General features: G+C 44.3%; 1 protein-coding gene and 1 long non-coding RNA gene across 2 annotated transcripts; one reads left to right on the forward strand and one right to left on the reverse strand.

Annotated features, from left to right (window-relative positions):
• Window positions 1–3,330: 3,330 nt before the first annotated feature.
• Window positions 3,331–105,316, forward strand: LOC120029004 (rho GTPase-activating protein 35-like). The gene is made up of 7 exons (XM_038974290.1): window positions 3,331–3,987; window positions 57,541–61,338; window positions 64,417–64,555; window positions 91,145–91,222; window positions 93,946–94,077; window positions 101,133–101,238; window positions 101,490–105,316. The coding sequence occupies exons 2-7, from the start codon at window positions 57,640–57,642 to the stop codon at window positions 101,941–101,943; spliced, it is 4,608 nt and encodes a 1,535-aa protein (XP_038830218.1). The 5' UTR covers window positions 3,331–3,987; window positions 57,541–57,639; the 3' UTR covers window positions 101,944–105,316.
• Window positions 38,988–50,354, reverse strand: LOC120029005. Its single transcript, XR_005473554.1, has 3 exons — window positions 50,208–50,354; window positions 39,298–39,388; window positions 38,988–39,172 (listed from the first exon to the last, which is right to left on the reverse strand). It is a non-coding gene; the product is annotated as an uncharacterized LOC120029005 (long non-coding RNA).
• Window positions 105,317–131,480: the final 26,164 nt, after the last annotated feature.

Raw genomic sequence — 131,480 nt, forward strand, 5'->3', positions numbered from 1 at the left:
CAGGACAGTGTACCGTCTAGCCATACTCCCATAATCAAGATGTCTCATAGAATTCCATTATCATTGATTTCTGTTCACCGTATTAAACCCCAGAGGAAAGAAACCATGCTACTTTTACATTTTTCCACAGCCCAAATGAAACGTACATTACAAACTCTCGGACATCATGCCTTCAACCACAAGGCCTATTTGCAGGGTGTAACATAGGCCATTATATAGGAAGACTGGGGCACAACCCTAAATCTCAGCAAAAACAACAAAACACACGTTGTCTTTTACAGCCTGTGACTTTCACACCAAAGGCAAGGAATACACTTTTGTTCCCAATCCCACACCAAGCAATAACAGAAAGGAGAGTCCGACATTTATGTTACATCCCTTTGGCTGTTTTCTGCAAAATCATGGCCCCTGGGTTTGTTAACTGGTCTGGTGGGTAGCCGATCCGCTGCAGAACATTGTCCAGACAGCTTGGACAGCTCCTCTGTGCTGTGCGTTAGGCCGGGGAGGCCGAAGGGGGAGGGTGGTGATTGTCAGGGATTGCACAACTGTGAGTGGGAGGAATGTGTGTGCCCCTGGGACCCAGAAATATTTCAGCTGCAGACCGAGTTGAGATGGGATAGAGAGAGTAAAGGGGGAAACCAAGTAGAAGCAAGGCAGCTTCTTTCTCTCGTTAGACTGCTTTGCTGTCTTGTTTTCCAATGGGTTTTCCAAGGCTGTTGTGGCTTTAAATGAATAGGAGCGTATGAAACAGTTCAGAGCATTTCCTCAATTTATACTCTGGTTAAAAACCAAACAACGTTCAGAAAGGTCTTGGTCAGAGAGATCGGTATAGCTGGGCCAGCTTGTCGCAGTGAGTATCCCAGTAGTAGTTCAGTAGTGAAGGAGAAAATGAAAAACGGGGACAAATTATGAATACAACTTTGACCCCTGCTAGTCTTGCTCGGTGTGACTGGGGTCATGCAAATATTTCCGTGAACTCACTGACTAATATGATTGGACAGCAAGCAGCTTGTTGACTCGGCATGCTGTACTTTCAACTTTGTTTAAATGGAGGATGTTCACCTAAAACATTTAAAATACGCAGATCAAGAGTAACTGTTAGTATGTGGACTGTTTTAGACTATTTAGCAAAGTAATTATGATAAAATGTTCTGCCAATAAAGAAAGTTATCCAACACACAAAAGAATACATAAGGATCAGTTAGTCACAGCCTGATTCGGACTGCAGGTTGTAAGATCTTGCAGGGGTCCCTGTGAAACTGCAATACACCTGTGTGTGTGTGAGACACAGGGAGAGATTCAATGCGTAACAAAGTCCCCAAGCCACTAAACATCTGAGTTGTAGAACAAAAGCTGAAGAACATAAGCACATCCAGGTACTTTCTTCAGGTGCTGGAGTTGTAGGCCAACTCATGGAAAACAGAGAGGGAAATGCCGTACACTGCTGCTCATGCTCCCAGGTGATATTTATTTACAACGTTTCGACCCTTAGGTCTTCGTCAGGCATTGTAGAACAACAATCATATTTAGTATCGCAGTACATCATTTCTCTCTCTGTGGAATCTCGATCTTTAACTTCCATGTGTTTGTGGTTTTATATTGTCAAGTCGTATACTCTTGGGGAAGGCCATAGTATTTAAGCTGACATGTTATAATCAGGACTACTGAATTCTTCTCAGGTGAAAAAAGTTATTTCCAACAATTCAGTGAACCGCCAGTTCATGAGTAAGTCTAGAGGACTGGGATTAACCTTTTTGAGTTTATAGAACTTCTGAATGGCTAAATCATAATATTCTCTTTCCCATTCTCCCTGTGTGCTGGATCAGATATATGATTAGTTCATGTTGGGAAGTAAGATTTGTGAGTGTCGTACATACATGATTTATGCACGGAAGTCAGTGAAGCTAGTAAGTTAGACATCGGTTGCATTTTATATCAAATACATCAAATGCAATACAAGTATGCTGTTTAACAGAGTTTACTTTTGTGGTTAATGCATAACTGACATGATATTGTGAAAATGGTTTATATCTATAATTGCCAAACATGGATACATGTGTTCTCATGCAAGAGTTGGGGTAAATTCCTGGAGAGTTATTAAAATGCATTTTTTTTAATACAAATTTGCTGGAAGTGTTTTTCCAGTTCTTGCAAGTTGCATCTAATTTCTTGTCCTAAATTGCATTGACCTAATTTCCTAATTATTCTACCAATTAAAGGCATGTGCAGTTAAAGGGGCAATCAGCAGTTGAAACAATAACAAAGCTTTTTTCCAATACCCTGTTTTGGGCCAAAGCTGTGGGATGTGGCTGGAGAAATGTATCCACTCTACAATTCATAGACAGAGCTATGGATGCAAGGACTGACTGTCCATGATATCAAAATTATACACAGAGTATAGCCAACACTAGGAACACCTTCCTAATATTGAGTTTCACCCCCCCCCCCCCCCCCCCCTCCCTCCCTTTTTCTCCAAAGAACAGCCTTCATTCATCGGGAATGGACTCTACAAGGTGTCGAAAGCATTCCACAGGGAGGCTGGTCCATGTTGACTTCAATGCTTCCCACAGTTGTGTCAAGTTGGCTGGATGTCCTTTGGGTCGTGGACCATTTTTGATACACACGGGAAACTGTTGAGCGTGAAAAAGCCAGAAGCATTGCAGTTCTTGACACAAACTGGTGTGCCTGGCACCTACTACCGTACCCCATTCAAAGGCACTTAAATATTTCCACCCTTTGAATTGCACACATACACAATCCAGGCCTCAATCGTTTCAAGGGTTTAAATATCCTTCTTTAACCTGTCTCCTCCCCTTCATCTACACTGGTTTGAAGTGGATTTAACAAGTGACATCAATATGGGATCATCGCTTTCACCTGATCATGTCAAGGAAAGAGCAGGTATTCTTAATGTTTTGTATACTTGGTGTAATTTGACCACGTTTTGAGTTATAGTGTTTTACATTCACTTTGTTTACAAACATTGTAGTAAAACAAGCTTATCTTTTGCGTCCTGATGGGGTCTGACAGTTAAACTGAGCTCCTGAAGCATTTATTTATATATATATATATATATATATATATATATATATATATATATAAGCTAAATTCTTCAAGAATCAATGGGTATATCCAAAAATTGATGTAGAAAATGCAGATTGCCCCCTTTTGTTTATTTTTATTGAAGTATATTATTAATACAGCAAAAAATGAAAACGAATTATGATGACTCACTAATTATTAGGAGAATATAAGCAATTATTGTATTTAGAAACATAATGTGCGTGTTGTAATTGTGTCCATGCGCCACTGGGCGAGACTACAGCTCTCTATCTATTCTCTCGGAATAGGACGGAGGAGGAGAGGCTATATTCGGGAGAAGGGCCGGGCCGCCATTATTGGGAAGCTGAAAAAAATACACTTACACACGGTCATACATTTGGGCAGTCCGTGAAGCGATACTCATAGGAAACACAACATTTAGGGTTGTAATCATCAATTGAGCACTGCGCATCAACTAACACCGCATATAATGTGTACGCGTATGGGCATATCTGTATATTGGACACAACAAAGGAAATAACAATTGGTCAAAACAACGTGGTGAACCAAGAGGAAAACACAACGAATCAAGTCTTTTCAACGCCCCTCTTTCCTAACGCGAACATCCAGGGGACAAGAAATTGAAGTTCTACTGCATTTTCCGAGATAATTTAGGTGTTTTGTGTCCAAAGGCAAGAAGAGGAACTCCACATGCAGATGGTACCGAAAAGTTAAATAGGCTACTTGTGAAAATGGAGTCTTGATTTCAGGGTAAAAAATATACCAAGTGTTCAAAAGGGGAATATAGATATTTATGTGACTGTTCGAGGAGTAGAATTTCCTCTTTGTTAAATTCTCGAGGCGTTGGGAGTGCTGTTTTTGCGAGTTGCGAAGGAGAACATTGGAGAGAAAGGAGTGAACGAGAGAAGAGGGAGGAATGCTATGGTATGTACCAATTCATTTAGCCAATCTTTTATTTTGTTAAACGGTTCAAAAATGAAAACAATTTACGTTAATTGACTATGATGGTGTGGTGTGGCAAGGAAAACAATGTTCCGTATAACAGTTATTTTCCAGGTTTAAATGGGTAGTTGGGAGTGAAGTGGGGGTAATAAGTGAATCTCGTTCAGACAAGAAAAAAATGTGTAGCAAACGGGTTTGCAATCTTTCTGTGTGGACTGGGGCTTGGTCAGGCCAGGCCAAGCTCTTCTGGGAGAATTAACCCTCTTGCGTAAAATACATTTGTAATCTTAATCAATGTGCCCAATTCAACAATAAGTGTACTTTTAGAATAGATAATTGTCAACGCGTTTTTCATCTGTGTCAATTACTGGCAGTGTTCTATTGTTTTTCATTCATTTGTTCACAATTACATGTGAATGGACAGAAGGTAGCATTCATTGGCGAAAATGTCTTAAGCAATTTGGAAATAGTGTCCCCATGCCATGCGCAATAGCCCTATGTTACGGGCCGAGAAAGTGTAAATGTTTTTTGACGAATAACAAATAAAATCAGGTCTTATTGTTGGCTACGTTGCATCATCTGTCATTTCCCCTCTATTCAGGGATAATTTTGCACTAGTGTCGGTCAAGGCCCCATGTCAAAGAGTTATGGACGCATAATATTCGTTAGTTACTGCGTAATAGGTTATAGGCGAGACTATCCTATAGACATTTTATTTATATGGCAGTTAGTCTTATTTCAAAGCTTACGGCACAATGCCAATAGGCCCATAGTATCCCACTAGTTAGGGGCAGCTGGAGTGCAAGGCACGTTTTTAATCCGTCACCATGTTTTGATATTTGTTTCCTACAGAAACCGAACGGTTTCGGGAGGACGTTTTTATGGCCTACCCATCGAAGTGTTATGACCTATTTTAATCTAGTCTACAATTTCCAATCCTATGAAGTTGCATGTCTCGAGTTCGTGCGTTTTCTGTTTTCAGTTAACATTAATTTTGAACTTCAAAATGGAATGTTCATATAGACTGCGCACCATACCTATCATTGTTTGTGATGCAACATTGTATATCCTAAGTGTCTTACAAAAAGCAAGTATTTCGTCCAATAATGTAATTACACAGATAGGATGACATGTCCCTTAATAAATAGGCATTAATTTGCGCTTTCGCTGAGAATGAGTGAAGTCCGCATTGTGGCCACTCCTATGTTGGAGTGCGTGTGGTATCGTGTACTACGCTATCCAATATCGCTCAGCGCATAGAGCAGTGAATTTGTGAACGGTTTCCTCTACCGGTGTAAAGGCTCTGACATATTGACAAACAGCCACGGTTTGTTTGCCTTCCCTGTTCTCCACTCTGTCAATTGTCACTGTTGTATTTATGTCTGCCAGTTATCAAGTTCGAGACGGTCTTGTAGTTAGACACACGTCTAGTTTTACACATTTTGGTGAATTGTAGGCTATTAGGACCTATAGATTTTCTGTCGTTTTGTAACCAATCTCTTTGCATTCAGAGGTCGAGTTAAGTCTGACTGTTTTTGTAGTTCTTCAGCAATGTTTGTTAATATGGGATTTCGTTTGTTTCGTTTCGAGGATTAGTCAGATGGCTATGTAACATTCTACAGGCCTGCGCAATAGAGGAATTTGGTGAGCACAGATAATTGAGTTGAAATTAGCCCGTTCCTCGGCTAAGGTCAAGTAGTCAAAAGTTTATCAAACCACAATGTGTGCGTTTGGTGAGTTTGTCCTTTTGGAGAGTTATTTTCACTGCTATAAAACAAAAACAAATGCTGATCAAAAGAGTGATTTGTTAACCACAGCCTACCAGTGGAGGCTGATGGGGGGAGCTATAGGAGGATGGGCTCATTGTAATGAATGGATTACATAGCACATATCAAACATGGGAACCACGTGTTTGACTTGTTCCGTTCCAGCCATTACAATGAGCCCATCCTCCTATAGCTCCTCCCACCAGCCTCCTCTGCAGCCTACGTATTTCTTATTATTCAGCGTATTAGTCATCTCCTTACTTGCTGCTTCAGATGAAGCAGCAAGTATGACAAGACCATTATGGAGTTGTTGGCTTGGGTGTCAAGAACTTTCCTAACATGATCCCCCCCCCCCCCCCCCCCCCCCCCCCCACACACACACACACACACACACACATTTACACTATAGCCTCTCAACTTCCTAGTACTTCCAGGCCGTTTGAGTAATGAATTGGTAGGCTCCCTTGTCTCTCAGCCCTGCTTCTGCAGATAGTATGATCTGAGTAGACCTCCCGCCACCCAGGGTCTGTGATATGGAGTGCCTGCTAAGAAAGGAATGCAGGAAAGGTTTGACCTGCTCTGTGCTGGGGTCCCGGAGAGGAGCCAGGGCAGGAATAATAATTATAACAGATTTATTTTATATAGTGCTTTTCATTACAAACAAGAATCTCAGTCTCCGAACACAAGGATGGATGGATGGCTGGTGGGATTGAGCTCTCATTCCTCCCTCTGTGTTTAGGTTTTATTTGAGGGAGAGAAAGTTTTACAAAGGATGAGGAACTACAGAGGAGCTACAGTGCCTTCAGACAGTATTCACACTCATTGACTTTTTCTACATTTTGTTGTTACAGCCTACATTTAAAATGGATAAAATTGATTTTGTCACTGTCCAAAACAAAATACCCCATTATGTCAAAGTGTAATTATGAGTCAATAAGTATTCAACCCCTTTGTTATGGCAAGCCTGAATACGTTCAGGAGTGAAAATGTCCTTAACAAGTCACATAAGTTGCATGAACTCGCTCTTTGTGCAATAATAGTGTTTAACATGATTTTTGAATGACTACCTCGTCTCTGTACCTCACACATATAATTATCTGTTAGGTCCTTGCCTAGTTAAATAAAACATTTGTGAATTTCAAACAAAGATTCAACCAAAAAGACCAGGGAGGTTTTCCAATGACTCACAAAGAAGGGCACCTATTGGTAGATGGGTAAAATAGCTGACATTGAATATCCCTTTGAGCATGGTGAAGTTATTAATTACACTTTGGATGGTATATGCGTACACCCAGTCACTACAAAGATACAGGCGTCCTTTCTAACTCGGTTGCCGAAGGAAAATGCTCAGAGTTTTCACCATGACTCCAATGCTGACTGTAAAACAGTTACAGAGTTGAATGGCTGTGATAGGAGACAACTGAGGATGGATCAACAACATTGTAGTTACTCCACAATACTAACCTAAATGACAGAGTGAAAAGAAGGAAGCCTGTACAGAATAAAAAATGGTTGTCTAGCAATGATCAACAACCAATTTGACAGAGCTTGGAAAATGGTACAATCCAGGTGTGCAAAGCTCTTAGACTTACCCAGGAAGACTCGCAGCTGTAATCGCTGCCAAAGGTGATTCTAACATGTATTGACTCAGGGGTGTGAATACTTTTGTAAATTAGATATTTGTGTATTTCATTTTCAATAATTTTGTAAAAATTTCTAAAAACATGTTTTTACTTTGTTATTGGGTATTGTGTGTAGATGGGTGAGGGGGGAAAAAATCATTGAATCCATTTTGAATACAGGCTGTAACAACAAAATGTTGAATAAGTCAAGGTGTATGAATACTTTCAGAAGGCACTGTAGCAGGCTCTCAATACTGGATCATTGTTCATGCCAGAGTTGTGTATGTGGATTTCACTTCCTCCTTGAGGCAAATTCCAAAACCTGCTCCAGATAGGAGAGTAAATGTGGACGTGTAGAATAATCTTCTGCTGTGTTGGTCTATGATGGCCTGCTATATCGGAAAATGGATGACTGAACATTTTCTTCGATCTCAATCAACCTCATAGGAAAGACCTTTCTCACTGGACACTGCAGCAAACCCATGTGTCAGACGTATGCAAACACCACCAATAGCATGGAGCTGCTATATGGTACTACTCTAAATACTTTACCAGTATTTAAATTCTACATTCTTTCCAGTTATTGATCTACTCTTCTGAGGAAGGGTCACAGGCTACATTATCCCCGTGAATTCAACTGCACTCTTTTGGCTAGTTGCTCTTCCACTGAACCGATCACAAACCCACTTTTGGTTTTGTCGCTCAGCTAGCCTGCCTCTCTGCTCCCAGGTAACGTATTAGCAGCCAGGACTTCCTGGTCTCAGCCTGATTGGGCCCTTTGCGGCGCAGTCACACCTCACCAGGAAGCCGCGTCCCTCACAAACAGCTGTACCGTTTGCTCGAGCAGCAGGCCCTCCGCTCTCCTGTACCCGCTCGCCCTTGCCCCTCCCTGGGCCGCAGGTTGTGCCGAGAGTCCTTGGTCCGCCTCCTCATCCACACAATACACCTGTAAAAGATGTTCAAGGCTTATACTATACATGCTGTAAATAACGAGGTCCACTAGTTCTGAAGCCTCATTTCCCCATCTACTAGCCCACACAGCCATGCACGTTCAGTCCCTTTGATTCTGACAATGACCAATCAATGGGTCTAACATCTATTGTCCAGCCTTCGGTAAAGACTAACATCATGTAGTGTTCTGATCACAATTCAGCTATCAGCAGAATCAATGCACACAATTCATGTATTGTGAAATCTGTTGTAAAATGTATTTTACTGTTTTAAAAAGTTTATTATAAGGTATATTACTGCCTTAATTTTGGCTGGACCCCAGGAAGAGTAGCTGCTGCCAATGTATGGGAATGCATAATAAATACAAATATTGGCCACTAAACCCTTAAATCTATCCAGCATTAACCATGCCACGTCTCATTAAGTGATGATGACACACTCTGGTTTCTTAAACCACCTTGTCTCTGAATGAAATTGTCACCTGTTCATTCACAGATCACACATTGCCGCCAGCCTAGGGAGACGCCATATTTCGTGGGAATGTTTCACAGAGCGGGAGCTGTTAAATCGTCCCTGTGTCTTACTAGGAAAAGTGATGTTGAAAAGTTTGATTGAAAGTGGAAGCCAGTGTTTTGATAGAGCGAGAGCTAATTATAGGCAGCAGCTATAGAATTTGTTGGCCAGATTACAGTGGCTCGCTTCTGAATGGCTGCCTTGTTTGAGACCAGAGTATAAAGCAGGGGAACGGCAATAAGAGCCGATTTTTATCCGAACCATTAGAAAGTGTGCATGTGTTGACTTGCTGATTTGATGGATGACGATAGCTTGTTACAAAGGACTCCAGGTTCTTCTGCTGGTCCAAAGTCAGTTTGATCTGTTGTCTTTGAGTGGTCAAGGCCAGCGTTGGGGGAGGAAAAACTGATTCCATTGCAGCATAGGGGAACATATCCCAAGGTTTCATGGGGTTGATCAATAACTAGTCCTGTCCTGCAGAAGCCTATATACCCAATGTTTCCTAGAAATCCTTGTACACCCATAAGCGTGTCAAATATTTCACAGGACATCCAATAAGAAAGAGGATGCAATGTCTCTTATCGATCACAAATCCCCATCCCTCCCTGAATTGCCAAGATGGTATATGCCCACGTTACAAACACTGCGAATGGAACGCTCCAGTGAAAGGTATGGGTGAGCTGTTGTGTGAATAGGGGTTATCAGCCTTTGTGAGGGCAGTTTGAATTGCCCGCCATGTCCTGGGTGACAAAAGGGGGCCATGATGTTTAGATGAATGGTGACCATGGAGATGGAGGCCCAGGATGTGGGCCACTGTTCGCTGCAGTGCTCCTCGAGACAAGATACAATTGCAAGAGGGAGAAAGGGGAATGAAGGAGATTAGAAACGAGAGCGAGAGAGAAAAAAGGAGTGATGGAACGAGGGAAGAATGCAGGATTTAGTCAACAAGGAAAGAGAATCAAAAGGAGTAAAAAGCGAGGGAATGAGACTTGGAGTGAGGGGGAAAAAGTGACTGACAGAGAGAAATGCACATTTAGTGAGCTGTTCAATGATGTAAGGCACAGTTGGCCCTTTAGGCTGTGTTCCTGGTATGTGCCCCCTCAGTTCTGTGCTAAGGGATCAGCAATCAATGGCAACCGTCAGTAACCCTGCTGTCTGGCTATTGGCCACAGGGGATTACTCAGCACATTCAGCCGAGGCTATGAGTAATGCTGGCGAATAAGATGAGGGCTCTGAACTACAATGGGCAGGAGCAGAGATCCAGACATCCAATGGGAGTTCTCTAACGTCTCTTTTCCGAAGCATCCTTTGGCCTGATTGACAGCAAATTCGGCCTAAAGTATATCTCTGAGTATATCAGTACAGTTCCAGTATGTCTTAGTGGGGCTCAGGAGCCTCCATCTGTGGTTGTGAGCGACTGAGCCAGCTGTTTTATCTGGGGCACTTTGTTTCTGAGAGGCTAGAGACCCACAGGAGCACAGTGGAGTGCGAGATCATGGGAAGAGCTCTCAGCGAGAGGAACTCGCGCATTCCACCCACACGGAGTTAGCAGGCTAACCCGGAGCACGTGTGTGTACCTGCATGTGCATAAAATATCTTTTTTTTATTTTTTTATTATATCGCTCCAATATATTTTCTACATATTTTAAATCTGGTTTGAGTCGTTTATGTTTACACTGAAAACATTTAACCATCCCACCGCTGCAAAATGAATATAGGGGAAACACTAGAATAGGACTTTTGGGTGTAGAATTGGGCCTCCTTTTCTGAGATTTAGTACAATCAACAGGGGAACGGTCCCATGTGCTTTCTGAGTTTGGGGAGACCTGCTTTATAGTAGATCCCGAGTCATTAGAAATCCATAGACCCTTCTAGAACATGACCTTAACTGATGTTTAATTTGTATTATCTGTTCCCAGCATCTGAGGGATTCCAGGTTCTCTTATGTACTGTCACTGCTGGAAGCGTTGTCTTTTATTCTAACTGTCTGGTACGTCGCTACACCTGCAGCACAGAGAGAGCGCGTTGTTCCACTTCCGCCATATTCTAATTAAAGGTGACAGGTTTAATCACCGACTGATAAGCTGCCAGGAGAGGAGGGAAAAGAGCCCACAGACGACTAGAGGCCTTAAACAGCCACTCTTCTGAGCTTAGCTCTTTCTTTCGATCTCTCTCTCTCCTGCCCCCATCTGTCTCCCTCCAGCACTCCGCATCTCTTCGTAGAATCGTGGTGCTACATTAGTGTCAGCAGTGGTTCAAGACAGTGGAAGGGCACCACCTTGTCACAAGGCGTTAGTGTGGGATGCCATTTCGGGAGTTCTCGTGACCAGTAAGTTGCCCTTTACCACTTCCCCATTGGCCCAGGCAGACTGGGAGGAGAGGGGCACACACAGGTTTCCTATCAAACAAAGTGTGATAGACATAAAACACGAAGGTTTCCTAAGGTCATTTCCATGTAAAATGACCCATGAGCACCAATGTGAAGTTTTATAGGAGCATGTCAAAAGAAAGCAATCTTTTTGGGGAAATAAAGGCCTAGATATGTTTTTCCATCCCAAAAATGTGGAATAAGCAACGTCTTTGATTTCTGGTCACACAGATGTGTGTGTGGGGGGGGGTGTCTTAAAACATACTAGTAAAAATTGTGAGTCGCCCTGTGGGACTCCCGATCACGGCCAGATGTGACACAGCCTGGGATCAAACCCGGGTCTGTAGTGACGCCTCTAGCACTGCGATGCAGTGCCTTAGACCACAGCGCCACTCGGGAGGCCCTTACGCAAGTTAAGAAACGTTGCTTAGTTGAAGAAATATTGTCATAACGTTAGCTTGTTAACTGAACAAGGCAGTCACACACACACTTCATATGAAACGAATGGGCTGGTAAGTGCAGCACAATGCACACTGCACTTAAACAAAGACCGTACATGTGAAGATGGGAAGAAACTGTTTCTCCAATAGAAATCCAGATCACAGTTGTAGGCGACGTCATGGCTTGTCACTTTCATGAGGTTGGAGTAATAACATGCTCAACTACTTAAAAATATTGGCTCGAATCTAGATTGTGCCTTTAGATTTAGAGAAATTCTTCCCTAGTTGTTAATTTTCACTTCACCCATTGACTTCACAAAACCCGGCCTGGCCTGATTGGTCTGTTTCGGAAGTTTTACCGGAAGTCCCGCAATGTTGAGCCTCTGGGTGTAGAATCTCTATGACTTAATTCTTTACCAAGCTAGCAACAGTATCTTGCAAGATTATTAGACATACTTAAATTCACTCTCCATTATCCCACACTGCCACTGCCAGTTTGCTTGCTAGTTAAAATTAGCTTAACGGTTCGCGTTACCATTTACCAGTAGCAAAACATAGTTAGCTAGCTTTTCTACTGGCTCTCGGCAGCTGCTTCATTAAATTAATCCATTGAGATTTAATTATGTTGCTAGCTACGCTAGTTATCTAGTTGTGGCCATCTGGCTAGTATCATGGGCAGAGGTGCTGGGTATCTATCGGCAATAAGATTCCTCTTGTGTCTGATAGGGCTGGGCGATATACCGTATTTTCCAATATGCCGGTATTGCTGCATGGACCAGTTGGGGTTTGTACTTGAAAGCTTGCGTTGTTAAATGTGATACGTCCCGCTTAAATCTTGTTAGCCACTAATGCTAGTTGCTAGCTAATTAAATGTACTGAGTCAGAGCAAACGTAATTAGCGATACAGCCTGATAATACCAGTGACGATGTAGACCTAAATCAGCATTTTTGTTTTGTTTTTTTGTGCAACATATTCTATGTAAATCAGAGGAATACGTGACACAATTGGCCACAATGGGAAATCAAAATACTTTATTACGTTTGTAAAGTTCTATTCATTATACAAGAATAATCTCAAAGGGCATAAAATTGAAAAATAGTTTAAAAAGCAAAAAACGAAGCAAGTATATCTGACCACAACATGGAAGAAACAGTTTAGGAGGAAGGGTAGGCCAGCCTATCGAGATCAAATGTATTTATATAGCCCTTCTTACATCAGCTGATATCTCAAAGTGCTAACAGAACATGGCCAAGATGTTCAAATGTTCATAAATGACCAGCATGGTCAAATAATAATAATCACAGTAGTTGTCGATGAGTCTTAAAGTGGAACTGACACCATTTGAACTACTTTCCAGAAATTAAAGAAACAGATCATCGTAGTACTGGTATTAAAGATCAAATTCGCAGTTTGTTTCAAAAACAACTTCATAAGAGTTTTTAAAATAGGTTATATTTGACTCAAAATTCCATTTACGTAGAGTAAGGCATTGTTGGCAGAATTAAATGGATGCAGTCAATGCATAATTTAATAAAGTTCACCAAGAAATGTGATGCACTAAGCTACTCATTTAAGCAAACTTGAACGACTGTTAACATATCTCTTAGTTGTCATTCTAAATGTATTTGGCATCAATCAAATGAGCAGGCAGGCAAGCTGTAAATCCCATTCAATTGTGGATTATTATTGGACTCGTGGCAGGAGGCAGGGCAGGCTGCTACTACCCATCGTATTCACAATATATTTTTTGACCGAAAAAGTTAAACCCCCTTAATCTACCGTTCCCTGTGCCACATTTTCTTTTCATCTGGCTCAGGCTAACATTGTTGCTGTTGTGCATAGGCAACTGAGGGAGATGGAGCCTACGTTTTTGGTTGTTTGATCAATGGGACTTTAAATGAACCAGAAGTAAGACTCCCATGGTATTTTATGTATTCGCAAAAAACATTACGGTTTCTTCTTGTGACTTTTGCTACTGCTTTCTAAACCAACGATCTAAACAAAGTTCTGCTGCCTGTAAACACAGTCCAGTCTAGTGAAGCAGCAATTGCAAATTGAATGTTACATGCGTGCATGGCATGGCCTATTTGCGTAAGGGGCGTACTCAAACTGTGATTTGGTTATGGCGCACCGGTCTGTGTAGAGCGGCCCTGGACAAGACTGGCAAGTTTGTAGTTTTTGTTTACTGCAGTGTCTATTAATTGTGTAAACCCACAGCGGGTTTCCTATTCATATTACTGTAGCATTGTCACAAATACCCGACTAGACGTTATTTCAAGACATTCTAGGAATGTATGAAAACGTGAAAATTAGCATATCTACGTGCTTGCTTGTCGCAAGAATAGAAGCGGCATATTCGTCCCAAGGGTGTATATGAAGATGGTAAAGCTACACTATGCAGAAATTGCTCCGCCGCTTCAGGGTTGCTAAAATTCTAATAGTTAGCCTCATTTCCGTGTGTGTGACAAAGTAGGCTAGTATAGTGTAGAAAATCATTGTGACATCTACCGTGGTTATGGAAATCTATTTTCCATAACCAAAAATATTGTGTTTTCAGCTGTTTGAGACTGGTGTACGAAACCGAAATTAAAGGACGCAAAAACAATACTTAATAAAGGGACACATAGAAATAGTGCACATAGAACAGATATACCGCTTCTTAGACTTGCTTTCAATGAGAATTACAGATCTATAACTGACATTTCTTTGTGAAGTTTTGGTCACGTCGCACATAAAGTTAAATATTGCCACTTTTTTTAATAGGATATGATAGTGCTATGTCTGTGTCAGTTTCTCTTTTTAAAAGTCTCCTTTAAAAGCTCAAACAGTCCGAACAGCTTTGAGATTAAAGGAAGGGCGTTCCATAGGTGTGGTATGTGGGAGGTAAAGACATGGTCCCCCATTGTGCGTTGCCTGGTCCTGGGGGCATGAAGCAGTTTGGCGTGGTTTGAAAGTAGGGTGCGTGTAGTAGTCACAAACCACAGTTGCAGTAATATACGCTATTGTACTGTCTTTAACTATGTTACTGAACTGTACTCTACCTTTCTTTACTGTAATGCACTGCACTCTACTACTGTGCTGTACTCTGATGCCCAAACTTGTGAAACATCGACGTCTATGATTGGTACAGATTTTGTCTTGTTTGGAGGCGGAGAATAATAGCCAGTGTGTAGAATAATACCCAAGCATGAGGATACTACATTTTTCTACCTTTGGTACCTATTCAGGATATCACCATGAAGAGAATGACATTCATACACTGAACAATAATATAAATGCAACAATTTCAAAGTTTTTACTGAGTGACAGTTCATATAAGGAAATCAGTCAATTTGAAATAAATTCATTAGGCCCTAATCGATGGATTTCACATGACTGGGAATACAGATATGCATGTGGTCGCAGATACCTTAAAGCATAAAAGGTGCGTGGATCAGAAAACCAGTCAGTGTCTGGTGTGTGATCACCGTTTGCCTCATGCAGCATGACACATCTCCTTCACATAGAGTTGATCAGGCTGTTCATTGTGGCCTGTGAAATGTTGTCCCACTCCTTTTCAATGGTTGTGCGAAGTTGCTGGATATTGGCGGTAACTGGAACACGCTGTTGTACGTGTCTATTCAGAGCATCCCAAACATGCTCAATGGGTGACATGTCTGAGTATGCAGGCCATGGAAGAGCTGGAACATTTTCAGCTTCCAGGAATTGTGTACAGATACTTGCGACATGGGCCGTGCATTATCATGTTGAATTAGGTGATTGCGGCGATGAATGGCACAACAAGGGGCCTCAATCTCATCACTGTATCTCTGTGCATTGAAATTGCCATAGAAAAAAATGCCTTTTTAAAAAAAAAATCCGTAGCTTATGCCTGCCCATACCATAACCCCACCGCCACCATTGGGCACACTGTTCACGACTTTGACATCAGCAAATCTGTAAAGAGCACACTTCTCCAGCATGCCAGTGTTCTCTGGCAACATCTCTGTTGGACATTCCTACAGTCAGCATGCCAATTGCACGCTCCCTCGAAACGTGAGGCATCTGTGGCATTGTGTTGTGTGACAAAACTGCACATTTACAGTCACCCTTTTATTGTCCCCAGCACAAGGTGCACCTGTGTAATGATCATGCTGTTTAATCACCTTCTTGATATGCGACACCTGTCAAGTGGCTGGATTATCTTGGCAAAGGAGAAATGCTCACTAACAGGGATGTAACAAATATTTGTGCATGAAATAAGATTTTTGTGGACATGGAACATTTCTGGGATCTTTTATTCAAGCTCAGGAAAAATAGGACAAACACTTTACATGCAGTGTTTTATACTTTTGTTGAGTGTAATTATGCTTTTCTGTATAATACAAATCAAAGACCCATGATGCCATTATGTTATCTTCATTCTGTTACTGGGTGTTGATGCACTTACTGTAGTTTAGAATAATCGTAATTATTATTATTTTTAACTCAAGGTGTCCTGTCATAGCTGATGCCCCATTCTTTCGGCAAACATCTTTGAATCTTAGTTCGGAGTAGATATTTAAGTTTCAGAAAAACGTGGTCACATAAAAAGTGGAGGGAGATTTTACGGTCATTCAGTTACCGAACTTTGCATCTGCACTATTCCTCGAGTAAATGTGTTTTGGTAAAATGTTCAGTGGCAATTGTTGAAGGTAGACGTCTGCATGTACAGTGCATTCAGAAATGATTCAGACCCTTTGACTTTGTCCAAGTTTAGTTACGTTACAGCCTTATTCTAAAATGGATCAAATAAAAAATACTCATCAACTTACACACACAACCCCATAATGTTAAAGCAAAAACAGATTTTTAGAATTTTATTTAAAATGAATAACAAATACCGTATTTACACAAGTATTCAGACTCTTTGCTATGAGACTCGAAATGGAACTCAGGTGCATCCTGTTTCCACTGATTATACTTGAGATTGATTGATTGGTGTCCACGTGGTAAATTCAATTGGTTGGACATGATTTGGAAAGGCACACACCTGTCTATATAAGGTTCCACAGTTGACAGTGCATGTCAGAGCAAAAACCAAGCCACGAGGTCAAAGGAATTGTCCGTAGAGCTCCGAGAGAGGATTGTGTCGAGGCACAAATCTGAGGAAGGGTACCAAACATGTCTGCATAATTGAAGGTCCCCAAGAACACAGTGGCCTCCGTCATTCTTAAATGGAAGAAGTTTGGAACCACCAAGACTCTTCGTAGAGCTGGCCGCCCGGCCAAACTGAGCAATCAGGGGGAGAAGGGCCTTGGTCAGGGAGGTGACCAAGAACCTGATGGTGACTCAGACAGAGCTCCAGAGTTCCTCTGGTGGAGTGCTGCAGAGATGGTTGTCCTTCTGGAAGGTTCTCCCATCTCCACAATCAGGCCTTTATGGTAGAGTGGCCAGACGGAAGCCACTCCTCAGTAAAAGGCACATGACAGCCTGCTTGGAGTTTGCTAAAAGACACCTAAAGACTGACCATGAGAAACAATATTCTCTGGTCTGATGAAACCAATTGAACTCTGAATGCCAAACGTCACGTCTTGAGGAAACCTGGCACCATCCCTACAGATGGTGGTGGCAACACCATCATGCTGTGGGGATGTTTTTCAGCGACAGGGAGACTAGTCAGGATCGAGGGAAAGATGAACGGAGCAAAGTACAGAGATCCTTGACGAAAACTAGAGGTCGACTGATTATGATCTTTCAACGCCGATACCGATTATTGGTGGACCAAAAAAAGCGGATACCGATTAATCTGACAATTTTTTTACATTTTTTTAAATTACAAATATATATATATATACACTGCTCAAAAAAATAAAGGGAACACTAAAATAACACATCCTAGATCTGAATTACTGAAATATTCTTATTAAATACTTTTTTCTTTACATAGTTGAATGTGCTGACAACAAAATCACACAAAAATGATCAATGGAAATCAAATTTATCAACCCATGGAGGTCTGGATTTGGAGTCACACTCAAAACTAAAGTGAAAAACCACACTACAGGCTGATCCAACTTTGATGTAATGTCCTTTAAAACAAGTCAAAATGAGGCTCAGTAGTGTGTGTGGCCTCCACGTGCCTGTATGACCTCCCTACAACGCCTGGGCATACTCCTGATGAGGTGGCGGATGGTCTCCTGAGGGATCTCCTCCCAGACCTGGACTAAAGCATCCGCCAACTCCTGGACAGTCTGTGGTGCAACGTGGCGTTGGTGGATGGAGCGAGACATGATGTCCCAGATGTGCTCAATTGGATTCAGGTCTGGGGAACGGGCGGGCCTGTCCATAGCATCAATGCCTTCCTCTTGCAGGAACTGCTGACACACTCCAGCCACAACCCAGGGCCAATCGCACCAGCATATAGTCTCACAAGGGGTCTGAGGATCTCATCTCGGTACCTAATGGCAGTCAGGCTACCTCTGGCGAGCACATGGAGGGCTGTGCGGCCCCCCCCCCCCCCCCAAAGAAATGCCACCCCACACCATGACTGACCCACCGCCAAACCGGTCATGCTGGAGGATGTTGCAGGCAGCAGAACGTTCTCCACGGCGTCTCCAGACTCTGTCACGTCTGTCACATGTGCGTGTGAACCTGCTTTCATCTGTGAAGAGCACAGGGCGCCAGTGGCGAATTTGCCAATCTTGGTGTTCTCTGGCAAATGCCAAACGTCCTGCACGGTGTTGGGCTGTAAGCACAACCCCCACCTGTGGACGTCGGGCCCTCATACCACCCTCATGGAGTCTGTTTCTGACCGTTTGAGCAGACACATGCACATTTGTGGCCTGCTGGAGGTCATTTTGCAGGGCTCTGGCAGTGCTCCTCCTGCTCAAAGGCGGAGGTAGCGGTCCTGCTGCTGGGTTGCTGCCAGCAGCAGGAACTGAGAAGTGGTCTGTGGTCACCACCTGCAGAACCACTCCTTTATTGGGGGTGTCTTGCTAATTGCCTATAATTTCCACCTTTTGTCTATTCCATTTGCACAACAGCATGTGAAATTTATTGTCAATCAGTGTTGCTTCCTAAGTGGACAGTTTGATTTCACAGAAGTGTGATTGACTTCTGTGTTACATTGTGTTGTTTAAGTGTTCCCTTTATTTTTTTGAGCTGTGTATATATATATATATTTGTAATAATGACAATTACAACAATAATGAATGAACAGTGAACACTTATTTTAACTTAATATAATACATCAATAAAATCAATTTAGTCTCGAATAAATAATGAAACATTTTCACTTTGCTTTAAATAATGCAAAAACAGTGTTGGAGAAGAAAGTAAAAGTGCAATATGTGCCATGTAAAAAAGCTAACGTTTAAGTTCCTTGCTGAGAACATATGAAAGCTGGTGGTTCCTTTTAACATGAGTCTTCAATATTCCCAGGTAAGAAGTTTTAGGTTGTAGTTATTATAGGACTATTTCTCTCTCTACCATTTGTATTTCATATACCTTTGACTATTAGATGTTCTAATAGGTACTTTAGTATTGCCAGTCTAATCTCGGGAGTTGATAGGCTTGAAGTCCTAAACAGCGCAATGCTAGAAGCATTGCGAAGAGCTGCTGGCAAACGCAGGGAAGTGCTGTTTGAATGAATGCTTACGAGCCTGCTGCTGCCTACCACCACTCAGTCAACTTAATTATAATATAATAACACACAGAAATACGAGCCTTAGGTCATTAATATGGTCAAATCTGGAAGCTATCATTTCGAAAACAAAACGTTTATTCTTTCAGTGAAATACGGAACCGTTCCATATTATCTAACGGGTGGCATCCATAAGTCTAAATATTGCTGTTACATTGCACAACCTTCAATGTTATGTAATAACTATGTACAATTCTGGCAAATTCGTTCGCAACGAGCCAGGCGGCCCAAACTGTTGCATATACCCTGACTCTGCGTGCAATGAATGCAAGAGAAGTGACACAATTTTCCTAGTTAATATTGCCTGCTAACATGAATTTCTTTTAACTAAAAAAAATAAATATATATATATACTTCTGTGTATTGATTTTAAGAAAGGCATGGATGTTTATGGTTAAGTATATTCGTGCAATGATCGCAAATGCGCATTTGTTAAATCATCCCCCGTTTGGCGAAGTTGGCTGTCTTGTTTGGAAGAAATGGTCTTCACACAGTTCGCAACGAGCCAGGCGGCCCAAACTGCTGCATATACCCTGACTCTGTTGCACAGAACGCAAGAGAAGTGACACAATTTCCCTAGTTAAAAGACATTCATGTTAGCAGGCAATATTAACTAAATATGCAGGATTAAAGATATATACTTGTGTATTGATTTTAAAGAAAGGCATTGATGTTTATGGTTAGGCACACATTGGTGCAACGACAGTGCTTTCTTCGCGAATGCGCTTGTTAAATCACCCGTTTGGCGAAGTAGGCTGTGATTCAATAATAAATTAACAGGCACCGCATCGATTATATGCAACGCAGGACAAGCTAGATAACTACACATGGTTGATGATATTACTAGTTTATCTAGTGATTATGTTAAGATAGTTTTTTTATAAGATAAGTTTAATGCTAGCTAGCACCTTACCTTGGCTCCTTGCTGCACTCGCATAACAGGTAGTCAGCCTGCCACGCAGTCTCTTCGTGGAGCGCAATGTAATCGGCCATAATCGGTGTCCAAAAATGCAGATTACCGATTATGAAAACTTGAAATTGGCCCTAAGTAATCGGCAATTCCGATTAATCGGTCAACCTCTAACCAAAACCATGTTCCGGAGCCCTCAGGACCTCGGACTGGGGCAAAGGTTCACCTTCCAACAGGACAACGACCCTCATTATTTTATTTATTTAACTAGGCAAGTCAGTTAAGAAAAAATTCTTATTTACAATGGACTACCCACGAACAGTAGTAGCCCAGCCAAAGCCCGGACTTGAACCCAATCGAACATCTCTCGAGAGACCTGAAAATAGCTGTGCAGCAACGCTCCCCACCCAACCTGACAGAGGTTGAGAGGATCTGCAGAGAAGAATGGGAGAAACTCTCCAAATACAGGTGTGCCAAGCTTGTAGCGTCATACCCAAGAAGACTCCAGGCTGTAATTGCTGCCAAAGGTGCTTCAACAAAAAACTGAGTAAAGGGTCTGAATACTTATGTAAATGTGAAATATCAGTTTTCTAAACTGTTTTTGCTTAGTCATTATGGGGTATTGTGTGTAGATTGAGGGGGGGGAAATCATTTTATCAATTTTAGAATAAGCCTGTAACATACACAATTTTGAAAAAGTCAAGGGGTCTGAATAATTTCCGAATCCGCTGTAGGTGTATCGTTTGTTCAACTTTTGAATCAGAAGTTTTTGCTTGGCATACAATTTTAAAGTGTAAAAGGAAGTTATCGTGGAATTGCCCCTTACACGTGTATTTGTGCGTGCACGCTCACAGAATATTAAGTGCACACACACAAAAATAACATTTTGCAGGTAGGGATGGCATGTGAGGATCCATTTCTAACTGGAAGCTTGCTTAAGGTACTTTTACCTTCCAAATTATTACCTACTTAGGGATCTTTTATTTTTAATTTGTTTACCTAGGGAATTTAAACTCCGAGCACAGAGACTCAGGGAGTGGACGCTGATATGTTGTCAACGAAGTCTCGAAAGCTGGAATTATGATTTATTTAAAGCAATCACAAGGACATCTAGATAGATAGCACAGATGACACTGGCCCCAACCCATTACACACACACACCTTCACCACTGACCCCTCTTTACCACTGATCCCTCTTTACCTTCCACCACCGTCTTACTGCTCCATAACCTATCGCTCAGAGTTGTTATAGCTATTACATGACCGTGAATAAGAGAAGGTGGATGTTCATAGCCATACTTTAATATAGCGGCCGACACATCCCTTATCTTGCCCCGGTCCAGGCCAGGCCCAGGGCTTGCGGGCCTCTGCTTAAGGATGACTTGGCCCGGCGTTATCGATCGGCCTGTCATCTCGCCACCACTTAGCTAATGATGTCAGTGTTATCCAGCCGGGAAAACGGCCATAAAACCACAAGCGCCGCCGCCCAGAAGATGGATGGGGCGCTCCCAGGACAGGAGTCATGAGCCGCTCGACTACGACCGCTTCACACGGTCTCTCTTCTCTCTCTCTCGTCTCTTTCCTATCCCTATCCCTGTCCCCTTTCTCCCCTCTTGCCCTTGCGCTTTAGTGTCTCTCAGACCAACCTGTGCAAAGAACTCCCTTCTTTGTTGTTGATATGGCCAAGAAGACATTTTGAATGATCGCTGTGAGATGCCAATGTAGTGGCAACAAGCAACACATTCAGTCACATCGGATCCATTATTACCCCAAGGAAGTGACCCCAAAGGGCCTATGCTTTAGGCTAGCTGTGGTTTTGGGGAGGTGAAGTGGATCATCAATCGAGGGGAAATGATCTTTCGGCATCCTGATTCCCCAGGATGCAGCAGGACTCCCAGGGTCCAAAGCTCTTACATCACAGTTAATTTCCTTTTGTAGTTTAGAGGATTTTGAGCACCACCATTTTTTGTAACAGCACTATGAAAACTGAAGAAATGGTGACTTGGATGATAAGCGCAAGAACGCCATTACATTAGCGAGTTGATTCTAGGTCAAAGACTAAAGGCAGATAAGGGCAGGACCGTTTATTGCAAGTGGTTCATCATTGGAGTTCAACCCCATGCCAGGGAGGGCACCTAGTTGAACTACAGCTCAGATATAGACATTGGGTACGGTTACATGCACACAATAATGCGATTTATTGTGGAAAGTCAGATGAATATAATAGCTAGTTCGATTTTAAAATGTTTACGTGCTTTGCAAGAAGAACGATTTCATCCCGTTTACATGGACACATCTGAAATCGCGCTACTTGATGGCACTCAAAATAAATGTTCTACCACAGCGACCATGTTATTTAAGGGAGACCCATTTGTTTCTGAGTTCGGACATATATCAAGTAATGCGAACTATTTCTAAGATGCATACTTTCAGTTTTTCAGAACTCATTTCACTTGCGCAAAAGAGGGAGGCTGGAGCTCCGATTTTTAAAGGGGTTACATGTCCTAATAATTTGTAAGATTGCTCAGAAAACCAGGTGTTTTAATCTGTGTATGCTTATTTCGATTTTGACCTTATGCTGATTTAAATGGCGCCGATGGAGAGGGCTGCCATGCTTCTAGCTCTTAGGAAACTTTGGAGTATTTAGTTAATGTGTCATTTCTTCCATTAATTAATAGCTGTTTGTTATTATATACAGCCGGGAAGAACTTTCGGATATCAGAGCGGCAGTAACTCACCAGCATTACGACCAGGAATACGACTCCCGAATCGGATCCTTTGTTCGTACCCCCCAGGGCAATTGAACTGATTCCAGAGGCTGTTCCAAAACACTGCTGGTGCTGATTGTGGTCTTCAGGGAGCACACCCCTATCCACATCGACGGGTCTGCAGTGGAGAAGGTGGAAAGCTTCAAGTTCCTCGGCGTGCACATCACTGACAAACTGAAATGGTTCACCCACACAGACAGTGTGGTGAAGAAAGCGCAACAGCGCCTCTTCAACCTCAGGAGGCTGAAGAAATTTGGCTTGGTGCCTAAAACCCTCACAAACTTTTACAGATGTACAATTTGAGAGCATCCTGTCGGGCTGTATCACCGCCTGGTACGGCAACTGCACCACCCACAACTGCAGGGCTCTCCAGAGGGTGGTGCGGTCTGCCCAACGCATCACCGGGGGTAAACTACCTTCCCTCCAGGACACATATAGCACCCAATGACACAGGAAGGCCAAAAAGAGGACAACAACCACCCGAGCCACTGCCTGATCACCCCGCTATGATCCAGAAGGCGAGGTCAGTACAGGTGCATCAAAGCTGGGACCGAGAGACTGAAAAACAGCTTCGATCTCAAGGCCATCAGACTGTTAAATAGCCATCACTAGAACATTAGAGGCTGCTGCTCTATATACATAGACTTGAAATCACTGGCCACTTTAATAAATGGAGCACTAGTCACTTTAACGTTTACATATTTTGCATTACTCGTGTGTGTGTATATACTGTATTCTATTCTACTGTATCTTAGTCTATGCCGCTCTGACATTGCTCGTCCAAAGATGTATATATTCTTAATTCCATTCCTTTACTTTAGATTGTGTGTGTTAGATATTACTGCACTGTTGGAGCTAGAACACAATCCTTTTGCTACACCCACAATAACATCTGCTAAACACGTTTGTGACAAATACAACCTGATTTGATAAGCAGAATAAGGAGTTAATGCCGTGCTCAGCCTACTGACATAATCAATTTATTGAATTATTAGTGTGCATGTAAATGTACTCGTTGTCTGGTTCAAAGAAGGAAAATGACCATAACTCCACGTTGACTCTATTTGAGGTTCTTTTCCACCATGTTGATTGTCATGTACTGTATGTCATAAGTCATGGAGATGAAAGGGGGAAACATGGCTGAAGAATGAAAACATTTCTGTGGGGCGGTTGTTTTGAAATGTGGAGGGAGCTGCTTGGAGTGCTAGCAAGATTCCACACCATGGCTTGGATTAGTCGCGGCCGTGCAGGGGAGCACAATGGAGGCCTCGTCACCCAATCAGGTAAAGGCGGTTCAGAATGCTGTCCGTCTGGTTGGGATGTGCTAGGCCCTGTTCTATTCCACTGTGACTGACTGGTTTGACGATGGGAGGGTGTGACGTGGAGAGAAGGAGAGATGAGGCTCTCTTTAATCTGCATGGGGGTGTTGACATGAACGTGTCTAGTTTGTGACGTTGCTTTGTGTGTAGGACAGTTGCCTGTTTGTGTGTAGGTTTTATAGTCATGCTTTCTGTGACGAGCCTGCCCTTGAACCAGAGATTGCCTGAATTATACATTAGTGCACATACACTCAGTTTTACAACTTTATGATGGTTTGATAAACGAGGGCCATTGAGTGCACATAGTTACATACTCATGCTATGTCATCTCTAAATCCTGTAGTGCCCTCTACCAGAAAGTACCACTATGTTGCCATAGCAGAGCAGTTTCTGGAAAATTGTGCAATGCTGAGTACACACACATCCAATTTATGGAGCACTGAGCCCAATGGCACATCCATGGGGCCTCTCCCCGCCATCCCTGGGGGTCAGAGTTTGTAGGAGACAGTCCTCAATGGTTTAGGATGTAATTCCGGAATAAGGGCGGGAAGTGGTGGTGGAGGGGGAGGAGCAGCTCGTTGTTGCTTAGTTTGTCAGGTTTGGGCTGCACTCTAAAGGCGTCAGCATGCTTCAGTTCGGCTGGTGGGTAGCCGAAGTCGGCTAGGCGACCCGAACGAGTGTGCTCGCATACTCTTAAAAGACCTTCACTTGAAAAACGAGCAAAAAGCAGCAATAGTACTTTGTCCATTTTTGAGACGCCGTAGCCTCAAAATAGTCGGAATTAATCTAAGATAACTCAAATCTGTCTTTAATTTTGATGTTTTTGCAGAGGTGATCTTAGCCGATCAATTCTACAGTAGATGGTGCATTATTTCCGACTGGGGAAAGTGCATGAAAACGAGTGGTCTATGAATGACAACGGGCTTTACTGAAGAATCCCTACTGTTGACCAATCACCGACGAAGGGACGTTGACTTCAGCTAAATATAATGTGTCTGAACAACCCCCCCAAAAATACAAAATAAAAACTCCAGTCCAAAACGAACAAAAACTGCAAAATGTCGTCATAACATATGCACACACTTTACCAAACTGTTTTGGCTGAAGTGTGTCTGTGTGTTTGGCGTAATGAGCATTGGCGTTTTGTGCAACACCCTCTGGTTCTTACTGGGATCCTATGACCTCTAAACCCAGACCTCTATGGCCCAGAGGAGCAGTGATGATTAATGGCCATGGCAAATTAATAAAAAATGAAGGGCAAGTACACTATTTGTTCTTAGTTGAGGGTTCGAGTTAGTAAATGTTTGCAATGGGGACGAGGTTCGGATATGCCTTGAAAAGCATGCTTAGGAAGTGCCGGCCGTGTCTCACTCCTTCTATGACGACATTTCTCCGCTTCCAAGACTGCACAGCTAGGTCTGCCTGTTTGTTATTTTATCATCTATTTTCTGTTGAGTTGTTTTGGAGGGTGGGGGGTTGTTTTGCATGCTGCAGGGGATGTTGATGGCTCAGACTGCTGTAGGAGGCTGTGGGGCTGTACTCTAGGGGCTGGCTGGCTGATGTACTGTGGTAAATAATGCAACGTAATCACAGCTGGGGCACGGTGACAGTTTCCTGCAGCGCGTGTGGAGAGAGAGAGATCTACAGAAAGTGAGAGAGCGGCGAGGGAGAGTGACTGACTGCGAGGTAGTTCGAGTGAACGGAGGGATGCTGTGAAAGCCTGCGGGGCAGGACACAAACTGAAAAAGGGCGAGCGAGGGAAGGAACGAGAGGGCAACTGATTCTACACGACAAACCTTCAGATCTCACACACGCACATACACGCTCATCATCATCATCATCATCATCATCAGTGTGTTGAATCTTGGTGCGGAGAACATATTAATAATAGCGCTGTGTCAAGTCCAACTCCTGGATGCGTTTGTAAAGAGCTCTCCCAAATTCAGCTCATAAAGACAAGGCGGACGACAAGTGAGGGATGAGGTTTTGTCGTTTAATCTGGCGCCAGATCGGGACCGATGGGCTTCAGCAGAATGGCTTTAGTGAATTACTGTTCCAGCAATGGGCAAATCCCTCCTATCAGATATGATCTTTCTCTATCCCCTCCATGTGCCTCGTTCTCTTTTCTACATCCGTCAGCCTCTGACACCATCTCTACCTCACTCCTTTCTTCCGCTCTAGTTTTTATCTCGACCTCATTCACTCTCATTCCCACCTCGCCTTGTTTTATTTCTACCTTTTTTTGTAGGTGGGCCTGTGCGGTGTTAGTTTTGTCTCGTTCAGCCAAATATCTCTCTGGGACATTTCTTCTCTTCTCTTCTCTCCATGGCGGGAAACGCTTCCATGTGAGAGGTTGAAATGGAGCGTCCCGGATGAAGTTCTGTGGATTTACACAGTCTACTCGTCAGTCATACTAACTCTTGTCTTCTAATCCGATCAGTGAATGTTGAACTACGGTTTTAGGGATACTTCGGGATTTTTGGCAATGAGGCCCTTTATCAACTTCACCAGAGTCAGATGAACTAGTGGATACTATTTTTTAGCATGTTGGTAGATAGACTTCCAGTCATTGCGCTATGGGTAATGCTAGTTAGCATTGGATAGCGAAACTACTTATAACTTTCTTCATACTGGACAGCGACATAAACATGGTATCCACAAGTTCCTCTGACTCTGGGGAAGTAGATAAAGGGCCTAAATCCCCGAAATATCCCTGTTAATAGGACAGACCAGTGTCTGAGGCGGTGGCAATCTTGCCTGGCCCAGTGGTGTGTAATCACATTGATGTAACATCCTGTCTCGGTGATGGAGGTAGTACTTGTTAGTACTTGTAGTACTTGTTTAGGCAAGGGGGGGTGTGTGTGAGCGCACGTACATGTTTTAACTTCCTAGCTGGCCTGAAGGAGCTCTGGCATGGCAAACACGCTGAAGTGAACCCCCCCCCCCCCCCCCATGTCTGAACAGTGCCTTGAAACGGTGACGGCCACAAAGCTGCCACGGCTCCAGGGTGAAATATGGTATATATCCAACCACGCTGGGCTGCTGTTCCCTCTGCGCTTTTAACCGCCACCAACCAGCTAATTACAGGTAGCACCGACCGAGCTCCCTAGTGACACGTTCTGCGTCTCATAACGACACAAACTGCATGCACCTCCGGTGTCAAAGGTTAACAACCACCTTTTGTCAATGGAATCGGGGCGGCCTTAAATGGGTGGTTGTATCTTTTGGGGGTGAGTAGTAGCCTCAGCCTTGGTCGTCAACTATGACATTATAAAGAAGATGCTATTATGAAGACCGTTATTGGTAAGAGGGAGGTTGCTAGGGACGATCCGCCATGTTGCGCACATCCACGCCTCCTGTTGTCTCGTAGAAGTCTGCCCTCTCCGACGCCTCTGCATGAAGCTAATCTCCTTGGCATGTAAAGGACACGCAGAATGAATTTGTGTAGTTTGCCACTGGAAGAAAAGGAAGAAATCTTTTGAACAGGTTGACAGATAAGGCTCTTCTCCTTTCTTTGTGGCGGTTTTAAGCCACGTTAAGCTGCTTAATTAGTCATAATCTACAGGCCCCAGGCTGAGGCGGAACTAATGAAGTTAAAATACGCAAATTCCATCCCACCATCACCGCCGGCTTTGCCGCCCGCCCACCGCCTGGAGTTGGACATGACTGGAGGAGAGATGGAGAGACTCGTCCCCCAGAATGAGGGAGGGAGGAAGACGAGGGAGGGGGGGACAGCACAAGGGGTTAGAATGCATAGGTGGAGAGAGGGGATGATTTGAAATTTTGGTTCAGAGAAGGTCATGGATTTTGATAGGGTAGTTGTCCTATTGGAGGGCTATTTAGGGACCACCTCAAGCCTTGTGTGATCATTTCAGTTAGGATGAATTTACACTGTTTGCAAAGCCCACTGTATGTGATTACACATGCTTTTGTGTTGGGGTCTGTGCGTGTATTAGGAGTGATTGTGTGTACTGTATAGGCCGTTAACCCGTAGTGTGTTGTGAGTGATCCTGCCCTGGGGCTGTGGCTGCCCTGCTCTCCCCTCTCCCCCCCCATGGTGGAAGTGCTTCTCCTGTTAGTGACACACTTCCTGCCTTTCCCATCTGACCCTCAGGCTGCCCTGGCACTGCCCACTGATGTGTGTGTCTGTCCTATTCCCCTTTCCCCTCTGACCCTGGGGCTTCTCTCTCTCTTCCCCCCCCCCCGTAGGTCTCAGTCCATATTCCCCGCTCTCCCCTCCCCCACTGTGTATCATAAGGGCTATAGTTTACTGTCCCTCTCTCAACGCTTGCTATAGCAAAGAGGCTACATCCCAACGTCCCAAATGATGGAACAGACGGGAAATGTAGGCTGGAGGATCGGCCAAAATGTACGGTAGGTCTGACCTTTCCTCGTCCTTCGTTCCCTCTTCCCCTACAGACCTTGATTTGTCTTAGAAATTATCATTACAAGCTCTGCAGCGACAGTCTGTTTTATTCTATAGTGTTTTGTAACTTAGCTGTTATTCTTTTAAACTGCGGTCACTTTGTCTCAGAGGAGTGGCCTCTGTGCTCGCTCCAAACATGCATTAGCTGTCTGAGAGAGATTTCAGTCATCCATTGTTGAGTTTCATCATCAGAATGAATGCAGAGCTTTGGTGGAGAAATGACCTCGCTCTTATTTTGAGGCCCTCTTCCCCCCCTCTCTACCTATCCGTCTTCCTCTTTCTCCTCCGTCTCTCTCCCTGTCTTTCCACCTCCCTCTCGCTCCCCTTCTCTCTTTCTCACCCTCGTCTTAAGGACAGAGACCATTCCCACGGCTCCACAGTATCACATAACCACTCAGTGAAGCACAGGGGGCTGCTGTATTGTGGTCTTACTTGATTAGACTCATTACTGTGTGTGACGCTGGAGGCCGCTTTGTTTTGCTGCTGAATGTGCCGTTCCACCGAGAGGAGAGGAGGAGAGCAATGACCTCTACTCCTTCGGAGGGGGGAAGATAGCTCTGTGTGTTTTAGAAATGCTTAGGTGGACAAAAGCGGTATCTTCTACAAACACAGCACCTGGTAGCCTGCCTCCTTCTATTCATTGACCCGGTGTGCTTGTGCGCGTGTCAGACGAAAGGCACATGTGCAATTGCTTTGAAAAGGAGAGCACACCCTTCAGCTCTTATTACCCTAGTGTTCCTCTTTTACAGAACACGCGGACACACGCGCGCTGAATCCCTGCAGTGCAGCACTTTAAAACATGCATGGGGAGGTTTCATGGCAAAGAAAAACGAACAAAAAAAAGACTACAAAATATGATTTATTGTTACGTACACCGGATATGTGCAGTGGAATGTCTTTTTTTTTGCAGGTTCACCCGTAGTATTTTGGCGCCCCCGGAACAAATTAGGGTTAAGTGCCTTGCTCGAGGAGACGTCGTTAGGATTTTTTCACCTTGTCGGCTCGGGTATTCGAACCAGAAACCTTTCGGTTACTGGCCCAATGGTCTAACCGCTAGGCTACCTGCTGCCCTAAACCTTCGGAGGGAGGGGCCAGGGCTGTGCAGTACTTCCTCTTGTGTGGTGAGAATTACCAGCATCACATTAGCCTGTTACTCTGTTAACATCATACACACAGTTAAACACCACACTGCTGAGGACGCATGTGACATGCATACAGGCATATAGACTATTGGGTGACCTAGAGCGACCGAAAGTTAACTTTCAGAGGGCCTTTGGAAGACCTTACTATGCACACACCATCTGTACCTCCACCAATCCCATCAGACAACTCCGGTTTAACCAAATCCTACACACACACACACACACACACACACTAGGAAGGAAAGCGTTGTTTACACTCACAAAGACATCCATGCTACTATTGACCGCTAATCTCTGGCTAACCCAACCAATATTTTAACTGTCTTCCACAGTCTTCTGTTTGTCTGTGCCCCTGCTCACAAAGTCCCGTTCATATCAGGGGAAATGAGACACCAGGGGCAGGTTGGTAGGGTAAATTATAGTGAGTGCTATTGGCTAGACTGAGCAGTTAAAGCAGTGGTGCAGTGTCTCAGGGCGCTCCCAGGACTTCATTGGTGTTACAAAGGTGTATTTTGGATAAAGTCGGGAGATTACGCTTTTGATCTCACTTCCCCCCTTTTAATTCCATTTCTCTCTCCCCTTTCCCTTCATCCTGTCTCCGAGTTCCTTGCCCCTTTCCTTTTTTTGTAATTTCCCCCCTCTTTTTAGTCCTCCGTCTCGGTTTTTCTGTCTCTCGTGTCCTTGTAGTGTCAGATAGGGGAGAGAACATGCACACACACACACACACACACACACACACACACACACACACACACACACACACACACACACACACACACACACACACACACACACACACACAGAAGGCTGAAATAAAGAAGCCCCCTTATCTTCCCCACCAGAGTCTCAGATAATGCGCTCGCATTCAAATTAATATGCCCCTCCCGCCCCCTCACACGCAAACATGCGCCACACACGCACGCCCCTCTGCGCTATCTCTGTCGTAGCGAACGCACACACAGGCTGTGTCTTGCTTGTGTGTGCTGTATGCTAAACTCTGTGTGTGCTGTATGCTAAACTCTGTGTGTGCTGTATGCTAAGCTCTGTGTGTGCTGTATGCTAAGCTCTGTGTGTGCTGTATGCTAAGCCCTGTGTGTGCTGTATGCTAAACTCTGTGTGTGCTGTATGCTAAGCTCTGTGTGTGCTGTATGCTAAACTCTGTGTGCTGTATGCTAAGCTCTGTGTGTGCTGTATGCTAAGCCCTGTGTGTGCTGTATGCTAAGCCCTGTGTGTGCTGTATGCTAAGCCCTGTGTGTGCTGTATGCTAAGCTCTGTGTGTGCTGTATGTATGCTAAGCTCTGTGTGTGCTGTATGTATGCTAAGCTCTGTGTGTGCTGTATGCATGCTAAGCTCTGTGTGTGCTGTATGCATGCTAAGCTCTGTGTGTGCTGTATGCATGCTAAGCTCTGTGTGTGCTGTATGCATGCTAAGCTCTGTGTGTGCTGTATGCATGCTAAGCTCTGTGTGTGCTGTATGCATGCTAAGCTCTGTGTGTGCTGTATGCATGCTAAGCTCTCTGTGTGCTGTATGCATGCTAAGCTCTGTGTGTGCTGTATGCTAAGCTCTGTGCTTGTGTGTGCTGTGTGCTCCCAGTGCTCTGACTCCTGTCACTGTAAGGGAATGTACTGTCCCCAGGGCCAGGCAAGATGATGAATGGGAGGGTTTGTCACAGTAGTCAGATCCGGCTCCCTGTGTGAGGGAGAGCAAGTGCGGTCCGCTTGTTTGAGCATTCATGTCTTAAAGTGTGATATGTTTCTGGGGGGAGTTTCTTTTGGCAAATATGAACTGTGTGAGAACGTTAGCACGCTTCTGTGTGAGGGTTTGTGCCTTCACATACCGCCTTACATGTGTGCTCTCTCCGAGGTTGTCTGACGTCCCATTTTTTTTTTGTCGCAGTCACACCTATGTGATGGCCTGTGGGTCACACCCGCTGGATCAGATTAATGCTCTGTTCATTTGGACGAGTGATGTAGGCAGAGATGGGGGGGGGGAGATGGACCCCTGTGTCTCTCTCTCTCTCGCGCTCGCTCTCACGTCTGGGAGCGAAGGAACCTTTATTTTTTTTAAAAAGGGCTGTTGTGGCAAATGACCGTGTCTACACACACATTGAGAAAAGGTAGTATGAACAGCATTTACCCCACGGAGGCGGCATGATTTAATGGACGATGTGAAATGTGAGCACCTCCTGTTTTTAGCGACTTTTTTTTTTTTTTTTTATACAGCCGTTTGACGCTTGTATTCTATTCCCATCAGGACTACTTCAAGAGATGAGGAGGAAACTCCTGTAGTGTCCCTCTTCTATGTAGATGACTCTGGATCAGCCTACGAAAGGAATGTTTCTGAACGCTTTTGAACTGTGGCTGAGAGTCTCTGGCCTATCTGTATGCTTGTTTGTGTCTCCCTTGTCGGACTGTAACCTGTGTCTTTTGGGTTGGTCCTGCCTGTGTGTAAGCTGTCATTGCACTCTAGGAACCTGTATGTTGGTATCCTGTCTGTGGGCTATATTTTTATTTATTTAACTAGGCAAGTCAGTTAAGAACAAAATCTTATTTACAATGACGGCCTACCCCGGCCAAACCCAGGCGACGCTGGGCCAATTGTGCGCCGCCCTATGGGACTCCCAATCACGGCCGGAGATGATACAGCCTGGATTCGAACCAGGTACTGCAGTGATGCCTCTTGCACTGAGATTCAGTGTCTTAGACCGCTGCGCCACTCGGGAGCCCATGGAGGCCTGTCTGTCTGTTGGCTGTCAGTGGGCTGTAGGAATCTGTCTGTCTAAATCTGGTGTAGGACCCAATGTTCACAGGCCTGTTGCAGGGGCCTCATGTCATTATCGGAGCTCACTGGAGACGACCAGATTTCCTCTGTTTTACCATAGTGTGTGTGTTTGGGGGGGGGGGGTTAATGTAACAAGGGTCAGGTGTAACAGGTAGGCCTACATTATATTCACAGTACATAATCCTTGGTTGGCTGAGTGCAAGTGGCAAAAATAAAAAAAATATGTGGCGACATTCAAATCATCAATATGTTGCTAAACTAGCAACAAGATAGCCTCATGTTTGTGATGGGTAACCCTCAGCCTATTTATGTATAGCTGCTATGCTGCATCAGATGGCCCACATCAGGTGATAATGCTTATTGCTGAATAGCACACCTGATAATATGGACCAATATGTTATTGGGCTCATTTCTGAAGGGGGAATTTATAGTTTTAGATCTCGGCATCATTTTATTTTCATCCATTTTGGAGTAGAATGGCCTTTTTTTAATCACCAGAACTTTCACAGTCATGCTCCCCCCCCCCCCCCCCCCCCCCACCACCACCACCACCACCACCACCACCAAAATCCCAATTTAACCAGTACATATTCCGGTAGACTGTATGCATGCCCCTGGGGATAAGGGCTTGATTGAACACATACAGGGCTGGCTTTAAATGCTTTGGCTGTTGTCTTTGCAAGCCTTAACGGAAAATCTGTGTTCATCAGGTAGATGCTTTGTTCATGGTAAGACGCCCTTGTTCTCCGATAACACTACAGTCTAATGAAGAATAAAGCCAGCAGCGTGTTATTTAATAAATCAAACAATACGCCGTATTTTGACCTTCCTGGGCGAAACTTTAGCTAACCCCATATGATATGGCTATTGGAGTAGGAACTTTGGGACAGGGGGGCATAGCTACCCGGTTTAGTGCCTGGCCTGGAGGTGAGACTACTCCTCTTTTTTTGGGGGGGCGGGGTCTAAATGGGACTCTGTGTGTAGACATGTGGCTTGAAGAGGTGCATGGCACACACAGACTGGCTGATAGCTATTGAGAGTAATTTATTGCTGAAATAAACATGTGCACAGGAGGAAATGTGTAGGTTCTCCACCTGCTGGATATTTATTGCCATAAGGCAATATTTTCTTTCCATTTAGTTTCTTGCCTCAGCTGTTCTGTTGGTCCAAATATATGCTTTTTTAGTCAAAATGTTTGGTTTTATTTAGCTTAGCTCTTTCACTTGTTTCTAGCTGTTTTCTCAGGCTAAGTGGCTCCCTTGGAGAACTCAACACTAGAGGAGTGGCCCTCCTGGGACATTGGCCAGCCACACTGCTGGTTACCACACCATTTACCATAGCCAGTAAAACATAGTTGGAAAATTCTAGGAACATTTGAGATGGCATATGAGAACATTTCACTGATGTTAGGGAAGTGAAGTTGTTAGAATGGGTGTAGTAACTGGTTTTTGGTCTCTAGAGAAGACTTCCATTGGCCTCTCACCACTTTTTTTTTTTTGTCTTTCACCCAGTTCCTTTGAAAACCTTCTTTCCTCCTTCCCTCTTCTCTCATTCATAGCATTTCGTCTCCAGAGTGCAGTGGGAGCGAAGGTTTAATTTGTTTATTTGTTTCTATCCGGACCTTTTTCCCTCAGAGTAGATTTTATCACGTTTGCTTGTTTTCTTCCCCCTCCTACAGCTGGCGTTATGAATGAACCCAGTCAAGGTCGTTTGGTCAGTGTGCCTGTCAAGTCTTACGGAGAGCTTGCACGTATTTTCCTTATCTCCGAGAAAAATCCAGAAGTTGTTGACTCTTCAACCCAACACCCCCCTCCGCTCCCTCTGTTCTCGAATCCCCATGGAGACAGGAGAGAGGGAAAGCCTTAAGTCCCCTGCCGCGGAGCAGACACCCGCAGCGTAATCCTTATTTTCCACCACATGACAATCACAATAATGACCTTAGCCAGGGCTCATTGATGGAGAGAACTAGACAATGGCAGGCAGTTGGAGGGTGTGTGTGCGTGAGGTGGTTTTTGACAGCCCATTGGCGTCTCCTATATCTGAGCCCCTGGATTAGAGAGCTTATAGGTGGAGACCCCAGATGTTTGTGTTAGAGGTGTGCTCTAGCTAAGGTGACGTCACATCAGTGATGGAGTATCTGTGTGGTCTTCCATTACTGGCTGCAGAGGATGCAGTTATATCTGTGTTTGTTTGGTTAGTCGAGTACAGGATAGTAAAAACCTCCTAGGCCATCCAACGACAACATCTATGTTCCATTCCAGAAGCCTTGATGTCATAGGGCTTGTAGGCTCTGCTTAATTGGCCGATAATTCGAGGCGAGAACCCTGGTAAATGAGGTAGCGGGGAGCAGCGGTGCCAGTCATGAGGCACAGACTGGGGTTTGAGGGGGAGGGGAGAGGAGGGAGGAGAGGGGGGTTGGCATTTGCATGCTGCCACTAAGCAAACAAATTCAACAGGTAGGGTTCTGAACCACACAGATCAACACAATCAAGGCAGCTGTAAAATAATATTTTTCATGCCGTTTCCCCTCTTCCCCCTTCTGTCCTCTGAGACTGAGCCTTCTTGGCTGGGTGGTGGTGGTGCTGTCTGCACTTCACTGGTTTAACGCCCCTACCTCTTCTGCTCCATAGCACCCCTTGGCAGAGGAGTGTGGTTTTTGCACAGGCAATGTAGAACTGTTTCCCGGGAGCTGGTGTCCTCCAACTGCCATGGCCACGAGGGGAGAGGTGACCTTTGATTTGGGCCTGATAATTGTACAATTCACACCTGAGGTGTTCGTATAGCCTGGTCCCAGATCTGTTTGTGTTTTTGCCTACTCCATTATAATTTGCGAGCCAAACATGGCGTGACAATTTCATAAGGAGTTAGAAAGAGAGCAGAAACAGTCCAGCACCCAGGCTAGTGTTAGTTCCTGACACGTCCGCTGCCTACTAGTCCATAACAGTGAGAGCCTCCCTTAACACTGTCACCCAACCCCACATCAGAGATGACCCTTAACCCCCAGCGAGCAACATTCCTCTGAGTGTGTTGTGGGTAGGGGCTGGGTCAGCTGGGCAGTGGACAGATCTAAGTAAATTTCAGCCCTGGACCGGCAGTCAGGCGGAGAAGGCAGGAAGCAGGGCAGAGGCAGAGCTCTAATGGCCGTGCTCCTCCTCTGTCTGGAGGCTTTTTAAAATGGATGAGCAAGCGTAAACCTCCAACCTCTGGACTGCTGTCTGCCCCAGGGCCTGTCAGCTTCCTCCCGTATCTGCTCACACTGGAGGGGAGTCAGACCGCAAAATAAACGTACGCACACAAACACATATACCGGAGAGCGAGTTAGGCTGCAGGAGAAACACACATAGGATCTCCTCATTCTGGGTTTCAAGCTTAGCTGTTGCAGGTCTAGTTTGTTTTACAGAACTGAGAAGAGGATGCCATTTTAGCGAGGGGTTATTAAAGCAGGGAAATAGGCTGTTTATCTGTTTGCCTTTTTAGTTCCTCCTACATGAATCACACTGGGGAGAGGGGGAAAGAGAGAGATAGAGAGGGGGGGGGGGCATCTGCAGCCATCTGCCTTTGCACCAAGAGTTGGTTACTGTGGCAACAAGTAAAAAGTAATTATGTCTAATTGACACTATTGCAGGTTCAGGTGTTTTCAATTGTGTCATTTGCTTTGCTCACTGCAGAGTGACTCATCGTCGTCTTTGGCTGCTCTCCGTAAATACTTTCTCTCTTTCTCCCCTCATTCCTGGCTTTCTGTGCACGGCGTGTATCTTTTGGCAGCGCAGAGTGATTTAGGGCGTGGGTCCCTCTCTTCTTCTCTGTCTGTGAGGTCCCCGCCCCACTGCCTCTGCTGTGTTGTTCGTCAGAAGGAGAGAGTGCGAGAACGGTTACACCTGTCCCTGGTTCAGGGGTTTTCCTCCACGTTGAGGCTTTTGAAGTGCACAAGCCCTAAGTAGCCCTGTGTGCCATCAGCCAAGCACAAATGCTAAGTGTTTACCTGCAGCCCGTGTTAACCCTCGTCCTCCCATGCTCCCTTTCTCTCCTCCTCACTTTGTCTTCCTCCTCATTTTGTCTCCCTCTGTGTTTTGTCGGCTTTCTTTATGCGTCTCCTCTTGCCCTCTTTTCCTCTCACCCGCTGTCCTCCTCTCTGTATCCTCTGTCCGGTACGTCATGCATTGGGCCTGCCCTGGCTGTGTATCAGAAAGCTTTTAAAAGCTCGGTGTTGTGGACCAGCTGTATTACTCCGTCAGCAGGCTCTATTAGTCCTGTATGGAGTAGAGATTGGAGTGGAAGTGGTGCATCTATTGCTTCCTGTTCCATTGACAGCAAAAGGTAACACAGGGTGGCAGTTGTCCAGGCGACCATGTTGACGCCCATAGCTCTTACATACGAAAAACATTTGATATGAAAACACACACACACACCCAACCCCCTATATGTTTGCTAACACCTGGCAGTGTTGTCACATGCACCAGCAACATGTTTAGTTATTCTGCTGTACTCTTTCCCTCCCATTAATCTCTCCCTGTCCCCCTCTTTCTCTCTCTCTCTCCCACATCTTTCGTTCCATATTCTGTTTTAATTGGTCTCCGGCAGTGGTGAAAGTAGATTAACTTCTTCCCGGTACGGGACCTCATGTGTGTGCACGTACGTGCACTATTCTTTTTGATGGGAGGCAGAACGGTGCATCACACCACACAATTTCAACTAATATAAGGTGTGTTTGTCTCTTTATTGAAATATTATACACTGCTCAAAAAAATAAAGGGAACACTTAAACAACACAATGTAACTCCAAGTCAATCACACTTCTGTGAAATCAAACTGTCCACTTAGGAAGCAACACTGATTGACAATAAATTTCACATGCTGTTGTGCAAATGGAATAGACAAAAGGTGGAAATTATAGGCAATTAGCAAGACACCCCCAATAAAGGACTGGTTCTGCAGGTGGTGACCACAGACCACTTCTCAGTTCCTATGCTTCCTGGCTGATGTTTTGGTCACTTTTGAATGCTGGCGGTGCTTTCACTCTAGTGGTAGCATGAGACGGAGTCTACAACCCACACAAGTGGCTCAGGTAGTGCAGCTCATCCAGGATGGCACATCAATGCGAGCTGTGGCAAGAAGGTTTGCTGTGTCTGTCAGCGTAGTGTCCAGAGCATGGAGGCGCTACCAGGAGACAGGCCAGTACATCAGGAGACGTGGAGGAGGCCGTAGGAGGGCAACAACCCAGCAGCAGGACCGCTACCTCCGCCTTTGTGCAAGGAGGAGCACTGCCAGAGTCCTGCAAAATGACCTCCAGCAGGCCACAAATGTGCATGTGTCAGCATATGGTCTCACAAGGGGTCTGAGGATCTCATCTCGGTACCTAATGGCAGTCAGGCTACCTCTGGCGAGCACATGGAGGGCTGTGCGGCCCCACAAAGAAATGCCACCCCACACCATGACTGACCCACCGCCAAACCGGTCATGCTGGAGGATGTTGCAGGCAGCAGAACGTTCTCCACGGCGTCTCCAGACTCTGTTACGTCTGTCACATGTGCTCAGTGTGAACCTGCTTTCATCTGTGAAGAGCACAGGGTGCCAGTGGCGAATTTGCCAATCTTGGTGTTCTCTGGCAAATGCCAAACGTCCTGCACGGTGTTGGGCTGTAAGCACAACCCCCACCTGTGGACGTCGGGCCCTCATACCACCCTCATGGAGTCTGTTTCTGACCGTTTGAGCAGACACATGCACATTTGTGGCCTGCTGGAGGTCATTTTGCAGGGCTCTGGCAGTGCTCCACCTGCTCCTCCTTGCACAAAGGCGGAGGTAGCGGTCCTGCTGCTGGGTTGTTGCCCTCCTACGGCCTCCTCCAAGTCTCCTGATGTACTGGCCTGTCTCCTGGTAGCGCCTCCATGCTCTGGACACTACGCTGACAGACACAGCAAACCTTCTTGCCACAGCTCGCATTGATGTGCCATCCTGGATGAGCTGCACTACCTGAGCCACTTGTGTGGGTTGTAGACTCCGTCTCATGCTACCACTAGAGTGAAAGCACCGCCAGCATTCAAAAGTGACCAAAACATCAGCCAGGAAGCATAGGAACTGAGAAGTGGTCTGTGGTCACCACCTGCAGAACCAGTCCTTTATTGGGGGTGTCTTGCTAATTGCCTATAATTTCCACCTTTTGTCTATTCCATTTGCACAACAGCATGTGAAATTTATTGTCAATCAGTGTTGCTTCCTAAGTGGACAGTTTGATTTCACAGAAGTGTGATTGACTTGGAGTTACATTGTGTTGTTTAAGTGTTCCCTTTATTTTTTTGAGCAGTGTAGCTTACATGGCAATTATTTGCAACCCGAAGAAAATAACAAACATATACAATTTACAGTGGCATAATTCATATCTTCAACAAAATTACATATTTTATGCCGCTCTCACACGTTTCTTTTGTTGAATTTTTGATTTTCTTGTAAAAAATCCCCCAGGATGCTCTCACGACCTCTCATTACCACAAGCGGAAAGGCTGAAAGAGAAAACGCAAAATAAGTATGTTTTTAGGTGAACATAATCCATAATGCACCATAGGTTTAGGCTCTCCAATTGTTTATTTGAAACACGGTTGACAAAAAAATGCAACCTACGTTTTACCTCGTGTGAAAGAAAGTTTTCAAGCTGTTTTGAAGTAGTTCTGAACCATATCTCCAATTGGAAGGTTCTGACACAGATACATGTCTCTGACCTGAAATAGTAAACAACATTAACATAAATATTGATGTGATGACATGAATAATAATTTAACAATAAGCTATAGCTAACAAATTAAACAGCACCAAGAACGTACACATTCCGAATAAGATGTTTTGTCTAGCAAGAAGATCTTGGAGCTCCCTGAGTTTGATGGTATTCCATTTCACAAGTGTCACGATTTGTTGGAAGAGCTCGCTGGCTATTTGAAATGCAAGGCTCAGTGTCCAAAGCCCACCCCCACCCCACCTACCTGTAATCACAATCACACCCTGTGTAACCATGCAATTGAACCAGACTAACAATTCAATTGTAGCCACTCATGATCTCTTAAGCATCACCTCTAGTGAACACGTTGGACCATTATCATATCTGTCTCTTGGATAAGGCCTCTTAGTGTCCTCTCCTAGACCACACACAAAATACACGATATCTGAGTTAAAACAGCTGAATATTTGTGAATGAATCATACTCCAATGATGATCTATTTTGAGACTGGAATAAATTAACGTGGGATCTCACAGTATATATGCTACAGCCTATATTCAGAGCCATATTTCTAAATATGTCTCTGCCTAATAAGGTCAATTTGTAACAGGTTAAAGAAATGGACCCACCATGGCAAGATCATTGAGGGTCTGGCGAGTTTGACAAAGATAACACATTTCCTCTTTTCAGTTACTGCATTTAGTATACGCAACTGGGTAAAGAACAATTATACACAGATGTACTAGAAGGGACACATTAAGAGTTACCATGTGTACAGTTAGTTGATAAATCCTGAACACCACTTCTAAACGATGGGCTACCTACCCTACCTTATTTATAGCGTCCCTCATTGAAATGTCATGAATGAGGTAATATGTAATTCCCAACGTCTAAACTCTGTGTGCATGTGTGTCTTCTGTGTGCAATGATGCTCAAAGGCAGGTGTAGAGTAAATTTCCTCCCTGTACGGCACTGTCCTGTACACCATTTTTTATGTTATTTAACTAGGCAAGTCTGTTAACAAATTCTTATTTACAATGACTGCGTACCAAAAAGCTAACGCAGCCTATGGTGGCAGTATGTACAGAGCCGCTTTGCCGCCCTAGGCGAGACAAAAAAAATGCCTCCCCGCTAAACTAGAATAGTTGATTGATGAAAAACAGTTTGCTATCAAGAGAAAAGTCTCAAAAGAAAGGTGAATAATGAAAATAAGTTTCGTGGAAGAATGGACAGAGAAAGTCATTCTTACCATATTTCTCCAATGTCAAACCAGAGTTTCTTGTTTGCAACGAAACGACAGTTTCTGTAGACATCCTTATGAATCTAAGCAAGGCACTTTCAAAAGTTACCTTTCCTCCCAAACAGAGGCTCGATCGACCCATTTTCAGCTTTTTCAGCTTCAACTGCTGGCTACGTATCCAGAAGTGCTTCCCGAAAAGCTGTCTTGGATTAAACATTTTCACTTTCTGAAGGCGAGAGAATCTCAATTAATAGCAAAGTAAATGTTTTGTCTAATATTGAAGGCCGCAGCTCAGCTTCAGAATTGTTATAGAGAAGAATCAACATATCCCCATGTTGACCAGTCACGTCATTTGTGGCCATTTTAAAGCTTGTTTCTAGCATAAGGCAACAGAGTTAAAGCATTGTTATGTAACGCTTTATGTTATCTGGATACTTTTTATTAATTTCAAAAATATAAAGCTAACGATAGGTATTACGTCTGTGGTACATTTGGTCTATGGTCTTCAGAAAAAACACACAGGCTACTACTCTTTCTACTGTAGACTACGTCATTTATCTTAAAATGATTTTGATGAAGTGTTGGTGGAGCGCTGCGTCTCTCCGACAGCACCCTGGAAAGGCGTGCTGGGAATGGACAATGTAAATATTTTGCGCCCCTGCCGTCGTCAGAGTGGGCACTGCTTATCATGGGGCGACGTCAGCGCTCACCTAAATAGCCATCGTGCCACTGATTGTTCTCGGGCTAAATTAATGTGAGGTGCTGTGTGATGCTGGAGATGCTTCTTAGTCAGTTTAGCTCGGAAAATGGCGCCCTAGGCGGCGGTCTAATGGGTGGGCCAGCCGTGGGGCCTTAACAGAGTTTTATATTTAGAATCCCTATTAATTCAATAGCATCTCTGTGGGCCTTGTCATAAAGATTTTGTCATTTAACTTTTAAAATGCATTACCTTTTTGTTGTGGCATAAACACAACCAGTTTTGATGTTTTCATCTGATTGTCACTTCAAAGGGCTCCTTTACCAGGTTAGCAGCGCACGTTCATCCACTTCCAACATATTTCAAGCTTCCAAACAGTGGTGAATGGAAAGAGACATCAGTTACACAAAACACCAAAAAAGTGTAATGATATTTGCCGATTGTCATTAGGCCAGAATAAATGCCTCCACTGCTGTCCACGCGCGTCTCTTTGTCAGCCACTCATCTATGCCTTTTCAAAATATCAGTGTTCTCGTCGAACCGCATTGCATTTTGGCGTGTAGGCTATACCACACGTCTTCAAGTCCATTCTCAAATTGTTCATGCCTCTGACATACGGTAATGATAAGTAATGTTGTAATATCCTCCAGTTTTCTTGCCATTTTTGTTTTAATTATTGTAATCAAATCAAGTTTATTTTATATAGCCCTTCGTACATCAGCTGATATCTCAAAGTGCTGTACAGAAACCCAGTCTAAAACCCCAAACAGCAAGCAATGCAGGTGTAGAAGCACGGTGGCTAGGAAAAACTCCATAGAAAGGCCAAAACCTAGGAAGAAACCTAGAGAGGAACCAGGCTCATGTTTTACCGGTACGCCACACCATCTCTTTTGCTGGGACGCCGTACCGCCTTACTTTCACCCCTGGTCTCCGGATTCAGTAGTGCATGAATGTTTCTCTTGATAAAACACGATCTAAAACGCTCTCATTTTAAGTAGAGGGCATGATGGTTAATGTGGGGGCTTGTGTGTGAGCAAGTGTGAATCTCGGGTATCTTTGCTGGAGCATATGGTGTGCCATGAGTGTATGTGTGAATCTGCGTGTACGCGTGTGAAGGCCATCTGTCCCCTAGCTATAGCTATTGGGTACAGAGCTTTCTCATTGGTGTTACTCTTTAAAGTCTCCCCCCAGGACTTCACAACACCTGTTTGGTTCCCACGAAAGGTTGTAGGTTGCAGGTCCAGGCAGATTACCACTGAGTAAGACTCTTAACCTAGATAGCAGCTGTGCGTGTACTGTGGGGAATATGAATGGACACTGTGAAAACTGTCTCGCAATACAAGTCACTCTGGCAGGAAGCTAATCATAATATTTCAGCAGCTTTCTTTCCTAGAACCAGCTGGGAAATGCCCCTGACAGCTCTCATTAGCCCCGACTCTGGTTCAGTTCGACATCTCTGCTGCTAATAGTTTGGGTTAGCATTTAGATGTGGATCAGCAGGTCTGAGGTCAGCATTTTTAACAGTGGTTCTGATGTAAGCAGAGCCTCAGTGATAGGGGGGGGGGGTGTAAAGGTACAACACCTGTGTTGTCAGACCAATTACACAAGCAATTAGCCTGCAAAGCTCTGACAATCATGTGGGTGACTGGCATCTGGATGGGGAGATAGAGCTACCTCAGAGGGGGATGCTGGGATATTTACACTTCTCTCTCTCTCTCTGTGTGTGTGTGTGTCTTTTCTACCTGTTTGTTTTATGTGGCTAGGTGAGTGAAAGATGCACGCCTGTGTTTATTATTAGTCGTCTGTCTGTGTAGTGCATGGTTTGTTTGCACTCTGTATTGAGTTTGGCTGGGACGGTGGCGGTATAAGGTGTCTCTTCACACCGCGTTTCGCTGACAACCCCTTTACTCCAGAGTGAGATCGGATGTGCTAATGCCAGCTCAGCCTCCCTGCTCGTCTGACAGGGACTGGGGTTGTAGGGTTAGTCAGGAAGACACGCAGCTCTGCTAGGAGAGAGCGAGGGCATACAAATAGCTCTTTGTCCCGGAGAACAGACAGTCATGTCTCTCTGACCTGCTGATGTCTTGCAGCTGTTGACGTTAGCTCAAACCTCTCTTATCATGTCGGCACGGGCAATTTTGAGTGAATAGGAACACTGTGTTTTAAACGCACACCGACCCAGAGGATGGTGGGTAGCATGTTTTTAGTGGACGCAGTATGCAGTGGGATAATGTCAGCTGAAGGTTGTCGGGCTGTCCGTGTAGGGAGTCGCCTCGTGGCTAAGCCAGCGCTTTCTCCCTGGCACTCCTCGACTCAGACGTGGTGTGTGTGGCCGGAGAGGGAAGGCCTCGTCACTGTAGAACGTGTAGTGTGGGCGGGATTAATAGCTGTCACCGTGCACGTTCCTGACGCGTTCATTTGGCTTGTGTTGTCAGAGGCCCCATGATGCTTTGGAAGGGTTAAACACCATCTTGATCTGCTCAGCCTCTCCCTCATGTCCCCCTCTTTCTCTAGTAGGCTCTTAAACCCTCTCCCTCCCGCTCTGCTAGGGCGTTTCTTTTTTTTGTATTGAGTTAATTTGATGAATTTGCTTTTGCTCGATATTCCAGATGCCTGTATTGCAGAATCAATACTTTTCTATATTTTTCGTTTTTGAGCGTTTGTCCACTTATTGTCTTTTTGGTCTCGTCCGCTCCATTCTGTGCTGTGCACCTTCCCATTTGCCCCAGTTTCAACTCGCTATTTGCATTTGAGGTTTGTTCCAACAGAATGGGTCATACGGACACCGAAACACATGGAGACATTATTTTACTGTAATAGAGGAGAAGTTAAACAGGGTTAGAAAGGTTGTTTTTCAACTCCTCAGATTTCGAGCAGATACTAGTAAAACAGATGTACCAATGAACATTGACTCTGAAAAATGAATGCTCAGTCTGTCGCTAGCGCATTACAGTACCACGTATCGCTAGCGGCATTTTAGTCAAACAAAGATTGTTGTACTAGCTGTTTAGTCTGTTTAAGAAATGTGCAATAAGCATCAAATAATTATGGAATTGGCAACTCGTTCTCATTCTGAGAAATAAGGTAGGCCACTTGATTTCAACATGTGAACAAAGTGGACAGGCTAGCATGCTGTTCAAACGGTTGGAGACGGACAGAAGGGTGTGTTCATTACTAGTCAACTGTTTTGCCTTGTTAGTTGAATTCAGAGATTGTGAAATTACACCAAAATCCAAGTTGGTTAAAATTGAAATGTAAATATTAGCTGGCTACTCACTAGCACGTGGGCTTGTGCTTGAGAGATTGTGTTAATTTTCTATAATGCCTGCTACATTATTAGTGAATGTGCATTATGCATGGTTCTGGTTACATTTGTAACAAAAAGTAAATTTTTAAAGACATACCTGAAAGCCAGATCAGTGATTATTGCAAAAAAGCAGGTATATGTATTTTGATCAAATAATTAAATTATTACTGGGTCTTAAGGTTGTAGAAGGCATATATTCAGCCTAGGTATAATTACACGAGCTCTGAATTCATTAGGTTATTGTTGACTTTTTTAAATGCAGTGGATTTGACCATTTAATTATACAACAAAGCTTATTTAGAGAAAACATAACAAAAATCGATCTCTCGTGAATCGCCCGTAAGTTTGCAAAAATGGCGATATGAGTTTGAAGCCATATCGCCCAGCCCTACTCTCTGCTTCTCTCTGTGTTAACCAAACAATGGTTTCTCCATCTTTTCAATCTACGACACCTTCCTTTTCCTCTATCCCTCCCACTCTCCCTCCTGCTGTGCAACAGTCATTCTCTCCCCCTCGTCCTCCTCTGTACTTTTCTCTACATATTTAACCAAACTCTCTTTTTCTCTCTAGGGCTCTTTCCTTTTTATCTCCTGCTCTAAAACAAAGCAATATTATCCTCCGTGCCCCCCCCCCCCCCCCCCCCTTTCTGCTTTCCCCCTCTCCTTCCATCTCTCGCTACATAAGAACACAGTGGCCTGCCCTAACACCAACTCTATCTCTCATGCCCCAGGCAGGGAGGAAAAGGAAATTACCTCAGTGTGGTGTCTTGTGTGACAGGGCATGGCAGGGTAAAACCCAATGAAATAGCTGCTGGACTTTGGCCTGGCGAAGGTCACACGGTACTCTGCTAGTAAACAAGCTGCTAGCTGGGAGAAAAGCCACTGCAGAGAGCTCCACAGAGAACCCTGCCAGGATTTGATGTACTACAGGCCTGTTTTACTAAGGAGTGTTAAAGCGTTACAGAGCTTTTGTGTGTGTGTGTGTGTGTGTTATCCAGTGGTTTGACAGAGCATCCTAAGGGGATTTGGGCAGCAGATCTCTGACTTGATGCTACGTGAGCAGAGCATCGTACTAATACATGCTGCGATAAAGGAAATGTCAAGATGCAAAGGGCCCTGGTAATCCAGAGTTTGTGTAATCCCACCCGCGATCTGACCATCCTGCCTGGTTTACTGCCCCTGTGAGGTGTGTGTGTGTTTGTTTACTGCAATGACATCGGCGTCAAGTGTGTGTGTGTGACTGTGCCTGTTAAGATAATATCATGACAATGGTGACCTCTGGAATTAGTGAATACATGACTTGTGCTGAGTTTTAGTGTTACATGTTTGTTTACGAGGAACAATTTCTGTGTGCTATATTTGGAAAAGTAGTCTGTGGTTTGTTTGTTTGCGTGTGTACACTGCATTAGTGATAGAATCGGTGTGTGTGTGTGTGTGTGTATACACTTCCTGTTGGTAAATGGAAGAGGGATTCATTGCATTAGTGAAAGAGGCTAATGATCTGTTTTAATTTATTTGTGCTTGCGTCACTGTGTTAATGTATTACAGTGCACACGTTTGTGTGTGTGGAGACAATCCGTGACCATTATGTTGATGCAGATTGAGGGCACACAGGGAGTACATTCTCTGTTCTGGTTATGTACAGCGGTCATCACAGACACTCACACTGAATTTTCATCTCTCCCTCCTTTCCACACCCCTCCCTTCTTCCCTCGTTTTCTTTGAGAGAACCTCGCCTAGGCAGGAAGTGGTGTCCGTGTGAGAGTTCTCTTCCCCTATGCCCTCACTAATGGAGGGCAGGTCTCCTGTGAAAGAGAGAGGGAGGAGGGAGAGAGAGGAGGGGATATGATGAAGGATGAGAGGGATGTATGGAGGGGATGACTGAGTTCAAGTTAAAGATAGAGATTGAGGACGAGAAGGAGAGCGAGAGAAGGAAACGTGGGTAGAAGATGGATGGATGTGGAGCAGTTTGGCTGTTAGCAGTGCATTAGAGCAGGCTGTGGGAGAGCGCGAGAGATGGGCCCAGAGAAGGCATCATTCTCAGTAAGGGGGGTTTACCTCTGCTACAGCTCTCTGTCATCATCACCATCACAGAGGTTATGATTATTTTATGAAATATGGTATTGTCAATGACAACCCCCGGTCCCCTGATATATGAAAACAGCTGCAGCTCTTTCTCAGAAACCACTGCGAGAGTTTCCTAGTGTGAAATATTGGAATAACTCAATGTGCACAGTGAAGTCCCCCCCCCCCCCTCTTAACAAATCAGGCACAGCTCATAAAGATGTATGCCTTGCATACATAGGCTTAGGCTAACATTGTCTTAGTCCTCATGGCGGTTGGTTCTCAGGGCTATGGGTTATTTGACAGGCCTGAGAAAACCCAATAGACGCCGGCTCAGTCAGGCCTTGTTGACAGTCTCTGGCGAACGCCCTGTAATGAACCGTTGGAATGCTTGGATCCTGTGGGCTTGGCCCTCTGGCTAGTTAAGGCCGTCTCTTCCCCCAGCTGCCCTCTGACACGCGTGTTAGTAAACTTCACGCCCTGGTGGCCACTGCGGCACCGGTCCCTGTGCTTCTGATTATGGAAGAAGTGGTGCGCCTTTCCAGGCCTAGTCCCTCCCTCATCCCAGAGGGAAGGAGAACAGCTCGCATGACCCAGGTCTCTGACCTAGCGCCCCCCGGCCGACCCGCTCTATGTATTTCTGGGTCGGAGGTAGATGGAACGTACACCCTAACCTATCCCCTTCAGCCAGGGGCTAGTGGTGAGTATGTGGCAGGACATGCGCACTAGACACACCGAGAGGGCCTCAGGCTGCACTGGAACACTGTCTGTGGCTGGACAAACTGAATCTGGATAGTATATAGCTCGCGCGGTACATTCTTTCCCTTTTACAGATAGTTTGGTAATCTATCTTGTCGTATGTACTCTTGCAGGTTAAGGCTAAAGCCTCAAGGCAATAGTTTGATTTATTTCATAGTTGCTGTTTACACAGGAACCGTTTTATGAATTGTTTATGGTAATGGCAGTTATTTTGTCATTTAGCATGCAAATGTCTCAGGGCCTATTTTCCTTGGTCTCTGTTGTTAACGCTCTCACAACAGTTGAGATGGAATGCTGCTGGTTTTAGTTGTTTACTTCACCGTTCCTTGGCCTGTCACACGAGCAGCCCGGGAAAACAGGAGAAATTGCATTACAACTGTTTTGTTTGGCGTTCTTGCGTAGGTTGTTTCTGAAAATATTGCTGAAATACCCCGCTCTCAAGTATTGTTGCAGTAATAAACACACGTGTGTGTGTGCAAACACACACTCATTTTGGCTATCAAGGAAGAGCTTGGAAATGTGCAGCTGGGACAAGTCAAGCAGATGTTAGCAGCATATATCCGGGCGCCTGCTGAACTGTATGGCTGGGCCTCAGACCTGAGGGGAAACTATAGGAGAGGTCCCTTCATTTAAACCCGTGACTCGCTCAATTCGGCATGAACCAACAGGCCAGGCTAACTTAGTCAGCACACCTGACCCAAATGAGTCTGTTGTTCCCACATGCTTCAAGATGTCCACCATTGTTCCTGTACCCAAGAAAGCAAAGGTAATTGAACTAAATTACTATCGCCCCGTAGCACTCACTTCTGTCATCATGAAGTGCTTTGAGAGGCTAGTTAAGGATCATATCACCTCTACCTTACCTGACACCCTAGACCCACTTCAATTTGCTTACCGCCCCAATAGATCCACAGATGATGCAATCGCCATAGCACTGCCCTATCCCATCTGGACAAGAGGAATACCTATGTAAGAATGCTGTTTATTGACTATAGCTCAGCATTCAAAACCATAGTACCCTCCAAGCGCATCATTAAGCTTGAGGCCCTGGGTCTGAACCCCGCCCTGTGCAACTGGGTTCCTGGACTTCCTGACGGGCCACCCCAGGTGGTGAGGGTAGGAAACAACACCTCCACTTCGCTGATCCTCAACACTGGGGCCCCACAAGGATGCGTTCTCAGCCCCTTGCTGTACTCCTTGTTCACCCATGACTGCATGGCCATGCACGCCTCCAACTCAATCATCAAGTTTGCAGACGACACAACAGTAGTAGGCCTGATTATCAACAATGATGAGACAGCCTACATGGAGGAGGTGAGGGCCCTGGGAGTGTGATGCCAGGAAAATAACCTCTCACCCAACGTCAACAAAACAAAGGAGCTGATTGTGGACTTCAGGAAACAGCAGAGGGAGCACCCACCTATCCACATCGACGGGACCACAGTGGCGAAGGTGGAAAGCTTCAAGTTCCTTGGCGTGCACATCACTGACAAACTGAAATGGTCCACCCACACAGATAGTGTGGCCAAGATGGCGCAACATCGCCTCTTCAACCTCAGGAGTCTGAAGGAATTCAGCTTGGCTCCTTAAACCCTCAAACTTTTACAGATGCACAATTGAGAGCGTCCTGTCGGGCTGTATCACCGCCTGGTACCGCGCAACCGCGGGGCTCTCCAGAAGGTGGTGCGGTGTGCCCCACTCTTCACCGGGGGCAAACTACCTGCCCTCCATGACACAGGAAGGCCAAAAAAGATCATCAAGGACAACAACCACCCAAGCCACTGCCTGATCACCCCGCTATCATCCAGAAGGCGAGGTCAGTACAGGTGCATCAAGCTGGGACCGAGAGACTGAAAAACATCGATCTCAAGGCCATGAGACTGTTAAATAGCCATCACTAGCACATTAGAGGCTGCTGCCCTAATATACATAGACTTGAAACACTAGTCACTTTAATAATGTTTACATAAGTTGCATTACTCATCTCAGATGTATATGCTGTATCCGATTCTGCTGCCCATCCAAATAGTTATATATTCTTAATTCCTTTACTTTAGATTTTGTGCGTTGTCAGATATTACTTGTTAGATATTACTACACTGTTGGAGCTATTTCGCTACACCCACATTAACATCTGCTAAACACGTGTATGTGACAAATAAAATTGTGTGTGTGTTTACATGGTTAGCGCATGGGGGTCATTGCTAATCTGTGTGGTCATTGCAGATGTCGTGGTTATTTGTTAATGTAGCTTTTTCCATGGCACTCCAGCATGTTGCTACTGGTCATTTCCACGTAAAAGGATCAATGAGCACCAATGTGACGTTTTTTATAGGAGCATGTCAAATGAAAGCTAAGATTCCATCTTTAAGAAATGTATATATTTTTCAACCATTTCCATCCAAAAATTTAGGAATAAGTAAAGGCTTTTATTTCTGGTCAAACAGATGGAAAAGGGGGTTTAGAAAATATCTAGCAGAATAAAGCACAAGCCCTTTTCTCTTTTTTTTTATGCACGTGAACGAGCGTTCACACGCTGGTTGACGTAATGCGCTTCAAATTAGAAAGCAAGTCTGTTTGTCCTCACGTCTCCGCGAAGCAATGCTGGTAAAGTGAGCGGATAATTTGCCAGAAAATAGAATGTTTGTTCATTGTTACGCCTGGAATTGTGACATGTATAGTTAAGTGTTTATTTAGCGTTGATACGTTTGGCTGCCAGTGCCAATAATGCATATTTGAAAACAATAACTTTATGCCTACCTTGGTTGATTTCGGGCACATGCATATAGGCTAGGCAGGCTATAGCTGGGAAACGCGAGGAACTCCGTTCAAGAGAGAATACTGTGTATGTAGAAGGAATGAGACTAGCTACATTCTTTATAAACCGCTAGGGTGTATTAGCTACAACTCTCCTCACATTCTTGAGGCAACATAACAGGAGGCAGGTACGGTGGCTCCTGTAGGACATATAAGGTGAGACAAAAGGAACACGCAACAATAATTCACAAGGGCTACGTAGCGAACATAACAAATACAACTGTTTATTATAGATTCTAGTGACAATTTAAGTTAGCATACACTACGCAGTCTATGTGAATTGATGCTCTACTCTCATGCGCAAATTTTGACTCCATTGATGATTGATGGCGTCTTTTCCGTGTGATTTCGGCTTAATTATTAAAAGGTATCAGAAATGCCTCAAAACACAATGTTGAAGACCCCCTGCCAACTAATATCGACAGTTGTATTTAGAAATGTTTCTGCCTTCTGTAGTTTTTGAAAATTCTCTTACCAAATACCCACATCTTTAAGATATTTTCACATTTCTCTCCCTCACGAGGGAGGATTATGAAATGTCACAAGTGACAAGTAAAGGTAGACCTATCAATTAGTAGGTGTTTTTAGAGATATACATTTTGTTTATGAATTATTACGTGATTAAAACTCAATTTCGTTACCTAGTCGGTAATGGAATTTCCCGAATAAGCGCAAACTTAATTTCTGCAATTGAATTGGCTACAATGGGAAATTATAGTAGTCGCAAGCCACAGTTCACAAGTTAGTACAATAGAGTAAAATAAAAGGTACTGTATAGCACAGTACTTTACTGTATAGTACAGTAAAGAAAAGCATAGTCCAGTACACAGAGTTGTACTGAACTATACTCTAGTTTACTGAACTATGCTGTGCTGCAGGGCTCAACATTAATGCTTGTCCGCTTGCCCGGGGCAAGTAAAAAAATAAGTTGGACAAGCAGATTATAGATTTAAATTGTCCGATTTGAACAAGTAAAAATATCACTCAAACAATTGGGCTACTCCGATAATAATTGGATCAAGATTGTATCAGTGTCCTCCGGATGCGAAGTTTTGCTCACTGTCCACCCAGTCTCGGCGGAGTGCATCGGAGTATAATTATTGTAGGCCTGCATTGACAGGCATGAGTGGTCTTTCAATCATGCAGTCGCGAGGTGCGTTTTTGAGATCAAAGCGAGCGTAGCCACGTTTTAAACATTTGTTGATTTAATTATTGCTAGGTTAGTTATTTGCCCAGTTATAGCTAATTTTTGGTCAGCAATGAAAATCCTGGAAAAAGTAATGGTGAGGTGAGATGCACAACAGGTAAAATGATATACAACAGACTAACTACTGAGATAACTAGCCAAACTACACTGTTTTGAATTGGCTATCCCGCTAGCTAACTATTTAGCCTTTTAGCATGTATTATTTAACTGGCACAAGTGTATAACCGCAAATGGCCAACGCGCAGTTAATGAGTGCTGTTGATGAAAAAAATGCTGTATACTCCGGTTGTAAAACCTTTACTCCGGTTGTAAAAATAAGTCAAGTGCTCAAAATTGGCTAGGATTCGCCTTTATTCAATACTGGCCATGTAATTATAGCAACGTTAATAGTTAGTATTGGAATAGCCTAATTGACTGTCAAGATCTCCCCTGAACACTGAATATTTTTACCTTAAAAATAGACATTTTAGTTAGCTACCTCACACACCTTAGCCATTTGATTCCTGGTTCATTGAATGAGGGAATTATTTTATAAAGACAAAAAGTATTTGGTTGTAATTGTAATGTAGCAGGGTGGCCAGCCCTCCTCCAAGAGATTCTAGGAGCGCTACTGGGTGTGCAGTCTCTTGCTCCAGCCCGGATCGAACACACTACGTTGTAAAAGAAAATCAGCCGCTCAACAGAATCTTGATAAGCTGACTCTGGTGTGTTTGAGCAGAGTTTTCTGAAAAGCCCTGTCCACCCAGTAGGTTTCTGGAGGGAGGGTTGACGGACCACATGCGTTTTCTACAGTAGCCTATCAGTGCAGTGTTTTACTTTGGGGGGTTAAGTGCCATGCTCAGGACATCTAAAACATGGGATCATAGAGCAGCAGCCTTCCATTTCAATACCAGTGTAATAAAGGTAGAGAAAAGAAAAAGTGGTTCCTTGCATCATACAACACAATTCTGTCACCTTTTTGGTCCGTGGTGTTACAGACCTGTTTTTTGGGGGGAGGGGGACAAGTCACTTTTTTACTTGTTCGAGCTGTCGGACAAGTACAAAAATCTGTCCTACTTTTCCGAAGGACGAGTGGCTAAAAAGGTTCATGTAAAGCCCTGTACTGTACTCTGAGCTGTACTTTGATGTCCAAACGTGTGAAATGTAGAAATCTACGATTGGTTCAGATTTAGTCAGGTTCGGACCAACCAAATTTGGTCTTGTTTTGGGGCAGGGCTCATTTCAAATAATAGCCAGTGTGTAGAATAATACCCAAATATCAAAAGGAGGATATAGCATATTTATACATTCGTGTAGGATACATCGCCTGAAGATGTATATCCATAATTATGCATTTTCTGTGATTTTACAGATCAGGGACCCATTTCCATTAACGCAATTCCGTTACCGGGTTTAAATCCACTTCACTTACTGTAGTTCAATAACTAAAATCAATTTTTTTCAAAGTCAAGGTGTCATGTCATAGCTGACACCCCATTCTTTCTGCAGACATCTTTCATTCGAAGCAGATATTTCATTTTTGGAAAATGTGGATACAAAAACTGAGGGAGATTTTGCCATTCTGTTACCAAACTTTGCATCTACGCAGTTCTTTCAATAAATGTGTTTTTGTAAAATGTTAAGTGTCAATTGTTTAGTTGTCTTTGTGCATACAGTTGTGTGGTTTGTTCAATGGTTTTTGTATGGCGTACATTTTAAGTGAAAAATCTTGAGTTTCAGCGCAATTCCATTACCGTGGAATTGCCCTACTATGTAACATACCATAGCAACTCCCTTGCGTAGCGAACCATTTTCAGATCCCTGTTTATGTTTAGCATAGCCTAACTTTAATATTTCTACGTGCCAAGATTTGCGTAATGGAGTCCCGTGCCACCTGTTTACCACACACAGTGGAACAGGTCAGCCCAGGAATGGTCATCAGTGTGGATTATACGATTATCAGTGGTAACATAACATGAGGGACTGATGGATACTGAACATCTAATGGAATGACGGTTGTCTATCTAATGGGTTCTGCTGCCTCTGATCTGAACCAGGCAGGGGAGCATTGTTGTCCTTTAGCCTATCGTTAGGCTCAGCTCAAGCGGTTTAATATGTAACTAATTGAGACCATGCTCTCTGTAGTCTGGACTGGAGCTGGTCAGTGTTGAGGTAAAGGTCCAGTTAACCCTGCTGATGATAATAGCATTATACTGGAGGTTGGATCAAATCTAGAATGGTTGTGGCTCTTTATTCCACATGGAATGCGTTTGTCGACGCTCTCAATTTCTATGCCCTGTCAGTTTTGTCGAACATTCTATCAACTGAGCACGGCCCTGCTGTGGGCATGGCTAAATGCCAAATGATGCTTGATCCGATAATGTGGTCGGTGGCTCCGTATGGAGGGTATGACGCAATTTGCGCAGCCTCCAGAGGCATGCAGAAGCCAAATTGAGCTCCGTACCGCATCGCTGTGCACCTCTCAAATTGTGAAACGATGCGGAGGACTCCGTATTGCGCCACATTGACCTGATTGGTTGACGGTAGATGAGGTCCTGTATAAACCCAAACTCACTTCCTTGACAACTTTCTTCACAACAGCTTTGTGCTGCTCCGCGAAGCGCAGGAAGTATGAATTCCATGACTTCTGCAGAGGCCGTATCACCGTAAATACTGCACAGCCAATGCAGACGTCGGATTGGCCATGCAGCAACTTTTAAGGGGACCAAGGAGACTGAGGCAATGCCCAGCCCTGCATTTCAGAAAGTACTCTCCACTGGCTGCTTGACCTACGGAGCAGCAAGCAGAACCGCCCCTTTCTACCTTCAGGTTATGCTCAAAACCCTACACCCCAAACCGAGCACTCTGTTCTGCCACCTCTGGTCTCTTGGCCGACCAAGCCCTACGGGGGTCAGCTCTTTGTCCTGGCACCCCAATGGGTGAACAAGCTTCCCCTGACGCTAGGACAGCAGAGTCCCTGCCCATCTACCCAAAAAATTCTAAAAACAATTCAATTCACTTGTCTTTTCCAACGAGCACTGTCTTTGCTGTTAACTTCTTTATTGGGGAGAAATGTATTTACTACGACTGTGATATGTGGTTGTCTCGCCAAGCTATCTTAAATATGTAATCCACAGTAGGGGGAAACTGGGCCTGCAGGCCGCCCCCCCCCCACCACCGTTGTTATTGTTTTTGTTGCCGAGCTGAGGATTGTTGTGCTGCATTTTCCAAAAGAACACAGTGCACAATATGCACTGCAATCTCGCGTGCAAGGATGTAAACGGACGTGGCTGTTTCACCACTAAGGATTCCAGCTTTAAGATGAATGCACTACTACTGTAAGTCGCTCTGGATAAGAGTGTCTTCAAAATGACTAAAATGTAAAAAAAAATGTGTTGTCCTGCTCCTGCTCTCTTTTCTATGTGAAGGGCTCATTGATCTCCGGCTAATCACTGCTGGCCAGCCCAGAGCCCTGCAGCAGGATGTAGAGCAATGAATTAACCATGGGTGCCCAGGTCTTATCACCCAACCAGCCCGCTTTCGACCTGCGGCACCGGCTCCCTGCGTTACACAGACTGGGGGTACTGGATCTCTCAGCCAACCCCTTTTTGATGCATGTTTTATTCTGCAAATATCAAAACACAAGACATTCCTTTTGATATTGATCTCTTTTGTGCTGCCACTTGGTGATGCACGTACTGTAGTAGGCGTGCGCTGCTGTAGTGTTACAGTAAACAGAGTCTGGGTAGATGGAATTTGCTTTGCACAGTAACTTTTGAATCCCTTATATTATTGTCCCCTTTCTACTATTAAACCTACAACCTTCCTACCTGTGGTTGTGGTGTGTGTGTGTATATATTATCTACAGTGTCTGGATTCGTCTCTGTCTCTCTCTGTGATGGACTTTGAACTCTTCTCTTTCTCTGTAGTTCTCTTCATACTGACTCTCTCTAACTCAATTCAGTGGGTATTACGTATTCTCCAAACCTTGCCTCAAAAGCCCTATTCATTCATCATTAACAGTGGTTTTAATGTGTTTACTAAATACATGGATGAATTACTGTAAACTGGGTGTGGGTTCTTTTTGACTGTACACAGCTGTCTAGTGCTTTGGGGCTTTGCCTAGTGCTTTTCTTGCTCCCTGCGATCCTGACTGCTTAGAAAGGGCCCGCCTATCGGAATGGCATGAGTTATCTCCCTCGTTCAGTTCTACCCATAGGAGCTCTATTTATGATTTGTAGGCCTGTGTTCTGCCAATAGGGTCTGTTGTGAACTTTTTTGCTCTGAGAACATTGTGCGGGGCATGGAAAGAAACATCTGAAAGTGATATCTCCAGACGGCACCATACCAAATTGAACCGCTATTACGTCTCGGCAAATGCGACGAGACATGCAATTTGAGATCATAATTAGGGATCACAGTCTGTCCGCGGCGTCTTTTTATTTTTCAGGACCAGAAGAATAGTTTTTTTGATATAGAGGAAAGCAGCCAACATTCAATGCAGCCTTTTAAAAGGGAGTTTGGTCTTCCCTAGTTGCCCAATTAGTATCTCTCTCTCGCTCTCTATGTATGTGGATTTGTGTGCTTGCGAGAGCTATATCATCACGTCTTTTAGAACTACTGCTGGCTTAGACAACACTGTTAGATGTGAGATAATTATGTATCGTTACATAAGGTCCTGTTCTGCTTTGTACGTTTTTCAAACAAGCCATAAGGAAACTACTTTAAGGGTGGTGGGTAGTAGAATGTCAAAAAGAGGTTAAATGTGAAGGAATGCGTCAGTTAATAGTGACTGTACTGCAGTTGTCTTAAGTAAGGTGTAGCATTCCAACAGCTTTGCATCTTTTATTTTTTATTTTTTTTATTTCACCTTTATTTAACCAGGTAGGCAAATTGAGAACACGTTCTCATTTACAATTGCGACCTGGCCAAGATAAAGCAAAGCAGTTCGACACATACAACAACACATAGTTACACATGGAGTAAAACAAACATACAGTCAATAATACAGTGAAAAATAAGTCTATATACAATGTGAGCAAGTGAGGTGAGATAAGGGAGGTGAAGGCAAATAAAATATATATATAAATAAAAATATAAAAAAAGGCCATGGTGGCGAAGTAAATACAATATAGCAAGTAAAAAAACACTGGAATGGTTGGTTTGCAGTGGAAGAAGGTGCAAAGTAGAGATAGAAATAAAGGGGTGCAAAGGAGCAAAATAAATAAATACAGTAGGTAAAGAGGTAGTTGTTTGGGCTAAATTATAGATGGGCTATGTACAGGTGCAGTAATCTATGAGCTGCTCTGACAGCTGGTGCTTAAAGCTAGTGAGGGAGATAAGTGTTTCCAGTTTCAGAGATTTTTGTAGTTCGTTCCAGTCATTGGCAGCAGAGAACTGGAAGGAGAGGCGGCCAAAGGAAGAATTGGTTTTGGGGGTGACGAGAGAGATATACCTGCTGGAGCGCGTGCTACAGGTAGGTGCTGCTATGGTGACCAGCGAGCTGAGATAAGGGGGGACTTTACCTAGCAGGGTTTTGTAGATGACCTGGAGCCAGTGGGTTTGGCGACGAGTATGAAGCGAGGGCCAGCCAACGAGAGTGTACAGGTCGCAGTGGTGGGTAGTATATGGGGCTTTGGTGACAAAACGGATGGCACTGTGATAGACTGCATCCAATTTATTGAGTAGGGTTTTGGAGGCTATTTTGTAAATGACATCACCGAAGTCGAGGATTGGTAGGATGGTCAGTTTTACAAGGGTATGTTTGGCAGCATGAGTGAAGGATGCTTTGTTGCGGAATAGGAAGCCAATTCTAGATTTAATTTTGGATTGGAGATGTTTGATGTGAGTCTGGAAGGAGAGTTTACAGTCTAACCAGACACCTAGGTATCTGACCTCAATCTCTTCAGGAAACATTCAGCGGTGAAATGGGGTCACAGATTAAACATTAACATCACACAGCAACGATGTGGGAATTTAAATGAGACATGGAACACCCTTCAAATAATGAATTGAATAATGACAATGAATCTTTCCCACAGTCTCTATTATTTATATATTTTGTTCTCTCTTTCTCTCCTTCTCTTATAGGGTCAGACCCAAGGCCAGTAAGAATCTTTGCATGGAAAGACCGCCCGGCAGCCTCCTCCCTAGAGCTTGTGGGCATGGCAGGATGAGTGTCTGCGTTCGATGATGATGGCAAAAAAGCAAGATGCAAAGGCGCCCACCTACAACCTGGTCGTGGTGGGCCTGTCCGGCACAGAGAAAGAGAAGGGGCAGTGTGGTGTGGGCAAGTCCTGCCTGTGCAACCGCTTCGTCCGTCCCAGCGCAGACGACTTTTACCTGGACCACACCTCCGTGCTAAGCACCAGCGACTTCGGGGGACGTGTGGTGAATAATGACCACTTCCTGTTCTGGGGGGAAACGGGGCGGGTGCTGGAGGAGGGGCCGGAGTGCAGGATGCATGTGGTGGAGCAGACAGAGTTCATTGATGACCAGACGTTCCAGCCACACCGTTCCACAGCCCTCCAGCCCTACATCAAGAGGGCTGCCTCCAACAAGCTGGCCTCTGCAGAAAAGCTGATGTACTTCTGCACAGACCAGCTAGGGCTGGAGCAGGACTTTGAGCAGAAGCAGATGCCAGAGGGGAAGCTGATGGTGGATGGCTTCCTCCTCTGTGTGGACGTCAGCAGGGGCATGAACCGCAGCTTTGACGACCAGATGAAGTTCATCACTAATCTCTACAACCAGCTAGCCAAGAACAAGAAGCCAGTGGTTCTGGTGCTCACCAAGTGCGATGAGGGGGTGGAACGCTACATCAAGGACTCTCACACCTTCGCCTTGGCCAAGAAGAACCTCCAGGTGGTTGAGACATCAGCACGCTCTAACATCAACGTAGACCTGGCCTTCCTTACCCTGGTGCAGCTGATAGACAAGGGCCGGGGCAAACCCAAGATCATCCCCTACTTTGAGGCCCTGAAGCAGCAGAGCCAGCAGATTGCCTCGGCTAAAGACCGCTATGAATGGCTGGTCAGCCGCATCGTGAAGAACCACAATGAGACATGGCCCAACATCAACCGGCGCATGCAGACCTCCTCAGAGTACAAGGAGTATGTCTTCCTGGAGGGCACGGCTAAAGCCAAGAAGCTCTTCCAGCAGCACGTCCACAGGCTCAAACAGGAACACATTGAGCGAAGGAGAAGGGTCTATCTCAGCACCCTGCCTCAGGCACTGGGTTCCCTAGTCCCTGAGCTGGATGAGATCGACCACCTGAGCTGGTCCGTGGTCCAGAAGGTTCTGGAGACCAAGCAAGACTTCTCCCATTGGTTTGTTGTGTTGGACGACACCCCCTGGGAGACCACGCCACACATAGACAACATGGAGGACGAGAGGATTCCCCAGGATCTCCTGGAGACCCCTGTGGCCGAGACGATTTACGAGAGCCACCTGGAGCACCTGAAAAATGAGCGCAAACGGGCGGAGATGAGGTGGGAGTTCAAGGAGAAGCTCAGTGCCTCTCCCTTCATCACAGCAGGCAAACCCTGGGAGGAGGCACGCAGCTTCATCATGAATGAAGACTTCTATCAGTGGCTCGAGGAACCAGAGTACCTAGACATCTACAACAGGCACCAGAAGGAGATCATCGACCGAGCCAAGGAGGACTTCCAGGAGCTGCTGCTGGAGTACTCAGAGCTCTTCTATGAGCTGGAGGTAGACGCCAAGCCCAGTAAGGAGAAGATGGGGGCCATCCAGGAGGTGTTAGGGGAGGAGCAGAGGTTCAAGGCACTGCAGAAGTTGCAGGCAGAGAGGGACGCTTTGGTTCTCAAGCATATCCACTTTGTCTACCACCCCACCAAGGAGACCTGCCCAAATAGCCCACACTGTGTGGACTGTAAGATTGAACAGGTTCTAGCCTCCAAGTTCCCCACTCGATACTCCTTCTTCGAGAGCCATAAACCCGGCGACGGGAACGCAGATCGGATAAACCTGGTCATTCTGGGTAAAGATGGCCTGGGTAGAGAACTGGCCAATGAGATCAGGGCTTTGTGCACCAATGATGACCGGTACGTGCTGGATGGGAAAATGTATGAGTTGTCCCTCCGGCCCATAGAGGGTAACGTGCGTCTGCCGGTCAATTCCTTCCACACGCCTACCTTCACCCCCCATGGCGTCCTGTGTCTCTACAACTCTAAGGAGTCACTATCCTACATTATGGAGAGCATTGAGAAGCTCAGAGAGTCCACGCTAGGCCGAAGGGAAAACAGTCTATTTCAGCTACCTATGAACCTGCTCCTAGTCACCAAACGGGACATTGGGGGGGAAACGGCCCACACGCTTATCCTCCAGGGGCAGCAGGTGGCTGGGAAGCTACAGTGTGGTTACCTAGACCCCGCCTCCCCTGGGGTGGGCTATGGACGCAATGTGAACGAAAAGCAGATCAACCAGGTGTTAAAAGGTCTGTTAGAATGCCGTAGGCCCCCTGGGAGCATAGGCAGCAGCTCCCCTCCTTTACCCCCTTCCTTCAGAGACTCTCACTCCCAGCCCATCCCCGAGACAGACCTGCGGATAGTCATGTGCCTGATGTGTGGGGACGATTATGACGTGGAGCAGCTCCTCTCGCCTCTCCTGCTGCCCCAGCACTGTCGGCCGGCCTCCAGCCTGAGCAGTGGCACGTCCGTGCTCCTAGAGCTCACGGTGGGGGCCCAGAGGCACACCATCGACCTCTCCCTGCTCTCCTTCCACTCCTCATTTGCCCTACGGAAGAGCCGGCTGGTGCACGGCTACATTGCCGTGTATTCTGCCAGGCGCAAGGCGTCCATGGAGACCCTGTGTGCGTTCCTGTGCGAGGTGCAGGACATCATCCCCGTGCAGTTGCTTGCGGTGGGGGAGAGCCAGGCTGAGCTGTCGGACTCCGAGGTGGCCAGGGAGCAGGTGAGCCAGGGGGAGGAGCTGGCCCGGGAGATCGAGGCCAGGTTTAACACAGTGGTGTGTGGGCCTGGAGGGGTGGTGGGAGGACTGCACAGGATAGACCTCTTCCAGCCCTTCCTGAAGGAGGTTGTGGAGAAACGCACCATTGTGGAGGCCACACACATGTACGATAATGTAGCAGAGGCCTGCACCACTGAGAGTATGAGCCCGGCCCGCTGCAATTCCCCCAGCCCCATCAACACCCTGCTAGACTCTGAGGAGGACGTGGAGCCCTCGCCTCCCTACCCTGACGTTACCCTCACCTCCCACCTGGGGGGCTTCAAGCTCCCCGACCTGGAGTCCAGCGACGCCTTCTCAGTCATCTCCGAGATCAGCACCTTCGAGAGCAAGCTCAACAACAAGGTCCCCCCCCAGGTGCGGCCCAAGCCCACCATACGGAAAGTCAACCTGGGGCCCTACATGGACCAGCAAGGGACCAACCGCCGCTCCTTACCCCCTGCTGTCACCTGGGCGCCGGGCAGTGATGGTGGCTACGACCCCTCGGACTACGCCGAGCCCGTGGATGCCGTGACCAAACAGAGGCCCACAGAGGAGGAGAGCATCTACTCGGTGCCCCATGACAGCACTCAGGGCAAGATCATCACCATCCGCAACGCCAACAAGCATTCTAACGGCGGGGGCAATGGCTCGGATAGCGAGGCTGACAGCAGCTCCCTGGAGCGGAGGCGGAAGATGTCTGCTCTGGGGGTGAAGCCGCGGCTGTACCGCGACCGCTCGAAACGCCTGGGCAAGTTCAGCAGCTTCCGCACTAGCTTCTCCATCGGCAGTGACGACGAGCTGGGGCCGCCCAAAGCACCAGAGGAGCTGGGCGGGGCGCACAAAGGGGACAACTCCATTAACGAGGAGGGCGAGGACCCCAAGAGAAGGAACATCCTCAGAAGCCTGCGCAGAAACACCAAGGTATGTGCACCAGTGCGTTTGTGTCTGTGTGTATTGTTCAACAACATCACATCAGGTTGCACACTTTCAGTTTTTATTATTTATATCGGTCACATTCTGTATATAGAGTATCTCAAAGAGAAAAACAGCCGTGACTCATTTAGGTTTCACCCTATGACTGACTTCATATACAATCTCGATTAATCTATTATAGACTACTTGATCATTTTCATCTGTTTAATAGGGTTTTGTCTTCACCTACCACCTTTTTATCAAAGTTACCTAGCGACGGTGTTCCTAATGCACTGTTCAGTGTTTATTGGTGTGTGTGTTTCCTCACCTGTGTGCGTGCATGAGCTATGCACAGGTTGTCTGTGTCGTCTCTGCTCACTGGAGCCCATCTCATTGGAGTCTGACTTGCTATAGCGGGTCTGGGTTTCCTTCCAGGCTCTTTAAATCAGCCTGGCCTTCTCTCACTCTGTGGGCCTACTTTTCTCCTGCTTCGCATTAGTCCTCCAAACTAGCCCAATCATGGGTGGAAGCAGAGAAACTCCAGCTATTGAACTCCCTCAGCTCAGGAGAAACTGTTTTAATGAATCGGGAGCACAGTGTACGCACAGGCTATGGCTAGTTGTGTATGTGTGTCTGTTTCCCTTCATATGCGTGTGTGTGTGTTTGTCAGTGTTTATGTGTGTGCTGTCCATTATTCCACAAACGGACAAAATTCTCAAACTTGAATCCATGCTGTCATGGCTCATTATAATTTGACACAAACGCCGTTAAAACTGAAGGTACATTTTTGCCAGCTTAGTTTGAAAGAAATGTCACTGGTCACCCGAATGAGGGCATTAACTACAGTAAAAAGAGAGAATTATTATACTGCCCCCTCTCCCCCTCCACACTGTTTCTCTGTACAGCAGTTTTGTTTTTATCCTGGATTAAAGCAGCCCTAGCTCTAACCCACTCACAAATGACAAACCTGTTACTACCACAGCCCGAGCTGCAGTCCCATAGGCTGGCTTGTTTTTAAAACAAGTAGATCCTGTGCAGAGTAGACCCAATGGCTTTATGAAATGCTCTGTTCAGAGGTGGGCTGTTCATTAAGTGAATAGAGAGCGATTGGCAGCCGAGTGATCCAACTGTGCGGCACCAAAACATGCCCAGAGACTAGTGGGACATGCCCTGGGTTTATTTTCTCCTCCTCCCACACATTCCCTCCCTCATTCCCCGACTCTCTCCCTCCCTCTCTTTACCTTCCTGCTGATGAAGCGGAATACAGTGAATATAGGACTCATACATGGGCGTCAGCCTCCCTCTACCCTCCCTCCCTCAGACACTCTGCAGTGAAACATTTGACCCAACACCGTCAGTCTTATCTGCCTGCCATAGCTCTCGTTCACACAGAGAGGCTGACACGTAAGTGCCACCTAAGTGGGAGTGAAGGCAGTGTATATGATTAGACTGGCTGGGAGAGAGACACAAACCACCCTGTCGCTGTGTGTCTGCCTGTCTGGCTGTGTGTGGGTGATAATTACCATGGGTGTCAGTAGGGAGGACGGGTGATTTTATGTTTTCACACACAGTAGTGATGTCCCTCTACTCCATAAACTATATAAGTGTTTAGTTGTATACTGTATGTTCTGAACGATCCGCCGTAACATCACAAATCTAGAGTGAATTTGGTTGCCGGAACGAGTATAGGGGGAACTAAGTGTGGGACTAAGATGGCGACTCCCCAGACTGCAGAGCACAGCCTTAAGGCTGATCTGGGGCCTGTGTCGCCGCTCCACGTACATTAAAGCCTTTATTACTTAATGGGAGCCATAAGTTCATCAGGTTCCCAGATCAGCTGTCATTCTATTGATGAGGGTCGCTATAGAACCAGCTTGTAGCCTGGTCAGTATAATAAACAGAGAGTGTCCCTGTAAGTCTGATCTGAGGTCAGGGTAGAACCAGCCAGTCCTGTCTCTGCCTGGCTGCTGTTAGGCCTCAGCAGTGAGTACACTGTGGAAACTAACTAACCCTCTCTCCCTGTTCAAACACATTCACCTGAGGCTGTGGCCGGCTGACTTGGCAGAGGTCTCTCTCTCTCTTGTTCATTCTCTTCCGCCCCCACCAAGACGCCAGAAACGTTTCCTCTCCCCCAGTCTTTTTAAAAGCTCCTCAGCCGACAAGTGGAATCATTTAAATTCCTGCATCACCTAGTTCCATTCTAATACGCGCTAGCACTGCACACAGAGAGAGAGAGAGACATTGGTGGAACCCTGGTCTCGTGTTACATTTTTTAAATTAAGGACGTGCATTATTGTCCTTGTGTGGTAGAGGTCTGTTGTCTTCTCAGCGTTGGCCACATCCTGTCTCAGTAAAAAAAAAAGAAAAGCAGAGCAGAGTTTTGGGTTGTGAATGTAGGGTGGTGGGCAGGTCAGTGGTGGTGGGTAAAGTAATGGGGTGGTGTAACTGGAGCAGAGGGCCCGGCCAAGGCGGCTAGGCTCACTCTGAGAGTATCATGCTGCTCTGCTCTCTCTGTCTGGGGGCTGACAGCACTACTAGACTCCCAGGCTTCTCGGGACAGCAACACATTCCCACTGAACACCATTTAAGCGCACCGTACAAGTGAAGTTACTGCTTGAACGGCACAGAAGTAGCTTATAAGATCAAATGAAATGCTGATAACAGCAGTAGGTTAGCGGCTTACTAGAAACGATGATTGTGTTTCGGATGGGGACAATGTACGAGGGATGCAGTGTAGTGGAAAGGGAGCATGACAATGGAGAGGAAAGAGTGCAGAGGATAAAGAAAACGTAGAGAGGCGAAAAGTGGAATGAAGATGTGTTATCACACCCACAGCTGGAGATAGGAATCGTACATTCCTATCAGCTTGGGCCTTGAGAAGAATCTACTGCAAGGGTGCATATGTGTTTTGTGCTGGTTGATACAGTTAGATGCCCATGTTAAGAATGAAAGTGTGGTCATGTGTGTGTTAAAACTGTGTCCATATCTATGGTTTAAAAATCCATCTATGCCTTGGATGGATGATGAACAGAAAGGATAACACCGTTCTCATCTCTCTCTCTCTCTCTCTCTCTCCCCCTCTCTCAGAAACCGCGGCCCAAGCCCAGGCATTCCATATCCAAAGTAGAAAGCAACTACTTTGGCGTGCCATTGGCCAACGTGGTGACACCTGACCGACCCATCCCGCTCTTCATTGACAAGTGCATCCGATATATCGAGGCAACAGGTAAGCTTACACGTATTACACAGAGGCTGGATTGTTGTTCTGAGTGGATGCTATTGATTACTGAGACTATTGAGGAGATCAATATAATGGCATATAGATGGAGAACGTGGCTTTATTGATTTACTCCCGTACTCGTTCCATATTACTTTTCAGGGAGCAAAGGTCGCAAGCCTCAATATCAGCAAGGTCTCTGTCGCTCTCTCTCTCTGTCGCTCTCTCTTTTTCTCTCCCCCATTGGCATGGGAAACATGTTAACATTTGCCAAAGCAAGTGAAGTAGATAATACACAATAAAATTGAACAGTAAACATTACACTCACACAAGTTCCAAAAGAATAAAGACATTTCAAATGTCATATGTGTCTGTATATATACAGTGTTGTAACGATGTGCAAATGGTTCAAGTACAAAAGGGAAAATAAATATGGGTTGTATTTACAATGGCGTTTGTTCTTCACTGGTTGCCCTTTTCAACAGGTCACACAGCTTGCTGCTGTGATGGCACACTGTGGTATTTCACCCAGTAGATATGGGAGTTTATCAAAATTGGGTTTGTTTTTAAACTCTTTGTGGATCTGTGTAATCCTAGGGAAGTATGTGTCTCTAATATGGTCATACATTTGGCAGGAGGTTAGGAAGTGCAGCTCAGTTTCCACCGCATTTTGTGGGCAGTGTGCACATAGCCTGTCTTCTCTTGAGAGCCATTTCTGCCTTTGGCGGCCTTTCTCAACAGCAAGGCTATGCTCACTTGAGTCTGTACATAGTCAAAGCTTTCCTTAAGTGTGGGTTAGTCACAGTGGTCAGGTATTCTGCCACTGTGTACTCTCTATTTAAGGCCAAATAGCATTCTAGTTTGCTCTGTTGTGAATTCTTTCCAATGTGTCAAGTAATCATATTTTTGTTTTCTCATGATTTGGTTGGGTCTAATTGTGTTGCTCTGTTGGGTCTGTTTGTGTTTGTGAACAGAGCCCCAGGACCAACTTGCTTAGGGGACTCTTCTACAGGTTCATCTCTCTGTAGGTGATGGCTTTGTTATGGAAGGTTTGGGAAACGCTTCCTTTTATGTGGTTGTAGAATTTATTGGCTCTCTTCTGGATTTGGATAATTAGCGGGTATCGGCCTAATACTGCTCTGCATGCATTATTTGGTGTTTTACATTGTACACCGGGGATATTTTTTGCAGAATTCTGCTTGCAAAGTCTCAATTTGGTGTTTGTCCAATTTTGTGAATTCTTGGTTGGTGAGCGGACCCCAGACGTCACAATCATAAAGGGCAATGGGTTCTGTAACTAATTCAAGTATTTTTAGCCTAATTGGTATGTCAAATTTTATGTTCCTTTTGATGGCTTAGAAGGCCCTTCTTGCCTTGTCTCTCAGATCGTTCACAGCTTTGTGGAAGTTACCTGTGGCGCTGATGTTTAGGCCAAGCTATGTATAGTATTTTTGTGTGCTTTAGGGCAACGGTGTATAGATGGAATTTGTATTTGTGGTCTTGGCGACTTACTGGGATTTACTGTCAGGGCCCAGGTCTGGCAGAATCTCTGCAGAAGATCTAGGTGCTGCTGTAGGCCCTCCTAGGTTGGGGACAGACGCACCAGATCATCAGCAAACATTTAGACATTTGACTTCAGATTCTAGTAGGGTGAGGCCGGCTGCTGCAGACTGTTCTAGTGCTCTCGCCAATTCGTTGATATATATGTTGAAGAGAGTGAGGCTTAAGCTGCATCCCTGTCTCACCCCACGGCCCTGTGGAAAGAAATTAGTTGTTTTGCCTATTTTAACAGAAGTGGACATGGATTTTATAATATCATGTTTTTTTCCCCAATACCACTTTACATCAATTTGTATAGCAGACCCTCATGCCAAATTGAGTCAAATGCTTTTTTGAAATCAACAAAGCATGAGAAGACATTGCCTTTGTTTTGGTTTGTTTGTTTGTCAATTAGGGTGTGCATGGTGAATATGTGGTCTGTTGTACGATAATTTGGTAAAAAGCCAATTTGACGCCTGCTCAATACATTGTTTTCACTGAGGAAATGTACAAGTATGCTGTTAACCTTTCTAGGACACACGTTCCGCTAGCGGAACCCCCCCACAACATTCCGCTGAAAAGGCAGCGTGGGAAATCCAAAAATATTTTGGGGAAATATGTAACTTTCACACATTAACAAGTCCAATACAGCAAATGAAAGATAAACATCTTGTTAATCTACCCATCGTGTCCGATTAAAAAAAAAAAATGTTTTACAGCGAAAACACAACATATATCACCGCCAAGTCCAAAAAACACACAGCCATTTTTCCCAGCCAAAGATAGGAGTCACAAAAAGCAGAAATAGAGATAAAATGAATCACTAACCTTTGATGATCTTCATCAGATGACACTCATAGGACATCATGTTACACAATACATGTATGTTTTGTTGATGATGTGCATATTTATTTCCAAAAATCTCAGTTTACATTGGCGCCATGTTCAGAAATGCCTCCAGAATATCCGGAGAAATTGCAGAGAGCCACATCAAATAACGGGAAATACTCATCATAAACTTTGATGAAAGATACATGTTTTACTTAGAATTAAAGATACACTTGTTCTTAATGCAACCGCTGTGTCAGATTTCAAAAACACTTTACGGAAAAAGCACACCATGCAATAATCTGAGACGGCGCTCAGATATACACAACATTTCTCCGCCATGTTGGAGTCAACAGAAATACGAAATTACATCATAAATATTCCCTTACCTTTGATGATCTTCATCAAAATGCACTCCCAGGAATCCTAGTTCCACAATAAATTGTTGTTTTGTTCGATAATGTCAAATATTTATGTCCAAGTAGCTACTTTTGCTAGCACGTTTAGTTCACATGTCCAAATGCTGGCGCCGGTCCAGGCGAACTCGGACGAAAACTTCAAAAATGTATATTACAGGTCGAATAAACTGGTCAAACTAAGTAGAGAATCAATCTTCAGGATGTTGTTATCATATATATCCAATAACGTTCCATCCGGAGCATTCCTTTGTGTCTACAGAAGTAATGGAACGCAAGGCGATATAATGAGGAATGCGTGTGACCAGAAACTGGCATTCTGCCAGACCACTGACTCAAATAGCTGCCATCCGGCCCCACATCACACTAGAGGCTTCATTCAACGTTCTACAGACTATCGACATCTAGTGGAAGGCGTAGGAAGTGCGAACAGATCCATATCTTACTGGGATGTGAATAGTCGATGAGTTGAAAATCAACCAGCCTCAGAATTTCCACTTCCTGTTTGGAAGTTTGCCTGCCATATGAGTTCTGTTATACTCACAGACATAATTCAAACAGTTTTAGAAACGTCAGAGTGTTTTCTATCCAATAGTAATAATAATATGCATATATTAGCATCTGGGACAGAGTAGGAGGCAGTTCACTATGGGCACGCTATTCATCCAAAGACAAAATAAAAAACCCTCCAACCCAAAAAGGCCTGTGGTGTTGATGTTATCCACAATGAACTGATAAAATATACACAGACAACAAATTCCAATTGGCTATACTTAAACTCTAACATCATCCATAGCTCTGGCATCTTCCCCAATATTTGGAACCAAGGTCTAATCACCCCAATTCCACAAAGGTGGAGACAAATTTGACCCCAATAACTACAGTGGGATATGCGTCAACAGCAACCTTGGACAAATCCGCAGCATTATCATTAACTTTTTAGGGATTTTTAGGCATTTTGCTGTTGATATGCGTCAACAGGTTGCTGTTGACGCATATCCCACTGTAGTTATTGGGGTCAAATTTGTCTCCACCTTTGTGGAATTGGGGTGATTAGACCTTGGTTCCAAATATTGGGGAAGATGCCAGAGCTATGGATGATGTTAGAGTTTAAGTATAGCCAATTGGAATTTGTTGTCTGTGTATATTTTATCAGTTCATTGTGGATAACATCAACACCACAGGCCTTTTTGGGTTGGAGGGTTTTTTATTTTGTCCTGTAGTTCATTCAAGGTAATTGGAGAATCCAGTGGGATCTGGTAGTCTTTATTAGTGGATTCTAAGATTTGTATTTGATCATGTATATGTTTTTGCTGTTTCTTCGTTGTTATAGAGCCAAAATGATTGGAGAAGTGGTTTACCCATACATCTCCATTTTAGATAACTCTTCGTGTTGTTTGTTAAGTGTTTTTCAATTTTCCCAGAAGTGGTTAGTCTGTGGATTCTTCAATTACATTGAGCTGATTTCTGCTGTTCCTTCTTTTTCCGTAGTGTATTTCTGTATTGTTTAATTGATTCACCATAGTGAAGGCGTAGACTCAGGTTTTCTGGGTCTCTATGTTTTTGGTTGGACAGGTTTCTCAATTTCTTTCTTGGGTTTTTGCATTTTCTCTCTCTCTCTCTTTCTGCTTTTCACAGTTTTCACTTTCAGCCCACATACCTTTACCTTTCCATTCCTTCTTTATCTTGTTCTATTCCTCTCCCTCCATCAACCCCCAGTCAGTGTTTTATCAGTAGTTTCTGGTGGGACTGTGGTTCTCCCCTGAGGAAGCTTCTATAGTTTTCTCTAAGTCAGAGCTGTGCCTGTTCCTGTGATAAGAGCGCAGGATGTCTCTCTCTCTCTTCCCCTCTGCTTCTCTCGCTCTGTCGGAATTGTTCTGCTGTTCGTGTTTGCCTGTGGCGCTGTAGGAGGCCATAGTGACAGTCAGCAGTGGCCCTGGGCAAAAGTAATGCAGTAATGTAGGGAATAGGGTACTATTTGGGAAGCGGCCTCTGTTGTATTGGAAACCTCCTGGGTGCAGTGTTCGTTGTGCTGTGTGGTCTGCATTAGTTCTGTACGAGGGATAGTTTTATACAGTGCTTCTGGGTTAGTGTATGTTTGTGTGTGTGTGTGCATGCACGTGCACATTGACGTGTGCGAGAGTTTGACAGTGTGTGTGCTCGTGTGTGTGGAGCAGATTAACCTGGCACAGGTTCCTTGACTGTTGTGTGTGTGTGTGTATCTTTCTGTTTGTCTTGCTCTGTGTGTCTGTCTGTCTCTCTGTGTGTGGAACTGGGTGCACAGATGGGCCTGTGCTCAGTTAACCCTGCTGCCAGACTCTGCTCTAATGCCCCTCCATAATACCTCACTGCCCTGGGCCCACAAGGTGCACGTCGCTCAGCCTAACATCAGCTGTTACTCAAGCCCCCTAGGAGACTAGCGTGTGTGTGTCTCAGGAAGGTGGTTGAAGTGACAGGTCTGAATACACAGGGGAGTTATTATATGGAACATCTTTGCCACTCTAGCAGGAAACTGATTCCATGATGCAAATGAGAGCGTTGACTGTGGAATGCTAAATCGAGATAACAGTATTCTGCGTGCTGTTGTGTTTGTGTGAGGATGCAAAAGCCATGACATGCCTTATTGACATTCTTGGCAGTGCATTCCTGGGTAATCTCTTGTCTGATTTTAAACCTTTCCCACACAGGGATTAAAGTCAGACGCCTCTGCGCTGTCATGTGTGGGTAAAGGGGCCAGAGATACGCACTTGAGTCAGGGCACCAGCGAGGCGCTCGCGGCCATCCTTGCCTACCTGAGTGCATATAGCTACCACAAGGGGGCAGAGTGGAGTGGCGCACACACACACACACACACACACACACACACACACACACACACACACACCAGCTCCTTGGTTTCCCTCATGCCTGCCTCCCTCTCTTTTTCACCTAATCCACCATTTCCTCTCCTCTCTTCCCCTGCAGATTCCCTTGTGTCCTCGTTTGACCCTCTCTCCATCTAGTCTCTTTCTTTTAGTCACTCCTCTCTACCCACTGTCCTCGTCTGCTGAGTTTTTCTATACCCCGTCTCTTTTCCTTGCACGCTCTCTCTCTCCTCTCGCTCGCTCTCTCACTCTCCTGTGTGATGCCAATGTCTCTGTCTGTGTTCAGGGGTAGTGGTAATTTTCTGCCCTATAGCTCCCTCCTTCAGATCGATATCACAGAGCAGGAAATTAGAACAAGCTCAGCTCTTTTTTTCTTTCTCTCTGTGTGCACCGGGAGGGAGGAGGAACCCACTGCAGCAACACAACGCACAGCCCTTAGCTACATCCTCTGATTACACTCTCACTATGGAGTCAGTGTACACACACACACACACACACACACACACACACACACACACACACACATGAATAAATAAAGGCATGCACAAAAATATGCACACACACAAACGCGCTCAGATGGCGACACACCCGAAAAAGTTTTACATGAGAAACACAAGCAATAAATGGGAATATTCTCACTGTGAAACAGTTCTGCTCAAACTCACAAACTGACACACACACTCCGACTCATACTTAAATGTGCCGTCCAGTTTTATAAGTCACGGAGGCTATTTTAAGGATGATGTTGCCAGTGACATTCATGTTTTTGTTTGTTACGGCATCGTGACATTCAATGGTGTTAGTGTCCAGAGCCTGTAGTTCAACACGTACCACCACTTTCACTACAATGAGCTCCAATTTACTTATTACGGTAGTGTACTGTAATATTATTTCTGTGAAGTAAACTTAGTCGGGTCAGATGTGCGTGTGTGTGTGTGTGCACGTGTGTGTGTCTGTATTAGAGGTCGACCGATTATTATTTTTCAACGCCGATGCCGAATATTGAAGGACCAAAAAAAGACGATGCCGATTAATCTGCCCAATTTTTCACATAGTGGGGCAAAAAAGTATTTAGTCAGCCACCAATTGTGGAAGTTCTCCCACTTAAAAAGATGAGAGAGGCCTGTAATTTTCATCATAGGTACACTTCAATTATGACAGACAAAATGAGGAAAAAAAATCCAGAAAATCACATTGTAGGATTTTTAATGAATTTATTTGCAAATTATGGTGGAAAATAAGTATTTGGTCACCTACAAACAAGCAAGATTTCTGGCTCTCACAGACCTGTAACTTCTTCTTTAAGAGGCTCCTCTGTCCTCCACTCGTTGCCTGTATTAATGGCGCCTGTATTAATGGCAGCTGTTTGAACTTGTTATCAGTATAAAAGACACCTGTCCACAGCCTCAAACAGTCACACTCCAAACTCCACTATGGCCAAGACCAAAGAGCTGTCAAAGGACACCAGAAACAAAATTGTAGACCTGCACCAGGCTGGGGAGACTGAATCTGCAATAGGTAAGCAGCTTGGTTTGAAGAAATCAACTGTGGGAGCAATTATTAGGAAATGGAAGACATACAAGACCACTGATAATATCCCTTGATCTGGGGCTCCACGCAAGATCTCACCCCGTGGGGTCAAAATGATCACAAGAACGGTGAGCAAAAATCCCAGAACCACGCGGGGGGACCTAGTGAATGACCTGCAGAGAGCTGGGACCAAAGTAACAAAGCCTACCATCAGTAACACACTACGCCGCCAGGGACTCAAATCCTGCAGTGCCAGACGTGTCCCCCTGCTTAAGCCAGTACATGTCCAGGCCCGTCTGAAGTTTGCTAGAGAACATTTGGATGATCCAGAAGAAGATTGGGAGAATGTCATATGAAACCAAAATATAACTTTTTGGTAAAAACTCAACTCGTCGTGTTTGGAGGACAAAGAATGCTGAGTTGCATCCAAAGAACACCATACCTACTGTGAAGCATGTGGGTGGAACCATCATGCTTTGGGGCTGTTTTTATGCAAAGGGACCAGGACGACTGATCCGTGTAAAGGACAGAATGAATGGGGCCATGTATCGTGAGATTTTGAGTGAAAACCTCCTTCCATCAGCAAGGGCATTGAAGATGAAACGTGGCTGGGTCTTTCAGCATGACAATGATCCCAAACACACCGCCCGGGAAACGAAGGAGTGGCTTCGTAAGAAGCATTTCAAGGTCCTGGAGTGGCCTAGCCCGTCTCCAAATCTCAACCCCATAGAAAATCTTTGGAGGGAGTTGAAAGTCCGTGTTGCCCAGCAACAGCCCCAAAACATCACTACTCTAGAGGAGATCTGCATGGAGGAATGGGCCAAAATACCAGCAACAGTGTGTGAAAACCTTGTGAAGACTTACAGAAAACGTTTGACCTCTGTCATTGCCAACAAAGGGTATATAACAAAGCATTGAGAAACTTTTGTTATTGACCAAATACTTATTTTCCACCATAATTTGCAAATAAATTCATTAAAAATCCTACAATGTGATTTTCTGGATTTCTTTTCCTCATTTTGTCTGTCATAGTTGAAGTGTACCTATGATGAAAATTACAGGCCACTCTCATCTTTTTAAGTGGGAGAACTTGCACAATTGGTGGCTGACTAAATACTTTTTTGCCCCACTGTATATAGTAATGACAATTACAACAATACAATACTTTTATTTTAACTTAATATAATACATCAATAAAATCAATTTAGTCTCGAATAAATAATGAAATTTTTTCAATTTGCTTTAAATAATGCAAAAACAGTGTTGGAGAAGAAAGTAATAGTGCAATATGTGCCATGTAAAAAAGCTAATGTTTAAGTTCCTTGCTCAGAACATGAGAACATATGAAAGCTGGTGGCTCCTTTTTAACATGAGTCTTCAATATTCCCAATTAAGAAGTTTTAGGTTGTAGTTATTATAGGAATTATAGGACTATTTCTCTCTCTACCATTTGTATTTCATATACCTTTGACTATTGGATGTTCTTATAGGCACTATAGTATTGCCATTCTCGGGAGTTGAAAGGCTTGAAGTCATAAACAGCGCTGTGCTTCAAGCATTGCAAACGCAGGAAAGTGCTGTTTGAATGAATGCTTAAGAGCCTGCTGCTGATAGAGCAGTCTGGCTGAGCTGCTCTATCAAATATCAAATCACAGACTTAATTATAATATAATTAACACAGAGAAATACGAGGAAATGGTCTTCACACAGTTCGCAACGAGCCAGGCGGCCCAAACTGCTGCATATACCCTGACTCTGCTTGCAAGAGAAGTGACAGTTTCCCTAGTTAATATTGCCTGCAAACATGAATTTCTTTCAACTAAATATGCAGGTTTAAAAAAGCTATACTTGTGTATTGATTTTTAAGGAAGGCATTGATGTTTATTGTTAGGTACATTGGTGCAATGACAGTGCTTTTTTTTGCGAATGCGCTTGTTAAATCATCACCCGTTTGGCGAAGTAGGCTGTGATTCAATGATAAATGAACAGGCACCACATTGATTATATGCAACGCAGGACAAGCTAGATAAACTAGTAATATCATCAACCATGTGTAGTTATCTAGTGATTGTTAAGATTGATTGTTTTTTATAAGATAAGTTTAATGCTAGCTAGCAACTTGCTGCACTCGCGTAACAGGTGGTCAGCCTGCCACTGTCTCCTCATGGAGTGCAATGTAATCGGCCATAATCGGCGTCCAAAAATGCAGATTACCAATTTGTTATGAAACTTGAAATCGGCCCTAATTAATCGGCCATGCCGATTAACCTCAACCTCTAGTCTGTATGTGTACGTGAGCCTGTGTCTTCCTTGTGCCCCCCCTCTTTTGTTGAGTGTGACGGAGGAGAGGCAGAGGACGGCCCTATGATTGTAACACTAAAGGTGTCCAGGGCGTTAGGGGGATAAGTGACGTTATGGATCAGACCTACATCCTTCCCCTCACCCTATACCAAAAATACATAGCCGCCCTACGTTATTGTCCGAGCTGCCCACTGCTCTCCTATACACATCCTCTTATCCTTCCTCCATCCCCCTCTCAATGTCTGCGTAAGGGCGCTCCCACTCGTCTTCCAAGAGTCTCTCCCTCTGTCCTCCCTCTTTACCTTTCATCCCTCTCACACCTTTGATACGGTTATTCCCTTTCGATCCATCTTCCCCGTACTCCTCTCCTTTTGCATTCCCTCCTTTTTTGTACCCCCGCTTCTTTTCCTCTGATTTTACTCTCTCTTCCACCGTCTCTCTCGCTCTCTCTTTCTCTCTCTCCGTCCCTTCCGCTCCTCAGTCTCCACACGGAGTAAGGTTTCTGTTCCCACCCAGTGAGTTGTGTGTGTGTGTTGAGATGATGAATGCGTGTTAGCATGCGTGGGCACGTCTCCTTGTTCTGGCGAGCTCCATAGCGACGTAAAGGGCAGCAGCCAGTGATGGCCTATGAAAACGGCTGCTTGTTGCCAGCGGCGATGAGACCCTGATACAAACCCCACATCTGGGCTGAGGATCAGTCTGACCCTTGTCAGAGATGCTTTGCCAACACGCCTCCGGAGCCAACTGCCACTCTCTTCTGTGTGTGTGTTTGTCATGATGAATGAGTGATAGGAAGAGAGCGAGAGCTGTTCACACATTCTCAGTTTAATGCTTATCGTGGGCTTTATGTTTGGGACATCACTTGATGGTGTCCGATATACTGTAGGTGCAAAAAGACTGGGAGAGATGAGGGGCAGAAAATGTAATAAAAATGTCATGATTATGAGATGGGATAGTCCTGTAGAAGCAGGAGATGGTCGCTCAAGACAGGATGTTGATGAGCTGTTCACAGGAAGTGCAACTGTTTGGTTTGACCCCGGTCGCTGCAGAGGAAAGGAAACCGGTCCAGAGCTGCTCTCAGAACAAAGAAGGTGATGGAAGTTGACCTCGACATCACGCTCTCTGACCTCTGCATTTCCACTACCATCCTCCCTCTGTCTATATCTCTCTCCCCCCTTCCTCCCCTGCCCTTGTTACCTCACTCTGGCTCTGTATGGTTAGAGCGTGGCGGTAGCATGCCAGAGTAGGGCTGTTGCGGTCGTTACGTTTTGTAAGCAGGTGATTGTCAAGCCCACACCACAACAGTAAATCTATTTATTTTAGGCAGGTCTAAAGGAACATGATATGAAGAAAATGTAGTCTATTTCAGAAGAGCAGAATAGCATACTCGGAGTCGTCCTTATGTTAGGTCCTGATCTGACTATGCCATATGGCTGTGGGCTACACTATATAATTCCTGTGGCATTATTTTAAAGTATGAAGAGTACAATTGAACATAGCTAAATAAAATAGAAAGGATATTTTTCCTAAACCATTTCCCGAGGAAGTACGCGCATGCGGCTATTCTGTTTTGAGCTGTTAACAAGAAACAGGTCCTTCTATATGCTTCATTTAGTTGTTTATGCAACTTTGGTTGTGATACAAACATTAGGCTATATGTTTTGATTTGTTGTACATTCTAAGGCTGCATGATGTGACTAATGATGTTTTGAAAAAAGTTCCATGAAAGACATGCTCTGTTTCTTGTGCAGGCTGTACACACTTCATCAGTCTCTCATTCACAATTTGCCAAGCACTTGATAATATTCTCACCCATCAGACTATTCTGAATAGCCACATGTGTCCCGTGTATCTCAGTTAGTAGAGCATGGCGCTTGCAGCGCCAGGGTTATGGGTTCAATTCCCATGGGGGAACCGTACAGAAAAAGTATGGAAATGTTCGCACTGGATAAGAGCATCTGCAAAATGACTAAAATGCCAAAATTGTATAAACATATTCTCAATTTAATATGGTCTTTACATAAAGCCTACCAATATATCAAATATAGCCTATTTTACAACAGCCAATGTCACAAAGTGCTTCTACAGAAACCCAGCCTAAAACCCCAAAGAGCAAGCAATGTTGATTTTAGAAGCACGGTGGCTAGGAAAACACCCTAGAAAGGCAGAAACCTAGAGAGGAACCAGGCTCTGAGGGGAGGCCAGTCCTCTTCTGGCTGTGTCGGGTGGAGATTATAACAGTACATGGCCATTAACCTCTCTGGGATATGTGGGACGGTAGCGTCCCACCTGGCCAACATCCAGTGAAAATGCAGAGCGCCAAATTCAAATAAATTACTATAAAAATTAAACTTTCATGAAATCACACATTCAATATACCAAATTAAAGCTACACTTGTTGTGAATCCAGCCAACGTGTCAGATTTCAAAAATGCTTTACGGCGAAAGCAAACAATGCTATTATCTGAGGATAGCAAACACACACAGACCATCATATTTCAACCCTCCCGGCGCAACACAAAATGCAGAAATAAAGATATAATTCATGCCTTACCTTTGACGAGCTTCTTCTGTTGGCACTCCAATATGTCCCATAAACATCAGAAATGGTCCTTTTGTTCAATTAATTCCGTTGATATATATCCAAAATGTCCATTTATTTGGTGCGTTTGATCCAGAAAAACACCAGTTCCAACTTGCACAACGTGACTAAAACTATCTCAAAAGTTGCCTGTAAGCTTTGTCCAAACTTTTCAAACTACTTTTGTAATACAACTTTAGGTATTTTTTAACGTAAATATTCGATAAAATTGAAGACGGGATGATCTGTGTTCAATACCGGAGGAAAACAATGTGTAGCATGCTTTCTGGTCACGCGCCTCTAACAAACAGTACACTTCACTGGAGCCTCATTCTGAACATGGCTACTTCTTCATTTCTCAAAGGAAAAACCTCAACCAATTTCTAAAGACTGTTGACATCCAGTGGAAGCGATAGGAACTGCCGGAAGGTCCCTTACAAATCTGGATTCCCAATGAAAACTCATTGAAAAGAGTGACCTCAAAAAAAAAAAAAAAAATCTGAATGGTTTGTCCTCTGGGTTTTGCCTGCCAAATAAGTTCTGTTATAGTCACAGACATGCTTCAAACAGTTTTAGAAACTTCTGAGTGTTTTCTATCCAATACTAATAATAATATGCATATATTAGCATCTGGGACTGAGTAAGAGGGAGTTTACTCTGGGCATGCTTTTCATCCAAACGTGAAAATGCTTCCCACTATCCACAAGAAGTTAAGGCAAGATCATTCTTCAAGATGTTCAAACGTTCATAGATGACTAGCAGGTTCAAATAATAATCAGTGGTTGTAGAGGGTGCAACAGGTCAGCACCTCAGGAGTAAATGTCAGTTGGCTTTTCATAGCCGAGCATCAAGACAGTAGGTGAGGGAGGGAGGGAGAGAGAGGATTGAAACAGCAGGTCTGGGACAAGTTGTCCTGGTCTGGCTATGCCGAATGGCTGTGGGCTACACTAGTTCATTTAGCAGACAAGATTTGCTTAGAATTTCGTGGCATTATTTGATATTTTATAATATAAAGAATACAATTGAACAAAGCTGAATGAAAGGATATTTTCTCGAAACGATTTGAGTGCGCACACATGCGGTTAACAAAGAAATAGGTATTCCTATATGCTTAATTTAGTTATTAATGTAATTTTAGTTGTTTTACAAACGTTGGGCTATGTTTTGATTTTTAATACATTGTAAGGCCGCATGATGCGACTCTAATGATGATTTGAAAAAGTTGCTTGCAAGGCATGAGCTCTGCTTTGTTTTTTGCGCAGGCTGTACACAATTCATCAGTCTCTCATTCACAATTTGACAATGCCTCGAATTTCACAGCGGCATCCCCTTTGTGGCCGTTGTGCCCTTAGCCTGGAGTGCTGTGTTGTGCCCTTCTCCCTGAGTGCTGCGCGCTCCTAAGCATCTCACTCACATGGCTCTCATCATGTGATCAGGTCTTTCTCACAGGCTACAAGTGAAGACCGACACACCAGGGGCGCAACTGCACGCGTCCTTATCCAGGTGCATCTGAGGTGCATATTGAAGATCTTGGAAGAACTGTCCAAATGTACTTTTCGTCAGCCAGCAAGATGAGTAGGCCTAACGATCAGCAAAAGCACTAGCTTATGTCAATCTACTATCCCACATAGTACAACAGTTGAACAATTCTGTGTGAGAAATAAATATTCCAAATAGTCTCGGACAATTATGGGATGCAATAAAGCCCAAATTAATACAACCACCAGCATCAAAAAAACGTTTTTTTGTAATGTGGCTGATGCAACAGATCAGAACATTTAGCTTAATGTTGATAAACTATTAGGCTATTTCTTCAAATTATAAGCGCAGCAATGTGCACATGGCAGTAGGCTATAAGCACAAATGTTCCATTAGCGGGAAAACACCATTGTCAAAAGTGACCACAAATGTGATTATGCATGTAATACTTTTATTATAAAGGTGTATTTTTATGGTGAAAATGATCTTCCCCAAACTTAAAACGCACGCGCTGCTTATACATGCCAGTTAGGCTCTACACCCCTTGTAAAGCGGACTAATGTGCTTATTGTCAAGAAGTTATTTGGCCACTTTAGTTATGATACAAACCTTATCAAGGCATATATGCCCATGGACTAGGCTACATGAGGTGTGCGACTATGATTTGAATAAAAAGGCAGTTTCTTATGCTGGGCATCATACACAAGTGATAATATATACTTCACAAGTGATGAGCTAATGTTGCCACCCATCAGACTATTCTTGATTTAATCTTGTCTTTACGTATACTAAATAATATTTGTGAAATTTCAATTTAGAATGGACCATTATCATGCACCTGTCTCAACAGGGGCAGTGGGGGGAAAAATACATGTCATCTATGCACTTAAATAGTGAATGGAGGATGCTTTTCCCGTGGTTCATTTTCATGCCAGCCTGGTAGGCTATACTCCTGTTGTAAAGATCAACAATATTCTTAATATTAGTGAAGTTGAAGTAAATATAGTAGGCCTAGCCTGTAGAAAGCTGATGGGATCCTCTTTTTAGTAGAGACCATCCCTCTGTTTTCTATCACAATTGCATAGCCTATAGAAACGATGCGCAACATGAGCTCATGGGCGCGCATGAAGTGTTTGATTAGATTTTGCATTGATGTCTAGCGCGATTTTGCATTGATGTCTAGCGTACATAATTTGCATTGATGTCTAGCGTGATTAAAGGGACAATAGAATGCTGAGTACCAGGCAGTTAGCAAGTTTGGTAGGCTACTAATGACCAGCAGCAGCATCAGAGCTTGGAGAAGCCTAGTTACCGTGACTAAACGGTCACCTGGAATTTGACTGCCTTCATGACTTGTGACCGCCGGTGTGGCGGTAATACGGTCACCGCAACAGCCCTACACCTACTACCATACCCCGTTCAAAGGCACTTCAATCTTTTGTCTGGCCCATTCACCCTCTGAATGGTACATACTCAAGCTCAAAATATCCTCCTTTGACATGTCTTCTCCCCTTCATCTACACTAATTGAAGTGGATTTAACAAGTAACATTAATAAGGGATCATAGTTTTCACCTGGATTTATCTGGTCAGTCTGTCATGGAAAGAGCAGGTGTTCCTATAGGAATATCCACTCCCAGAAATAAATATTGTACAACTCGATTTGGTGAAAGCCTATATTCTGTCAGTGTGTAGGTAAAATGCATATTTTTGGCATGATTTAACTTCTAAGTGGTCCGCCTGTGAAAATCAGGAAATCGTGTAGGAACACATCGTAGTTAAATGATGCTTGTCGGTGGAGATGGGGGATACCACACTATCATACCTCTTTTAAAACAATTACCTGCACTCCAGATCGCCAAAATCTGCCAATAGATGGTATGGGCATACTTGTCGAACACTTCCTTCCGTTTTTATATCGTCATGACAAAGTATATATTTTGCTTTATGTGCTCAATCTCAACAGTGTAACAAATGATGACTTTGCCTCTGTCGCAATGGGCCGTGCCTGTAGGAAATGGAGATATTATAGAAAGGAGGAGATGGGAATCCACATTATGAAATGAATGGAGAAACGGCTCACCCGACTGACTGTCGACCCAACGCATTCACGTTGTCATGCTGCGTCACGCTGTTGCCAAACTAATCATCACGCGATCCGTTCCTAATGGAGTTTCCGTCCCCTCAAAAGGATCTCTGTGGGAAAGCAACGTAATGGTGTTCTCGCTCAGGGCAGAGACCCTGTTTTATAGCTCTGTGGCAGAGACAAACTGCAAGTTGAACTTGGTAAGTTAGACTCCTAAATTGATAGAGTAGTTTGTGTAGGCAATTTTACAGCTAATTAGCTACTTCACATGCTCACATTGAGTTTGGTATTATTGTGTGTAGTAGCTGCATCAAATTTCTCCAAAATGATATTCACATGTTTCTACCAACCTTGTTATAACAACAAAATGAAACATTTGTTCACAAAAATATTGTTCTCGCGTATTAGTGTTATTTAACACGGTTTAACACTCTTAACAATAGGAATTTGTAGTTTTGGGAGCATTATCCCTTTAATGTTTTGTATACTCAGTGTATGTGTGTAATAATTTATTTACAACGGCCCACAAAAAAATCAAATTCATCCGTAGCCTGCACTCGAATAGTAAATGGAGGTTACGTGTGGTTACGATTTTAATATCCCAGGCAGGCTACAATGGTTGTAAAGCGGATGAATGTGCTTAATTTTAAGAATTTAGCAGTAAATATAGCATCACGAAAGCCGGGATCCTCTTATAAGAACACATTTCACTAGGCGCTCTGTAGGCTATGGGCTCTCCAAATATGTTCCGGGGGTCCTAGGCCTATAGGTTTCAGTTATTTGGCCACTTTTGTGATGCAGAATTTTGTTTTGCATCTGAGCTCCTAGAGTGTGCGGCTCTCCTTTTATTTTCAAGTTTTCTACTCCGCTAGCCAGCACCTCGCCTAAATAGGTGTGCGTTTCTTTTTCTTCTAGACAGACCTTAACAAAACTTATGGGCTAGGCTACACTACATGTTGCACGCAACTATGATTTTTGAAAAAGTCACAAATAGGGCGTTCCCCTTTTCTTGCTTTAGACTGCACGAGCTGGGCATCATTCACAAGTGATAATATTCTCACTCGACTGAATATTCTCACTTTTATCTTATCTTTACATAAACTAAATAAAGCTGGGACCGAGAGACCGTTTCTATCTCAAGGCCATCAGACTGTTAAATAGCCGTTACTAGCCGGCCTCCACCCAGTACCCTGCCCTGAACTTAGTCACTGTCACTAGCCGGCTGCCACCCGGTTACTCAATCCTGCACCTTAGAGCCTGCTGCCCTACAGTGGCTCCTCCTTTAAAAGTTGTGAGCTTGCACCGCGGGACTGAGGTACCCAGCGTCACGGCTTCATTGCTCCAGACCACCACAAGGGGGAGTTAGAGCACTCATTATGCATTTGGGTCCCAAGGTTTTTATATGACCAATCATATCGAGTGGTTCGGTTCCAATGACGAATTTTGAATCGAGCCACCCTTGCCTTGTGGCGTTCTTCAACAAAGATGGCTGATAAAATATTGCGGTGGAACCAGATGTAAGTTGTTATAACGTCATAACGAGTCAAGGAAAAAATATACAATTGAGAGGAATATGTTACTTAATGTAGAGATAAAAGTTTGCATGTTTTTTTGTCATAAAGTTAATTTACGAAAATCGCTATTTAGCAAGTTATCTGACTAGCTAACATTAGCCAGCTAGCTAGTGCTAGGAGAATGAATTTGTAATTTGTGTTGTTTAATGTTTTAGGGACTCCTGAGAAAACCAGCAAACCAGGCTGTTGTCTTGTGAAATAGTGGATGTAAAGAATCTAGCTAGCTAAAGCATTTACTGCAAATTGAATGTACAATTGTGTAAGCTTGTCTTGCAATGCAGCTGAAGTAACATAGCTAGCTAACTATTTACTTATTGTGTAGTACTGTATGCCTATGGATGTGTAGCCGATCTGTAAATGGACCCTGAAACGTTTGGTATGAATATTAGTTCAGAACTTATCTATGAACCTCAGCTATCGTAGTTGTTGTATCAACTTCAAGTCTGAATGGCATTAATGAAGCCTATGGATTGAGTAGAATATAAGAACTTTATTGTGCCAAGGATGCAAGTCCTATATACACATGTACTGTAGTTATTACCACGCATTGTAGCCTGTACATTGTAGCCCACATTCGCACATTGTAGCCTGTACATTGAATATATTCACTGATCATGTACTCTTCCTTGGCAAGTAAAGGTGCGAATTGAAAATTCAGGTATAAATCTGAGACGATCTTTTTCAAACTCCATTATTTGAATGATGCTGTGTCTGCATGTATGTATTACAATTAGACACTTCAACGGTGTTAAAACCACTTCTGCTCCTGGGACATCAATGATTACACATTGTAACTATGCAATAGACTAGAAACATGATTGATTTGTAATTCATATATACAGAAGGAAAAAAACGATGTATATCTAACTCCCTCCATCTGCATTAATCTGAGGACACGGGATAGTATTTCAATGAGATACTTCATTTCAACCAGTGGAGAATGTGAACCGCTTTATTGAAAGAAGTTCATTATCCAGGTGTTATAAATGCATTATAATTATGATAATTGTAATATTATAAATACAAGTTCAATCTGTACTTCAGTGCACATGGTGTGCATTATAAAACGAGGAAGAAAGACGAGGTGGGGAGAGGTGATGAAGACAGAAAGGGAAAGACGTAAGAACAGCGGCAGACAGCATATGATTCATGAATTACAGTGCTACCCTAATATTCTCTCAGTTCATCACAATTGCGGTGTCTCCTAACCAGCCTTGGGTCCCCAGTTTGGCCCGAAGGTTATCTTAAGAGCGGGCGAGGTGGCGATAACGGGACTGGCTTCCTCTTTCATATCAAAACCTGCAGACGAGAGGGCATGATTAAGCCTTGTTTTTTTTTATTCTAACACGGTCAGTCATCTTAAATCAGGAGGTGAAATACAAAACTGGCCGTGGATCATTAACTCTGGGACTCCTACATCTCTGTCTGTATTTCAATGTAAAGCATCTCTTTAATAATACTTCCTGTTGACCCGACCAAGTGACATCTCACCTATGATCATGATGTGCCCTCTGTGTCAGCCAGTTCAGATGCGGGAGGGGTTCACCAAAACAGCTAAAATAACCTAGAGGATTTAGGGGGAAGGATGAAGTGAAGAAGAGAGACTGTTATTGTGTGTGTGTGGTCTCACCTGGTGTCTACACTAAGTGGCTACAGAGTACTTTATGCTGAAAAACACACATGAGAACAAACAATAAAAGATAATGTCAATAGAAGATACTGTATGTGACGCAGACACCTATCGGAGTGTACCTGAAACATTTAAATATAGAGGGCTATGTGTCTCACCACTTGGTTATTGCAAGGCTAACCCACAAGGAAATCACGACTTGGCAGCAACAGATAGTCCAGTGAAAATGGCTGTGTTTATGTGGTGTAAATCTGGAAATTAGCAGCTGACATCTGAAGGGTTTTTTAATGAATGCATGTGAGACAGGTTCCATGTACAACAAGAGATGGAGAAAAAGAACACAGAACAGTTTAATTATCTCTGGTTATGGACACTTTTGCCAGCAATAAAGCTTCCACGGCCTGTTCCTCAGACAGTGAACATCTGGCAATATCTACATTTTCGACCCCTTGGTCAACTCGCACCCTGAAAGTTAAGAAAATTGCTTCTTATTTGTGGATATGAAAACAATAACTGAGATATGACCATTCAATCTAAAGCAGCAGATGTCATTTTTAGGATACGTCAATACAGCCCAGTGCTGTTTACCTGAGATGCCATCTTCGTAGGTGTCCGTTTTGACTTCATTTGTGTCGGAAAAGAAGTGGCTTCCAGAACAATTTATTTTTGATTGAAAATGAAAAAGGTTTTGCTCTCGACAAAGACACAAATGTACCTCCATAGCATATAACAATTTGCCTGTGAGTAACCACACCTTCATACAAACATGCTACTGTATGCAGAATTCTTGACGCACAACCGAAGATGCTGCCATATTCTGCCAGCACGCCAACAAGCGAGCCACTCCGGAGCAGAATGATGATGCGTGGAAAAGGGAAAGGAATGAGATGGGAACAGCAAGTTGGGGAGGAGGGCTAATAGCTGAGCAATAGACTATTCAACCTTTACTAAAGAATAGTCTAATACCGAGCTAGGTGTAAACCCCCCCCCCCCCCCCCCCCCCCTTATCCCAGACCAGATTTGCCCTAATGACCAATGCTACTCAATGTAATAAAGTAATGCCTTTTCAAATAAGTTACCTTACACGTTATGTTGGCTGACAAATTGTTAGCTACGCTATTATTACGAACCATATAGCATATCATTACAGCAGTATGTACCGGTACGTTAGCTAGCTACCTAACGTTAGTAGTTATACATCAAACAGGCCAGTATATTAACTATAGGCTATCTGACTACCCAACGTTTATTGACTTGATTATTCTCGTCATTCTTAGCTTAGCTAAATGGTATAGTTGTTGTGCTTTCTCAATGGACGTTCGGGTGCTTTCGTAAATTCACTCTGGCTATCTATAGGCTGGACAATAGAACGAGTCAAAATTCACCCAAGGCTGAAAAACGGCTTAAGAACGTTGACTAAACTGGAACACTAACGCGAGCCCATAGCAAGTTAATGGAATCGAACGTTCGCAGAGCCTGTTTTGACTGGAGTGATGCTTAGAATTCCATAAAAAATGTATCCCTTTTTATTTTACCACTACAATCTGTTTGTCAGACGAAACTGGAGAAAAACAACTTGTGTAGAAAGTAAACATCCGCACCTCGATGGTGTCAACTGTGCTTCTGTCTGCGTAATGAAAAAGTAGGGGGAAAATAAACTTCTGACTATTTCTGGTCTAGCGATCGATGCCAAACGAGCACGCTGCCCAGACTTACATAATAACAAAGAGGAGATTCTCCTGATTTTAAAATGATGCCCGTGTAACAGTTTTGCTTCCGTCCCGCTCCTCGCCCCTACCTGGGCTCGAACCAGGGACCCTCTGCACACATAGACAACAGCCACCCTCGAAGCATCGCTACCCATCGCTCGACAAAAGCCGCGATCCTTGCAGAGCGAGCGACGTCACCGATTTAAATGCTATTAGCGCGCACCCCGCAAATTAGCTAGCCAATTCACACCGGTTACACCCGAATTGAAAAAAAATCTAAATATACACATTGCAAGATATTTACCGAAATAGACACATGCCTATATTTCCCCCATAGGAAACAATGGGAAGACCGCAGGGTTCCAATATTATTTTTGTTGTTTACATTTTAACTATAGAACGTGAGCAGGTCTCATTGCCAACAATAGCGAAGCAGGCATTGTGACGTTGAACAATACGCTGGGAATAGAATGTTTGGGAGGCGAGTTGGTGCCAAGGTGCTCAATAGAACTAATAGGAGCTGACAGGGTGAAAAATGCAATAAAATAAGATTACTGCGATTACTTCAAATGGACGGCCTTGCCAGCTCTGCTAGGGCGAGTAAAATGGTCAAATCAAATTAATTTATATAGCCCTTCGTACATCAGCTGATATCTCAAAGTGCTGTACAGAAACCCAGCCTAAAACCCCAAACAGCAAGCAATGCAGGTGAAGAAGCACGGTGGCTAGGAAAATCTCCCTAGAAAGGCCAAAACCTAGGAAGAAACCTAGAGAGAAACCAGGCTGAGGGGTGGCCAGTCCTCTTCTGGCTGTGCTGGGTGGAGATTATAACAGAACATGGCCAAGATGTTCAAATGTTCATAAATGACCAGCATGGTCAAATAATAATAATCACAGTAGTTGTCGAGGGTGCAGCAAGTCAGCACCTCAGGAGTAAATGTCAGTTGGCTTTTCATAGCCGATCATTAAGAGTATCTCTACCGCTCCTGCGGTCTCTAGAGAGTTGAAAACAGCAGGTCTGGGACAGGTAGCACGTCCGGTGAACAGGTCAGGGTTCCATAGCCGCAGGCAGAACAGTTGAAACTGGAGCAGCAGCAGCACGGCCAGTTGGACTGGGGACAGCAAGGAGTCATCAGCCAGGTCGTCCTGAGGCATGGTCCTAGGGCACAGGTCCTCCGAGAGAGAGAAAGAAAGAGAGAAAGAGAGAATTAGAGAGAGCATACTTAAATTCACACAGGACACCGGATAAGACAGGAGAAGTACTCCAGATATAACAGACTGACCATAGCCCCCAGACACATAAACTATTGCAGCATAAATACTGGAGGCTGAGACTGGAGGGGTCAGGAGACACTGTGGCCCCATCCGATGATACCCCCGGACATGGCCAAACAGGAAGGATATAACCCCACCCACTTTGCCAAAGCACAGCCCCCACACCACTAGAGGGATATCTTCAACCACCAACTTACCATCCTGAGACAAGGCCGAGTATAGCCCACAAAGATCTCCGCCACGGCACAACCCAAGGGGGGGCGCCAACCCAGACAGGAAGATCACGTCAGTGACTCAACCCACTCAAGTGACGCACCCCTCCTAGGCACGGCATGAAAGAGCACCAGTAAGCCAGTGACTCAGCCCCTGTAATAGGGTTAGAGGCAGAGAATCCCAGTGGAGAGAGGGGAACCGGCCAGGCAGAGACAGCAAGGGCGGTTCGTTGCTCCAGAGCCTTTCCGTTCACCTTCACACTCCTGGGCCAAACTACACTCAATCATATGACCCACTGAAGAGATGAGTCTTCAGTAAAGACTTAAAAGTTGAGACCGAGTCTGCGTCTCTCACATGGGTAGGCAGACCATTCCATAGAAATGGAGATCTATAGGAGAAAGCCCTGCCTCCAGCTGTTTGCTTAGAAATTCTAGGGACAATTAGGAGGCCGTAGCGTACGTGTAGGTATGTACGGCAGGACCAACTCGGAAAGATGGGTAGGAGCAAGCCCATGTAACGCTTTGTAGGTTAACAGTAAAACCTTGAAATCAGCCCTTGCCTTAACAGGAAGCCAGTGTAGGGAGGCTAGCACTGGAGTAATATGATCAAATTTTTGGGTTCTAGTCAGGATTCTAGCAGCCGTATTTAGCACTAACTGAAGTTTATTTAGTGCTTTATCCGGGTAGCCGGAAAGTAGAGCATTGCAGTAGTCTAACCTAGAAGTAACAAAAGCATGGATTAATTTTTCTGCATCATTTTTGGACAGAAAATGTCTGATTTTTGCGATGTTACGTAGATGGAAAAAAGCTGTCCTTGAAACAGTTTTGATATGTTCGTCAAAAGAGAGATCAGGGTCCAGAGTAACGCCGAGGTCCTTCACAGTTTTATTTGAGAAGACTTTACAACCAAGATTAATTGTCAGATTCAACAGAATATCTCTTTGTTTCTTGGGACCTAGAACAAGCATCTCTGTTTTGTCCGAGTTTAAAAGTAGAACGTTTTCAGCCATCCACTTCCTTATGTCTGAAACACAGGCTTAGAGTTGTCTCATTTGTGTCTGGAAGTAGCTAGCCAACATTAGCTTGGGTGCTTGACTGCCGTTTTAAGGCCATAACGCTCAAATCAACCTTTGTCCTTGGCCCGAACGTCCAGTTTGCACTCCGAGAGCGAAATGGCCTGAATTTACAAACGGACAATTTTTCTCTGACTGGAAACACTAATATTAATCAGAATTAACTAAGCCACATTTCTTAATCAATCCCATATACTATGTTATTACAAAAAAGGTTTTAAATTCTCTGGTAATACCAATACGGAATATTATCAAATGCTTCTCAAAGATGCCCTCTGGTGGTCAAACTAGCAATAACTTGCAGTAACAGAAGAAACACTAATATTAATCAAATTAACTAAGCCACATTTCTTAATCAATCCCATATACTATGTTATTACAAAAAAGGTTTTAAATTCTCTGGTAATACCAATACGGAATATTATCAAATGCTTCTCAAAGATGCCCTCTGGTGGTCAAACTAGCAATAACTTGCAGTAACAGAAGAAATGGCTGAGAATTAAATGACGTGCCACAGAATGCTGGGTGTGCCGCAGTATGACGCAACTTTTAAAGGAGGAACCACTGTATGTAGATAGACATACAGTGCATTCGGAAAGTATTCAGACCCATTGACTTTTTACACATTTAGTTACGTTACAGCCTTATTCTAAAATTCTAAAAAATAAAGGACATCACATTTACATAAGTATTCAGACCCTTTACTCAGTACTTTGTTGGAGCACTTTTGTCAGCGATTACAGCCTCGAGTCTTCTTGGGTATGACTCAACAATCTTGGCAGACATGTATTTAGGAAGTTTCTCACATTCTTCTCTGCAGATCCTCTCAAACGCTGTCAGGTTGGATGGGGGGGCGTCGCTGCACAGATATTTTCTGTATTCTCCAGAGATGTTCGATCGGGTTCAAGGACATTCAGAAACCTAGCATCCCAGCATCCCAGAGTCGCCTCTTCACTGTTGACGTTGAGACTGGTGTTTTGCGGGTAGTATTTAATGAAGCTGCCAGTTGAGGACTTGTGAGGCGTCCGTTTCTCAAACTAGACACTAATGTACTTGTCCTCTTGCTCAGTTGTGCACCGGGGCCTCCCACTCCTCTTTCTATTCTGGTTAGAGACAGTTTGCTCTGTTCTGTGAAGGGAGAAGTACACAGTGTTGTACGAGATCTTCAGTTTCTTGGCAACTTCTCACATGGAATAGTCTTCATTTCTCAGATCAAGAATAGACTGACGAGTTTCAGAAGAAAGTTATTTGTTTCTGGCTAATTTGAGCCTGTAATCGAACCCACAAATGCCGATAGTCCAGATACTCAACTAGTTTTATTGCTGCTTTAATCAGGACAACAGTTTTCAGCTGTGCTAACATAATTTCAAAAGGGTTTTCTAATGATCAATTAGCCTTTTAAAATGCTAAACTTGGATTAGCTAACACAACGTGCCATTGGAACATAGGAGTGATGGTTGCTGATAATTGGCCTCCTTAAGCCTATGTAGATATTCCATAAAAAATCTGCCGTTTCCAGCTACATTAGTCGTTTACAACATTAACAATGTCTACACTGTATTTCTGATCAATGTGATGTTATTTTAATGGCAAAAAAATGTGCTTTCCTTTCAAAAACAAGAACATTTCTAAGTGACCCCAAACTTTTGAACGGTAGTGTACATTTGTGTATATTTATACTCTGGACTCTGACATTGTTCATCGTGATATTCCTTCATTTATTCCTTTTAGATTTGTGTGTATTGTTAGATATTTCTGCTCTGTTGGAGCTACGAACACAAGCATTTAGATACATCTGCTAAATATGTTGCGCCTTTCCATCACCATGCACCTGTCGAAATAGGGGCGGAGGGGAAAAAATATATGTGATCTGTACGCACTTGAATAGTGAATGGAGGACACTTTTCCTGCGGTTCATTTTCATGCCAGCCAGGTAGTCTACGCCGATTTTTAAAGTGAAGCAATGTGCTTAATCTTAGGAAAGTTGAGAAAGAAATATAGCTTATAGAAAGCTGATGAGATCCTCTTTTTAATAGAGGTGATCAAATCTCTGTTTTCTCACACAATTGCCTAGCATAGCCTATAGAAATATCGCGCAACATGGGCTTATAGGAACACTTATTTAATCCCATGCATCAACCGGCTATGAGGAGCTGTCTCTCGCTGAGCAACAGGTGATCCCATTTCGCTCTAACTCTGAATGCCAGGGCTCTCGTGAAGTGTTTGATTTCCTATTGAATTTGCATTGATGTCAGAGTGATTAGAGGGATAATAGAGCGCTGAGTACCAGGCCATTAGCGACAGGCCGTTAGCGACAGGCCGTTAGCGATAGGCGATAGCAAGTTTGATAGGCGATACCGTTAGCGATAGCAAGTTTGGTAGGCTACTAATGACCATCAGCGGTTTTGGAGAAGCCTGGTTACCATGACTCAGCGGTCACGTGGAATTTGACTGTGGTCATGACTCTTGAGTGGCGGTAATACGGTCGCCATAACAGCCCTACGCCAGGGTCGTGGGTTTGATTCCTGCTGGGGCCACTAATGGGAAAGGGTTTGCGCGCTCTGTTGTAAGACGCTTTGGATAAAAGCCTCTGCTAAATGGCATGTATTATTATATAGTATGTCTCTTCCTCCTCGCCTTTTGCTATTCTCTTCTATTTCTCTCCCTCTGTCTCCCTCCTCCCCTCTCCATTTCACTTTCCATCCCCTGTTCCCCTGGAGTCTGGCTAGAAAAGCTTTTGTGGATAATTGATCGGCAGCAGGAGGGGATCGATACCGCTCGTCTTGACAGAGAGCCTCATTTCCTCCCGCCTCTCCCTGTCTCGGGATTTGTCTTTGTCTCCCTCCCGCCTCCCTCTCTCTAGCGCTCTCACCATCTTTCCACACCCTTGTCCTCTCCATGACTGTGGTAAAGGCATGGATTGCAGAGAGAGGAGAGGATGATAAGCAGAGAGGAGGAGAAAGAGCGGGATGATGAACACATGGGACCAGAGTTCATTAAGTCATTTTTATGGATCTTGAACTCTAGTAGCCCCAGAAGGACAGAAAGCACCGGAACACTTTCTGTAAGCCTGCCCTGGTGCTTTAGGAGTTTCATTGATAGCGCTTATGATCTGTCTCGGTGGGAGGCCACTAATAGACTCTCCAATGTGTCTGTTGTTTCATTACTACACAATCTCTGCATAGAACACTGCTTCTAACAGCACTCTATTGGAGCTGCATACGCAGAGGACATATAGGGGTACTTATCGATGTCTGCGAGTGTGTGTGTGTTTAGTATAGGGGTACTTATCGATGTCTGCGAGTGTGTGTGTGTGTGTGTGTGTTTAGTATAGGGGTACTTATCGATGTCTGTGAGTTGGATTGATGATAAAATGTCATGTTGAAAGCATCAAGTGTACTGAATCTCTCTCTCTCTCTCTCGCTTCTCTCTCGCTTCTCTCTCGCTTCTCTCTCACTTCTCTCTCGCTTCTCTCTCTCTCTCTCTCTGCTCTCTCTCTCAGGTATCACTACAGAAGGGATCTACAGGGTGAGTGGGAACAAGTCAGAGATGGAGAGCATGCAGAGGCAGTTTGACCAGGGTGAGTCACCAGAACCTCTCTTTTTGACCGTAGACATTCAACGCACACCAACAATATGAATTGTCAGCAATATGCCTTACACTCAGTGGCCAGTTTATTAGGTTCACGAAAAAGGTTCACTCCTACAGACAGAGAGTCATGTGGCTGTGGCTTGCTATATAAAGCAGGCAGACAGGCATTGAGGCATTCAGTTACTGTTCGATTGAACATTAGAATGGGCAAAACAAGTGACCAAAGCAACTGAGTGTGGTGTGATCATCGGTGCCAGGTGTGCCTGTTCCAGTATCTCAGAAACGGCCGGCCTCCTGGGCTTTTTACCCGCGAGTGTCTAGGGCAAGTTTTCCCAAACTCTGTCCTCGGGACCCCAAGGAGTGCACGTTTTAGTTTTTAACCCGGGCACTACACAGCTGATTCAAATAATCAACTAATCATCAAGCTTTGATCATTTGAATCCGCTGTGTAGTGTAAGGGCAAAACACCTGGACGTGCACCCCTGCACGCTGGTCTAGGGTTCACCGAGAACGGGGCGACAAACAGAAAACATCCAGTCAGTGACAGTCCTGTGGGTGAAAACAGCTCGTTGATGAGCGGTCGAAGGAGAATGGCAAGAATCGTGCAAATAACTGGCGCAGTACAACAGTGGTGTTGTACGCCATTTGATCAAGCACAACTCATCGGTCCTTGTCATGGATGGACTATTGGAGCAGGCGACCACACCGGGTTCCACTCCTATCAGCTAAAAACGAGAACCGGCCGCGGTGGACACGTGCTTACCAACACTCCACAATTGAGGAGTGGAAAAACATTGCCTGGTCAGACTGAGAGTAATTATTGTAGGGTCGTCAGACCCCGTGCCACCCGTGGTCAGTGCCTATGTACACATACTGACCTAAGCACATACAGGCGCACACACACAAACTCACCAATGCACAGAAACACACCTAGGCACAAACAGGCCATGGAGGTGCAGTGTTAGTGTGTTGTATCTGTCCAGAAGCCTGTTGTCCAATGGATTCACCTAATTAACCTGGGAGCATCTGTATCATGGATATGCAGGAAGGAGAGGTCTTCCTCACATCGTAGTGTGTGTGTGTACATGCGTATGTGTGGTGTGGGCCGTTAATTTCCTCCCAGATTGGTTTGGTTAATGAAGCATGCTCGCTGGTGTGTGTGTGTGTGTGTGTGTGAGAAATCAGTGTGGCTGAGGTAATCAGAAGCGAAGTCCTGTGTCCAGTCGAACAGGACCCTAGACCAAGGTGACAATACAATTACACATGAAATTACAGCACCGGTAGACCATAGCACCCAATCAGCTATCACCTAGCCACCCCTTACAGCAAAGGTAACCCATGGTGATAGAACCACACACCCAGTTCAGATACAACAGCCGAGACCAGACTAGTTTTCGAACTTCTCATGTCGGCTGCTGGAGTTTCCAAGGTTCAACATGTCAAATCTTAGCTGACGACTTGGGATGAGACGGATTCGTTTAGCCAATTGGAGAGCAGTGCCCTGACGTTCTGTGTTTAGCCAAGCAAACCGCTAGCTAGCTATTTTGCTGCCGTTAGCAAACTTAGCTTGCTGATATTTATCTGACAAGTCCGTGTTTCTGGTGCATGTATTTCATGATACTTGTTCACTACAACACCGCGCTATAACAAGTGGCAACTTTGTATCAAAGTTGTATCGAGTCGTTGTGAAGATTCCCTGTTACCGTGGAAACAGTCTCAACTGCCCATCTCGTCATCTTGATATGAATGTCCTGTCTTTAGTCAGCTATTCTTCCACACAAAATTCTAAAACTGGCTAGTTTTGTCTCATCTCTGCTTATGTCGGCTGTTTTATCTAAACCGGGCTTTAGGAGCACTGAGATCTGGAGCTCACTCTTAGGCCTGGTCTGAGAACAGGTCTGAATCGGAAGCACTAGGCGTTACTGGGTGAGAACTGACTTGGTACCAGTGTTATCACTGAAGCTGCTCTGTTATGTACACAACAGGTCCTATTTTCCTCCTCTCTCTCTTTTCTGTCTCTTTTTCATCCTTCCTCGCCAATCCCCTCTCCCTCACCATTGCTACCTGTCTAACTCTTCCACAATCAATCCCCTACTTTCTATTCCTCCCCCCCATCTCCCCGCCTCTCTTCCTCCACATTTGTCATAGACAGGCGAGAGTAATCAGAGAAGGGTTTTTAATAGTCTATATATTCTTATCCTTCTCTCCTCCCCTCCTTCACCCCTTCCTTCTCTCACACTCTTTTCTCTGTGTTTTGAACAACAAGCGGGCCAGGCGTCGCCTGTGATTTACTCTCGGGTTTCTAGTTTTAATCAGCAGTAGTGCTTCCGGTGCTGCTGACCTCGTTCCCGTTCTCTCCCATGTGGTCCCTTATGCTGACCTGCCACACTGAATAAAAGAGACTCACTTGGTACTCACTTGGTACCGAGGAGCTGGAGCCAATTGGGTGCAGCTCCTTCTAACGGGATAAGCAGTGTTCTCTAAGCAATACGGAACTTTTGTTGTGTGCTGGTGTTGTGGTTTGTTTAGTCAGGTATTTTAGTCTATCACCAGGTGGGGTGATACTATAGCAGTAAAACAAATGAGTTTAAGCCAGACCTTTTGTGTGTGTGTTTCATATTGTTGTCTCTTGTAGATCATGTCCTAAATCAGGTGTCTCTTCCATGTCTTATTCTAATGAACCTCTGTGTCTCCCGCTCTCTGTCTCCCTAGACCATAACCTGGACCTGGTGGAGAAGGACTTCACTATCAACACGGTGGCCGGGGCCATGAAGGCCTTTTTCTCTGAGCTGCCAGAACCCCTGGTGCCCTACAGCCATCAGATCGAACTGGTGGAGGCCTTCAGTAAGACATGGGTCTGGGGAGAGGGGAAAGAGGGGGCTGGGCTGGGGAGAGGGGGGTGTGTGGGAAAAGAGGGCTGGGGGAAAAGGGGGCTGGGCTGCGGAGAGGGGGGGTAGAGAAAGGGGGGCTGGGCTGGGGAGAGGCTTGGGGAGTGCTGGGGCTGGGGAGAGGATGTATTAGGGTTGTCCTTGCTCTATGAAGAAACCAGTGGCGGTCGGTGCTGTTTAAGATGAGGGAGGACACTTTCTTTTGTTGTCTTTTTTTATGAGAATGGCCTTATTTCTATTACAGCATGTTGGATGACTGTCATTCATATTCCATTCATCCAGCTCAATGTGACATCGTTAGGTTTAAGCCACTACATGATACTCAAATTTTCCCTATACCCATCATGAGGTTGCTACAACCTATGAATAAAAGTTTACAACGTAGGTGCACAGGTCAAGAGAAATGTGAGTAATCAAGGTGACAGACATTGACACATTCAATACCGCCTTGCGCTCTCTTGCCTGCATCTAGCTGATCTAGAGTGTAAACATTAGTCCAACAGTTGCAAACGAGAGTTTCTATTGGACATAAGCAGGTATGTTTATCCAAGTTTCGTTCCGTTTGCTTCCGTTCAAGATTATTTTATTTTTTTACTGAATTGGCGGAATGAATACACCCCTGATCACACGCAAAAACAATTCACTTTCATAGCAGCCACATACAAACACCATGATCCTTTTGATCGTTGTATAATTCCTTCTCGCATCTACCTGCTCTCCTCCTCTCACCTTTTCCCTTCGCTTGTGGACTTCAGTGTACGACACATCAGTTTTCTGTGACCAGACAAAAAAACTTTCCAAGCCAAACCTTCGTCATAACCGCTAGCCGCTCCACACAGCCTATATTGTCACCATATTAACGTCATGGTCAACATAGCTACTAGAGCTAACGCGTTAGTAAACCCGTTACAATCATTAAGTACAGTCAACAGCAAACCGTTTAGCATTTACACCGGTGGGCTCTTGTTCCAATAAATTAATAAAACAAAAGCTTACCTTGACTTGGAAGGGTTCCAGTGTTGGATATCCAGCTAGCTAACAGCATCTCTCTCTGTTTGAGCCAAGTGTTTGAATAGGCTAAACTAGCTAGCTGCATTCACTAGCAAAGTAAGTGAAAGTGAAAAAAAGACAACTAAAAAGCTCTCTCTTGCTTCTCCTTCATTTTTGAAGAAATTCCTTTAACTGTTCAACTATTGTCTTTCTGTCTTTGAGTCAACTACTCACCACATTTTATGCACTGCAGTGCTAGCTAGCTGTAGCTTATGCTTTCAGTACTAGATTCATTCTCCGATCCTTTGATTGGGTGGTCAACATGTCAGTTCATGCTGCAAGAGCTCTGATATGTTGGAGGACGTCCTCTGGAAGTTGTCATAATTACTGTGTATGTCTATGGAAGGGGGTGAGAACCATGAGCCTCCTAGGTTTCTTATTGAAGTCAATGCACCCTTCCAAGATGGCGCAGCAGTAAGACGTGTTTGTTTTCGTCCCATGTAAATATTGTCTTTTTTGTATACATTTCGATCTCTTTTCCATATTCGAATTAAATATACCTTCCTGCAACCCGCCTCACCCAATGTGGTATGGATCTGCTATTTTTTAGACCTAACTGGAACCTCCATCAGAAGCTAGCCAGCTAATTAGCTACTAGCTATTTAGTCATTGTTAGCCACTGCTAGCGGTCTTTACCTTTAGCTTCTCCACCAGCCGCTTTAGCCAGGAAAACACTTGCCAGTCTGCACAGAGCGATATCAGCCCTGAGCATATCGGAGTTCTTTTTTCCCCCGCTACATCACCGGATTCCTGCCACAAGCTCTGGACCATTACACCAGATCTTCGCAGCTAGTTAGCTGCTACCGAGTGGCTACTGTGGCTAACGCCCTTGTCCAGAAGCATGCACCAGTTAGCCTCGAGCTAGCCTTGAACTAGGCCCATCTCCCGTCTAGCAAACGAAGTACACCAACTACAATACCGCTCTTGCCAGTTGGCCTGGACCCTTTGTCAACACGGAGCCCCGCCGATCCATCACGACTGGTCTGCTGACGTAATTCGGCCGACGTGCTCTCAACCGGCCTCTGCGTCGTGGATGTTGGTGATGATCCAACTGCTAGGCCCGGCCCACTAGCTTCCTGAACGCTGTGTCTCCCGCTCGCCTAACGTAGTAATCGACTACCAAATGGCTCCCTGTTTCATCTATTGCTGCACATTGGACCCTATGATCGCTTGGCTACATAGCTGATGCCTGCTGGACTGTTCATTAACATGGTACTTTATTTTGTTTATCTGTCGGCCCCAGACTGGAACTCTTGCCCTGTGTGTAGCTAACTGATCCTCTCTGCCCATTCATCGCCATTTACCCGTTGTTGTCCTAGCTGTTTACTCGTTGTCTCTCCCGTTGTTGTCTTAGCTCTCCCAATCAACAACTGTGATTGCTTTATGCCTTTCTCTAATGTCAATATGCCTTGTATACTGTTGTTTAGGACAGCTCTCATTGTTTTATTTTACTGCAGAGCCCCTAGTCCTGATCAACATGCCTCAGATAGCCCCCTTGTCCCACCCCCCACACATGCGGAGACCGCACCTAGCTTAACTGGCACCTCCAGAGATGCAACCTCTCTCATCGTCACTCAATGCCTAGGTTTACCGCCACTGTACTCGCACCCTACCATACCCTTGTCTGTACACTATGCCCTGAATCTATCCTACCACTTCCAGAAATCTGCACCTTTTAATCTCTGTTCCCAAAGCACTATACGACAAGTTCTTATAGCCTTTAGCCATACCCTCATCCTACTCCTACTCTGTTCCTCTGGTGATGTAGCGGTTAATCCAGGCCCTGTGTGTCCCCAGGCGCTCTCATTTGTTGACTTCTGCAACCATAAAAGTCTTGGTTTCATGCATGTTAACATCAGAAGCCTCCTCCCTAAATTTGCTTTATTCACTGCTTTAGCACACTCCGCCAATTCTGATGTCCTAGCTGTGTCTGAATCCTGGTTTAGGAAGGCCACCAAAAATGCAGAAACTTCCATCCCCAATTACAACATTTTCCATCAAGACAGAACTTCTAAAGGGGTGGAATTGCAATCTACTGTAGAGAGAGCCTGCAGAGTTCTGTCAAACTATCCAGGTCTATGCCCAAACAGTTCGAGCTTCTAATTTTAAAGATCCATCTCTCCAGAAATAAGTCCCTCACTGTTGCCGCTTGTTATAGACCCTCCTCAGCTCCCAGCTGTGCCCTGGACACCATATGTGAATTGATTGCCCCCCATCTATCGTCAGAGTTCGTACTGCTAGGTGACCTATATTGGGATATGCTTAACACCCCGGCCGTCCTACAATCTAAGATAGATGCCCTCAATCTCACACAAATTATTAAGGAACCTACCAGGTACAACCCCAAATCCGTAAACACGGGCACCCTCATAGATATCACCCTGACCAACTTGCCCTCTACATACACCTCTGCTGTTTTCAACCAGGATCTCAGCGATCACTGCCTCATTGCCTGCGTCCGTTATGGGTCCGCGGTCAAACGACCACCCCTCATCACTGTCAAACGCTCCCAAAAACACTTCTGCGAGCAGGCCTTTCTAATCGACCTGGCCCGGGTATCCTGGAAGGATATTGACCTCATCCCGTCAGTAGAGGATGCCTGGTTGTTCTTTTAAAAGTGCTTTCCTCACCATCTTAAATAAGCATGCCCCTTTCAAAAAATGTTGAACTCAGAACAGATATAGCACTTGGTTCACTCCAGACTTGACTGCCCTTGACCAGCACAAAAACACTGTGGTGTACTGCACTACCTTCGAATAGTCACCGCGATATGCAACTTTTCAGGTAAGTCAGGAACCAATACAGTCAGTTAGGAGAGCAAAGGCTAGCTTTTTCAAACAGAAATTTGTATCCTGCAGCACTAATTCCAAAAAGTTTTGGGACACTGTAAAGTACATGGAGAATAAGAGTACCTCCTCCCAGCTGCCCACTGCACTGAGACTAGGAAACACTGTCACCACTGATAAATCCACGATAATCGAGAATTTCAATAGGCATTTCTCTACGGCTGGCCATGCTTTCCACCTGGTTACCCCAACCCCGGCCAACAGCTCCGCACCCCCTTCAGCAACTGGCCCAAGGACCCCCCCCCCCCCCCCCCCCCCCCCCGCTTCTCCTTCACCCAAATCCAGGCAGCTGCTGTTCTGAAAGAGCTGCAAAATCTGGATCCCTACAAATCAGCTGGGCTAGACAAACTGGACCCTCTCTTCCTAAAATTATCCGCCGCCATTGTTGCAACCAAATTACTAGTCTGTTCAACATCTTTCGTATTGTCTGAGATTCCTAAAGATTGGAAAGTGGCTGCGGTCATCCCCCTCTTCAAAGGGGGAGACATTCTAGACCCAAACTGTTACAGACCTATATCCATCCTGCCCTGCCTTTCTAAAATCTTTGAAAGCCAAGTGAACAAACAGATCACCGACCATTTCGAATCCCACCGTACCTTCTCTGGTTTCCGAGCTGGTCACAGGTGCACCTCAGCCACGCTTAAGGTCCTAAATGATATCATAACTGCCATTGATAAAAGACAGTACTGTGCAGCTGTCTTCATCGACCTGGCCAAGGCTTTAGAATCTGTCAATCACCGTATTCTTATCAACAGCCTTGATTTCTCTAATGACTGCCTCACCTGGTTCACTAACTACTTTTCAGATAGAGTTCAGTGTGTCAAATCGGAGAGCCTGTTGTCCGGACCTCTGGCAGTCTCTATGGGGGTGCCACAGGGTTAAATCTTCGGGCCGACTCTTTTCTCTGTATATATCAATGATGTCGCTCTTGCTGTGGGAGAATTCTTTGATCCACCTCTACACAGACGACACCATTCTCTATACCTCTGGCCCTTCTTTGGACACTGTGTTAACATCCAAACGAGCTTCACCTCCATACAACACTCCTTCCGTGGCCTCCAACTGCTTTTAAATGCTAGTAAAACTAAATGTATGCTCTTCAACCGATTGCTGCCCGCACCCACCCGCCCGACTAGCATCACTACTCTGGATGGTTCTGACTTAGAATATGTGGACAACTATAAATACCTAGGTGTCTGGCTAGACTGTACTCTCCTTCCAGACTCACATTAAGCATCTCCAATCCAAAGCTAAATCTAGAATCAGCTTCCTATTTTGCAACAAAGCCTCCTTCACTTATGCTCCCAAACATACCGATCCTTGACTTCGGTGACGTAATTTACAAAATAGCCTCCAACACTCTACTCAGCAAATGGGATGCAGTCTATCAGTGCCATCCGTTTTGTCACCAAAGCCCCATATACTACCCACCACTGCGACCTGTATGCTCTCGTTGGCTGGTCCTCGCTACATATTTGTCGCCAAACCCACTGGCTCCAAGTCTTTATAAGTCTTTGCTAGGTAAAGCTCCGCCTTATCTCAGCTCACTGGTCACCATAGGAACACCCATCCCTAGCACTCGCTCCAGCAGGTATATTTCACTGGTCATCCCCAAAGCCAACACCTCCTTTGGCCGCCTTTCCTTCCAGTTCTCTGCTGCCAATGACTGGAACGAATTGCAAAAATCACTGAAGTTGGAGACTCATATCTCCCTCACTAACTTTAAGCGTCAGCTGTCAGAGCAGTTTATCGATCGCTGCAGCTGTACACAGCCCATCTGTAAATATCCCATCCAACCAATTGCCTACCTCATCTCCATATTTGTTTTGTTTTTCTGCAATTTTGCACATCAGTATTTCTACTTGCACATCCTCATCTGCACAAATATCACTCCAGTGTGAATTGCTAAATTGTTATTACTTTGCCACTATTGGCCTATTTATTGCCTTACTTCATTTGCACACACTGTATACAGATTTTTCTATTGTGTTATTGACTGTACGTTTGTTTATCACATGTGTAACTCTGTTGTTTTTGTCACACTGCTTTGCTTTATCTTGGCCAGGTCGCAGTTGTAAATGAGAACTTGTTCTCAACTGGCCTACCTGGTTAAATTAAAAAAATTATTTAAAAAGAGGACGGAAGCTAGCTGTCCTCCAGCTACACCATGGTGCTACCCTGCAGAGTGCTACTGAGGCTACTGACCTTCGTTGCAAACATTGTGTATTAATCAATTATTTGGTAACGTGAATATAGTTAGTGTAGTTTTATGAAATTCAACGAGTATGGTCCTCCCCTTCCTCCTCCAATGGAAGATGCACAAAACAAAATTCATACAGAATGTTAGATTATCAAGTACACTTCTTTCCCCTCTGTTCTTTCACGCCCATTGCGTTTTGTAATCCGTTGTCGTGGAGATTTAAGGTGTAGCGCCGGCGGCCCAGAGATTTACCTCTACTCCGGAGGGCGGTCATCATTCAGTGAGCGGAGTGAGTGTATGTGCGAGGCCCCTGAGCCGTGACAAAACCCTGACGCAACCCTGCGGCCTGCAGCAGGAGAGAGGGATGACACACGCCGTTTAAAGAGTAGTTAGAAAAGAAACACGTACAGGATGGGTTGCAGAACTCTGCGTATGACCCTGTAGACTGCAAGATAAGCGAACACATGCTTTGAAGAAGGAGCTGGATAACATGTGAACTGATGTGTGTGTGTGTGGCTCCATCTGCCTCGCTCACATGGAGACGCAAGACTGGCTGTGTTGGAGTGCTGATATCAGCTTGTCTCACTCCTATCGTTGGGCTCAGCACACCCAGAGGACCTGTGTGTTAGTTTAGAACTCTCTCTCTGTGTGTGTGTGTGTGTGTGTGTGTGTGTGTGTGTGTGTGTGTGTGTGTGTGTGTGTGTGTGTGTGTGTGTGTGTGTGTGTGTGTGTGTGTGTGTGTGTGTGTGTGTGTGTGAGATCACTGCTATGCATTGTTGAGTCATCTCTGACTCTCAGCTTTGATTTCAGCTTGTCTCAGTGCGTGCCATGCTCCCCCCCCCCCCGTCCCTGCACACACGTGTGCGCTTTCCTTCTTTCCCTCTAACCTCTCCTGTCTCCTTTCGCCCCAATCAGAGATCAACGACAGGGATCAGCGAGTTCACGCCATGAAGGACATCCTGCGCCGCTTCCCCAGGGAGAACTACGACGTCTTCAAATACGTCATCAATCACTTGAACAAGTGAGTGGCTCAGTGACGGGGCTGTGACAGCCATGCTGACCACAGTAACAGTCGTCCCACCCCGCAACCTTTGACCTTCCACCCTGTCAGCTCCACCCCTGGCTCTATTGAGTCAGCGTTATTCCGTCAGTTGAGTCATAGCACAAACACTGGGGAGTTTAGATTTCTAGGTTGTTCCTTTATGATTTCTTGAACAACTTACATTTGTTTTCTCTCTCTGTCTCTCCCTTAACCCTCCCTCCTTTTCTCAGGGTGAGCCAGAATAACCGTTTGAACCTGATGACCAGTGAGAACCTATCCATCTGTTTCTGGCCCACTCTGATGCGGCCTGACTTCACCACCATGGACGCCCTGACGGCCACACGAACCTACCAGACAATCATCGAGTCCTTCATCCACCAGTGTGCTTTCTTCTTCTACAATCAGCCCCTGTCTGACACCCCTGGCGGGCACGCCTCCCCCACCGCCACCCTCTCCTCCCACGGAGGAACCTCGGCCTACTCCTCCTTGGCGTACAACTCTCCCTCCCTCACACCGGCCCCGGCCCCTTACGTTATGCCTGCCACGCCGCCCGTCATCCCACACTACGGGCCGCCCCATACCCAGATCCAGCATTCCCCGCCCCACACCCCCCAGTCCCCCATCCAGGCCCTACTGCCCCCCCTGCACCCCCATCACCCCCCCACGGAACAACACATGCTGTGAACCAGTGATGGAAGGAAAGAGATTTGAGAGCGAGATGGAAAGAGTTTGCGATTCAGAGGGAGCGGTGAGAGAAGGAATGTAAGTGGACGAGATTTTGAAGGGGTGGTGAGAAGTATGGAGGGAACAAGAGGAGAGTGAGTTTGAGAGACAGGGAAAGCGAACGAGAAGATGAGGGGGTGAGTGAGATGCAGTACATATAGGGGAAAACTGTTGGGAGAGGGGGTTATCCAACCCCCATTTGCGTTTTAAAGATATATACACACACATACACACACTACGCACGGAAGGGGGTGGGAAAGAGAAACTTTTGAGCCACTAGTACAACATGTGTCTTCCCGTACCACTGTAGTCTCTTGACTCTTCTCCCTCTACCATTTCTTCTGCCCCCTTCTCCACTGCCTTAGCGAGTACCTCCCTCTTTCCCCATCCAACAAACACCACGTGTACATGTCCCTCCCCAACCATAAGGGACCTCAGAACTGCTGACCGTTGCCAGGCAGGGTATCTTGTGGGAGGACATTGAACTATATGAACCTCCTAGCTGGACTCTAAAACCACTGCCCAGCGCCCCACCTTTCTCGCCCCCACCACTCCTCACCGCGATGGGGCTGTGGTTTGCCAGCGACTGCCCTGTCCTCCCAGGTTGATCCTGGGTCCAGGTGGAGGGAGGACCTGACCAGTAGCTTCTCTATGTTTATTTGACCACTGTTACCAGGAAATGGACTAGAGGCATGCTTCACCTCTCCCCCATGGACTAGCGTCCACTTCAATAGACTCATTCCTCACCCCACCCACCCACCCCCTCCGCTTCAGTGTCTGCTACAGCCAGAGATAACGCCAAGAACAAAAGTCTCAACTAACTGGATCTGCAGGGAGGCTGGAGCACGGAACTTTGGGTGCTCTCACACTCTCAGCATCTTGGGAGAGCTCCTTCCGTTCCTCTCTCTCTCTCTGACACATGCCCCCGAGCCTCCAGGCAACGCTGGAAGACGTTTTTCTTTTGATTAAAGATGATATCTTTTACCCCCTTGTTTCTTCCTGATGTTTGTTGTTCCACCTTTCCTCTTTCGTTTCTCCCATTTTTTTGATTTTCAAACTGTGGATCAGTTTTGGAGTGTTCCGTTGATGACTGACCAATCAGAATGCACTCTCACACAGCAAGTCCCTCCTGTCAGATATCAATGCTTGCTTCTTATTGGCCCATGTGCTTTCTGTGAAGGGTGGGAATAACTGTCAGGGAGAATTAGGAGGGATAGGGATTGGGAAGGGGTGGGATTCAGGGATGCACTTTACGGACTCTGAAAAGCATTTAGGCTCTTAGACACGGAATGCCAAGAGGAACAACCATAACGATTCCCATAAGGATCCCAGGAGGCATTGGGAAGTGGTGGCAGGGAATTCATACCTCCTCCTGTTACCAATGAAGGGTTTGGAAGCCTGGAGAGACATGGGGGGCATGACCTTTGTGTGTGTGTGTGTGTGTGTGTCTGCGTACATGTGTGCCACATGCTTCTAATATGGTAGAGAGCGGGAGAATCATTAGTGTAGAGCTCTCTGAAGCTTATTGAGATTGAGAGACTGCAGAGCACTTTTGGGATCCTCTTTAGTGCGAAGTGAGCCAACACTTTCTGTCTAATGTGTTGTGAAGTCGTGTAGCCACCTCACTGAGAACACACCATTGCCATCTGGTGGACAACATAGTTACTGCAGCTATGACCTCACCCACCACTGCATGGGCGGAACCCCCCCCCCCCCCCCCCCCTTTGGGTGTAACATTAGATCTTTCTACATGCGTAATCCCTCATTCACCTATTGAATGTCAAATGGACATATTGAGTCCAATAGGAATTCATTGTATATAACGTAAATGGAGAGTCTATACTATGAAAGCCATATTAACTGCGTTGAGATTAGCCTGTGGATGAGGATCATATCTGTTGTGTTGCTAAGGTGCCAGCACTTTGCTACTGATGTATATCCTCTCCAGAGTGTGGTGTTGAAGGAGTGTATGATAACATTTCATGTCAGCTGTCTATGATACAGACATTCCAGTGACTAGTCTAGTGTCCAGCTGTGCTCTGCTAGTTGGCGGTATGTGGTGATGTGTAGTCATGTGTTTTCGTACTGAGGCTGGCTCAGGATAGCTGTTCAGATTCATTCAGCTGACTATGACCGGGAAGGACAGGAGATGAGGAAGCTCGTTCAGAGTATTGAAACGTAGCCAGTGGTGTTGATAGTCCCTCAATGCCATCCTGTGTTTATTGGTGTCCCACTTCCTGGTTGGCACCACTTGGTACCCCTGCCCTCTTTTGAAACGGCACCATTCCCTGGTCCAGAGAGGCGCTCCGGGATGGAGCAGAACAGACCATCTATTCATCTGTGTTGATGACTGCGGAATTCTATGGTTCTGTCTGTGGTTGTCATAGAAACCTGTTTGATCGCTAGAGTGTGTGTGTGTAACGTGCGTGCGCGCACACACAGAGTGAAACCAAGGTCATGTAATTTGTTTCATTTTGACCCTCCGCTTTACACACTCATGCCTGTCTCCACCTCTCTCCAGTTCCCATTTGTCTTGACTGACAGGCCTCCCTTCCAGTCACTGGAGTTATACCCTGACGCCAACCCAATGACCTGTCATGCACTACCTATATGACGTTTGTTTGTCTGTGTTAAGGACTGATGTCATTTGAGCTGTCAACAGTAGCCAGACATCAGTGTAGACTCAACACTTAAGAAAGACCATGTCGCTTATAGTGGAGAATGTATTTATCCTCACGGTCATTACCCCACATAATGTAAACTGAACCTGACCACAGTTATCCTCTTAGTTACCTATAGGTTTACTTTTCACAGATGGAAAGTGAGTCAGTGAGAGAGAGAGAGAGAGGTGAATGGAATCATTATTTGGGAGATGGAAGGGGGGGTGGTGCAAACTCTGGTACTTTTGAATGCCAGCCAGTGGCATTCCCTGTGTATATCAATGTGTTAATACTGAACAGACTGTGAGGCAGCCAAAGACTGTGCAAAAAAAAAAAAAAAGGGTGGGGGAGAGAGGAAGCAAAGCGACAAGTGGAGAAAAAAAAACTATCGTATTAAAAATGTGACTTTGGTTCTGCGATCTTGTGGCTGCGTGGCTTTTCTTTATTCTTTATTCTTTGCAACAATGGTGAGAGATGGTCTGTTAAGTTAAAGTGAGAAACAAGCAAACTATATTCAAATGGTTGTTTATTTGTATGTTAGGGGGTCTAACACTTTGCCCTTTAGTCAATGGTGATAGAATTGTTTTTCTTTTAATAATAAAAAAAAAAAAATTGTGAATGGTGAAGAGACCAGCCCGGTATAGTGCATGATATTTGCCCAGGCAAGGGAGGGGGCTCGACCACTCTCAGTATTTAAGACAAGAAGATTAAAAAACAATGAAATAATGGGAAAAAGTTAACCTGTATAAAAGATAAAATGAAGTAAACTGAAAAAATACATCAACACAAAAAAATGCTGTCATTATTTGCTAAGAGTATGGTAATTTGTCTCAATAGGAATGGTGTATACAGCAAGGCCTTATGTGACCTGTATTCTAGTTAATAAATCAATCTTGTAAAACCTGCCTCCTGTCTGTCTGTCTGCAAAACCCACTGACTCATCTCCTGGCACACCACACACAGCTCTGCATATACATGTAGTGTTATCAGTGTGTACTGTGAGAATAGGTGTCAACGATTAAACTATGGATTCATACATATGGCCATATTTCATTGACTGGAAGTGAACGAAAGGAATTTAACTTATTTCCGCAGAAAGCTTTGCTACTCCTGGAACCAAGTGGAGAAAACTGCCCAATGTCGAGTTAGCTAGAGAGACCGGCGTCATTAATGGCTTATGCTCCATGGGGCGATGGGCCTAAGTACTTTTCTACAGTTGACAGGTGTTTCTAATCATTATATTCTGAAAAGACAGAGTTAACTTCTAGTGTAGCCAAGTGAATTTTCCCAACGAAAACTGCCTAGAACATTAGAATAGCTTTACTTAGAGTAACGATTTGCTCCATTTGACTTTAATCTCTATCTCTTTCAGTGGTGTAAAGTACTTCAGTAGTATCTGTAAAGAAAATGTACTGTTGACTCCATACATTTTCCCTGACACCCAAAAGTACTTGTTACATTTTGAATGTTTAGCAGGACAGGAACATGGTCTAATTCACACACTTGTCAAGAGAACATTCCTGGTCATCCCTACTGCCTCTGATCTGGCGGGCTCACTAAACACACATGCTTCGTTTGTAAATGATGTCTCAGTGTTGGAGTGTGCCTTTCTAGCCGGAATTTTTTTTTTTAAACGAGAAAATAGTGCCGTCTTGTTTGCTTAATATAAGGAATTTGAAATGAAATGATTCTCTTTTCTCTTTTTTTTAATAAAAAAAAAACAACTTTTGATACTTAAGTATATTTTATCAAGTAGTATTTTACTGGGTGACTTTTCTTTTAGTCATTTTCTATTAAGGTATCTTTAGTTTTACTTGGGTATGTTTTGTATCAAAAAGTAGGTTGGGCCTCTGTATGTAAGGAGATAAACAAGAAAATGCTGCTATCTCCAAATAATCTACAAAGCATAAACTTCCTATGTATTTATCATTAATTCAATTTCCAAATGACCAAACACAGTCTCAGGCTTGGATAACAGTGAAGGCCCCTTCAGGCTCCACAAAGTTGGGTAAGTCTGCTTTTAGGACTATACATGCTTTTTCTGTGAGATTTAAGACTTTCTCGAGAATTGACTATGTTTTAACGTCTACTTATATTCCAGGTAACATGGAACTTATAAAAACATTACCGGCCATTCTATCTTATCATAATTCCATTCTTTGTCAATTTCAAATCTTCCCAATGAACAAGTGTGCACTGAGGTGAATGTTTAATAATACTTTACTACACAACTCTGACTTCATTTTTCAGTTTAGATCTAATTTAAAATGTTTTGAAATAAATTACTACTCAGTGGAGGACTCGGCTATGGTATGGTTAGCTGTAAAATGTTTCATAAGAGGAAACACTACACACATTTTCCCTCTAATTTACAGAAATTAAGACTTCAGAAGATCAGTGAATTTGAAAATCATTGTAAAATGCTGGAAGATTCCCTTTAAAAACAACTATTCAACAGAGAGAAATTGAGCTAAAAACAAGTAGATTGGAACTTAACGACCTGCTGCGACGTAAAGCAGAATTCATTATGCAGAGGGTGCAACAAAAATACTATTTTCAAGGGAGTAGCCAGTTACCGCCGCTGCAGCTGAAACGACCATCAATACAGCTGATCAGATCTCCTACTAAGGGACTGATATCTGATCCTACAGAAATAAATACAACTTTTAGAGCATGTTATTCCAATTTATAGAGTTCCTCACGGACCTTTGATACTTCTGCTTGTCGGCAGTTCTTGGAGGACCTTACGTTGCCCAAACTCTCAAGAAGAAACCGTTTTATTAGAGGAACCTTATGAAACATTACTGAAAGCTGCTTTTTTAAAAATATGAATAAAGATAAAGTGCCTGGTATTGATGGAATACCTCGTGAACTCATTCTCAACTTTTGGGATGAGTTAAGACCAGTTATTTTTCAATAATGTACTTTCTACTCCGCTTAACATTGCTATTGAGAAAGGACAATTCCACAGAGACATCAATACAGCTATTATATCCCTAAGAAAGGAAAAGACCTCACAAATTGTGCACATTTTCGGCCAATCAACTTAATCGGAACCGAAATGAAGATGTATGCCAAAGTTCTAGCCATGCGCCTAGAGAAAGTTATTAACACGTTATTAACATCCTGACCAAACAGGGTTTATTAAGGGTCGTCAGGCAGCCGATAACATGCTCCACCCGTTTCATGTGGTTGCTGAGGATTTCAATCTGGATACCCCGTGTGCTGTGTTATCATTAAATGCAGAGAAAGCCTTTGACTCCTTAGAGGGGGAATATTTATGGCCTTGTTCTTGAACATTTTGTTTTTGGAGCTAGATTTATACATATGATTCGCACCGTGTATGTGAATCCTTCTATTATATCTACAGGCACTACACATTCTAATCCATTTATCATACAACGAGGATGTAAACAAGATTATCCCGCCTTCCCTATGCTATTTGCTCTCTCTTGAACCGCTGGCATAAAGCATACGTCGAAATTCGGCTTCCTCACATTTCAAAATCAAACAAACTGAACAGGCAATTTCTCTGGATGCAGATGACACTGCTCTACGCCGCAAACGCTCAGAAATCCCTCCAGCCAATATCCCTCCAGCCAGAAATCCCTCCAGCCAATAATGTCTATTTTCACAGCATTCAGCTCATGGTCTGGTTACAAGATCAACTTGTCTAAATCTACTACCTCTTAACTCAGCTATGGGAAGCATGCAATTACCACCCATGATCCCAGTGAAGAAACAAATCAGCTAATTAGGCATCACCATATCCCCCTCTCTTCACACTACTGGCAGGAAGAACTATTTAGAAAACCTTTCACAAGATCCAAAAAGACACAAGATGGTCCGCTATGGCCACTTCTTTGCATGCTATTAAAATGAATGTCCTCCCTGGTATCAATTTGATTAGTTCCATGTTTCCATTGCCTCCTCCTATTGGTCTAAACTTGACTCTGTCATAAAGAAGTTCATTTGGGGGAGAAAGAGGCCACAGGTTAAATATGCAACACTACAGAGAACAAAAGCTTCTGGTGTACTTGCAGCTCCAAATAAATGTTTTTATCACCTATCATTCCAAATACATATCCCGAACACCCGGTTAAACCCAGAGGCTTCTGTTCCTTTGTGTGCTATAGAAGAGTCAATAGTTTCACCAATTAGATGACAAGATGTATTCTTTTCTGGATTGACTCCTAAAAAAATGTGGATTGTTGTTTGGACCCATTATAGCATACTCAGTAAATGTGTGGATATCTACAGAGAAGCATATGAGATCTAATCTTAAATGGCATTTATACTCTCCAATATGGCGTAATAAAGAATTCTTAGCGTGTAAGAAAACATTTATATCAGATTCTTGGTCTAAGGAGGATATTTATACTTTCAAAGACATATTCAATTTGAACGGACTCCTCAGTTTCCAGGAAATACGCCAGTGTTTTAACGTCCCAGGATCATCATTTTGACTTTACCTTCAACTCTGCCTATCCAGAAGAACTAGCAGTACACCCATTGGTCAAACTTCTAACGGACAGATGCCCCTCAAAAGGAGTTGTTTCTAATAGCTATAGTCAATTAATTCTAGCCGCACAAACACCATTAACTCTATCCACTGTATCGGAAAAGGATTTTACACTTGTTGACAGACAAATCAATTGGGAGACCGTATGGAAAAATATATTTGGATCGTCTAGAAACCCCATTCACCAATTAACTAATAAAAAAATGTAAGAATAATACCTCAACAAATACATCAGATGGGAATTAGTCCATCACCATTATGTGAGTTCTGCACCACAGGGGACCTTGGTACTTTTCAGCATGTGCTGTGGAAATGCCCGAGGGTGGTTTAATTCTGGGGGAAAGTCAACGATGTCATCTCTGTACTTACAGGGAAAATGCGGCCATTAGATCCAATAGTGATATTGCTTTGTGATTACTCTGATTTGCACTTGTCAGAACGCCAACGGAGAGTGTGGTTGGCAGAAACCACAGCTGTTAAGAAAATGAAGCGTCACAGCTCAGTTGAAAAATATATGGCAAATAGAAATCCAATATGGATGGTGAGAGAGATAGATGAGAGATGTTGAATGGAGCTGAAGGGTGGGACTAATAACAACAAGATAACAAATGTAAAACATACTGGGTCTGTAAAATGTATATAGGTTCAGGACTTTTGTGAAATAGCACAGTTACAAAAATATGGCAAATGGAAATCAAACTGAATGGACATGAGAAATGGAGGAGGGCCAGGAATAAAAACAAACAAAATGTAACTATTGTAAAATAGATTGTGTCCGTAAAATGTGTATAGTATGTACAGTTGAAGTCGGAAGTTTACATACACTTTAACTAAATACATTTAAACTCAGTTTTTCACAATTCCTGACATTTAATCCTGGTAAAAATTCCCTGTCTTAGGTCAGTTAGGGTCACCACTTTATTATAAGAATGTGAAATGTCAGAATAATAGTAGAGAGAATGATTTATTTCAGCTTTGATTTCTTTCATCACATTCCCAGTGGGTCAGAAGTTTACATACACTCAATTAGTATTTGGCAGCATATATGTGGGTATGTATGTATGTGTATACATATATTTCCCCAAAAACTATATGGGGGATTGAAAATGACGCAGACAATTACATTGATGGAAGCTACAATCTATCTGCAATACTAAAGCTGATCCATCGCCTAAAGAAAAAAAGAAAATTATTGTACAAAGGTGGATTCCACCTTCACAGTTACCATTGCAACAATGGCTGCTCACATTTAAGGAAATTGTACTTATGGAGCTCTCCACAGCCAGGATCCACAGGGCCAAGGTGTCCACTCTGGACACATGGAAAAAAGTGTGTATGAATCCTATGAATTTAAATAATAAAAACTTGATGTAAAAGTAGTATTTTACTAGATGATTTTCACTTTTAGGTGTCTTTACTTTTACTCAAGTATTACCATTGGGTACTTTTTCCACTACTGGTCTCTTCCTATGATGGGTTCGTTTGGAGGTCACTGTGGCAAAGCAATTCCCCTAGTCCCTGTGAGGGTGCAGGGTTGTGTGCCATTTTGGGATGCCCTTCCTCTGACCTTTTCATCCAGTCAAATGCAAAGTAAATCCATTTTCATGACCTTTGTCACGCGTCTTTTCATTCTGGCGCTGGAAAAAAGAGCCGCTGATTGGGACTGAAAAGGGCAGCCTCATGAGCGCATAGGAAGACTGACCTCTGAACTGCGACCTTTAGGGGGTGTCAAGGGGGAGATGTCGATGGTTTGATGACCTGGAGATGGAGCCACCATCGCATTAATGATCAGGGTATAGGGACTCGGTTAGAATAGAGGTTGTGTCTGGTACGCCACTCCTCATTTCCTTCCCCATTAGTAGGTCAAGGTCTGGATAGGACTTCATCTTTTTGGCTTCAACCAATCAAGTCATCTTAAAGAGAGACAAGGACAGTGATAGTAAGGTTTCTTACCTAGACCACTTACCAGCAGGAAATAGAATTTAGATTGAACAAAAATATAAATACAACATGTAAAGTGTTGGTCCCATGTTTCATGAGCAGAAATGAAAGATCCTAGAATTTTTCTAGACACACAAAAAGCGTATTTCTCTCAAATTTTGTGGACAAACTTGTTTACATCCCTGTTAGTGAGCATTTCTCCTTTGCTAAGATAATCCATGCACCATACAGGTGTGGCATATCAATAAGCTGATTAAACAGCATGATCATTAGGGGTCTCCCGAATGGCGCAGCGGTCTAAGGCACTGATCAGTGCCAGAGGCGGATCCCGGGCTGTGTTGCAGCCGGACGCAACAGGGAGACCCATGAGGCGGCGCACAATTGGCCCAATGTCGTCCGGGTTAGGGGAGGGTTTGGCCGGCTGAGATGTACTTGTTTCCTTCACGCTCTAGCAACTCCTTGTGGCGGCCGGGCGCATGCACGCTGGCTTCGGTTGCAAGCTGTACGGTGTTTCCTCCAACACATTGGTGCGGCTGGTTTCCGGATTAAGCGAGCAGTGTCTCAAGAAGCAGTGCGGCTTGGCGGGATCGTGTTTCGGAGGACACATGGCTCTCAACCTTAGCCTCTCACAAGTCCGCACAGGAGTTGCAGCGATGGGACAAGACTGTAACTACCAATTGGATATCACAAAATTGGGGAGAAAAAGGGGTAACAAGTACCAAAAAAACAGCCCGATCATTACACATGTGCACCTTGTGCTGGGTACAATAAAAGGCTATTCTTAACACAATGCCGCAGATGTCCACATTTTTAGGGAGCGCGCAATTGGCATTCTGACTCAGGAAAGTCCACCGGAGATGTTGCCAAAGAATTGAATGTCGTTTTAGAGAATTTGGCAGTACGCTCAACCGGCCTCACAACCGCAGACCATGTGTAACCACGCCAGCCTAGGACCTCCACATCCGGCTTTTTCACCTGCGGGATCATCTGAGACCAGCCAACCAGACAGCTGATGAAACTGAGGAGTATTTCTGTCTTTAATAAAGCCCCTTTGTGGGGAAAAACTAATTAAGATTGGCTGGGCCTGGCTCCCCAGAGGTGGGCCTATTCCCACCCATGGCTGTGCCCCTGCCCAGTCATGTGAAATCCATAGATTAGGGCCTAATGAATGTCTTTCAATTGACTGATAGGAACTGTAACTCAGTAAAATCGTTGAAATTGTTGCGTTTATATTTTTGCTCAGTATAGTTTGATTTTGAGCGTAAAGGACATGATTATGGTAAAAGACATCTGTTGTCATATATCGGCCTACAGTACATTGGCCTACACACCAATGATGTATATAAACTCAGCAAAAAAAGAAACGTCCTCTCACTGTCAACTGCGTTTATTTTCAGCAAACTTAGCATGTGTAAATATTTGTATGAACATAACAAGATTCAACAACTGAGACATAAACTGAACAAGTTCCACAGACTAACAGAAATGGAAAAATGTGTTCCTGAACAAAGGGGCGGTCAAAATCAAAAGTAACAGTCAGTATCTGGTGTGGCCACCAGCTGCATTAAGTACTGCAGTGCATCTCCTCCTCGTGAACTGCACCAGATTTGACAGTTCTTGCTGTGAGATGTTACCCACTCTTTCACCAAGGCACCTGCAAGATTCCAGACATTTCTGGAGGGAATGGCTCAAGCCCTCACTTTCCAATCCAACAGGTCCCAGACGTGCTCAATGGGATTAAGATCCAGGCTCTTCGCTGGCCATGGCAGAACACTGACATTCCTGTCTTGCAGGAAATCACTCACTGAATGAGCAGGCTGGTGGCATTGTCATGCTGGAGGGTCATGTCAGGATGAGCCTGCAGGAAGGGTACCACATGAGGGAGGAGGATGTCTTCCCTGTAATGCACAGCGTTGAGATTGCCTGCAATGACAACAAGCTCAGTCCGATGATGCTGTGACACACCGCTCCAGACCATGACGGACCCTCCACCTTCAAATCGATCCCGCTTCAGAGTACAGATAAACGTGAATCCGACCATCACCCCTGGTGAGACAAAACCACGACTCGTCAGGGAAGAGCAGTTTTTGCCAGTCCTGTCTGGTCCAGCAACGGTGGGTTTGTGCCCATAGGCGACGTTGTTGCCGGTGATGTCTGGTGAGGACCTGCCTTACAACAGGCCTACAAACCCTCAGTCCAGCCTCTCTCAGCCTATTGCAGACAGTCTGAGCACTGATAGAGGGATTGTGCATTCATGGTGTAACTCGGGCAGTTGTTGTTGCCATCCTGTACCTGTCTCGCAGGTGTGATGTTCGGATGTACCGATCCTGTGCAGGTGTTGTTACACGTGGTCTGCCACTGCGAGGATGAGCAGCTCTCCATCCTGTCTCCCTGTAGTGCTGTCAATTTATTGCCCTGGCCACATCTGCAGTCCTCATGCCTCTTGCAGCATGCCTAAGGCACGTTCACGCAGATGACCAGGGACCCTGGGCATCGTTCTTTTGGTGTTTTTCAGAGTCAGTAGAAAGGCCTCTTTATTGTCTTAAGTTTTCATAACTGTGACCTTAATTGCCTACCTTCGGTAAGCTGACCGTTCCACGGGATACAGTGTTTAAACCATTTACAATGAAGATCTGTGAAGTTATTTGGATTTTTACAAATGATCTTTGAAAGACAGGGTCCTGAAAAAGGGACGTTTATTTTTTTGCTGAGTTTATTAGTGTTGCGTGGGTTGACTCATAACCCACGGTTATATCTGCTGGGCAGCCGCGTTTAAGATTGTTAAATATTGTATGGATGAAGGGTGGCGGGCCGGTTGAATAAAGAGACAACAATGCCTTAAAAAATCTAAAGATGTATCATTCTTGTGCAATTTATATCTATAGGCTATTTCATTATTATTATCTAACATTAGTGTATAAGTATTAGGGCCTCACTGTACATGCCCAAATAGCCTACACGCCAATCGCCAAATGCTTTTGGTAACAGGCAGAAAAAGTTCACGTCAATCCGCGGAGGCAGAAAGGACAATGTCGGAGTCAGTGGAAGTCGGCGCCATTTTAGGGATGCTATTTTTGAGCATGGCCTTATTTCTATTACAGCATATTGGATGACTGTCATTCATATCCATTCACCCAGCTCAATGTAACATCGATAGGTTTAGGTTTCGACATGATACTCAGAATTTCCCTATACCTATCATGACGTTGCTACAACCTAGCCTAGGAATTGAAGTATACAACATAGGTCGAGAGAAATATTTGAGTATTTAAGGTGACAGACAGTGACACATTCAATACCCCCTTGCACACTCTTGCCTGAATCTAGCTGATCTAGGGTGTAATCATTAGTCCAACAGTTGCAAACAAGAGTTTTTATTGGACAAATTCAGGTATGTTTATCCCCGTTCAGTTCGGTTTGCTTTAAGATTTTTTTTTTTCAACAGAATCGGTGGAATTACCCGCAAACACAGTTCACTTTCATAGCAGCCACATACAAACATCGTGATCATTTTGCTCATTGTATAATTCCTACTCGCATCTACGCGCTCTCCTCCTCTCACCTTTTCCCTTCGCTTGAGGACATCATTGCACAACACAACAGCTGTCTGTGACCAGGCAAAAAAAAAAATCCAAGCCAAACCTTCATACCATAACTCCTAACCGCTACACACATCGTTGTCAACATATTAGCTAACGTCATAGTCAACATAGCTACTAGAACTAACGCGTTAGTAAACCCGCTACAACCATGCAGTACAGTGTACAGCAAGCAGTTTAGCAGTTACAACAGCGATCCCTGGTGGCAATAAATTAATAAAACCAAAAGCTTACCTTGACTTGGAAGAGTTCCAGTGTTGGATAGCCATAGCCAGCTAGCTTACATAACACCACTCTCTGTTTGAGCAGGGTGTTTGAGTAGACTAAACTAGCTAGCTGCATTCGCTAGCTAAGTAAGGGAAAGTGAAAACAATTATTTGTTCAGAAACTGTTCAAATATTGTCTTTCTCTTTGAGTCAACTACTCACCAAATTGTTTGCACTGCAGTTCTAGCTAGCTGTAGCTTATGCTTTCAGTACTAGATTAATTCTCTGATCCTTTGATTGGGTGGAAAATATTTCAGTTCACGCTGCAAGAGCTCTGATAGGTTGGAGGATGTCCTCCAGAAATGGTCATAATTACTATAATATAATAATAACCATGAGCCTTCTCGGTTTTCTTTTGAAGTCAATGTACCCAGAGGAAGATGGAAACTAGCCATCCTCCAGCTACGCCATGATGCTGCCCCAAAGAGTGCTGTTGAGGCTACAGTAGACCTTTATTGCAAAAGTGTGTTTTAATCAATTATTTGGTGACGTGAACATATTAGTATAGTTTTATCCCAAAAAGTATTTTTTAAATGAAATTCACTGCGGAGGATGGTCCTCCCGTTCCTCCTCTGAGGAGCCTCCACTGGTCAGAGTTGAATTCAATAAGAGAAAAGGTGCAAATGGATAGTTGAAAATAAAGACAAGAGAGGATCAGAAAAGTCATGTTTGGGAAAGATTTGGTGAAGTGGTGAAAGAGGATGATAGCAGTGCCGGCGATGTTATGTGTGATGATTGTGAGGCGCTATACAAATTCGACAGTCACAAGATGGAGATGGGGACTTCAAATAAGCACATGGAATTTCAAGGGATCTGTAGCCTACTGTTCAGATGAGTTAAATGGGAACTGAAATCTGGACACTGACTTTGGGTCTATAACCTCTGATAGCCTTAATATTAACTCCTGCAAAATGAAGCATTTTTTGCACAAAAATTATACACCAAATGTACTGTAGGCAAAATCTTTACTCAGGAAGAGGAGTGGTCAGTTAGATACCATCTGAAGAGGTGCTATCATGATCAGCGTCATAAAAGCTGATAGTATTTCAACCACATAAAATATGCTTAGAAGCCAAACTGAAATATTATCAGAAACATGTTGGGTCGTTTCACAGCTTTCTATTACCTTACAACTGGTCAAACTGATGCAATTTGGACATTTTGCGCAGAAAATCTTTCCAGTTTTTTGGGGGGCGTTATTGCATTTTCTCCCCGGTCCCTAAACGTATTTGCTCCGAAAAAGATGACAGAGAAAACGTTACCAATGTCAACTAGATTGAAACAGTCATTCTATTGATATATGACATTATTCTGGTGATTAAGGGTTTATTTAGTATTCTAGAGCAACAGAGGAGAAGCTGCATGTATCTAATTGTAGACTAAGTTCATTAACAAATACCAAAATGTTGAAAATTATAAGCAGAAACATATCTAAATCACGCCCCAAAGAATCCTGCACACCCTGTCAAAAAATCGTTCCGTCATCTTTGATTGCAGCCTACAGTGGGCCTCAGATTTTCACTTTATAACATAGTAGCGCGGTTGCCGATGGGCTATTAGCAATTGCGGACGGCTGCGGGTGAACAAACAGCTGACCCGCGCACTACAGGTATATATACGTACATAGGCCTCATACCGGTAATTGGCCCTACACGCACTATGGGTCTGTGCTGCGCTTACACACGGCTACCACTGGGCGGCTTCCTTGTCACACATTCAGATTTTCTGTCCCGTTGCCTCTGTGCATTATTGCCAATGAGACAGGAGTACGTGGTCCGGGGTTTGGGTGTTAACTCGGAGACAACGCTTAATACGGCACATTGTGACCAATATAATTTAAAGCGGCCCATCTCAGATTTATAATCCTGACGTTAAACCCTGACTCTACTTCTCTCACAGCATGAACCGTGAAGTTCAACCCAGAAAACGGCAAAAGCAGCAGGTAGGCCCTCTGTACGGTGCTCAACCCAGAGATGTTAAACAATATTTAGCCTACTTCGGAAAGAAGTAGGCTACAAAAACAAACGGTCATTTTATAGGGCTACGTAGCCTACCGTTGTTTTATGCCACAATGTGTGATTGAAAAGTTCTGGGGAAAGTGGAGGAGAAAGAGAGAGAAGATTATTGGTTCTGGTCCGGCTGCTCTTATGATCAGTCGAGGCACGTATCTCCGTTCATCCGTGTCTTTCTGGAGCTCACTTGCAGCTGCTGGGGGTATTGAATTCAGATGAGGCAGTCTCCGGCTCACGCGCTCCCATCGCTACAGGTGGAAATGCTCTTATCAATAGCGCTGTCCGAACCTGACTTGGGGCCGATCACTCTCATTGATGCATTTTGGTGCCCTCTCTCCCCGAGGTGGGCATTGATTTTAATTCCGCCGATTATTTTGCAAAACGTTTCTTAAATAGAAGCAAACATAACGAAACGGGGATGGACCTACCTGAATCTGTCCAATAGAAACTCCCGTTTTAGTTGCAAAACGAAACTCTTCTATTCTGTAATTGAAATATGGCCATTCTCCTTAATCCTAATCGGCACTGACTGCCACTGGAATTTGACTAGTGTCCATGACCCCTCTTGCTGCCACACACATATTGTAACCCTCAACCCCCATTAACGTGTACATCAATCCAACCATCTCACTTTGAACTGGTCAATAGGGCCCGTTCCCAGCGAGCGCTCCCAGTGCACAATACCGACATTTCCACACCGACCCAGAAAATCAATGCCTACCTCGCACACACAGTGGGATGGAATGTTATCTTTGTGCCAGACTGGGTTCAAGGGACTTCTGTTTTTTGTGTGTATTTATTTATCTGTATATGTATGTATGTATGTATGTATGTATGTATGTATGTATGTATGTATGTATGTATGTATGTATGTATGTATGTGTTATTTTACTGCTCTAGGGATGTAATTATTGTTTGGATAACCTTATTTACTATTATGTATTGATTTTTCACTGCGCAATGCAGAGAACATGGAAGAAGAATTATAATTTAATTACCATAGTGAATTATTATGTTTGTTTACGTGTCAATTAATCCCATAGGGGATGGGTTGCCAATTGGCGATTTGACACGAAAATAAAATGTCATTCATTCATTCATTCATTTACAGTTAATTTTCATAGCAGCCACTTACAGCATCCTCACTTTTCCCATTGTATAATTCCTTCTCGTATCTATGCGCTCTTCTCCTCCCACCTTTTCCTTGAGCTGTCTCTGTGACCGGACGAAAAAACCTCTCCAAGCCAAACCTTCATACCATAACCGCTAACCACTACACAGCTACATCGTTGTCACCATATTAGCTAACATCATAGTCAACATAGCTAGCTACTAGAACTAACACGTTAGTAAACCCTCAATTCAATCCATGTTTACAATCACATAGTAAAGTGCACAGCAAGCAGTTTAGCAGTTATACCAGCGGGCCCCGGTGGCAATAAATTAATAAAACCGAAAGCTTACCTTGACTTGGAGGAGTTGTAGTGTTGGATAGCCTTAGCCCGCTAGCTAACATAAATAAAATTCCATTCTGTTTGAATCAGGTTGTTGAGTAGGAATTAGCTAGCTAAGCAAGTGAAAGGTAAACTAAAATGCAATTATTACTCTCTGCTGCTTCTACCGTAATTTTTTAACAAATGAATTAGTTCAAAACTGATCAACTATTGTTTTTCTCGTTGAGTAAACTACTCACCACACTTTTTACACTGTCGTGCTAGCTGGCTGTAGCTTATGCTTTCAGTGCTAGATTTACTCTCTGATCCTTTGATGGGATGGACAACAAGTCAGTTCATGCTGCAAGAGCTCTGATAGGTTGGAGGACATCCTCCGGAAGTCGTCATAATTGCTGTGTAAGTTTAGGGAAGGGTGTGAGAACCATGACCCTCCTAGGTTTTGTATTGAAGTCAATGTACCCATAAGAGGACTTGAAAATAGCTGTCCTCTGGCGACACCATGGTGCTACCCTAGAGGGTCCTGTTGAGACTACTGTAGACCTTTGTTGCAGAACAGTGTTTTAGTCAGTTATTTGGTGACGTGAATATATTTAGTATTGTTTTATCTAAAAAATAATATATATACAGTATATACATATTTCTTTATGTTTAAATGTTTTTTAAAAATGGAATTCACTGCTTAGGGTGGTCCTCCCTTCCTCCTATGAGGAGCCTCCACTGTTTTGTGTAAAATGTGCAACTGGAACGTAACATAATAGTAAAGAGCAATAGTAGCTGGAGAGTGAAGATGATAATGTGAAAATAAACCATTAAGTCAAACTGATACCGGGACACCTTTAGGGGTCAGTGGTCCATCAAAATGGGTGGCTGGCCTAACTGTCGTGTGCCGTGAATTAGTTGGCCCCAACATGTGCGCTGATTGCATTTTCCTGAAGTGGAAAAAATGCAAATAATAAATGTACGAGCTACAGTACGTGCTTGTTTTTTGCTTGATTAATTATGCTGTTTAATTCTAGGTCCACCAAGCTCTGCCATAATTTCCCCATGGTCTTCTACTGTTTCTTCTCCGTCTCTCTCCTCTTCTCCATTCCGAAATCAATCATGGCTCCAACCATTCCCACCCAGGGGAGAGCGGTGTGAAAGCGAATGAGCTGACCGATCATGAGAAAAATAGTTTCTACACACAGATAGACAGAAAATGACCTGGCTCATCATGTTGTGTGGCAACATAATGGCATCTGTGGTTTGGCTCTCATAAAGTCATAACAAACACAGGCTTGTATCTTTATCCACACCTTACCTCAAGTCATGAAAAAGCATTATGTGGTAGACACAGAGTGCCACTCACATCAACCTGCCCCTACCATTCCCAGGCTGGCCGCCCCTCACGCTGCCTGCTGACAGTTACAAGTTTGCATTTTCCCTCTCTTCCCGACTCTTTTCTCTCCCCTGATTCTCCCCTCTCATCCTGACTCTCCCCTCTCTCCCCCTGACTCTCCCCCTGGTTCTCCCCTCTGGCTCTCCCAGGTCTCTCCTGAGAGTACTGTTCAGATCCAGGCCTCTGAGCCCCAAAGCCGGTCCTAATCCTCCCAATCGATCACTCTGAGAATTTCCTCTAGGGCACAGCAGGCCTCCACTCCACAGCGAACACACTCTCCGACCCTACCGCTTGCTCCCAGAAAGTGAAAGAGAGGGAGAGAAAGAGAGGGGAGGGGGAGAAAGATAGAGAGGAAGGGAAAGAGAGAGCGGTACCATCAGTGAATGAGTCTTGCAGATGTTTTAAATTCCTGTGTCTTTTGAACTGACCTTTCCTCTGTCTCGTGACTCTTTGGATCATTGTCCCCCATGATGAAATCGGGGAAGGGACAGTGGATCTCCATCCAGCCGTCCATCTGTCTCCGATATCTCAGAAGCACTGGCCCAATTTTGACGTAACTTGGGTGAATGATGCGTCTTGCCATAGAGATCCGGCATTTACAAAATGACACCGATTGTCCCAAGGCGGGAGCTATAGTAATTAACTGAAATGTGTTAGTCACACACAACATCTCAATTGGCCCAAGGGGGGGGGGGGGGTGTTGCATCATTTGCGGGGGACGACATGTATATCGTTGCCTTGTTTAATATTGCGTCATTGGAACAGTCATGGTACCTTTTCTGGCAGGTGCGGATGGTGACTTGCATTTATCTATAGTTGTTATCAGAGGCTCTCCTCTTCCAGGATTCTGTCTGCAACAGATTCAAACCGTAACCCCTGGCAACCGATATTAGCATCTTCAGCTGTGTGAGGTAGGCCGTCGCGCTGGATGCTAGAGTGAGGAGGCAGACAATGATGGTAGCCTACGGTTTGATTGCCCAGGATGTTGCTTTCATTAACAGTGAATTTGAAGATGTAAAGCCGGGCAAAACTCTATTCAGTATAGGCCTGTTCCACAAAAATAACAAGCAGGATGATGAAAGGGACATAAACTGAACTGATTCAAAATATAAGTAGGCTAGCGCTCTTTCAAAAGATGACACACGCTTCAAATATGCACCGGTATGCTGACAGTCTGGCCAAGACAGTAATGACCAGGTTTAAATAGGACACACCTTACCCGGAATGCAACCAGAGCGTACCAATTTCCTAATTTACCATAAGCAAGACTAGAGCATCGGGATACAGACATGCTCTCCCTGGGAATTAGAAATATTAGCCTGACCAGCAACACTGGATAAACCTTGCACTCTCAAATGCACTTCTGTTTGCCTGTCAAACGGCGACCTGGAAACCTGACGAATCCCAATTTTCGAGGGGAATATTGCTAAATGATAAATTTTTTAAACATAATCACATCGTAGCTTAGTTGTAAGCTTTAATTAACAAATGCAAGAATGGAAACAGAGTAGGAATATATAATGGAGCACAACAAAGGTTGGGCACCAAAACCAATCCGGTTTGTGAGACAATTTTATTTTCAGATGATCAATATATCAAAATAGCAAAGACCCATTGTTGCAATATAACATGTCTTTTCAATAAACAGTTTTGGTTATTTGCTTGTTTAAATTGATCAGTCACTGAAATCATAACCGTGACCAACTGTGGGCCTAGCTGTATGCACTATAAGCCCTATTCTATTTTGGGACTGGAATGTGACGTGGCATATGCATTAGAGAACGACAATAATCGGCCAAGCCGATATATCGGCCTTTCTCTATCGGCTTTGCTGAAATTCCCTCTACATAGCAAAACTGCTGCTATGCCTCAAGTTCTGCACAATGCCGAGAAATGTCTAGCTGGGAAAATCATCATCAGCAGCAAGCTAGATCATTCTCCAACAGAAAAGTGCAGTATTGAGAAATGGATGAATTGACTCAGTGACTAAGATCAGTTGCAAATACTAGTTTAGTTGATTCACTAATAATAAGGCTTGTGTTGACGTGCCCTGACATGCATGCAATAAGCTAGTTAGTTAGCTAGCTAAGCAGATAGCTATGTGACCTGTTAGCAATATTACAATACCTAACCATTTCATCTGTGGTGTTAGCTAGCTAGTTGCTGGCTAGATAAACATGGTGCTAAGATATCAGATAGGAGCTAATCTCTTCTTATTATTGGTGTCCTTTAATAGTGGTTTCTTTGCAGCAATGAAGACCTGAAGACCTGATTCACAAAGTCTCCTCTGAACAGTTGATGTTGAGATGTGTCTGTTACTTGAAATGTGTGAAGCATTTATAACTCTAATGAACTCATCCTCTACAGCAACGGTCACTCTGGGTCTTCCTTTCCTGTGGCGGTCGTCATGAGAGCCAGTTTCATCTTAGCGCTTGATGGTTTTTGCGACTGCACTTGAAGAAACTTCCAAAGTTCTTGACATTTTCTGTATTGACTGACCTTCATGTCTTAACGTAATGATGGACTGTCGTTTCTCTTTGCTTATTTGAGCTGTTGTTGCCATAATATGGACTTAGTCTTTTACCAAATAGTGCTGGCTATCTTCTGTATACCACCCTTACCTTGTGATAACACAACTGATTGTCTTAAATGCATAAGAAGTGAAAATAATTTTTAACAAGGAACACCTGTTCATTTAAATGCATTCCATGTGACTACCTCATGAAGCTGGTTGAGAGAATGCCAGGAGTGTGCAAAGCTGTCATCAAGCAAAGGGTGGCTACTTTGAAGAATCTCAAATCTCATACATATATTTTGATTTGTTTAACACTTTTTTGGTTACTACATGATTCCATATGTGTTATTTAATAGTTTTGATATCTTCACTATTATTCTACAATGTATAAAATAGTAAAAAAAAAAAAAATTAAAACTTGAATGAGTAGGTGTGTCCAAACTTTTGACTGGTAATGTATATAGCAACACCTCCCCCATAAGCTTTCCTGTCTCTTCTATAGATGTTATATCCTTGTATTTCTACTGCTGTATTATCAAATGAATTATCTAAGTGAGTCTCATAAATGGCTAATATATTAATGTTATCTGATGTTAGCAAGTTATAGACATAATATGGAAAAGAACAAGCAAAGTAGTAGAAAAATACACATTTAGCAATCCATTAATCAGTTGGTGTGTGTGAGCGTGTGTGTGTGTGCTGCGGTGTTAAAGCTGCGAACCCAGAGGCTCGGCTGTGTTCAATCCCTCAAGGAAACCCTGCTAGCTTGATAGGCAGCTAACAGTGGAGCTAGGCTAGCTGCTACGCCAAGCAGTTCATCATCAGCCCCTCGGTCGGCAGGATCCCTGGACAGATAGCAGCGGTCCCAGCAACTGATGCCAACCGCGTTGCGGGATCCAAAATCAAAAGGTAGCTAGCTAGTAACAAAACTTTTCCAATAGAACACCTTTTCAGACACTTTCAAAACTTTCCAAACCAACAAACCGAGCGCTGCCTCATTCCGCGTTCAACAGGAAGTGACGTTGTGTGGGAAATCTCATCTATGACACCCAAAAGATTGGCATCTGCTCTAAAAAATCCATATCAGTCGTTCTCTAGTATGTGTAGGACTTTTATCCTGATATTTGTCCATAGGCTACCTGTATTCTAATTGGCTCCTGTATTAGAGCAAGGGCTTCTGGGTAGAAGATAAGTCAGAGCTGCCATGATGTAGGCAAAGAGGAAGAGGCGAAGCGAGAGGTTTTACTCAGCCCAAAGTCTGTCCATGAAAATAAGCCCACAACGTGAGGAATTTTTGTATGGCGGTCAATGAGAGTGTCAAATTTGGTCAACCCAAAAATTAATTACAAATTTTCTACGTGAGGCTTATTTGATCAAATAGAAGTTTCATAATAGTCAGGTTGTTACGAATACACTGATATAAGTGGACGCATGTGGCATTTTGGCAACTTTGAAATAATTGACTTTATATCGGAGTTGTGCCTGTTGTCATAGAGATAGAGGATTTATCATGTATATAACCCATTTTAGCATGGACATTACCTTTGAGGGCTTCCACCATTTTAAGGTAGTCAACTGGGTGGGGATTCCTTGGATTTGGGAGGAATCAACCAATAGAGAAGAAGATAATTGACTACTTTAAAATGGAGATAGCCTCAATGGTGCTGCTAATGCTGTCAATGCTGTCACAGACATTATAATGGCACAGATACAAAGATGAGTCCTCTATTATCTATGGCCTGTTGTTCACATGTGTATTTGCCCTCTCATTGGCTACAATGGTCCCAGCTGATCTAGCCTCCTTCCTCCTGTTTTCCGTATTTGAAGACATGTATTTCCTTTGCTAGATTGGTCACATGTCTATCTTGTCAATGTAATAGACAATCTTTGATGTAGTGCAAGGTTATTCAAGTCTTACCCTACAAGGTCTGGACTACTGCTGGTTTTTTGTTCTACTTGATAATTAATGAATTGCACCCAGCTGGTGTCCAAGGTCTAAATCCTTCCCCGATTAAAAAAATAGCGGAACTGGCTTTGATGTCCAAAATGTAATTTGAGGGAAGTAATGTGTGGAGGTGACACGAATACCGTGCCTCTTTTTTTTTGTCTCAGCATTAATGTACTGATGATGCATTGTGTAAGCTTCTTCAACTACAACACCTACAACCCACGGCCTTATACTTCTAAAAGTACAAACAATTTCAAATGCACTACCGTAAGTTGTGCCAGATAAAAGTGTCTGCTTAAACGACAAAAAATGTAAATGTATACTATCATCTCTAATACCAACATGTTTCAAGCAGACCACCATAGTCCCTGTGCCCAAGAACACTAAGGTAACCTGCCTAAATGACTACTGACCCGTAGCACTCACGTCTGGTGCTGTGAAGCGCATTGAAAGGCTGGTCATGGCTCACATCAACACCATTATCCCAGAAACCCTAAACCCACTCCAATTTGCATACCGCCCTAACAGATCTACAGATGATGCAATCTCTATTGCACTCCACACTGCCCTTTCCTACCTGGACAAAAGGAACACTGTGTGAGAATGCTATTCATTGACTACAGCTCAGTGTTCAACACCATAGTGCCCTCAAAGCTCATCACTAAGCTAAGGACCCTGGGACTAAACACCTGCCTCTGCAACTGGATCCTGGACTTCCTGACGGACCGCCCCCAGGTGGTAAGGGTAGGTAACAACACATCCGCCACACTGATCCTCAACACAGGGGCCCCTCAGGGGTGCGTGCTCAGTCCCCTCCTGTACTCCCTGTTCACTCTTGACTGCATGGCCAGGCACGACTCCAACACCATCATCAAGTTTGCTGATGACACAACAGTGATCACCAACAACAATGAGACAGCCTATAGGGAGGAGATAAGAGACCTGGCTGTGTGGTGCCAAGACAACCTCTCCCTCACCGTGATCAAGACAAAGAAGATGATTGTGGACTACAGAAAAAGGAGGACTGAGCACGCCCCCATTCTCATCGACGGGGCTGCAGTGGAGCAGGTTGAGAGCTTCAAGTTCCTTGGGGTTCACATCACCAACAAACTATCATGGTCCAAATCAAATGAAATGGTTTGTTCTCTGACAAATCAACTGTAAATTTAGGTGTTCCTCAAGGTTCCGTTTTAGGACCACTATTGTTTTCACAATATATTTTACCTCTTGGGGATGTCATTCGAAAACATAATGTTAACTTTCACTGCTATGCGGATGACACACAGCTGTACATTTCAATGAAACATGGTGAAGCCCCAAAATTGCCCTCGCTAGAAGCCTGTGTTTCAGACATAAGGAAGAGGATGGCTGCAAACTTTCTACTTTTAAACTCGGACAAAACAGAGATGCTTGTTCTAGGTCCCAAGAAACAAAGAGATCTTCTGTTGAATCTGACAATTAATCTTGATGGTTGTACAGTCGTCTCAAATAAAACTGTGAAGGACCTCGGCGTCACTCTGGACCCTGATCTCTCTTTTGACGAATATATCAAGACTGTTTCAAGGACAGCTTTTTTCCATCTACGTAACATTGCAAAAATCTGAAACTTTCTGTCCAAAAATGATGCAGAAAGATTAATCCATGCTTTTGTTACTTCTAGGTTAGACTACTGCAATGCTCTACTTTCCGGCTACCCGGATAAAGCACTAAATAAACTTCAGTTAGTGCTAAATACGGCTGCTAGAATCCTGACTAGAACCCCAAAATTTGATCATATTACTCCAGTGCTAGCCTCCCTACACTGGCTTCCTGTTAAGGCAAGGGCTGATTAAGGTTTTACTGCTAACCTACAAAGCATTACATGGGCTTGCTCCTACTTATCTTTCCGATTTGGTCTTGCCATACATACCTACATGTATGCTACGGTCACAAGACACAGGCCTCCTAATTGTCCCTAGAATTTCTAAGCAAACAGCTGGAGGCAGGGCTTTCTCCTATAGAGCTCAATTTTTATGGAATGGTCTGCCTACCCATGTGAGAGACGCAGACTCGGTCTCAACCTTTAAGTCTTTACTGAAGACTCATCTCTTCAGTGGGTCATATGATTGAGTGTAGTCTGCCCCAGGAGTGTGAAGGTGAACGGAAAGGCTCTGGAGCAACGAACCGCCCTTGCTGTCTCTGCCTGGCCGGTTTCCCCTCTCTCCACTGGGATTCTCTGCCTCTAACCCTATTACAGGGGCTGAGTCACTGGCTTACTGGTACTCTTCCATGCCGTCCCTAGGAGGGGTGCGTCACTTGAGTGGGTTGAGTCACTGACGTGGTCTTCCTGTCTGGGTTGGCGCACCCCCTTGGGTTGTGCCGTGGCGGAGATCTTTGTGGGTTATACTCAGCCTTGTCTCAGGATGGTAAGTTGGTGTTTGAAGATATCCCTCTAGTGGTGTGGGGCCTGTGCTTTGGCAAAGTGGGTGGGGTTATATCCTTCCTGTTTGGCCCTGTCCGGGGGTATCATCGGATGGGGCCACAGTGTCTCCTGACCCCTCCTGTCTCAGCCTCCAGTATTTATGCTGCAGTAGTTTATGTGTCTGGGGGCTATGGTCAGTCTGTTATATCTGGAGTACTTCTCCTGTCTTATCCGGTGTCCTGTGTGCATTTTTGTATGCTCTCTCTAATTCTCTCTTTCTTTCTTTCTCTCTCTCGGAGGACCTGAGCCCTAGGACCATGCCTCAGGACTACCTGGCATGATGACTCCTTGCTGTCCCCAGTCCACCTGGCCGTGCTGCTGCTCCAGTTTCAACTGTTCTGCCTGCGGCTATGGAACCCTGACCTGTTCACCGGACGTGCTACCTGTCCCAGACCTGCTGTTTTCAACTCTCTAGAGACAGCAGGAGCGGTAGAGATACTCTCAATGATCGGCTATGAAAAGCCAACTGACATTTACTCCTGAGGTTCTGACTTGTTGCACCCTCGACAACTACTGTGATTATTATTATTTGACCATGCATTTGAACATCTTGGCCATGTTCTGTTATAATCTCCACCCGACACAGCCAGAAGAGGACTGGCCACCCCTCATAGCCTGGTTCCTCTCTAGGTTTCTTCCTAGGTTTTGGCCTTTCTAGGGAGTTGTTCCTAGCCACCGTGCTTCTACACCTGCATTGCTTGCTGTTTGGGGTTTTAGGCTGGGCTTCTGTTCAGCACTTTGAGATATCAGCTGATGTAAGAAGGGCTATATAAATAAATTTGATTTGATTTAATGCAGGAAAACTTAAATCCATTTTACCTCATTTCTACCAGCATGTCAGATGTGCAACCAGAGGGAAGAAAATTCTAGACCACCTTTACTGCACACACAGAGACGCATACAAAGTGCTCCCTTGCCCTCCATTTGGCAATAACTCTATCCCCCTGATTCCTGCTTACAAGCAAAAACTGAAGCAGGAAGCAGTGACTCTCTCAATACGGAAGTGGTCCGATGACGCAGATGCTACGCTACAGGACTCTTTTGCTAGCACAGACTGGAATATGTTCCATGATTCATCCAATGGCATTGTGGAGTATACCACCTCAGTTACCAGCTTCATCAATAAGTACATTGAGGATGTCGTCCCCACAGTGACCGTACTTACTGTATATATCCCAACCAGAAGCCATGGATTACAGGCAACAACCGCACCGAGCTAAAAGCTAAAGCTGCCGCTTTCAAGGAGTGGGACACCAATCCGGACACTTGTAAGAAATCCCGCAATGCCCTCAGACAAACCATCAAACAGGCAAAGCATCAATACAGGACTAAGATTGAATCCTACTACACCGGCTCTGACGTTTGTTGAATGTGGCAGGGCTTGCAAACTTTTACAGACTACAAAGGGAAACCCAGAGTCTACCAGATGAGCTAAATGCCTTTTATGCTCACTTCGAGGCAAGCAACACTGAAGCATGCATGAGAGCACCAGCTGTTCCAGACGACTTGGTTGGACATGGTTCACATCAACACCATCATCCCGGAAACCCTAGACCCACTTCAATTAGCATACCGCCGCAACAGATCCACAGATGATGCAATCACAATAGCACTCCATACTGCGCTTTCCCACCTAGACAAAAGGAACACCTATGTGAGAATGCTGTTCATTGACTACAGCACAGTGATCAATGCCATAGTGCCCACAAAGCTCATCACTAAGCTAAGGACCCTGGGACTAAACACCTCCTTCTGCAACTGGATCCTGGACTTCCTGACGGGCCGCGCCCAGGTGGTATGGTCAGGCAACAACACATCTGTCACACTGATCCTCAACATCGGTTCCCCTCAGGTGTGCATGCTTAGTCCCCTCCTGTACTCCCTGTTCACCAACGACTGCATAGCCAAGCATGACTCCAGCACCATCATTAAGTTTGTTGATGACACAACAGTGGTAGGCCTGATCACCGACAATTATGAGACAGCCTATAGGGAGGAGGTCAAAGACCTGTCAGTGTGATGCCAGGCCAACAACATCTCCCTCAATGTGAGCAAACAAAGGAGATGATCTTGGACTATAGGAAAAGGAGGACCGAACACGCCCCCATTCACATTGACGGGGCTGAAGTTGAGCGGGTCAAGAGTTTCAAGGTCCTTGGTGTCCACATCACCAACAAATTATCATGGTCCAAACACATCAAGAGAGCCATGAAGAGGGCATGACAACACCTTTGCCCCCTCAGGAGAATGAAACAATTTGGCATGGGTCCCCAGATCCTCAAAAAGTTCTACAGCTGCACCATCGAGAGCATCCTGACCGGTTACATCACCACCTTGTATGGCAACTGCTCGGTGTCTGATCGTAAGGTGCTACAGAGGGTAGTGCATACAGCCCAATACATCACTGGGGCCAAGCTTCCTGCCATCCAGGACCTATATACCACGCTGTTTCAGAGGAAGGCCCCAAAAATTGTCAAAGACTCCAGTCACCCAAGTCATAGACTGTTCTCTCTGCTACTGCATGGCAAGCTGTACCGGAGCGCCAAGTCTAGCTCCTTAACAGCTTCTGCCCCCAAGCTATAAGACCTCTGAACAATTAATCAAATGGCCACCTGGACTATTTACATTGACCCCCCCCCCCCCCACTTTGTTTTTACTCTGCTGCTACTCGCTGTCTATCATCTATGCATAGTCACTTTACCCATACCTACATGTACAAATTTACAAATTACCTCGACTAACCTGTACCCCCGCACATTTACTCTGTACCAGGTCCCCTGTATATATAGTAGCGTCGTTATTGATATGTAATTCTACTCTGTTACTTTTTATTTTTACTTGATTTTATTTGGTATTTTCTTAACTCTATTTCTTGATCTGCACTTGGTTATGGGCTTGTAAGTAAGCATTTCACGGAAAGGTCTACACCTGTTGTATTCGGCGCATGTTACAAATAACATTTGATTTGATTTGTTGTGTAGTAATATAATAATTTGGTCTATTTACCCCTCTTAATTTTGCCTACTGTTCTGACTTGGTAGTGCACATGTAGCCTATAACCTGTTTTAGAGAAATGTAATCATTGAATATTGTAAGAGCTTTCATTGTCTGCTTATATGCCCCATTTTTTTATCCTACGGTTCTGACTTGGTGTACACGGAGAACACTGTAAGAACGGCCCATGTTCTGAATTCTGTCGCTGTACATTTCAAAAGTGCTAAACAAATAGTTATATTGATTACGTCCATCCTAGCTCGCTCATTAATGTCTTAATCGAAATTATGAATTGCCTCTTATCCGCATGTCGTCCCTTTATGCCATAGTTTGTACGTCTCAATAGTCATTGAAACCACATTTGTTTAAGCAAGTCAGCCATATCAGCTATATATTTTTTCAAAGGAAGTAAATGAGGCTGAATGAACTGTTTTGGTGCCAGGCAAGGCTCCACTAATAGCCAGATGTAGCAGTGGTAAGATGTTGGGACTGCTGTTGGGACAGGTTTATGTAGGCCCTAACAGTTTGTGGGCCACGTTTGTCACCGCTGTAGTGCAATTAATGTATTGTTTAGTGTTGTCTTGTGTAGTGGCTTGGCTGGCATGCATCCCACTTTCTTTTTTTTGCCCCACCAAGATTTACATGTGAAAATCGTCACTGACCATGGTTATGCATGTGCTTTCCATATTTCTTCAGTAAGATACATTTAAATTTAGCCCTATCCATATAGGCCAATTCCCACAAGTGTAAGGGGTTAAAGAGTTATGTGTTTTACATGACTGAATAGCCTGGGATGTTTTATGAACTTGGCCTACCTCTTATACTGCTATTTTTAAACAGGTTGCTGTACTCTCTGTCTTTCTCTCTCTCTCTCTCTCTGTCTTTCTCTCTCTCTCTTTATCTCTATCCCTCTACCTCTTCCCTTATCGCTCCTTTTTTTGCATCTCTTTCATCACTCTCTCCTCTGTTCTGCCATCCCTCTCTCTCCCTTCTTCCTTTAACCTTACATTTTTCTTCCCTCTCTCAACCTTCTTTCTCCCTCCCTCTTTCCTCTCTCCCTCCCTCCACCTCGCCTCCTCCCTCTCTCTCTCTCTCTCTCTCCCTGTCTTTATTCATTTATCAGGTTGTTATTCTCCCTGCCTGGCTGTGCTAATGAAGACGGGATGCAGATGAGGGCGGAGGTCGTCTCTGTAGCATTCGACCCCGGCGCCCGTAGCATGCCACTCTGACTGCCACAGGTCAGTGGCAGCTGTCAATCAAACACACGCACACACATACACACACATGAAAACCACCAGTATATCAAATCAAATCAAATGTATTTATATAGCCCTTCTTACATCAGCTGATATCTCAAAGTGCTGTACAGAAACCCAGCCTAAAACCCCAAACAGCAAGCAATGCAGGTGAAGAAGCACGGTGGCTAGGAAAAACTCCCTAGAAAGGCCAAAACCTACGAAGAAACCTAGAGAGGAACCAGGGGTGGCCAGTCCTCTTCTGGCTGTGCCGGGTGGAGATTATAACAGAACATGGCCAAGATGTTCAAATGTTCATAAATGACCAGCATGGTCAAATAATAATAATCACAGTGGTTGTCGAGGGTGCAACAAGTCAGCACCTCAGGAGTAAATGTCAGTTGGCTTTTCATAGCCGATCATTGAGAGTATCTCTACCGCTCCTGCTGTCTCTAGAGAGTTAAAAACAGCAGGCCTGGGACAGGTAGCACGTCCGGTGAACACACCGTAAAG

The sequence above is a fragment of the Salvelinus namaycush genome, chromosome 34, assembly GCF_016432855.1.
Source record: "Salvelinus namaycush isolate Seneca chromosome 34, SaNama_1.0, whole genome shotgun sequence".
NCBI lineage: Eukaryota > Metazoa > Chordata > Actinopteri > Salmoniformes > Salmonidae > Salvelinus > Salvelinus namaycush.

Excerpts from the sequence above, each read along its gene's own strand:
- LOC120029004 (XM_038974290.1), top strand. The coding sequence starts at position 57,640 with ATGATGATGGCAAAAAAGCAAGATGCAAAGGCGCCCACCTACAACCTG. Across the intron at positions 91,223-93,945 it reads GCAGAGGCAGTTTGACCAGG|ACCATAACCTGGACCTGGTG; the intron begins GTGAGTCACCAG and ends CTGTCTCCCTAG. Across the intron at positions 101,239-101,489 it reads GTCATCAATCACTTGAACAA|GGTGAGCCAGAATAACCGTT; the intron begins GTGAGTGGCTCA and ends TCCTTTTCTCAG.